This window comes from Periplaneta americana, chromosome 4, assembly GCF_040183065.1.
Source record: "Periplaneta americana isolate PAMFEO1 chromosome 4, P.americana_PAMFEO1_priV1, whole genome shotgun sequence".
NCBI lineage: Eukaryota > Metazoa > Arthropoda > Insecta > Blattodea > Blattidae > Periplaneta > Periplaneta americana.
This window is the reverse complement of record NC_091120.1, coordinates 73,054,142-73,190,221: the sequence shown is the minus strand read 5'-3', so window position 1 is coordinate 73,190,221 and position 136,080 is coordinate 73,054,142. Positions and strand designations below refer to the sequence as shown.

At 36.5% G+C, this 136,080-nt stretch overlaps 3 protein-coding genes across 3 annotated transcripts; 1 reads left to right on the top strand and 2 right to left on the bottom strand.

The window, feature by feature from the left end:
• Nucleotides 1–5,377: 5,377 nt before the first annotated feature.
• On the top strand, nt 5,378–7,218 carry LOC138698839 (piRNA biogenesis protein EXD1-like). Its single transcript, XM_069825054.1, has one exon. It carries the CDS (start codon nt 5,805–5,807, stop codon nt 6,783–6,785), a length of 981 nt encoding a protein of 326 aa, XP_069681155.1. The 5' UTR covers nt 5,378–5,804; the 3' UTR covers nt 6,786–7,218.
• Nucleotides 7,219–22,682: 15,464 nt separating this feature from the next.
• On the bottom strand, nt 22,683–34,346 carry LOC138697927 (uncharacterized). The gene is made up of 6 exons (XM_069823537.1): nt 34,201–34,346; nt 27,582–27,683; nt 26,884–26,968; nt 24,738–24,823; nt 24,064–24,214; nt 22,683–22,819 (listed from the first exon to the last, which is right to left on the bottom strand). The coding sequence occupies exons 1-6, from the start codon at nt 34,294–34,296 to the stop codon at nt 22,689–22,691; spliced, it is 651 nt and encodes a 216-aa protein (XP_069679638.1). The 5' UTR covers nt 34,297–34,346; the 3' UTR covers nt 22,683–22,688.
• Nucleotides 34,347–48,841: 14,495 nt separating this feature from the next.
• Nucleotides 48,842–113,114, bottom strand: LOC138697926 (lysosomal-associated transmembrane protein 4B-like). The gene is made up of 6 exons (XM_069823536.1): nt 113,063–113,114; nt 81,449–81,563; nt 81,291–81,378; nt 68,574–68,659; nt 64,456–64,606; nt 48,842–59,315 (listed from the first exon to the last, which is right to left on the bottom strand). The coding sequence occupies exons 2-6, from the start codon at nt 81,551–81,553 to the stop codon at nt 59,137–59,139; spliced, it is 609 nt and encodes a 202-aa protein (XP_069679637.1). The 5' UTR covers nt 81,554–81,563; nt 113,063–113,114; the 3' UTR covers nt 48,842–59,136.
• Nucleotides 113,115–136,080: the final 22,966 nt, after the last annotated feature.

Sequence of the window (136,080 nt, the reverse complement as noted above, 5' to 3'; positions counted from 1 at the left end):
TCCGGGGCCAGGCATCGAACCCGGGAGCTATGGTTAAATGTACGATCTGTGTCTGGTAGACTTCCCGGGTAGCTCAGTCGGTAGAACGTTGGTACATTTAAGCAAAGGTCCTGGGTTCGATGCCCGGCCCTGGAACAATTTTTCCCTCGAAATTATTCAAATCAACTTTATAGAGAGTTATACCTGAAAGCTTGATTTGCAGTGAATAACTAGCTGAGTGTTTTTATAAAAGACGAGTATTTTCCCTGGACCAAAAATATAATATAAATGGAGTAAAAATTAGTATTTTACCGTGGACCGAATTTGTGATAAAATGGTTTAAGTACACATTTTCCTGGATCACTGTAGTTGTTCTGGTTCGAATCCCGCCTCGGTCATGGATGGATGCTCTTTGTTAATACTCTGTTCTGTATGTCTCAGTGGAGTCCTCTATGCTCTGCTGAGCTCAAGCCAGAGGAGGCCTACAAATGTGTCGATGTCTAATGTTTATGTGTCCAAGATGTCCATAGAATCGTCTCCTCACCTACAAGCTTTGGTTTGTAAGACCTATTACAGGGAGAATTAAATGACCAATGAAAATAGAAAAAAAGAACTTGCCGCTAATGTATACGAAAGGCCTGTATTTCATTTCAGGTATGTATCCAATTTCTTTCTGCCTAGGAGCTTAATATCTTTACATTTTTTCTTAGTCCTGATACCTCTTTATTTATTTCATTCGATTTTAGACAGTATAAGTAATATTCACTAGACTCCAGAATATAACCTCAGTACTAGTACAATGATCACAGAATATCTCCGATTTGATGACTGTTAAGATAATGATTTCGATTCCTGGAAGTGGACTTGCGGGAATGGATGGGTGTGATGACATTTGCATGAAAACAGATCCTTCACACTGCTGAAATTAAAAACACCCTCTCACTCTCACTGCCAGACCCAATTACTTCACTGTAATAGAGAAGTAACATTTGTAGAGCAGTGAGTAGTTTTCAGTTTTAACATACATGCATAACAATTTGCACTAAAGTATAATTTGTTTCTCCTTATCTCACCTTTTTTCCTCTATGACGTAGACCATGCTCGGAGATATTTTTCATCCCCTGTAGTCATGCTGTTTCAGGCCATTCTCATGTGGTCATAATGATAAAAGAAACAGCATTTTTTTCCTTGCACCAAAAATAAAAAATAGAGTATGGCGTTTTTTTTTCTTTTCTCTTGTACAGAGGAGGAATCCGAAGGCTTACACTGCAGCCTGAGGCTTATTGTACTTGCCACTCCTATTCTGTGAACGATTGAGTAGCCAAAAAGCCACGCTCTTGTACAAGTATAGCACACTGCACCGTGAACTTAACCCTGTCTATAGTATGGATGATGATATGTGAATTAATGATGGCGAAATGAGTCCGAGGTCCAATGCTGAAAGTTACCCAGAAATTCTGCTTCTTTTGGTTGAGGGAAAACCCCGGAAAACCCCCAACCAGGATTTGAACCTGGGCCTGCTCGCTTCATGGCCAGACGCGCTGACACGATCATGCAAAAATATTTCTTAAATTTTTTGTTTATATTTTGCTATTACAATTTCCACTGTCCCTCTTTTTTAAATTGTTGCGCCACCTTAAAGCTCATTCCCACTATGACATAGTGACTATGTGGAAACGCGTATGCGACAAAATGTTGAGTTCGGGGGTGGAGAAATTTTCTTTGGCATGTGTTTAAATGGAGACAAGCGGAAACAGGCACCAAGAGTGGAAGCATGATGAAATAGTACGGCAAAGGGAATTCTCTGTCTAGCTTTACATAATTCAGACTGGTACCAACACAACTAATGCACAATCTGTTCATGAAATTTCTGAAAGACTTAGGGCCAGGGGCGGTCCGTCCTTAAAGGCCACCGAGGCCGTGTCTCACCAATATTTCGTTACCCAGCAATTTTCTTTTTGCACTTAAAATGCGTAAATTTTGTTGACAGTGTACTGGATTCATAATTGTTTCAGTAAATTTCATAACATGCGCAGTGTGTGTCAGTAAAACGTCAAAGATTGTATGACACTAAATATTATGAGCTTGGGCCCGTGTCAAAGGGCGTTCAACTGCTATGGTACAAGGTATACAATGTTCTCTATCAACGGAGATTCACGAAGAGTTACGAAGTTACCGTCACGAGTATAATGCTTCTCGTTGGGGCCTTTCTGCCGGATGGAAGCGACAGTCGCAGTTATTTGTTGTACCACAGTCTAGTATATACAGTCACGAAGCTTGAGTTGTTGAGGGTACTAGGAACAATAGACTGTGCCTGTACTATTTCGCATTGTCTGTAATGAGGCGATAGTAGCGATCCTAGTGATTAGCAACTGTCTATGGATGCATATTCCCTAAGTATTGAGCTTTGTGACTGTATACTAGACTGGTTGTACTGTGGGTTGCAGTGCCACTGAACAGTGGGTTAATTCTAGGAATGTCCGTGTGAACTTTGAATAGTGCATGCGAGTGAAGTGTGAAAACATGAATAAAGTGGATTACCTATTAAAACATCGTTTTCTTCTTTAAAATTAAGAGATAAATTTGAAGTTAAACGACTAGGCACACATCAACCTAATGACTTCAGTTTTACACAGGCGGATGGTATGAAGAGAAGAATTTTCTGCAACTCGTGATTTACAAAGAAGTCCTGGCTAACTGTAAGTGACGAAAAACAAAGTTTATTTTGTTTCTTTTGTCTATTGTTTGGTGGCGAGGGACTGTGGACGTCGACAGGTTGCAAAGATCTAAAACATTTAAGGGAGCGCATCAAAAAACAAGAAGAAAGTGCAATACATTTAGAAAATGCTTGTAAGTTTAAACTATTTGAGGCAGTAAATATCGCAGCACAAATTGATTCCGCAGGCAAATTTTCAATCCAGAAACATAACGAATAGATCACAAAAACAGACTTATTACTAGCAAGAGTAATTGATTTTTTAGTATTTTGCGGAACTCACGAATTATAACTGAGGGTTCAGAACGAAAATCAGGGATCTGCAAATTGGCGAAATTTGTTAGACTTGTTATCTTTACTTGCCAGTCTTGATAATGTATTGGATGAACCCTTAAACAGTACTTCTGTTTTCAATTATACTTTACACATTATGCAAAATGAATTATTAGACAGTAAGTATGATGTATATATCGAAGATCTGAAACAGAATATTAATTATACAGATTTTGTTGTTGTGCAGGCTGACGAAACACAGACAACCTCCAAAAATCCACATCAGTGGAGTAGCGGTTAGCGCATCTGGCCGTGAAACCAGGTGGCCCGGGTTCGATTCCCAGTCGGGGCAAGTTGCCTGGTTGAAGTTTTTTCCGGGGTTTTCCCTCAACCCAATATGAGCAAATGCTGGGTAACTTTCGGTGCTGGACCCTGGACTCATTTCACGGCATTATCACCATCTCATTCAGACGCTAAATAACCTAAGATGTTGATAAAGCGTCGTAAAATAACCTGCAAAAGCCAATTTGTTATTATTTTGAGATACATAAAAGGTTATAAACCTGTGGAAAGGTTTCTTTCTTTCAAAGAGGTAAACAACCTCACTGCTAATGATCTGAGCGAGGTTCTAAAACAGACAAAAAACAAACAAACCTCTCAATTTAGAAAATAAACTCATAGCTCAAGCATATGATGGTGCTGCAATAATGAGTGATAGTTTTGGTTGTATTGTGCTGAACTAATTTTTAAGCAGGAACAATTATCTAAAATTAAATAAAAAATCTTGGTGCATTATTTAACGTGTACCGCAAAATTTGTGAAATATCTGGCCCCACCAACAAAAATGATCACGAGCCGCCACTGCTTAGGGGTACTACGTGAACAAGAAAAAGTTTTATAACTGTGCAAATTCGAGTGACAATCCATTCATCAAGCATCTATAGAGCAGTGGTCATCAGCACTCGCTGAAATGGGTAACGGGTTAGAAGTATATATCTGAATATGCACCGTCGTGCAGAAGGAAGAGGGAGGAAGCATACCTGCCAACAGCCACGGATGCACGCTAGTGCAACGTCTTATCCGCGGGTAAGAGACGCTAGCTCGAGGGTGCACTGTGCTGATGACCGCTGATCTAGAGTATCTAGACCAATACAATGCAAATTTCTACAAGAAACATGAAACTCCAAAATCTTTTTTGTTTTTTAGGTGAATACCGGTGATCTGCAATGTTCCACAATATAACATTTACACTTATCTAATTGTGTCCAATTGTATTTTCTCAAATTCAACTAGAATACGAAAAGGCAGTAAACATATTTGTTTTGATACTTCGACCATAAATTGCTGAATGTGGGGAGGGGAATCAATCATTTTTTCCGCTTCCACAGTGGAATCGAAGCGATCGTGATTCTTCGCAAATAATCATAGTTGTCAAAGTCAATAAATTTGTTTTAAATCACAACAAATTTTATTTCCTGCTGTCAGCTTTACCGAATTAATATTTGAGGAGAAAAATTCGCTCCGGCGCCGGGGCTCGAACCCGGGTCCTTGGTTCTACGTACCAAGTGCTCTGACCACTGAGCTACGCCGAATTCAATCCACAGCACCAGACCGAACCCTCCTCCTTCAATGTTTCCCTTTTTGGTTTGACTCCAAGTTGGACATATATGTTGACGCATATGTCCAATGTCAACTGCCATTATATTACAAAGGAGCGCACTCAGTTGAGTGACTTGTTTGGCCGGGAATTCCGCAGTTAAGTGCACAGTAATCTGTACAGACATATGCATTGCAGCTATGAGAATATTACAGATTTATTAATTTGTCCTACAGAATAATATCTGTAATGTTGACAATATTTGAGTAAAAAAATTCGCTCTGGCGCCGGGGCTTGAACCCGGGTCCTTGGGTTTACGTACCAAGCGCTCTGACCACTGAGCTACGCCGAATTCAATCCACAACACCGGACCGAACCCTCCTCCTTCAATGTTTCCCTTTTTGGCCTGACTCCAAGTTAGGCGTATAATATGTTGACGCATATGTCCAATGTCAACTGCCATTATATTACATAGGAGCGCACTCGAGTGACTTGTTTGGCCGGGAATTCCGCAGTTAAGTGCACAGTAATCTCATAGCTGCAATGCATATGTCTGTACAGATTACTGTGCACTTAACTGCGGACTTCCCGCCAAACAAGTCACTCAACTGAGTGTGCTCCTATGTAATATAATGGCAGTTGACATTGGACATATGCGTCAACATATATGCCTAACTCGGAGTCAAACCAAAAAGGGAAACATTGAAGGAGGAGGGTTCGGTCCGGTGCTGTGGATTGAATTCGTCTTAGTTCAATGGTCAGAGCGCTTGGTACGTAAAACCAAGGACGCGGGTTCGAGCACCGGCGCCGGAGCGAATTTTTCTCCTCAAATATTAATTGTCAATATTACATATATTATTCTGTAGGACAAATTAATAAACCTATAATATTCTTTACCGAAACAAAATTAACTTGGAAAAATTGATTCGGCTTGTGCCGCAGTATCTACTTATAATAATACCAACTAAAAATTATGATTGTAATAATACACGAGAAAATGCATGGATGTTTACTAAATATGGCAGCACTGGAAGTATATAACGTAATCAGTGACCAGAGCCTCTCGTGACCTATGACAAGTCGCGTACGTTTAAATGTAGCCGAGCTGCAACGTGATTGGCTCCTGGAAATTGCCGCGTCGGCTATAACAACAATAGCCCTCATCGCGATTTAAATATTTAACGGTATGAAATACACCCAACTGTTGTCAGTACAAATGTATGGTCAGTGACAAAAGATATGGATGCAGTTATGAAAGAAAACTATAGTGAGAAAATATTTCTTGAAACTGAAACTGATACAATTGAAGGGGTAATAATTGACTCTTCTGATGATAAGAAGTTCACTCTAACCAAAGTAGTGCGGTATCCCTCGGGAGAAGAATATGATGGAGTGTATCACTATTGTAAAGATGAAGTAAAGAATGTCTGTGTCTTAAAATATATTAATAGTGGAAATGAAATTATATGCGGTAACAGTTCTGATGCTAACCACTTTCTGACTGGCGAAGAATACGACAGATTAATTGCTTTGGCTCGAGATACTGTTTTCATTGATTGCACGAATAGCCTTTTTGGTGAAGCTATTGAAACCATTAACAAAGAAACAATTATAGGAATTGATGCAAAGGGAGTAAGCCATGGTCGACAAAGTGATATAGAACTTTTTAGCATATATACACGGTCGAGTATATATCAGTTTGATATTTTGAAACTTGGACGAAAAGCCTTTGACAGTGGGTTACGAACAATTTTGAATGGTACGATAGTGAAGGTTATTCATAACAGTCGTTTGCTGTCAGATTGTCTTTACCATCAATATTCTGTTAAACTGGAAAATGTTTTCGATACACAAGTAGGGGAGCTGATGGTAGAAAGGAATGTAACTGGAAAAATTCCCGATTATGTGTGTAATTTAAAGGAATGTGTGAATATATTTCTTGGAGTGCCATCTTCGCTAGTACATTCTAGTCAGGATGATGCAATGTGGAGTGTACGTCCTTTAACTCCGAGTGTTATGTTTGCTGCAGCGAGGGATGTTGTTTTTTTGTTGGCATTGCAAGAACGCATAGAAGCTAGATTGTTGTCACGTCTTAAGAAAGGTACTGAACTATTTTTAACACTAGTAAGGGATTCAGAGAATGACGAAGCTAACTTCTATATAGGAAGAAATCATCTTGTTCCTAAACAGTTTTTGGAATTTGAATTTATAGATGTGTAATCAGTATGTAGGCATGTTTTATTATTGTGCAAATTATAGGCCTATATTTAGAAATATGAATGTTTTATTGCAGTGTGCTGCTTGTATTTTTATCTCTTTATGTAGACATTTAATTGCAATATTTAATGTTAACAATGGACTAGCTCTGGTTCATATTTCACTCCATTTGGCTAAACTAGCGCTGAGGTAGTTCCTTCGTACTCTCTTTTACACTTTGCATATACAAATCTGTGATAGGTTAGGTTTGGTTGGTTTAGGCTTTTATTAAGCCTCGCATATACGATCAACTGTATCTCCACAAAAAATCTCTTATAATTATTCAACGATTTTCAGTTCTGAAATCACGGAACTATCTCAGCGCTAGTTTCACCTTATATTTTTCTGTAGTATAAACTATTACTTCAATAAAGAAGGGCTAAATAATATTTAATAAATAGACTAATAGATATACGAAGTTTACACTGTTAAACGAGCGTTGAGTGACTTCTTTTCCTATTGCGGATATGCATCTTCAGCCGTCTTACGTGTCGTACCTACATAACTTACGAGACATTACGAACGTTTCATGCTAGTTTGTAATGTTCCAGCGGGAAAGAAATTCGACCATTGTCATATCTCAGGGAAGTATAGAGGTTAGAAAATGGAGTGTTATGACAGGTTAGGTTAGTTTAGACTTTTATTATGTCTTACGTACTTATCTGTGACAGGTTAGGTTACGGTAGTTTAGGGTTTTGTTATGCCTTATATAGGCAAATCTGTGACAGGTTAGGTTAGTTTAGGCCTTTATTATGCTTTGCATAGGCCTATACGAAACTGTGACAGGTTAGGTTAGGATTGTTTAGGCTTTTGTTATGCCTTGTATAGGCGAATCTGTGACAAGTTAGATTAGGTTAGTTCAGGATTTTAGTGACAGGTTAGGTTAGTTTAGGCTTTTATTATCGTCAAGATGAAGGTGAAAGCGATTGAGTGTGGTGCTCTTGAACAGGTAGTGATTTTTTATTTTCTATGTTGGCAGTTCAAGTCTGTCGGTGACTATTCCAGAATCGGCAGAAGTCACTCAACGCTCGTTTCTCCTTTCGTTATCTCCTCGGCCTCATAATTCACTTAAATAATCCCGTCAACTAACCCACTAACCTTGTCACATACCTTGGCTTAATATCACTTAGCCATCCCCTCATTTGACCCATCTAACCCATAAAGAAACTTAAATCAGACGTCAATCCCGTGTGTGGTGTGGGGCGAAGATTGGCCAAAATGAACAATAAACTGATAACTGCACGATAGTAGTGTAGCACAGAGAGGCCTGTGTAAATATTTTCATTTACACATAGGGCTAAGTGATAATATGCTATGTAGCTACAATTACACTTAGCTATATTAAATTCTTTAATGAAAGCAATACAGGTGAAGTAGGCTAAATTTCACAATTTTCATTACTTTATACAGAGCATTCGCTTACATAATGTAGGTCGACCAGGTGGCAAGTGACTGTCATGAAGGCCATGCAACATGCAGCAAACTGTCTTCTGCATGCGGTTGAGTCTCTCTGTAGGAATGGTTGTGTTGACGTTAGAGTGCATGTTATTCGTCTGATGGTGTTAGTGAAGTGTTCAGATTTAGGACTGGTCTTTTGCTGCTGTTGTTATGTGGAATGATAACATTAGGAAATTTTCTTGCAAATCGCCTTTTTACCTTTCTGCAATCACTCGTTTTAAGATAAATCTCTACCATGAAAATGCTTTTTTCTAACGTAAATCGCAGGTGTGTGGGCAAAGAGAGTTGAGTCCAGATTTCTTGTTATTTAGAAAATTGCATTTAAAGTTTCTAAAGAACTCTCTAATTAAGTATTTGACATAAAATTCAAAAGTTTTATGTGTTACTGTTTATTACTTATCCAGGAAACAATATGTGGATATTGAGATTCGATTAGCCTTATTAGAACTTAATAGAACTATTATTTTTGAAAACATTTGTTGATGTTATAAATAAATGTTAATAACTTGTGTTACATTATTCATAGTGCACTTTGTATTAATAACTTACATATTTCTGATAATTAGGTATATCACCTTTACTTTTTAACTTCACTTTAGAATATGCCATTAGGAAAGTTCAGGATAACAGGCAGGGTTTGGAATTGAACGGGTTACATCAGCTTCTTGTCTATGCGGATGACGTGAATATGTTAGGAGAAAATCCACAAACGATTAGGGAAAACACGGAAATTTTACTTGAAGCAAGTAAAGCGATCGGTTTGGAAGTAAATCCCGAAAAGACAAAGTATATGATTATGTCTCGTGACCAGAATATTGTACGAAATGGAAACATAAAAATTGGAGATTTATCCTTCGAAGGGGTGGAAAAATTAAAATATCTCGGAGCAGCAGTAACAAATATAAATGACACTCGGGAGGAAATTAAATGCAGAATAAATATGGGAAATGCGTGTTATTATTCGGTTGAGAAGCTTTTATCATCTAGTCTGCTGTCAAAAAATCTGAAAGTTAGAATTTATAAAACAGTTATAATACCAGTTGTTTTGTATGGTTGTGAAACTTGGACTCTCACTCTGAGAGAGGAACATAGGTTAAGGGTGTTTGAGAATAAGGTGCTTAGGAAAATATTTGGGGCTAAGAGGAATGAAGTTACAGGAGAATGGAGAAAGTTACACAACGCAGAACTGCACGCATTGTATTCTTCACCTGACATAATTAGGAACTTAAAATCCAGACGTTTGAGATTGGCAGGGCATGTAGCACGTATGGGCGAAACCAGAAATGCATATAGAGTGTTAGTTGGGAGACCGGAGGGAAAAAGACCTTTAGGGAGGCCGAGACGTAGATGGGAGGATAATATTAAAATGGATTTGAGGGAGGTGGGATATGATGATAGAGGCTGGATTAATCTTGCACAGGATAGGGACTGATGGCGGGCTTATGTGAGGACGGCAATGAACCTTCGGGTTCCTTAAAAGCCATTTGTAAGTAAGTAAGGTACCGGTATAGGAAATGAAACACAATCACTTAAAAGCAGAAAAATGAGCTGCCTCTAAATAATGAAAACTGATTGAAAAATAAATTTGTAGCATTTTAAATTACTCACAATAAATTTTATTTTAATGCACAATCTTGTTACTGTAAGTGAAAGAGAAAAAATGTAAATTCAACAGAAAAGAGGCCTCTGTATTATTATGAAAACTAACTGAAAGAAGTACATTATTGAGAACATTACTCATCATTACAGTCTACATTGTCAGTAGCCCGGAGAATGTCCTGCACATCGGCACTCATTACCAAATTTTCATGAAAACTCCAGAAAATTCTGGAAATGAAGGGCCGAAGTGCAAGGAGATCTTTTTTCTTCTCCTTTGATACAGGATTGAGACCGGAGTATTTCTGAGGTGGTTTGAATTTGTTATATTCTTTACCTGTCCTTCGAAGATTCACAGAGCGGAAAATTGAATCATTATGAAGCGAAGTTTTGAAATAGTGTGTCCCACTGTTTCCTTTCTCATAGTGAAGTCGACTTTATTTCTCTCCAATTGACTTTCTCCCCTGCTTCATCAACCTTTCTCATTTGGATTTCCTTCTGTAACAGAGTCGAGGATCCCAAAAAGTCATCAGTTTCCATTTCCATAACCAAGAGTGATCTCTTCATTGGCTCCTATAGCCACCATTGACTCGTACCACATAAAACAGATCCCTTGACCCATCACAATCATGGACTGTTAGATTGTAAGTTCACAATTTATTGTCGTCTATAGAAGGCCAAGGAGCTGCTTACCACCGGGGTTGGGAGGCACTGCTGCCTGTCGAAGCAAATTGTTTTTCCTGCGCAGTCCTCTATAGACAGCTCTCGGTCTTTGCACTCGCAGAATATGCCTTCTCTGCCCCTTCTAAATGCTCTTCGGATTCTTTCTGTAATGTTGCACTGTCTTCTGAAACTTTTATTGACATGGTCAATCTATCACAAGTTTGACAAGTGTCTTTGCTGGGTGATCTAATTGCCATATTTAAATTCATGGTACGTCTTTTCATACATCTTGCGGTTCACGTGGTTCTCTGGATATTTATTTTTCTGCTCATTGTATATATCAGCAAGAGTTATTTCTTTTGAGAATCTTTTCTTGAATAATGACTTTCCGTAACCAAGAGTGGTTTCTTCTTACCACACTGGCGAACCAATTGAGCCCAGTTATGAGGGTGGTGAATGGGTGTATTGCATTACTTTTACCTGTAGGGATATAACAGTCGGGTAAAGAGGGTTAAGTTCTTTCTACAGGACTTATTTCATTGTTCTTAGAACTAGAATCCATTGCAACCCCACTTTACCCGCACAATATCACTTTAGAGATGAATAAACCCATGAGACACATGCCCATAACTGCTGTGCTCTTTGGCATATGACTTAATTGACTTGACACAAATGTAGAGAACATTTTTATCTATAACTCTGTAGACATATCTCAATTTTTGAGGATAGTGGACTTAACTCTCTCTTTGCCTGTGCAACCGCGAAATTTCTGTGGTGCCATGCGAGCAAGCTAATCTAAACACTTCACTAACACAATCAGAAGAATAACACTCAATCTAATGTCAACATAACCACTCTACAGAGACATTGAACTGGACTGCCAAGCGAGTTGGATGGTTTTCCACGAGTTGTCTGGCCTTCGTGCAAGTCACATGCCACCCAGTCAACCTACATTATGTAAGCAAACAGTCTGTACATCATTATTTAAGTTAATAAAGTAATTCACTGAAAAACTGTTAAATTATTTAAATAAGCAACTAAGTACTTCACTGTGTTGGTATTAAACTGTAAGTAGTAGTTGTTTATTAAATAGTAACTTACAGTTCTTCATTGATATATAAGTGTTAAAAGAGTGTAATCAAGAATGAAGAACTAATTCACTCTAAATTTTTTTTTTTTTTTTTTTTTTTTTGCGGAGGAGAGCTACTGCAGCCTCGAATGGGCTTACTGTGCTTACCGCTTATGTGAAAATGGTTGAGTCTGAATGGCAACTTTCTTCATGACTCAGCTATGTGATGCCACCCATCAAATCAGCTGTGTAGGCTCAAAGTCTGGTAGGTAAAGTCTTGCTAGAACATCCATTCACTCTTTCACCCCCCCCCCCTCGTGAATATACTATGTCTGCTGACACTGATGCCATCTGTACATCAGTCACAGTAGGCCTATTCAGCTGCAGAATTTTGGATAGATAATATTGAAATGATGATTATAATGAATATTGAAATGAAGAGTGGTGATGGAATGATTGAGGGAAACTGAAGAACCTCAGAAGCCTTGGCTTTGTCCATTACAATAGGCCTATACCTCTGCAATCATTGGGATTTGAATCCGGATCTGCAGTCATCATAAGCCAGAGCTATATGACTACATATTAGTAAAATCAAGGACGCACTGACGGGGGGAGTCCATTGGGTCTGGATCCCCCCCCCCCCCTCAAAGTGATGTAACATTTTTACTGAGTTTTTAAGCATTGGTAGCATATAAATCCTGTTATCTATAATTTCACCGAAATGATTCACGTACATGTACATAACACTTCTGATTTGACATCCATCATGACATCACGGTTTCTCCACAAGATGTTGAGATGTTGTTAATAAGCTAAGTAGACTGAACTTTGTTTTATGAAAAAAAAAGTTGCATGCGTGCATTTATGTAGCTTAACATCCTTTTATTGAACCATCCCCAAGAGAAATTCCTAGGTGCGCCATTGGACAGAATGTCCCAAAAATAATAATTTCAGGAATGTTTTTGTCATATGTAAACAATGAAAACAGTAGAGTCCCTATTATCCGGACTGTATGGCCTGAGGGCAATCCGGATAATATAGAGGATGAGAGTGCTATGTGGTTTTTGATCCTGTAATCTTAAAGGGACAAAGGTCTGACTCAGTAATGTAGATAGACGTTACTCACATGTACATAATAAACGACTTTTTATTCATATTAATGCAGTATAGTATGTAATTGTAAAAACTTTGTTATTGTTCAGTACTGTAAATACAGGGTGGAAGTAAAGAAACCCTGTAGATTTTTAGAGCGAATAGCTCGTGTTATATGTAACAAAAAACTGTAATACTATATTGGTGAAAAGTTCATAGTTTTCTCAGAAAAAAAAGTTCCCTCCCCCCTCTTATTCGGTAATTATTGCGAATTGGTTCGTGATTTTTGTCCATATCGATAGCAAATCTAATAAAGAATCATTTGTCCCTCTGTCGTGTTTCAATAACGTGGGCAGTTTTCGTGTAAATCTAATTTTAAAACTAGTAATTTCAAACCACTGAATGATGCAATCCAACGTTGTAGCTAGAGAAGGAAGCGCGAGGCAATACATGTATGCTAAATTCATTGACCTCTTACATCTGTATTGCGCTACGAAAGGAGACTTAATTTTCTAATTAACCGTACATTTAATCTCAAAAGGTAACATGGGTTTCTATTCATTTAAGCGTACCCTATCTTCCCTTTCAATCCGAAGGTTATTTCACTTCCACCCTGTATGTACACTATTGTAATTAAAAAAAAAAAGCGATCTGGATAACACAGAAGGCAAGATAATCGAAGTCCGGATAATTGGGAGTCTACTGTAGTTTATATGTACTTAGGTCCAGAAATGTTTGGTTTCCGACTTACAGACTTTCACAACATCATGCAGACCAGAATGTCTTTATCTCTCATAGACGGTTTCCTGCAACACAAGATACTGTTTAACTTAATCTGATAGTTGTCTGGTTAGTGGTACATGTTAATTGGACGTTATTAAGACCATGTACACAAATCAGGAGTGAGTAGATATGCATTTCATACATGGTGTGGACAGCAATGTTGTAGAACTCATTGCCTGTACCAAGAAAGCTACCCACACTAAAGATGTCTAAATATGAAAACATTTGTGAGTATCGATCACCACCTGTGTGAATATTAGAATTTTACACCTTGTGCTATGTAAAGAGGACGACCAAGATATACGACTCCAGTGCAAAAGTGGGGGCTTCTGGATATTGTAAATGTAACTCCTGAAATTAGCACATGAAAGTTAGCAAAGCATGTGGATATTCCTCTTTCAACTATCTGACGAATGTTGTGAGGACAATAGTTGTATCCCTACCATCTGCAACATATAGAGTCCATCACTGTGGAGTAATGGTTAGCATGTCTGACCGGTGAATTCTGGTTGATACAAGTTACATGGTTCAGGTTTTTCCCGGGGTTTTCCCTCAACACAATAAGAGCACATACTGGGAAACTTTCGGTGCTGGACCTTGGACTCATCTCGCTAGCATTATCACCTTAAAGTGTCGTAAAATAACCAACTAAAAAGAAGAAAAACATGTAGAAGCAATGTCACCAGCAGATTATAACGTTCAATCAATATGTGGGTACCATTAACTAGACAACTACCAGATTGTGTTAAGCAGTAGGCTATCTTGTATTGCAGGAAATCACTGGTGGGAGATAAAGATATTTCCCATTAACACGTGTTGTGAAAACCTGTAACTTGGAAACCAAGGATTTCCGGACATGTGTACATATTATGAACTATTTACATTTTGGACACTGTGTATTAAATAATACGGAATTTAATTGAGTAAAAGTGCATAATAAAGTATTAAGGAAATAATTCACTCTATACTACCAACGCTTATTAATGCATGAAGCCAAATAACTAATGAAATATAATTGCTTGGATTAGGTAATACAGATGGTTATGATGCTGTTGCAATCATAGTTTGTTATGTAATACCATTGATTAGGCGTACAGTGTCTAATCTTTAATGAAACCAATGCAGAATATATTGTTTTGTGAGCAACAGTGCAGCAGTAGGGCCTAACATTTGGATTATCAGTGTGAATGATATGTGACTCCTACAAAAATACTGTAGGCTGTACTTGGAGTAATGGTAGCATAAATTATAACCAATGATTTATTTAATTACATCTTCAAATGAGCGATTTTATGTATATATATTATAAATTGTCTTCAAAATCTTCTGTACAGAATAGCTCAATTCCAGCAAGCAGTAATTCTTTCCGACTCAAAAGCAGCCATTTTAGCTATAACATCCACTTTAACACCAAAAATCAACACATTTTTGAGTGCTGGAAATGTCTATTTCACCTCAATAACCTAAAGAAAAAAATAGTTTTTCAATGGATACTAGCACATTATGGATTGACTGGCAATGATGCTGCTGATTATCTTGCCAAAAAAGGCTGTCAAAAACCTGCTACACAGTTATCCTATTATGCAACAAAAAGAATAATTACTTCACAATACCACAAAATTATAACAAATCGTCATCTCCAAATTTCCAAAAATAAAAGGTGGGAATTTGTCTCAATCCAAAATCTCCCTGGATACCCAAGAAAGAATGCGTTGCAATTTTTAGACTGTTTACGGGCCATGACTGCTTGGCCAAACATCTCCCCGCTCTGCCTCTTATGTGATCTTCAAGAGGAAATGGATCAAGATCGTCTTCAACACTGCCCAGCCACTATCAACTTTGGCGTCCTTGAGTGAAAAATACTTGAGAGCAAGAGAATTAATGATTTCATTATCAGAAATTCAACATTAACAAACAACAACAACAATATTATAATTCGTATAATGTGTAGAATTTATTATTTCTTCAATTTGAATATGTCTCTTAGACATGAGAGATTCTAGCACATATATGTGTCACATGCACAGTGATGAATATATTTTGTCCTATTTGTCAAAAATATATATCTTTTGAAGAATTGAGAATTCCATTGTCATTAAATCAAATTTATTATGCTATAATGATTTCACATAATATTTGTAAGTTCTGTGGATCTTCCATGTATTTTAGACACAATTCTTGACCATTTTTCTGAAATTTCTTTTACACCAATCTGCATCAAGTTATAAGGACATTCTATACAATTTTTGACTTCATTCAGATACGTAACAAAAGTTTAGAGAATCTAACTTGGATTTCATTAGATGGTATAATTTCATTAAGTATCATATTCGATTATATTATTCATATTTTCATGGCTTGAATTTTTTAAACTTTTCAATGGTCTAAAATGAATAAAAAATTAGTAGTGGTATTGTCTGATGAAAGGGTTGCAAGTTTTTGGAGCATCACTTGGCAAATTTGCTCATAACTTACATGCAACATATATTTAAAAGACAAGACTGGTAGTTATTCTTTCATACTACGGAATTTAAAATCAATTTAGACTCATCAAAAGTTTTTATAAAGCAAAATCTGTTCTCCATAGTTATAGGCTGAATCAGTTGAGAACTTATACTGGTGTTATTTTCAGCGCCAGTCTGTTCAGTTTTTCTTACCTATAAAAGTTACTCAAATAAGTTTTCAATCTCTGGAGTGTCGAAAACTCCTTTCTGAACTGATAGTTGTCACAGGTAGAGTACATAGAATTTTGAAAAGTCTGGAATATTTGGGAAAAAATCTTACGACATGCATTGAGACTCTAAATTGCAGTTGAAGGGAGTCTTGCGAGTTTAACAGAGTGTCATTTTGTCTTTCATAGTTCAAACTTAGCTTTTATTACAGGAACTGGACCTAGAAAATCATTCCTATAAAACATTACTGCTTCTGAAACTCTTTCTCCTAACCTTCAGTTCGAAATTTTGGGACTATTAAGCATGTGAATTTTATTTCTTTGTGATTTAAGCCTTTCAGTTAATTAGTCATCTTAACATGAAAGTCAACAAAGGAATGTACACTGATACACAGTAATATTTCACTAGATGATTTTCCATGTAATTTTCCCTATTTATCTGTTTTCCATTTTGGCGTGGCAGTTTTTGTAAATTAACTTAATTGTCTTTGCAAAGTCTTTCAGCAGCTAAAAAATTGAGTTAAAACTTCCATGTGCATTATCTCTATATTTATGTAAAGTTTGCATGACAAACACATCATTAAGACGTCACAGCCTACATATTATTGCAATGACACTTGATAAGGGGGTATGCCATTTAAAGAAAATGTTTCACATGCCAAAAAACTGATTGCAAAGTTTCCACGTAAAAGACTAGCTAATATAATTGACAAGTCTTAGTAGACAAGTATTTATCAAAAGTTTCTTGTATCTGTTACATGCTCATTGTGACTTTTCGAAAAAAGTTCTATAATAGTACCTATATTGTAAAACAAATGTGGTAAGTGAGATTTACAGGAATGAGGGAAAGTTTGAAAAGAGACGAACCTGTTCTTCTATATCTCTTTGTCTCCCTTTTCCCCAGGAACCCTTTGTGACCCTTTGCAAGTATATTTTGAAACTAACATCTCACATCACCCGCGTGGAGGGTGGGAATTAACTGGTGGGGGGATAAGGGGGAGTTGTCTCCTGTTGGAAAGTTATCATCCTCTCATAAATTCACATTAACATCCCTGCCAGGGATAACGTCTATCCCCCTCACAAAATATAATTGTTTTAATACGAATATACTTTATGAAGTATAAAGTAAGCAAAGAAAATAATATTGATGTATTATCACCAGCAAGTTGACAGCAATCAATAACTTAGGAATTACACATCTTATCTTAAGCCTGCTCATGGATATAATAATATTATTATGATCAAGATGCAAGACAAGCAATTCAACGGGGATCAACCGTTGAGCTGTAATAGTAATAATAATAATGAAAATTTTATGTATGGTACCCTATACTCTATCTAGGATTCTACCCACACCCCATCAGAAATCTTAATTTGCACTCTGCCCGCGTGTTCTAATTCATCCTAAATCAAAACTTTGTATAAACACGAAATAACTAAATATAAGAACAAACGAATAATAATTATCTTATCTGTATACAAATAAAGAAAAAAACTTTCTTCAAAAAATAAAAGGGGAAGCAATGCTTCCACCACATGCATGGATGCTACGCCCCTGGTTACACTCTTTATTGGAAAAGTTACGACTTCTTTTCAGTTGGTCTTCCTGCTGTATTTGAAGGTCATTTTAGCATTATGACCACGTTAAGAAAAACTGTCATACATCCATTCATATAATACCAGCATCATATGGAAGGTCAATGTAATTTTATAAAGTCGTCTGGTTTGTGACATTTATAATATATATATTTCTACTTTAGAGAACTGTTTAATGTAACAGATTTTGAGAGTGTAGATAGATTTAATCACATGCATCGAATTGGCATTTATTCAGCACTATTGGTTGAAAGCTTGTTCAGGATAATGATGAAATGACAAACAGGAAAGAAATTTAGAGGATATTAGTTGTTATTATATTAAGTATTCTGTTAGTATTTGCTTATGAAAGTAAAAAAAAAATAATAATAATAATGATTTCGAGAACCCTGAGAGTAACTAATATTCAAAACAAGTTAAATCCATTTTTAAGTATTTTTGAGCTGAATATCCCACCAGGGTCTTCAATATGAATTTCGTTACGTGATAAAATAAAATAGAGCTATGTGTCTCAGTGAAACATACAGCAGAATCCGTATAGGTCAGTTTCTGTCTAATGCAGTGGTACTCACTAGAAATTAGAAGAGAGTCAAAAGTGAGAAATAGTAATTTACCGAGAGCCACAATACATTTCACAGTATTGAAGCTTAACAAAATGAGCGGATTATTATTATTATTATTATTATTATTATTATTATTATTATTATCATTATTATTATTATTATTATTATTATTATTATTATTATTATTATTATTATTATTTCAATATAAAGTAACAGAACTGACGCATATTCCCAGTAATGGTATTTTCAAGTTGAAGGGCGGACTCTGCTACTCCTCTGCAAAATCATATCAATATGAGCAGGTTGATTTGTTGTTTCATTTCACCTGTACTCTGTTTTGAATTTGAACATTTAGAAAATAAATTGTCACATGGCCTAGAAGGCACTGCATAACAATATCAGCATCTGTGAACGGCTTAATTTCTGCTTCGTGGTACGATGTTTTGTTGTCAGTTCGTTTTTATGGACAGTGGAATGCATTATTTTCTATTTGATATTACGGGAATTTTTAATATTTTAAATTTTTCTATTCTTGACTGAGGATGTTTTGGATACTTATTATCAAAATTTGAATGCACGCTATTATCATGTCTATTGATATAAAAACATTTTTAACCAATTATTATATCAAGACATAATAAGCACTTGAAACATGTCATTACTGGTACCTTTTTTTTAAAAATAAAACTAATAGGTACGTGCCGTTGAAAACCTTCAATAGCAATAATGATGCAAGGTAACCAAAGTTTTCTTCAGTTGCACATTATTATAGAAATTAAAAAAATAATTCTCAGAAAAAGAGTAGTAATAGTAATAGGCCTCTTAGTTGAAGAACTGGAATAAATGTCTTTGAGAGCCACATAATGAGTATCACTGGTCTAACGCTTTTCCAATTCATGCGAGCTAAAAGAAGGAGATGCACTATCACCTTGACTTTTTAACTTTGCTGTAGAATATGTCATTAGGTAAGTCCAGGAAAACAGGATTTGGAATTGAATGAGATATCAGCTGCTTGTTTATGCGGTTGAGGTATGTTTGAAGAAAATCCACGCACTGTTAGAGAAAACACGAAAATTTTACTTGAAGCAAGTAAGGAGATAGGTTAGGAAGTAAATCTCGAAAAGACAAATATATGATAGTGTCTGGTGACCAGAACATACGTAGTACGAAATGGAAATGTAAAAATTGGACATTTATCCTTTGAAGAGGTGGAAAAATTAAAATATCTTGGAGATACAGTAACAAATATAAATGACACTCAAGAGGAAATTAAACGCAGAATAAATATGGGAAATGCCTGCTATTATTCGACTGAGAAGCTTTTTGTCATCTGGTCTGGTTTCAAAAAAGCTGAAAATTGGAATTTATAAAACAGTTATAGGCTATTACCGGCTGTTCTGTATGGTTGTGAAACTCGAACTCTCATTTTGAGAAAAGAACAGTGGTTAAGGGTATTCGAGAATAAGATGCTTTATTGTTTAATAAAGAATTAAAAACAAAGATGCTTAGGAAAATATTTGGGGCTAATAGGGATGAAGCGTGCAACTGTATAGGAAAGATAGAATGTTTACTGAAGGTATATAAGTTATGATCTTTTGCACTGCACGAAGGTACAATTTATTTTTCATTAAAATAATATTGTATATAGGTTTTCTAATGTTATGTCACTAATTCAGTTATTGTTATAATCATTGTTAGAGAGCGATTGTGGAGGCAAGAAAGAATATTTAGTGAAAGTATAAATTTATAATTTTGTTTTTGCACAAAGGTATATAGTGTTCATCAATTTTGGATAAATCGCATTTCTTGTTTTTCTCTGTCTATCATTCGTCACATATCGTTATTAATATTAATGTAGAGATAAAATGTATTCATTGCACAAAAATGTTAGATACTCTGTTGAGGTCAAAATAGGTTATAATTCCTGAGTTCAATTCATAACAAGTTATCCAGACTGTTTATATTAATATCGTGGAACCAATTATTACATGTGAATATGGACTCATGTGATGATGTTATAAGCTATTAATTACATAACAGTGTAAAACTTGTGGGATAAATAGTTTTTCCTTGTGATTTTCTCGAAATAATGAAAAGTTGATTTAATTAGAAGAAATGTACGTAAAAATGGTCTAAACCTCAAAATGAGAAATTTCCAGATTAGTGGTGCTATCTCTTCACTGCAAGGGATACTATTTGTGAATGGCCTAACATCTGGAAGTATCATGAAGGTTAAGTATATCGCATCAAAGTTCTTATGTTTATAGCTCTTTTCATGTAGCATTAATTTTAAAACTCAATTTTTTTTTTTCCTCTTTTAAGAAATTAGGATTAGACCGTTTTTACGCACATGACTTCATTTGTTTTGAATATAGCTGTTCATTGATTGCTAGGATTCAGATCTTCGGAATAGGAAGGGTGCAAGTGCAGCTAAGCTATTACAACAAACTTCAGGGAAATGATTATTCTCCAGGAAAACAATAATTCGTATCAACATAATTCATTATGCAATATTTTATATGAAAATAAATCAGATGAATTACATTTATTTATATTAAATACAATACTAGTAAAGTTATAATTTAATTTGTACAGTAATATGTAGTATAAAAATAACTAAACATAACAAAAAATAATTCTCCACACGCACGCACATATCCACAATTTTCAACACATTCATTAATTTGTCAAACGTATTGTGTTCCCATGATTCATAAAGAATTACCATTCGCGATCATTCTTCGTCTGTTTTCGATCTCACTATTATTAGATAAAAACATCCATATTTTATACACAAATTGAATGGTACAGGAGAAAAAGATCATCGTCCACCAAAAGTTAAAAACGAGTTATTACTTGCAATATGTAACAAATATGTAAGTGTATCATGTTGAATATTACTGAGCATGAACGATTAGCATACGAGAAACACGTTGTTTAAATTTGAACACTATGTAAGAACGATTAGGATTGAACTTTAAATTTTCTCTGCTGAAAAATATTCTTTATTTGGCCCTGATATATTTTCCCTGTACCCTTCATGATTGTAACAGGTATAATTAGGCCTATTACCTAAAAACAAGATTATGTTTGAGCTAGAATAACTTTGAAGTGACTTCTTATGAAATCGGTGGTCACCATTTTAAATTGTATGTCCATTGTGACAACCTTAAAATGATGATTATATTAATATCAAATGAATCAATTTTTTCAGTCACGGTACCGGTATATATATTCAGTTATATATTTAATACCATACTGAAAAAATATAGGCCTACTTTATTTTGCGGAAGTTTAATTTAGGCTAAATTTAGATTCCAGTTTATTAATCCATAAGAGATTGTATCAATTGATTCTCTTGTAAATTAATAATTAATATTATGTTGACAATCAGTAGCCTATATGGTAGGTCTAAGTTGTTGATTTATAATATCATTGTAAATGTAGATAATGTTGTTAAAAAATCGCAAATGGTCGTATACAGATTTTACATTTTTGCTCATAGTCACTAGCTATAATATATTATAAACTAGGTTATTCATTGAATTAAATCAGGGATGTAAATGAGAGGAAATTGTGCGTGACGTATTACTCCCCTCTACCGCACTGATGTGACGCTAAGGTAGGGGTTGTTCATGTCAAAGCCACGCGAACCTAACTCAATTCCATCGCGTGCACGATAGGAGGAGGTTATGAGGGAAAATCACTCCGCGAGTCACATTTTTACGTCTCTGAATTAAATGAATTAGCACAAATGTATTAGCCACCGAGATCTTGTGATTTGTGAAACAATCACTTGTATTGTTAAGACTAGTGTAAAATGTCTATTCGTGTGGTTAGATTATTCAGTCTAGTGCCATATAAAAAGTATCACACTTAAATTTCATTACAACATAATAGTTTTTCTTCACCTGTTAGTAAAACTGAGTACCGGTAAGAAATTTCAGATTATTAAATATCCTTGCCTTCTTTTAGTTTATCATATTATCAGAGCATGCTTAAGAACCAATTTCCGAAAACATTTGGATTTCAATGTATTTTTATTTATTTTTTATTCAGCGTTATACTATAGCCTACTGCAATTGATTTTAAATTTTATTTTGTTAATATTTCTATCGGTTCATCGAAACATTGTTCAGAATCTTGTGAAATGTGAGGAATTTTTTCAATAATATAATTAAGCAAATTACTGTATTTTACATCTCTGAATATTATGTAAGCACGGTCTGAAAAATATATATTCCTAACAGATAAGAATCAGCTCATGACACGAAGCATTGTTAATGAACTTGACACTTTTTTTCCGTCAGCCACAAAGTTTGTAGAAGGAATACTCATCATAAGTTTTTACGAATCACATTTTGTACGAGTTTAGTTCATGGTGTGTCTGGATAATGCTTTGTGTTTGTGATATACTTCTCATATTGAACTCCACGCTTAGGGTTTACTTCCTCTTCAAGTTGACGATAATGACTGTAGATTATGATCCAGAAGTAAGCTCCAATAACTGAAAAAAAGAAATACTGATTGGTTATTTAATTCATTCAGATAGCCTATGGTCACTTAGATCTCCCATTTCTGAGGGGGAAGGAAATCTGTAAGATAGAATTCATTATCCCCAATAGTAGCAACATAGATGAGTTTTATTTCTTCTTTTTTTTACAATTCATTTTTTGATTTTCTGATAAGTTAGTTATTAAATACAATAAATAATATAAACGTTTTCGCCTTTTACGGCATCATCAGATTCAATAATTTGCTTCTACGATATATAAATTACATAGTGGAATTTTTGTTTTCTCTTATATAATTATTATTATATTATTATTTAATATTTAACATGCATTAACAGATGTTAATATTAAATTGATGTCATAAGATTGAACAATTTTTAATTTCATTTATTGTATTTAACATAGGTGAGGTTGATGATTAGGCCTAGCATAATTTAATTTTGACTTGGGAGAGAAACAATAGGTAAATTATGCCTGAATTCCTCTCATTCGGGGATAGTTCATTTATGTGAGGTAGCTCATCAAGTTTTGATTTGCCCCAGAAGGAACCCATCGTCCTTAACTGAGATTAAATATGCGAACCTTGGATATAATGGTAAGAACAATAGCCATTTGTTCACCAAGAACGACTTAATGAAAGTACATTATATTTTAATTGAAATTAATTGTTTTTATACTTAAGGTTATCCGAAATTGTGTTGATTATTCTGCAAATTTCCAACTGCAGAAGCAGAATTTCTACTAATTACAAATCACATGCTTACAGTTATGAACCGGGCTCAGTGAATTTGTTTTAAAAAATTCCTAAGATTATTTATATTTAAATTTTATTATGGTTTTACTAAAAAGTAACGGTAATGACCTATTACTTTACGAGGAAATATTACTTTAAAATTCACCAAAACAATATTAAAATCTGAATGATTCACAATCATGAACACTTGTAATTCCACTGTTTATGAAGCTCAGAAACTCAACAACAGTAAGTATTGGGCTATGAGTACGCCTATTGTCCTCGTTTGATACAAAATCTCGAAGATCTGCAATACAGTACTTAATTCTGATTTCAACTAACATGAAGTATCATCATATAAAATTGTAATTGTATCTTACTTTCTATGGAGAATGAAACTACTCGTACCCTATATTGTATTTGACTGCTTCCTCCACAAATTTTCTGTCTTGCTGTAAGAAGACACCTATTAGTATTATTTTTAATGATGTGATTTTTGTTTACCATAGAAGAGAGGGCCCACGAAGATTGTAATCAGTCCATTTGTTCTGTCATGTGCTAATACTGAAATTCCGTAGTACAGAATAGCCATCAATGTGAAAACGAAGAGGAAGAGGCTGAACAGGAGATACGGCAGCATTAAAGACGGCTTCTCCTGTAAAGAAAAACTAGTGTCAATGAGTGAGGCATTTATAGTATAATAAATAAAGAAGGTAAACTTGCGAATTCTAAATGAGGCAGTAGAGCAAGTGGACAACTTCAAATACTTGGGGTGTACTACTGTATAAGCATAACATGTACTACTGCCAGGAAGTCAAAAGGAAGATAGCAATGGCAAGGAAGCTTTTAATAGGAAAAGGAGCGTCTTCTGTGGTCATCTGGAAAAGTAACTAAGGAAAATAAGGAAGTGCTTTTTGTGGAGTGTAGCATTATATGGGGCAGAAACATGGTCAGTACTACGAAGTGAAGAGAAGCGAATGGAAACATTTGAAATGTTATGGAGAAGAATGGAATGTGTGAAATGGACAAACATAATAAGAAACGAAGCTGTGTTGGAAAGATATTATGCCAAAGAATGAAGTGTGACATACTGTTTATAGGTTGTAGTAAATGGTGGTAGATAAAGCGACCATGTACTGCATACTTCTCATTTCTATTGAAGACGTTTCATCACTTACCGAGTGGATGCCAAGTAAGAGTAGACCGTTGAACAGAGTGATGGTGACGCATATGATCAGCATTGTCAGATAAAGACTCTCGACACCTGCAAGGTAAGGGAGACATTGTGAAGATAGAGTACGTATTTCAAGATGAATGCACTGTTTTCCTTAAAATGTTTAAATTATGCGAGCACATTAGGTCACAGATAAGCTTATGGATTCAGTGTGCTACCACCTAATTTTGACTTGTATTTTCTTTCGGAAGAAAGCCAAATTGTGGATTTATATTGGATTTAAACATAAATCACTCTTGGCCGGCTATGAACCCGCAAACTTCGGTTGGTAACCGTTAGGCCACCGAAAGTGGCCACATATATTGCTACAGTGTATTTTAAGATAATGAAGAAATTGAGAAAATCCACAGAAAATTAGGAATAATCGGTGTTAGGAATTTAAATCGAAACTTCGCAATAAAGTAGGCCTATAGCAGTCATGTTTAAATTTTAAGTCTTCAGTTTTACATAAATGTCTAACTTTAAGTGCACTGATTTGGAGAAAGTGTATTACAGCCCGGATTATATGCTTAATGCATTTAACATTATGAAACACTTGCATATGATTTTAAGTAAATTTCATTGTAGTAGAAATAGTTTAACTCCACATTGGATAATTCGAATAAATGTTTATCCTCCTTGAAATTTCTATTTAAACAAGTGTTAAAATTGACATTTAATTCGAATTTCGAAGCTTACATTAGAATAATTCAAAGCCAGGACATAATTTGGTCTTAACGAAAATAGTGTCCTATTGGAATTGTCGCCACTGTCAATAGGTTTCGTACAGTTATAAAGTGACTACCGCAGTAAAGGGCTAAGGATGGGATATATAATGCTATTGTTTAGTGTGTTAGAATAGTCTACTATATACAGTCACGAAGCTTGAGTTTTGAGGGTGCTAGAAACAATAGACTGTGACGGTTATATGTTGCATTGCCTGAAATGAGGCGATATTAGCGATCCTAGTGGTGAGCAACTATCTCATGTTTGCATATTTACTACGTATTGAGCTTCGCGACTGTATATACTAGACTGTGGTGTTAGCATGTGATTGGCTCATCTGCATTCACAATTTCGAAGCGTGGAGCAGGCAGTACAAGAATTTAACGTTAGCAAAGAAAGTTGTTCGAATTGTTTTCTTGTATTGGTAGCGTAAGTGTTGTAATGAATATGGATAACACATGACATCATTTAAGTCATTTACATTAAAGCACACTGCACGAGTGTGTATTTTTTTTACATATATTTTCTAAAAAATTTCGAATTATACAGTACACTATTTCGACAGAAAAATATTGGCATGCATATATATATATATATATATCCATTCTTATACAATAAAATGCATAATTTCGAAGAGTTTCTTGAAGGTCAGATTTAATCAGAAAGCGGAATTTTACTTCTTGACATTAGGCTACTGACTATATCGTTTCATTCGTCACTGTCTTTTATATAATGTAAAAAATCGTTAAGTTGACTTTGAATAACTCGCAATTTTATATTCTCAAATAGAAGGGCTCACAACCAGAGTAGACCAAGTCCACCAGTGGTCAATTTGTGGATTAATACAATCTCGGATGAAGAAAACTTATACTTATTCATTGCCATAACAAACTATAACGTCATTGAACAAACCAAGTCCATAACTCATTTGTTACTCCAAAGAGAGCAGCATTTCCTACGGAAGGTGAAGGTTGCTAAGCATGAGCCAGGAACTTTAAGACTCAATTTCTCAAAATTATTCCAAAAGGACTTGGTCCACTCTGGTTGTGAACCCCTTATTTCACGTATACCATTCCCAGATGAATTTATTCGTAAACAAAATATGAAATAGAAAAAAATAGGACAGATAATTCGGAGAAACAGAGATAGGTCTATAGGCCTACATAAAGCTAGACGGCATGCCGAAACAATTGTCTTGCTAAAATGTGTGCAAGAAACTTTTTCTGGAAGTTCTCTGAACATGTTTAGGTTTGTATGCGTGGATGCACCGTATCATGTTTTTGTGTAAAATTTATTTATGGTTTATCTTAAAAATCTCTGCATTAACTCATAAATAATTTTTAAACTGACTTCTGATTCCCATATTATAAGCAGTGCTTACTTACCATCATGATACTTCCGAGGCACATGCAGCTCGTCGAAATGTATGATGATCAAGGCATTCAGCACACATATCACCACATAGGCGCACTGTGAAACAAAAGTGGAGTACAGAGGTAACAGTGACTGTTTATGTTGATTCATAAAGCATTTTTAACAAGCAATAATGAAAACACGAAAAAGACTGTCTCTATAAAAATAATAATAAATTTCTACACTTATTTATATAGTTTTATTACATTAGCACTGTTTTTCTTCAAAATAGCTAGTTGAGTTTCGGTCTCGGCCAAAAAAGGTTAAGAACTCCTACTCTAAAGAAGCGAAGCATTATAATATTCAAGGTAAATTTATCTGTAACAATTGCAATAATTACTGTAAGAAATGTCCCTTACGTTGTCCACATGAAATGTGGGCATGTTTCCAAGCGAGTAACGTACGTGTCGCTTCTTTGTACCAGAGGTAATGGAAAGTCTCTAATCATGTTTTCTTTTTTCTGCAAAGACTATTAACACAAGTCCCATGATGGACTTGCTTCGACGTCCTAAACTTCTTAAATACACAGCAAGTATATAATCTGTTTTTACTCGGAGCATCTTGGCATATTTAAATTTCATCTGATTACTTTTTCTGCAGAATTACATGAAGAGTTTTTGTTATTACCAACAGTTACATTCGGAACGTACTGATACGTGGATAAACTTACCATTGCGAGCCATCCTAGTACTACGGATGCTTGCTTGACTGTACAGCAGCACCAGCAGAACTTCTTAAGAACCGGCACACACGGGAGTTCGAAAGTCATTTTCTGTAGAAAAAGAAAAGCTTGTGTTGAGCAAAATTTGGTTGCACTTTGACTTTCTGAGCAGATAAAGTATTGTGATGTTACAAAATATAGATGGGGATCCACTTCGAGAACAGTCACATAATTTCCGTAGTAATGTTGTGTATCGTGTGCAACAAACTTACACATGAGACGGTGAAGTTATATCAAGGGGGAAAAATATATATATTTCCTGAGATAAATTAATTCTTGTACAGTATATATGAAATTATACTTTTCTTTGCGAATTTTGTCAAAGTTCTACCACAATCACGAAGCTTGAGATGATTTTTTTGCATTTCTCGCGATTATAATGCTCCAAGGGGTTATCAACTGAACAATACAGAGCTCTATGAGAACAATAGACTGTGCGATAATAGCGATCCTAGTGGCTAGCAACTAAAGTTCAACTGTCATTGGATGCATATTCCCTACGTATTGAGCTTCGTGACTGTATGCACTCGTACTAGAGTAGTCTATGGTTCTACCCCATCTGGCCATATGCAAGCAAGGAAGAGATGAGCATATTGCTATTAAGAAGAATAGGGCTAGGTTTAGAAGCGATTGTTACGCGTGGGTGAACCACTGAAGTAAGAGTTTGAAGGTTTACAGAATAAAAAGGGAAGAATTTGCTCGGAGTCTCATTACATACCGCCACGTAATAGGTCTACTTTATCATTTATAAGCTTTTAGATGCAGATTTTTGTAAATAGAAAAATAATGCGTGGTGACCCAATGTAAAGGTATCTAATCGAAGATTGTATGCGTCTTCATTCAGGATGGACATGGAAACAGAATTAACGTCACATCGGAAGTGTGCAAGTTGCTGAACGTTTTCAGGGATATATGGACACACTTTGTGTGCTCAACAAACTAGATATTCACAAGAAAGTGTTTTAACAAGATGGGCTATGGGAATAGAAGTCTGCTCAAACAGATGTTTCCCGGCATCCTTAATGGAGTCCCGATTTGTCGTTGTGCGATGCGTTTTTGTGGGGGATACTGAAAGAAAGCGAGTTCTTCATACCCATGCTTCTTCTGAGTCTAGAGTCTACTAGACGAACATCGTGCAAACATCGGAACAGTTATACACAGTTTAACAGAGAAGTCGTGTGATGCTCATTAGGATGATAAACCGTATGGAACATATCGTGCACAATAGTGGAAGACATGTAGGAAGAACACATAGTTGTAACGATAGACATATCGTTGTATACAAAATGTTTACTAAAGTATTTCAGTTACCTTTTTTTAAAGCCATATCGTATTAGAAATTATGACTATTTGCATATTAATTATTCGTAAGTCATATGTTTTAATTTTGGAATTATTATGAAGAATGATCCTTACTACATGAAGCATAGGTATACATGTAAGCAATGTAAACTGACAATTTAACATCACTTGAATATACAGTACGATTATTTAGTCTGACAGTCGCCGACAGCGTGCGCCTGGGTCTGGCGAGTCCATTAAGTTACGCCACGGGGTATTCGGGTTAGTCAGTCACTTGAATTCAGAGCGATCGGATGTCACGCCGTGCGATAGAGCGGTGTGTTTCCAGTACAGTTAAGCTTTGCTGCATTTCTTTACTGACCGCTCACCCTTATCTCTACTCCGGAGTTCTCCCCACTACTCCTATTACTTCCCCTCTTTCGCGTCGCCGAGCTGTCAGGTCTAAATAATCGGTCTGTACATTTCCTACCGCCTGGTCACTATTACAGCTCATGCATTATGTCCAGACACTCCCCCACTCTTCTTATAGAGCTGCGCACGAGATCGGATGAGTCTACTTACGAATTATAGGGGAATGAGTTAGCCTTTGCCTTGAACTCGGTAGACACACGCCCGACCTTCCCTTCTACTCTTACCCACTCTACAAAACGTTGATCCCGTACTGCATATCACGAGTATCTTGACAAAATGCATGAGCTGTACTAGCACTGGAGCATTGATATTCACTTTGTTCATACTGTTTCGCACACTACTATACCCTTATATTTTCAGTAATTCAAAGTTAATGAGTGCCCACACGCTAGAACATTGCCATTGCTGTCATCTTGAGTTTAATCAGTGCTCGCAAACTTAGTGTATGCTTCTTTTTAAACGTCAGCCATAGTTTTACATGTTTCTTATATTAATTTGCTTTCATTAATTTACGTTGTTATGAAGCAAATATGAAAACCTTCTCCAAACATTGTCACCAAGGGTTCTGCCACGATAAGCAACATCCGTTTATTTCCGGAGAATGATATGGAGATTATGCGAAATGAAAATACGGTATTTCAGTGAAACCTGTTTCAACTTGTAGGGCTTAAATAAAACAAATTCGTAAAATAAAATAAATTTAACAGCTTTAACCAAACTGATTGGTTGGAGAGATACGAGTATAACAGAATCTGTTCTGTTCCCCCTGAATCAACTTAAAAAGAGAATAATTAAAATTTGTTTAAATAAGCATTTAGATTATCCAACAAATCTCAAAGACTTCAAAGTTTTAGGTATAAAAAATAATTACGGGTATGTAATTACAGTAATAACTTATCATATTACCTCAAAACTAAAACTAACTATCGTCAAATTATTATACTTATTCTACAAGAAGATATATTATTTTTATCTTCAGCTAATTGAATCTGAGGCATAGCTCTAATTTCGGCCCAAGACTGTCTATTAATAATTATTTATCATCCTAACCTAACATTAATGAATGATTTTGAGTTTAAATAGAAAGTATTCAAATTATTTTTGCAAACTTTTATGTAACAGAAAAATGGTCTCTTGGAACTAGCCACCCTACCCCATTATCTCCTGGCCTAGTTGCCTCATAAGTGGTGCCTTGTTGGTATCACTTGTGAGGTTCAGACTTGTTTTCGGACAGTTGACTAAATAACAAGAATATTTCCTGCATTTTTGTATTATAATTACTCTTATTCCATTTTGTAATGGTTACTAGTTTATGTATAGTATAATTTTTACTTTTACGTTTCCAAGAACACTTCCGAGCACAAACTTTGGCTTCTTCGGAAGTGAGCTAATTATAAATTAGGGCCTATATAATTTTAAATTTTGTGTAAAAAAAAGCTCAATAAATGTATTATTATTATTATTATTATTATTATTATTATTATTATTATTATTATTAGTTCTTTTCTCATTCAAGATAAGTGGAATAATAGGTAATTTTTCAGTAGATCAATTACGGTATAGTTCCTATGTCAACAGTCGTAAGTTATAATCTACCGAATTACATTTTACCAATTTCTTTTAATATTTTTCTTGAGTTTTATTTATATACACTTTAAAATCTGTGGTCATATCGTGTGTTTAGGATCTGTGGGTATGCCAGTAGGCCGTTGTTACTATTGCGTGTTGTACAGTAGATAGCTTGCGTTCATGTAACAGATTTTAGAGTTTGATTAATGTTTATGATATTGGCTATTGAAGCGGTGCTGAATCACGGACTGCAAATTTCCAATCTGGCATTTGCCTTTGTGACTTACGGAAACCATAAAAAAAAAAACCAGTCAGATTGGGCGGCCTCCAGAATGCGAATCCCAAACGCTACCGTCTGAGCCAAACTCGCTTGGTATTTTTAAATTTTACTTTGCTCATTCATTATTTTATATAATTAATTACTTATGATGATTATATTAGTGATCCTTCACTAGATTTCAGCTGCAATTCATAGATAGTCAAGAAACCTATTGGTGACAGCTCATTGTCTTATAATTTTTAAAAATACCTGTCCCACTACACCTACCAAGCACGTAGGCGTTTTGAAATATATTCCATAAAGCCTGCAATTTGGTACACTTCCCACCTGAGGTCTGCAAGCATGAGTGATGCCACGCGGTGGGTAGAAGCAGTACTAGAGATGGCCGATATTTCACAAACCGATATTTTGTCACAGGTATTTTTTTGTCACAGATAAACCTGTGACTGATGACGCGAAATATCTGTGACAAAATATCGCTATCGAAATCTGCTCCGTATTCAGTACTCTGTGACTGTTGCAACGTCTGCGACTGATATTTTCTCCTCTACGTCGTGGGTTTGCGCATGCGCATGATACAATAACAGCAATCTGGCGACAATAACAGCAATCGGGCGGTGGTATTTGATTATTTTTTCGTGATATTTTATGCAATATTATTTTTTTCAAAGTGATGATGTGTTGCAAAGTTATTAGCGGCATTATAATAATATAATCATGAATCTGACATTTTGTTTTCATATTAAGTCTGAATATATGTTTTATAAATATTTTATATATTCCCCCGAGAGCTTCACATTTTCATATTACTGTGAATATATATTAATGTATAAGATTTTCCACTCAATTTTTACGCAGTAACAATATTTTTTTTAGTTATACTATTAATTACAAACAGAATAGTTACAGGAGCCTACATTATTTTAATAACTTTACATGTACTTCTCTCATTTATGTATGATCCAGTTTTAATGTATAGCTCTAACACGAACAGTGCAGGGTAGTATTAATTAAAATAATTAAACTTAAAATAAAATTATTTGTAATAAGTTCATTACCGGTATGTTGTTTATGGTTATTAACTCTTAGGAAATCGCACAGTGCTCCCTAACATTGGTACTCGTGTGGGGTGTTATTTCACTCAAATAGGCCTAATCAATGTTCTAAACTTGATATTTAGTGATATTTATCTAGATATTGTTAAAATCATCAACTTGCAAGTAATTTTCAACTTTTAAATATAATAATATGGGGTAGTTAGCAAAAATTGTCAATTTTATAAATTCCAAAAAGATCTGACATCTAGCAGACACTGTTCCAACAAATCGTTCTCATTGCCCTTGCACACTTTTAAAATAGACCTACACTTACACATAAATGGGATAATTAATTACATTTGAAAATAAGGGGTATCAAACGTAAATCATGTTAGTTCACTCCGTGACACTGAACGTTATGCTCTTCCGAACTTTCGAAGCATTTCTCACAAGCCGACAACAGCACCTATAGAATTAAAACCGAACGAGATAAAACTTATTTGGCTAAACTAACCTTGAGGTAGTTTCCTTCGTATTCCCCTTATACACCTTGCATATACGAATCTGTGACAGGTTAGGTTTGGTTAGTTTAGGCTTTGTTATGCCTTGGATATACGATCAACTGCATCTCCACAAACAATCAAATTCAACGATTTTCACTTCCGAAATCACCGAAACTACCTCAGCGCTAGTTTAACCCGAGGAACTGTCTCTCCACAAAAAATCCCTTATAAATGCAATGATTTTCACATCCGAAATTGCCGAAACTACTTCAGCGCTAGTTTCACCATCTTATTATAAATGATATAGTGATTACACGATTTAAATAATAATAATAATACCATTGGTTACCAATACTTTATCTTGTGTAATATCCTGTCTGAACAACTGTCTTGTTCTGTAATTATTTTCTATTGTTTTTTCTATGTTTCGTTAATTTTTATTCTGACTCGATATTATAATGTTAATGCACGACTTAAAATAATTTATCGATTATATTATATACAATAAAAAGGATCGATTTTTAAAACGATTAGGATAATCACATAACCTCAATTTCTCCGTACCCAACTACATTAAAAATTATCAACTGATTCCATATCTACAATCAACTACGATATAACCTCTTGGTATATAAGGTTAACTTTTTACATGTTACTGTTCAGTTAGATTAGTATTTATTTGTTAATGGTACATGTACATAATTTATTTGTTGGATTTTCCCATATAAACCACTGAAGTGTTGCGTGTATAGAGAAATCGTATTCACATTGCACTGTTCTTCAATATTTCCTGTTAATTTTTATCGGTGTGACAAAATATCGGTATAATTCATGCATATTGTGCTTACTTAGCGATATAAAATATCGGTGTGACAAAATCACAGATAAAAGTCACAGATATTTAATTGTCACAGTCACAGTTGTCACAGATACTTGAAAATATCGTTTAAGCTCAACTCTAAGCAGTACTATTAGTATATGCTCGCGCATGCGCACTCTGTGTTTTACAGACGAAACTAACGGCCGTTATGCTTTTAGATTCCAGGGGACTAATACACACTTCTTTAAACTTTCGCGTTTCCAGTTCTCATTATCTTTTTGAGAGATTTTTTAAAAATATCTGATACCCTTGAGTCTTCGTGGGCATATTCCAGAATTAAAAGCTGGGAAGAGAGCAAGAAAAAGCTCCTTGCCGATAGAAACGAGTGGTTAGTACCTCGCTCTGATCGATTTTCCATCTGAGAAGAAACTCCCAGTACAGCTTCTGATGGACATTGGAAGGCTAATTACTAGCATTAATCCGCAACACATCCTAAACAGGTCGATCTTGTTAGTTCACACTTTGCTCACGTCTCAAACCTGAGTATTAACAATTGCGCATCACTGCGTCTTTCTTGAACTAGTTTACACTTTCGCATGCAAATTATTCTGAGAAGTCCGTCGTTCACACACAAACGTATACGTACCGTTGGCTGCTGAAGACGTCTGTGAGGTTGAGATTCTGACACTGCCTCGGAGGAGTGACTTCGGCTTATAAATCCCCATGAGACTGACGTCAGCATTCCGGGGTCATGTCCCTCGCAGTCTATACCAAGTCACTTTATCACGGAAAGTGTTTTTCTGGGCCTAGATTGTGATGAAATACATAAAATTCCTGCTACTGTGTTTCTTTCCGACGAATATCCTTGCTGGAATAGCATTTATAATCTGTATCTAACACTTTACATGTTTATTACAACTTAGGAATGCGATATAAGTTACACAAATATCCACACACCCACTACCAATCTCTCTTACCAATCGTATTAGAAGGAAGATGTGAAAGTCGGCACGTTATGAAGGGGCTTGTTTACAAGTAATAATTCATATTTGAAGAGCAACGTTCATGACAAAAATAACGTCTCTTATGTTAACTACTGATTAAAATAATGCTGTTAAAAATATAATATTCCGACTCGTAATCAGGGCTATTTGCAATTGGAAAGCATTGAAGAGATGTTGAGGAACCTATTTTCCGAAATTGTTCGTTAAAGAATCAAAGTAAGTTCGCTTATCTTTATCCTTTCTATTAGGCCTACTACTTGTTTGGACATAAATAATTTTTCTTCTCACTTCTAAAAGAAGTTATGAAAAAGATAATAACAACTTCGTAAAAAGAAAGGAAGGCATGGCAATTTTAAGCAGATGGGAAGGTTACTTACGTTAACATAAGTGTTTTGTGTCTTTGAACCATAGGCGGAGATACTGGGAACTATCTCTCTCAAGCATTAGGTATGAAGAAGGCATAATTCTGAGGAGTTACAATATACAATGACTTCTGTAAAACATTGGGTGGGATCAAACACTTCAGGTATTATTAAAATAAATAAATCTCATAAATAATAATGATAATAATAATCTCACAAATTAATGGATGGGCTCGGGCCCATATAAGTTGACGCTGTCACGCCTCCGTCCTCAAGAGTTTGTCTGGAGTAACTAGCACCTAATTTATATTCTTCCAGTGGGAGAGACAATATTTCCTGTTGTTTCATATGGTGTTCGGTAATATATAGCACATTCGAATTTAAGAAGTTAGATACAGCTTAGAGCGGTCAAATTTTTGGAAACGTTCAATATTTTTTCTTGTACAATAATGAAAATTGGTATGTATAAAACACTGTCCTTCTGTTATATGAAAAAAATATTTTTACGATTTAAAATATATATATATATATGATGAGTTTCCCTCATAACTAAAAAACTTGTTAACTTTTTCATATTCTCTCTCTTTTATTTTATTGCTGAAATGCATATTTAATATATCATGCTCTTACAACTACATTCCTTAATAAATAATATATTTTTATTTTTTGTTAGAAGAAAATACTGATATTTGACCACTGTTTAAAATGAATTTATTTTTTATCAGATAATCTATCAATGGTAGAGAAGTGATCTTGCATCATAGTGTAGATATGACATGCACAAATACACACAAAACATTTCATCACAGAATGTTGGATAGTTTTTTAGTTATGTGATAAATGCTTCATGACTGCACAGCGAACTGAATTTTGAAAAAGAAAATGTAAATAATTTTTTAAAATCGTAAAAATATTTTTTTCATATAGCAGAAGGACAGTGTTTTACACATACTAATTTTCATTATTGTACAAGATACAGTAATGGAGGAAAAAAATGTTGGATATTTCCAAAATTTTACTGTGTAAGCTGTACCTAACCCCTTAAGTGTTTGGAATCTAAGAATGCAAGGAGTTCATCAGTCTTATTTCTTATACTGTAGGCCTACTTCTTACTATGTACAGGGTCTTTCATAAGTAACGAATCTATCGAAAAATTAACTATTTTGGATAATTTTTAAAGTGATGTTCATCCTCACGAGAAAGAACCCTTCCCGGTGCCGTACAGTTAATTTGGAAACAAACCCTCTCCCCTCCCCGCCAGAGCTGTTAAACGGGCCGGCCCGGATGGCTCAAGCGGTAGGGGCACGGTATGTCCCTATCACTTGGTCCAAAGGGTTGTGGGTTCGAGTCCCTTCTCGGGTATGGGTGTTGTGTTTGTATTAGTGTAAGTAAAACAAAGGAAACAAATGTAAACGAAAACAGAAAACAAAATAGATAACTTTGGTAAACGGCCTCTGGCCGGTCTAAATAAAAAAAACGAAAGAATGGCCAGTGTTTTAAACCTTTATTAAAACACATAAATGTAAAAACTGTTGCAATTGTTGACAAATTATGGTGTAGAATTTTCAAAATGTCTTCCGTTCTGCTGAATGCACAAATGTAAGCGACGTATCAACTATTCATGGACTCTGGTGAGCATATCAGGCGTAACCATTTGTATCGTGTATTCATTTCGTTTCACTAATTCAGGAAATGGTGCGTGGCTTAGTCGCATAGACACGATCCTTGATGAATCTCCAGAAAAAGAAGTCCAGGGGAGTCAAATGAGGTGATAGCGGAGGCCAACGGATTGAGCCTGTGCGGCCGATCCACCTGCCTGGAAACACTTCGTCTACGGAATAAACGCTTAATTTGAGCGACACTGTTACTAAGTTCAAACCAAGCAGCAATTTTTCTCTTTTGCAATAACGTTAAGCGGCTGCGTGGCATTTTACTCGTATCATTCCAGTCTATCACAACAATGTGTATAGGCATGGCCATTATCCTTGACGTATAGAAGGCCACGCTCCAGGTCATTTTAATTCCTTGGCGTATAGAAGGCCATGCTCCAGGTCATTTTAAATTGGCACCAAATGCACATTACACATGGATAAGTAGCTTCCTCTGGCGGCGGAGGGAGGAAGCGTTTGTTTCCAAATCGACTGTACGACACCGGGAAGGGTTCTTTCTCGTGAGGATGAACATCATTTCAAAAAAATTATCCAACATAGTTAATTTTTCGATAGACTCGTTACTTGCTCTGTATATTGCAATGAAATAGACTGAATGTTATTTGCGTTACGATTTGCTGATTTTGTTTATTATTAATAATATTATTATTATTATTATTATTATTATTATTATTATTATTATTATTATTATTATTATTATTATTATTATTATTATTTTGACATTTTTTATTTATCCTAAAAATGAGCATAAGTGGAACAGGAACGACTTATTTTGTTTTTTTTATTGGGTTATTTTACGACGCTGTATCAACATCTGAGGTTATTTAGCGTCTGAATGAAATGAAGGTGATAATGCCGGTGAAATGAGTCCAGGATCCAGCACCGAAAGTTGCCCAGCATTTGCTCGTACTGGGTTGAGGGAAAACCCCGGAAAAACCTCAACCAGGTAACTTGCCCCGACCGAGCTTCGAACCCGGGGCACCTGATTTCGCGGCCAGACGCGCTGACCGTTACTCCACAGATGTGAACCTTATTTTGTTTCGACTTCTCAAATTCATTAGAGTTCAATGACTGTAGAGGAATTTTGAGATTTCACTTGCTCTTTGGAATTCCGGAATGTTGGTGGAATGGGTGGCTTGGGTTTTCAGATCTTTCCTGAAAAACATCTCTCTTGTCTCCATGTAATATCTGGAAAGTGCTGTTCAGTGGTAGTTTTTTCTTTAGTAGGTTATTTTACGACGCCTTATCAACATCTTAGGTTAATTAGCGTCTGAATGAGATGAAGATGATAATGCCGGTGAAATGAGTCCGGGGTCCAACTCCGATAGTTACCCAGCATTTGCTCATATTGGGTTGAGGGGAAACCCCGGAAACCTCAACTAGGTAACTTGCCCCGACCGGGAATCGAACCCGGGCCACCTGGTTTCGCGGCCAGACGCGCTGACCGTTACTCTACAGGTGTGGACCAATGGTAGTTATAGAAATATTAAGGGAAAAGAGAAAAATCGTGGAAAATGTGGATAAATATTAAGTATATTATGAGATAAGAAAAATTATACCACAATACTGTGAAATATGAAAAGTATTTTGACATTAATTGCATTCTGAACATCGTGAAAACATCGTTTGGAGTATGACATTTGTTATTTTTCCAGTCTCTGGTTATAATTAATATTTAACTTATACATTGCTTATTACTAGACATCGGATTTTTAGGCACTAAAAATTGCAGTTTTAGGCGCCTAAAATAAGCTCAAAATTTGTAAAATTAGGCTCTATTTTAATGAAAATAGGTATTTTAGGCACATCAATGTATCATACTTATTTCTTTCACTGAAATTTTTAGTTATACACTAAAATACGCACAAAAAGTATGTTTAAATATTAAAAAAGAATATTATATTATATTTATAAACAGAGCTGCACAAATTTAATATATTGAAACTAATGAAATAATGATTATTGATATCAAGATTACTCATTTTAAGTTATTGAAATTCAGTTCCATGCTCAGACTTTATTATAATTATCTGCACAGTACACCACCAGAATCATTTTGAAAGCAGAAAAACTTCTTTCAACCGAAACTGATGTGAGAGGCGCAAATTTTAAATTAGGTACAATAGAAACATCAATACTTACTGGAAAATTTACACTTTCCCCCGATATCACTCTTGATACTTTTTCCAACAATGAAAATCCTACATTCTTATTTAATACGTTGTCCCACTTATTTTTAACTTTTTTCCCAGTTTCGCCCAAAGCAGAATGTATGTTCACTTGAGCTTCCTTTACTATTGCTATTTGGCTACAAAGAGATTGTTTTTCACGTTCTAATTGTTCAATGCTTGCAGGTATGAAAGAAAAGTTTGATGTTATGTAGGCAATATCTTTTTTCACTCGTGAGTCATTCAGACAATCTTTCACTGCTTTCACACACGCTGCACTATCAGTTTCAGGTAATTTATCAATAACTGTGACCACTTCTTTAAAATACTTAGAATAATACTGACTGAATCCAGGTTCCCCATCGTGTAACAACCGGCTGAGGTGGGAGTGGGATATCTGGAAAGTTCTCTCTGAATATTGAAATCCTGGATGGGGCTTTACAAAAACATTTTTTTGTGTTAGAAATAAACGAATTGACAAGAGGAAATTCATTCCGGATTGTTTCAGAAACCCTGTGAAGGCCATGTGCTAGACAGGTTACATGCGTGAGGTTAGGATAAAATGTTTTAAGAAGTGGAGCTGCAGCAACCATGTATGAGGCAGCATCAGTACAAAACAACAGAACTTTAGAATCGTCTATATTACCTGAGTATAAAGACTGTAGGCCTTTATTTACAAAATAAGCAATGACTTGGCTATTCACTTTCGAAAGTTCCTTAACACATACGAGGTGTGGAATCGAAGGTCCATGAGGACTAAGTTTTCCTACTACCATATTTGCTATATACCTATTCATAGGATCTGAGGTTTCATCCACAGAGACCCATATGTAAGAATCACCTATATCCTCCCGAATGGAAGCTAAAGTTTCATTGTATATTCTGTCTAAGTAATTTTTTCTTAGGGTCGACTCAGATGGGATATTTTGTTTGCAGTATTTTTGTAAAAACTGTCTTAAAACCGGATTTTCAATTGCATTCCAGGGAATGTTAGCAGCAACAAACGCTCTGGTTAAATCAGCATAGAAATTGCTGCTGAGATTGGATGAAGTAGGCTGTGTTAGTAAAGTTTGTTGCAGTTGATTTTTCTGCTGAGCTTTAGCCTTATGAGCCGCTCCTTGCACATGCTGCTTTAGGTGGCACTTCTTTTCTTGCGAAATCTAAAAATGTAAAGTAAACTGAATTAAAATAAAATCCTAATTGTTGTATTGCCGTATTTCTATCACAAAGTTAGTGGGTTCGAACAATCAAAATTTTAATGACCTGCAAATACTTTAACTATCGGAATTTAAAAGGTTAAAGTGTAGTGGTCTTAAAAAGAATTATACCTCAGGATAGCTCAGTCAATGTATAAATATTATAGGCCTACTCATTAAAATTAATAGAATTTATATATTTCAACTATTATTACATACCTGTTTGCTACAAATCTTGCAGAATATTATTTTTCCATCATAAGTGAATTCTGAATATTCTGTTAGCCATTGCCGGATCAATGTAGATTTTGCACTTATATTTTTCGGCATTATCGCGTTAAAGTTCACAGGAAAACGTCTACCGCTCAAAACTTCTCAACACAAATAAGGTGAGGGAAAGAGCAACTGTTTACCAGCATTCAAATGAACCGTTGTTATTGAGATTCAATTGGACAAAAATACAAAGTTCCACTTATTGTTGCATTTCCTGGTAGTGTTAACACTAGGAGGGCCAGTCTTTTAAATATTTTGTAACGGTTTACCCTACTAATTCGCAGTTTTACGACTTTTCATAAATATTTCAAAAACACTCTTTCTCCAAAAATTGTGATTTTATGACACTCTGAGGGGCAGTACAGCTAATCGGTTTCAGACCGAAAACAGTCATTTTTATAGTGTAGTATATCTCTGAATCGGTAGCAGCACATGTTGTGATTGTTGCCTGCTTCAAAACTAAGGTTGCTTCTTTGTCGGCATGTTAAATTCGGTGAAATCTATTGCGAGTGTCGTGAGATTCAAAACATTTTGTTTCCTTTATCAATGGTTTCATGGCCGGTGTGAAGCAAACTTTTCACTTTTTAAATGCCTTAAATTTCGCAGTGAATGCATGTATAAATTATAAAAAGTAAGAGTAAAATGCGAAACTTTACAGTGAGTTAGGCATTTTTAGGCGAATATTAACAAATTAGGCTCTAATAACCGTTTTAGGGCACTATAAAACTCTTTGAATACCTTTCAATGTCCATTATTTTTACTTTTCTCCTAAAGAAACAAAATAGGCATTTGCCCTAGAATCCGATGTCTGCTTATTACGTATATTTTGACATATCCTTAGTCCTACGCATATTTCAGTGTAATGCATACGTATCCGGGTTACGTTGTAATCGTAATTATTTATTTATGGGATCATTTAGTAAATATTTGTTCATATGTATTTCAGCATTTAAACTAGTATTTACATAAACATCAGTTACGATGTACATATTTACGTCAAGAGTATTGCCTACACGTGATACAGAATAACAATCGTACCACTTGATTCTTCTTGCATGTAATTCTGCTGTAAATGTGATTAGGCTACTATTTGTGCATTCTCAAAATAATGACGAGCTTATATTTAGACTTTGATATATTTAATGTGTTTACGTTGAGCACCAAGCCTCCACTAATGACTAATGGTGTTGTTATGAAAACATTGTGGAGATACCGTATCGGCACATTAAGGCCAAGATCAGCACTCCACTGGGCAAGGACTTGACATTTTCAGAACTTTCGGGAAGCAGCACCGATCGGCGGTCATCTTGCCAACTTTCAGTTCATTATTATTATTATTATTATTATTATTATTATTATTATTATTATTATTATTCCATGTATTGTGGGTCCCTATCACCACTGCATGGCGCGTCCTCAGGTTGCGGATAGAGGAGACGGCCTCCAGATATGGAGGGTAGCTGCGAATATATTGAATAAGCAGTCGTGGACAGCCGATAAGGGGTGGTCCTCCAGCTTGGGGGTTGGGCGAAAGGGCTAACAACCCATCACCGTAAAAAACAGCTTGTTACGAATCCATACAATAAGCCTCGGAATGAGACTGGTTTAGGAAAGCCGAGACGTAGGTGGGAGGATAATATTAAAATGGATTTGAGAGAGGTGGGATATGATGATAGAGACTAGATTAATCTTGCACAGGATAGGGACCGATGGCGGGCTTATGTGAGGGCGGCAATGAACCTGCGGATTCCTTAAAAGCCATTTGTAAGTATTATTATTATTATTATTATTATTATTATTATTATTATTATTATTATTATTATTATTATTATTATTCTTGGGCCATACGTAAATGTGATGAACACCGAATCACTGCCAATGAAATGAAGTTTTTAAGAAGAACTGCTGGCTATATTAGATTAGACAAGAAGAAAAATTTGAATATTTTGAAAGAATTAAATATTGACCCAATTTTAGAGAAAATTCAAAATTATAGACAGAAATGGAAATCCCGTATACTCAAGATGCCTAGATCAAGGATACCACGCCAAGCTCTTTAGGAACAAGATCTTTGGGTCGTCCGCTGAAACGATGGAGTGAGACCGTAACGGGCCACCAGGCTTAATACGTGATAGGAAGATTATTATTATTATTATTATTATTATTATTATTATTATTATTATTATTATTATTATTATTATTCCAGTTCATAGGCAATTGTAATTCCTATGTCAGTTTAGTTTAGTTTTAGGGCTTGGATATCCTGTTTTTATTGTTGTTAAAAAAGAAATTTGACGAAAAAGATATGTAACGACATTCTCTGTTATAGGCTAACAAAATGTACACACAAAGCAAGTTATGATAAAAATAGTAACATTGAAAGAAGTATAGGCGAAGATAGAAAGATTTCCTTGGGAAGGGACACAATGGGATGATAAAATAAGTTAATTCATAAATACATATCTTTACGAATGCGCCATCGCCATATATATATATATATATATATATATATATATATATATATAAAATGCATTCAGAGCTAAGTGGATCAAGTCACAAATTATCATAACTTGAGTTTAATTCATTGTCTGATTATCTGAAGTTGGATCTTTTCCGAGCAGTAATGGATCAAGTCTTAACTGCAAGCATTCACCGGTAAGTGACACCAGTCACTTTTGGCTCAGATTATTTGTTCAAGATGTTCTGAGCCATAGTGAATCAAGTCATCAAAGCGTTGCATCAATTTAACATCACAATTGTTTGTATTTTATAAATCTAGGATTTGAAAATGGAGCAATAAAATTATTTCTAGTGAAATTAGATAATCCACTAGAGTAAGTTAACTTTAAGTCCTATTATGTCAAAACTACGTCTCATGGACTTGATCCACTTTAGCTCTGAACGCCTTATATATATATATATATATATATATATATATATATATATATATATATATGAAAATTTGAAATAAAGAAATTAAATCCCTTCCATGTTTCTGTCAATGTAATTTTTTTTTAATTATCAATGCTACTAAATCATTTAATTTACTATATAAACAAAATGTGAGTATATATAGGCCTACATGTGAGGGTTGCTTGTACTAGCTGTGAGATGTGATAGGCTATTTTTTTTAGTTGTTAGTATCTTGCATAGCACGAAACAATCAGTGAGACTGGATCTTTTGTAAACTTTCAAAATGCTTAACGTGAAATCGAATACAAAAATTTAAATTTTTAAAGTATGGTTTATTTAACGACGCTCGCAACTGCAGAGGTTACAACAGCGGAATGTGCCGGAATTTTGCTCCGCAGGAGTTCTTTTACATGCCAGTAAATCTACTAACATGAGTCCGTCGCATTTAAACACACTTAAATGCCATCGACCTTGGCCGGAATCGAACCCGCCACCTCGAGCACAGGCCAGCGCTGTACCGACTACGCTATTGAGGTCGGCTGTCCGTTGTTGCCCTAGCAATCACATCATAGTTATGGGCGCGTATAGTTGCGGTCAGGATCTTTAGACACAAATACATTATCCTTATAGTCCAATCCTACGAAGTGGGAATGTGTTTTTGAGAGACTCTCGAACCTGCAGACTGCAATGTGGGAAGCTCCATCCTGTTGAGAGAAACATTGGGCTACTCAATAGCTATAGTGAGAATCATGTAAGAACAGCAAATATTGCCGTCTTGTCAGTGTTGCCAACTGTTACCAGATATCACACGATCCTACGTATTGAATGGTTTATTTACTTACCGTACTTTACTTTTATGTTGGAAAGTTGTTCTAAATAATTCAATAATTAGTAACATATTTTCGTAAACTATACGAGAATGGGATCAACATGTTAGGTATTTTGTCTGGCAATATGAAATTCATTGGTTTGACTAAACAATTGATTCACGAGATCTAACCTAAAAATATATTTTGTTTGCCCACGTGAAATTATTAGTACTAACTCTGAAAACTACCTGACTATAGTGTTGAATTATAACCACAACAAACACATAAAATAACTGTTATGTATTAACATTAATACTGATATTAATTAATTATTAGTATGTTCAAATTTCACTAGCTTCTAGTAACCGGCTCAGAAATCTAGTACAATTTTAATTTCACGGAACTCCAGTACCGACAACATTTGTCTCAATTGCCAACATACCAGTTACAAAATCACTACCATTTATAGTATTTATCAGTATCGAAATTCGAAGCGAAGTTGGCAAAAGAAAATTCAACCTGCAAACTAGAAAATCACCACAATCCTTTAGCATATATAGTAATGGGTGAAAAATGGTTAGGTTTCATCCTTAGAGTATGAAGTAAGCTGATCTGGACTATACTTGGAGTTACACGACCTGTTCCATCATGTCAAGATACACGTCATTTGCTGTTGCATCACAGAAGAAGAAGAATTTGACAGTAATGTCCTTAGTCAGGCTACACCAGACTTTGTTTTTGCGATCCTCAATTCCAAACAATATGACGGTTAACTACGTATTACATGTACTCTCGTCGGAGAAAAGGGAGTCGGAAAAATTGTAGGGTTGGTGTTGATACGAAACAGCATTTTCGTAGCAAATTATTATCGGCATGATTTGTCGTCTGGCTTCAATTCTTCGGTAATCTGTACTTTGTGTATATAGAAAGGAAGATACTTTTGTGCGAGATCGTGCTTATTTGCTTGTTTTCCGCACAGAACCAATACGCGGTAAGTGTGAAATACCACATTCAGTATTCCCAACGTAACACACATAACAATTTCCCTCTTCTTACCGCTTAAGCGCGACATTCATTTTACTGCTTTAGGCATTTAACATATTATTTTTAGAGACGTTTAACATAGTAATAATTATAAATTGGAAACTTACCACTGCAATTTCGCCTAAATTTCAATGTTAATTATTGTTTTTAAATATTTGCAAAAATTAAGTAAAGTCTACTACTCCACGAAACTTATTGCATTCCTGATACAAGTAACATTAAGGAAGCCGTGAAAAAATCAACAAGATTCCAGATGCGGATGTTATTACTGCAATATGTTAAATAATATTGTTAAAATATTAAAATGAAAAATAAATCATTACATAACCTTACCGTTTGTTTTAAGTTCGCATTTATAGACTGGGGGGAAAAAAAGACAGACGTATATCACGGCCTGCTGGAGTATAGTAAACACAGAAAACGTTTTACAGCAACAATGTTAAAGAAAGATATTTTGGTTTTCCGAAGTTGCCGTCATTAAACAGAAACCAACATGGAGATTTCATTGCAACTAATTAGAAATTCGTCTTTCAGGTATGTAATAAACGATCTTCGCACAAAATAATGTACGATACACGAGCGGTATGTTTGTTTTCATGTTCTCGGAAATTAAAAAAGCTCAACTACGTTTCGCTTTTTCAATCTTTTGCTCGACCATGAAAACTTCAACATACCGCTCTTGTAACGTGTATTACTAATACAGCACTCGATTCAGTGTTGTTGCAGGTATGTTAATTATTATCTTGATTCTTGATGAATAGATTTGACTGGGCTTCAATGAAATCCCTCCCGAATTTCTTCTTCAGAAATCCCTTCATGTGCTTCATAGAAACCAATAACAAAATGTAGTGATATCATGACAAAATAAACTTTATTTTTTCTTAGTACTAATCACAATATTCTTAATTTCTTTTTCGCATTATTGTTTGAAATGTGGAGAGTTTGAATGGAACACTGTGTACTTTAAACAAAATTTAATATCGATTAACTAAATCTTTACGCATAATGGCATAGCCGATAAGAGATTTGAGCTCTATATGACAAGTACTTTTGTTGAATATAATCATAGGCGGAGAGAGAACCATTTCCTTGGGGGGGGGGGGACAAGGCAAAACCATAGAATCCCCATATAACGAGATTATGAGGGACATAATTTACCTCCTTCCCCCGTCATAGCTTAACCGTGGTAATCGGAATATGATCATTTAAAATAAAGGTATTTTCGGGGGCATGTTTCTTACATCCATATCCGCTGTTTCGGACCGAGTTGTAGGCCTACAGGGGTTGAACTGTAGATCTACTACAAAATATAATAGGACATACTTTAAAACAATCTCTCTCTTTTTCTCTCTCGTACAGAAACACATATACATCAATAAACTTACGTACCGGTAACAGTGTTAACAGAAACTTTTTTTATATTAAGCTTTCCTGAAGATATTATATGTAAACTCTAATTAGCCTATTTTATTTAATCTCGTCTTTCTTTTTTCTGCATTGTTGTGCAGTACCTATGTTATTCATATTTCTTCTGAATTCAATATTTTCTAACGTTAATAAAAAAAGAGTTCAGACAAGTTTGGGAGGGGGCAGTGCACCCCCCCATAACTCCGCCTATGAATATAATAAAACAGTAATCAGAGACTATTTACAAGAGAGTGTAATTTTAAAATTAAACAGTAATCTGGAAGCATGCCACTTATAGGCAACTGCCATTGTTCTGCCCGCAATTTTTCTCCGTACATTTAGTTAATAACGTACAGTGAATTTTGTTTAAAATTACGATACCAATGTACGGCGTGTATCGTACTTCAAGCTTAGATAAACAATGTTTTGCTTCGCTCTAGTGCGAAAACAAGTCTATCAATTGCTGACGATCATTGATTATTTTGTTTCTGAGGTCATCACTGTGTTCGGCCTATTTAAATGTTTATCCCTGCTTTCTATTGACTTTTAACAGTACGTTATTTTCGTGGAAACTGAGTCATTGCGAAAAAGAAGGAGCGTTTACATAGAAAATGTATCGCTATTTCGGAAAGAAACTCTATATACGGTATTGTAAAAAAAATGGCATAGAATGTTTAATTGGTTGGTGGTTGTGATTTCAAGTAATCGTAGATCACTGCTTGATGGGAATCGTCTTGGCATAATCATAAAAGAAAGAATTGAACTTCTAATGACTCTTGTAACACTGGTATCTTGATTGTAATACAGTATAATGATATTCAGACTTCATTTATTTTTCCAATATTATATTGCTGGTTGCTAAGGAGCGAAATGCAAGTAGAGTATTTTTTTTTTTTTGCTGTTATTTATACTCGCTTTAACGTCTCTTGTTATATCGCAAGTTAATCTTTTGGGTGAAATCCGAAGGCCTGTGTACCATTGTTAAGACTGGTTCAATTGTGAACTAGATGGCGTCTGTAATATATTACCGATTTGTCATGAATATGATTTTTGGTGATGAATGAATCCGATGATATTCAGGGATGTTGTGGCTAGAATTTCCTGGCATTTGCCTTACGGTTGAGAGAAAACCCTGAAAAACCTCAACCAGGAAATTCAACCCGACCGGGAATCGAACCCGGGCCCTCTGCGTAAGAGATCAGCATGCTGACCGCTACACCATGGAGGTAGTCGAGTAGAGTATTACAAAGATGGTAACGGACATTTTCCCCGAATAGGTGATCACTTAAATGTTCCAAGTTAAAAATAATGTCTATTTTAGACATTAAATGGAAATTGTGACGTCGGTTATTAACAGAAAAGAAGTTAAATTAATTTGAAAATTGTTCTCCAATCTCACGCAGTGTGAATTTTATTTGTACGGAAATTTAAAGAACAACCTACCCTAAAGGAATTAGATTGCGTTCCCTAACGTGCAGCAAAAATCTTAAAATTAACATAGATGCGGCGAAACATGAAAATCGTGCTACAGTCTTGTAAATTTGATATAAGTGAAAGTTTCATCAGGAACTGGAGGATCCTGTTCCAGGATAAAATGTTAGCTGAACTGTATTTGTGTTTAATTGTTTTTAATTTGTAGTGAATACATTTGTTGAAAGTTTTTTTTTTTGTAATTTGTGTTTGTTTTATTATTTATTTGTTTATTGATTTTTTTGCCTTTAAAAAGTGGGTGCGCGGCTTATTGGAGTGCGCGGGATATTCGAAAAAATACGATATATTTTGATGTTAGAATAGTACCAAGATTTGTTTCTGATATTTTTCTCTTCTTCAATATTTATTCATCGAACAAAACAGTCTCTCAATTCCGGCGTTTGAGCCAGGTAAACAAAATATGAATTCAATAACAATGGCAAGAGTTGAACAACAGATATTTTTATCTTTCAGTACTTACAAAATAAGCAGTCATTTCTCTTCCAGTTTTACAAAATTAATATTCCATGTCTGTAAATTATCTGTAATAACCGACTTCGTAATACCGAACTTATCGAAAAGCTTATCTGAATCTACTTTCACAGAGCTTACATTCTCAATAAAGCCAATGTATGGCTCTACCTTTGCCCAAGTTGGTACGGTATAGCGTTACTTTTCGCTCTCTGTATCGATGTCTCCAGTCGACTGTGATCAGTATCGTACTCATGTACGCAATAATGTGCAGATAACAGCACGAACTATTTTTATTGCAATAATACTGGCACAGGGAAATAAAACTAACGCTATGTTTTTTTTCATGTAAGGTAAAAATTATTTTAAAAATTATTTAAACGAATTCTTTAAAAACCAGGATATTTGGGCGTCCCGTAAAGTTTTCATCGGGATATAGGGCACTTAGCTCTCGAAAAATCGGTGAGGAATGGTATGTTTAGAATGAGCAGAATGTCATATTGTAATACATTTATACATTTATTTAAACAATGTGTGCAAAAAAGTAAACTATTTATGTAATGTGTACAATAAAGCTTATAAAATAGAGATATTTAAGATAAAAAAATATTTATTACGAAAAGTTTGTACGTATTTAAGCTGTACAAATATGCCTATACTATAGCAATATACAAAATGATACAGTAAGTTTAACCCCCACTCAAAATGCTTGTTCCCGAGTTAATTTGCAGTAAAAGAGTTAATAATAATCCAATTCTGAATAGTTAAACAGTTACTATATCTCATTTTGAGAAATGCATTAGGCTTCTGTAGGTCGACCAGGTTCTGCTACCGACAAACTCTATTATAGCTGAACCGTAAGTAATGTCGTCTATTCTGGTAGAATATTACTTTTATAAAGAGCAACAAAAAAGTCGAATATCATTTTGCTGTGTTTTGAATGTTTTTCCAGAAAGACATGCATTTTAGAAGGCATGAATTGTGCGATCGTGCAATGCTATAATCAATAGGGACTGCACATTAGGTTGTTGTGTTGCTTTGAACAACCCCTTCATCTCTCTTGTTTTGAATAGTGGAGTGGGAGGTCATGTACATTGTCTTTAAAATCGTAAGAAAAAAATACAGATGATATACTGTTTAAGTAGGTAGGTAAGTAAGTAAGTAAGTTAGTTATAGCCTGCTGTTTAATTTCTGTGTTTAAACTGTGTTAGAGAACGAAGAATGAACTATGCTCATTGGAACTTGGAAAATGTAAAATGAATTCCACAATTTAATTTTAATTAAATGTTCAAAGAACACAGACAATAAGGTAAGCATTTTTCAAATTAAATTTAAAAGGTTAAATATAAGAAAATGGTACATAATCTTTGTAATGATTTCTTCTGACAATTCTTCTACTGTAGTTAACACACTTACTACTTATTGTTAAATATTAAATTGCTTTAACACAATGATGATTAAGAATCAGGTATACGTTCACAATAACTCTTTTTACTCAAAATTACTTCAGAAATATGCTTCTGTAGTGTGGGTCAAACTTGTACATTAAATTCTTATTAAACTAACCATAACTATCGCAACTTTTAGGCAATGAAAAGATTCTATCTTGTTACTTAAGTACAAGAATATGCATTTAATAAAATATATAAACCTTAAAAAAATAATTTTATGTCGGTAGTTGCTTAGATTTTACCTCAGACCGATTTATTAACTATGTAATTACCAATTTCAATAATATTCTAAAAATGATAACGCAGTAGGCCTATTTAAAAATTAGTCAATATTTGCCCCAAAGCAAATTATTGCTGAACTTCAATGGTCTGGAGTAACTTTACTTCTGTTTCTCTTTTTCTATTTTGTATTCATATCTGAGACATATGCAATATGTCAAAGAAGAAAATATAAAGAGTCCCAACAAGAACGACGGATTTAATAATGTGAATAAATGCAACAGAAACAGATAACAGAACAGATAATAGAGTCATCAACCCAACAACAACATTGTTGGGACATAGTACTATTATCTTGTTGTAGGTTGGCGGCAATGTTATCTATTTTTGGTGGATATTTTCACATTATTAAATCCGGCGTTCTTGTTGGGACACCCTTTATTTCAATGAAATTATGTGACCACTTGTGGTAGGCCTACTGATTACTTGCTGTAATCTTAAAACATATAAGATTTAATGATATTGAACAACTGCGTATGCTTATCTTCTGGCAACTGCTGAACGGGTACATGGCACCAAACAGTGAATCACGATACTTACAGGAATACCTAAGGAGGTAAGCACAATAAGCCTCAGGCTGCGGTGCAAGCCTTCGACCCTCCTCCGAAGAACAGAGGTAGGGAGAAAGGGAGAACTCTGAACATTCATATTTTTCAAATAATTCATTTCTAATTTTTTCTTTCAACGTGGGCGAACTTGGAGTCCTCTAGCAGAGACATGATGCTTTTACACACCATAATTCTACAAGGGCCTCCTAGCTTCACTTCTGTCCCGGAAAAGGCTATATACAGGGTGTAGCAAAAAGGTACGTCAATACTTTTGAAAAACATTCCTCACAAGTAGAGGATGAAAATATGTTATACGACCATGGATCCAGAAACGTTTTATTTCCTTGTTAGAGCTCTTTTTCTGAACTCTACTTACATTGCATGATGCGCAAGCTAGTTTGTTTTTGTGTGGAATGCCATCACAGCTATCATGTACATTACACACCATACAGAACACTGAACACCAGAACTGTGGGAAACAGAAACAGAATGTACAATACATCAACCCAGTCCTATTTGTAATTACAGTCTAACCAGAGGTAAACAAGAGCGTCCACATTTAGACGTTTATGGGGAGAGGGGTTATGTTACACTACAGCTCTGATGGCATTGCACATTAACTTAGCTTCGACATCATACACTGTAAGCAGAGCTGTAAAAAATAATTCTAACAAGGAAATAAAGCGTTTCCGGAACCATGTTCATATAATACAGTTTCCACAAAATACCTTTCCAGTTTCGAAGACATGAAACTTACCGTATTTTTCCGTGTATAGGCCGCACTTTTTTACCCAAAATCTAAATAAAAAATTTGGGTGCGGCTTATACTCGAAACATTCTAAACTAGAACAAATTTCTTATAAAATACAGTAACATACGGTACCTTATTACTTATAAAAACTAGTAATTCAACCAGCCGTCTACATCTATATATTCAGAAAAATTCAAGTGCATCCTATGCTTTCATCCATCGTCGCACAGTTTTTCGTCGGTATCAAACTGCTTCCTTGCTGCTGTTTCAATTTTCTCGTGCATAGCGCACTACTTGCAACTTAAATTTCGACGAGTAACCTGTTCTCACTTGACCTATGATTTCACACACTGAACTCCCACCGTTATGAACAGTAACCAACCCTCCAGCCCCTTCATTACGCGTGGTACTGTTATGCGGCCAAGGAACAGTAACAAACCCTCCATCTCTTTTAAGTATCTGAGTTGCATTAAACATAAGTTACATGTGTTCGAAACCGGAAAGCTTATTTGTGGGAACCCTTTATTTTCATCCACTACATGTGAGGAACGATTACCTACAGTTTTGACATATCTTTTCGTTACACCCTGTAGATATATCACCTTCTGAAATGCATCACGCTCGGCCGAGGTGGAACATGTGAACATTGGACCCCAACGGTTAGCATGTTAGTTGCTAGACCACGGAAGACAACTGAAACTGCTGTTTGGGACCTTATAATTCAGATGAACTAATTGAAACAAGTGGAACAAATTTTTCCATCGCTACTGTGCATCAAATCGCGTCGTATGTACTGGGCTCTACTGCTCTTAGCTGGAAAGAAAAAAATCAATTATATTTAGTGTCTCCACCCGCTGGAATTTGTTTTGACCCACTCTACAGATATTGTGAATGGACTACAGGTGATTTTTTGTTTGGTAGTTTCGACACCGCAGCCTGAGGCTTATTGTACCCAGACCCACAACTCTACTGAACACACGCACACACTGCAGGACTCCCTCGTTTACTGGGTCAGGATACCCGGGGGGCCACTGCGAGACACCACACACACTTCAACAATGAACAGTCAACCAGTCCCCGTGAAGAGGTCCGAATTAAAATCCTTCTGACTTCATGAACGAGAACCCGGGCCACCTTGATCAAAAGTCCAGCATGCTAACTCAAGACCAAGGAGACGGACTACAGGTGATTTAATGTGGTATTACCTGTTACTTCGATCTAGCCATGTACAAAAAAAAAAAACGTTTAAATGGGAAGAAATTGTTCACAGTTGGCCATATAATTGAAAAAGGTTTGTACAGTACGATTATTTAGTCCTGACAGTCGCCGGCAATGAGTCAGACGAGTCCATTAAGTTACGCCAAGGGATGTTCAGGTTAGTTTTTCGCCTGCAGTCAGAGCGATTGGATGTCACGCATGCGATATAGCGTTGTGTTTCCAGTACAGTTAACTGTACTGCATTTCTTTACCAACCCTCGCCCTTATCCCTACTCCGGAACTCTCCCCACAACTCGTATTACTTCCCCTCTTTCGCGTCGCTGAGCTGTCAGGACTAAATAATCGGTCTGTAGAAGTGCCACGTTCGTGTTAAACAAGCCTTAATACCGCCAACTGATTCTTCGGACCGAAGTATTTGGAACACATAAAAACAGTAACACGTTGAACAATGAAATCACTATATACTGTACAGTAACTAGAGCCAGGATTTACATGCAAAATGCATATTGCATGAAAACTAATTTAACTTATGCAAACGTGGTTTTCTTTGATTATCATGACAATAATACTCAACACATATCTGTTAGTAGGGTTACATATTATTCAGCAATTCTCCAAAGCTTAATGCATGAGGAAGGATTCACATCCAGTGGAAAAGCGGCATTATGCTTAGCTCATTTATTTTAGTACCACGTGAGTCAGTCTATCTGAAACAATAACCAAAATGGAAGACAGTGTTCTCCACTGCAAGACTTGTTGTCCTTAGTTCAAAATGTTATTGATGCTTTGACCCCTGAAACACACGGAAACGCAAAAAATATTTCTGAAAAAACTTCAATCAGTGCTTGTAAAATTCTGGATACCATTCTGTTTGTAAGATAGAAAAATTGTAGTGGTAAACAGCAGAATTGGAAGAGAAGTTGATACAAGAAAAAATATGGAGTTTATCCCGTGTGGCTTTAACTTCTTGTACTCTGGAGAAATCATTCTCAATAAGATCTCTTTTCTGATAGACGTAGGAGCTTCACCACGGAAAACATGAAGATGACATTCATCGTTTCCTGCAATTCTCAGCTTTAATGTGGGTAAAAGATAGAAATTTTATACTTAAGTAATATTAGTGAAACTCAAGATAGTTGTTTGTCTGTGTTTTATTGTAACATACAAGGCTTTTCACAACTTTCAGCAAATTGTGCATGAATTGAGATCTGAAAAACTGCCATCTTTTTATATAAAAATAAAACATTTACGAGGTGTTATTTTTCGAAATTTATATTGCATATTATAGTGCATATTTTAAGATTTTGAATAGCGTAATTGTACGCATATTTCAAGATTTATAAATGTACTGTATATAAATCCAAGCTCTAATAACAATGAACAACAAGAATTTTGCTCCGACTTAAAACAATGTGTCTCTTATGGTTTGGTGTGTGCTGAATCCAAAATTGCATCTCTTTTCTTATATCACATAAGATTTGAAAAATATACTATGATTTCACTTTTCCATAAGCGCTCTCTCAGGGAACATCTGGCGCCCATTGGGGGTTGTAAACCAAAACAAAAGCTAAGGTATTTTATGAGTTTATGACCTATTTCCGGTTTCTTATGGTTGTTAACATGTTATTTTGTACTTCTAATAAATAAACAGATATTGGTCCCTTTTATTCAGTAAATTTCATAACAGTTCAAAGTAAGTCGATGCAATGAACAAACAAGAGTGTAGTTTTCAGTATTTAAAAGAAAAGTTTACCAATTTGAGTGAAGGCAAATTAAAAGAGAGCATTTTTATCTGTCCACAAATTCGAAAAGTTATGGCTGATTCTTTGTTTGAGGAAAAACTTTCCGTTACAGGCGAGCTTTCAAAGACGTTTGTTCAAATTTCCTTGGAAATTTTAGGGCAGAGAACTACATAGAACTTGTTGTGAAAACCATGTCAAGTGCATATGAGAAAATGGAGTGTAATATGTCTCTCAAAATACACTTTATACATTCTCATTTGGCTTTATTTCCTCCTAACTTTGGAGCGGTAAGCGACGAGCATGGGGAAAGATTTCATCAAGAAATATCTGAAATGGAAACACGATATAAAGGAAGATCATCATCCAGCATACTTGCAGAGTATTACTGGTTCCTTGTAAGATACAGTCCTGGATCTAGTTATAAACAGAAGTCATCCAGAAAATTATTTTAAATGTAAGTTCAAATTTCGAGATTTTTCTCATTATACGCATGAAATATTTTTATTACTGTTGTGTTTTAAACTATGTAACATCATTTTTGTATCCAGTACACATTTTTCAAGTATTATGAAGAATTCTGAATCCATAGTGTGTCGTAATTTTATGAGTAGCAGTGAAAAATTAAAAACAAATACGTTTTGTCATAAAAAAATTCAATTCATTTTCCCCGGAAAATGGTACGTGATGGGGCAATTTGGATTTTAAATTCAGATTTAGGGCACACATATTAGTAATATTCGCCTATTTTTATTTCGGAGCAAGACGAAAAGTAAAAATTTGTTGTTCAGTGTAATAGTTGTGTGTGTTAGATAACTTGTTAATATTACTCAGGCGAGGTTTAGGTTTGAATTTTTTTATTGCTCATAAAATATAAAAGACATCTTTTCGAAGGTTGGGTCTTTTTTAGTCTTCAGGTGAAAAGGAATAGAATATAAATTTAGGTCATATTTGGGTCAGGGATAAATCTGAAATTGAATTGTAACTATTAGAAGTAATAGTAGGGGCTGGTGTAAAATACAGATCATAAAAGATTGGATAAACAGAAGAATTATGAATTGTAATTATCTTAAAAGAATTATGCATGAGAGAAAGCTAATTAAAATTTTAAGGCATAAATTACTAAAAACACAGAGGTGTATTTGTTATTCCAGGAGAAGTATAAACGAATTGTGGTTTAAGCAGACTAATAGCATAATTTTAAATTTTAAGCTTAGTTTTATACTTTAACCCGTTTACTCTTCTTTCCCAAATTTGTTCGACCATGCAGAAATATTTAAAATATTTGCAGCAATCGTAGGATCTAATGTATGTTTTTCTTATTAGAGATTCGAAGACCACTGCAGAAATACCTGTTCGTGCGAAGCAGTAAATTTGAGTGAAGATAGATCGATAGTAAATTATTTGGAACACTCTTTATTTTGGATCGGCAATCTTTTACTATCCGTGATTGGGATCTATGTGAAGATGAGGAAAGTAGAAGTGAAAACAATCATCTTTCTATGTAGATGTATTGAAAATGTGATGTTTATGGGCAGTCAATACCCATTGCTCTAAATTATGAGCTAACTGTCTCAAACATCTGTTTAGTTGCTCAGTATGCCTTCGTTATCGTACAAACTCTGATTAGTTCATTTTAATTCAGCTTAATTTATTACTGTGTTTGGTAGAGGACAAAAGCTTAGTTAAATTAATTCTTTATTAACCATTTATGAGTGAAATATCTTCATTACTAGCAATTGGTTCGCAGAAATAATAATTGTTCTAACAAATTATAACATTGAATTGGGTGAAATCACAATGCGTCCATTCCGAATTATTTTCAGGGCCGTAAATAGGGGCGTGTACAAAGGAGGATTACCGGGTTTGAACCCCCTCCTCCCTTAAACTTACAAAAAATGACTTATTTAGATTTGAGTAATGTTTTATCCATAATCGTTTTCCTTTCTCTAATTTTTCACTGTCAGAGTAACAAACTCTACATCGACATAAAGCATAGTCCTCCTACTCCTCCTTCAATATATTTATATTGCCAGTTTCATTATTCATCCTTGGTGAGTTCCATGTTCCATTATTATGCTTAATAATTAATTACATTTATTTAAATATATATTTGATTGTTTCTATATATATATGATTAAGTGTAATAATGACACAATAAATTTTTTATTATACAAAATTAAAAAAGAAGTTAAAAATTGTTGTTAAACATTGGATGGCTGTGAAAAAATTACGTTTAATTCATGAATATGTTATATTAGAACATAGTGTAATATTAATAAATATACTGTAACATAATAATAATAATAATAATAATAATAATAATAATAATAATAATAATAATATAAAATTTAAAATACTGATAATGTGAATTGTAAACAATTTTAATAATAAACCCCACCTTTACACAATTCTGCGTATGCCACTGCTCCTGGTCATTAATTAAAATGAAAGTAAATATGTGACATCTGATAAAAACTACTGTACAAAACCTGAGATACAAATAGAAAATTATAGGCTACATTTTAAACAGTCCATCAATTTACATATTTAATTATTTTTAGTGGGTTATTTTACGACGCTGTATCAACATCTCAGGTTATTTAGCGTCTGAATGGAATGAAGTGATAATGCCCATGAAATGAGTCCGGGGTCTAGCACCGACAGTTACCCAGCATTTGCTCATATTGGGTTGAGAGAAAACTCCAGGAAAAACCTCAATCAGGTAACTTGCTCCAACCGGGATTCGAACCCGGGCTATCTTGTTTCGCGTTCAGACGCGCTAACCGTTACTCCACAGGTGTAAACATTTACATACTTAGGAGCTACTGTTCTCCAACCAGGAGATCAACCGTGAAAGGAATGTGCTTACTATTGCCTCATCTATTGGAACGAAGTAGATAAATGATATTACCATTATAAGGCCAGTTTAAAAACCATGCGCTCTCCTGCATATGTTATTTCCTGTATGAAGAGATTAAAAGACCAGGAGATTAACTGTGATCAAATTTTGTAACTAGGGTAGTATCAATATGTCTGTATCAATGTTATGGTTTGTGCTGTGAGAGCTAGCCAATAGAGATAAGAGTACCCACGTGTGTGACCTTATGACATCTTATGACATCAACATTCATTCACAGCATTATCCCCCTTCGTCTCTTCCGGCAGAGACTTTCTCGTGGTTGGAGCACAGTATAGTTCAGATAGATAACATGACGCAAGAAATAAACATCGAATTAATATGGCTAACAAATGCTATTTCGACGTACTCCAACATATGAAGAGTCATGTACTGTCAAGGTCCGTGAAGGTCTTGTTATATAAGACCCTCATAAAATCAATTTTAACATATGCACGTGAAACGTTGACAGTTAGTAAAACTAAAGAGAATATTCTCCAATGTTTTGAGAGCAAAATATTGAGAAGAATATACGGTCCAGTATGTGATAATGGCATTTGGAGAAAACGATGTAACCAAGAGCTGTACGCCCTATTTAGGGATATAGATATTAGTAAATATATTAAGTTGACCAGACTAAGATGGGTAGGATATCTAATGAGGAAGTATGATGCTGAAATTTCCAAAAATATATCAATAATACAACCTGATGAAAGAAGGAAGAAAAGAAGACAAAGACTGCGCTGGACAGATGAGGTGGATGGTAACGCTAGAACTTTTGGATAAAGAAATTGGCAATGGATCACGATCAGGTGGAGGAAATTTCTTGAGGAGGCCAGAAATCAGCAATGTATTTGTTGCGCCACTAATGATGATGATGATGATGATGATGATGATGATGATATATCATCCATATAATACGTGTACTACGTATTTCTACGAATGATTGACTAATTCCAACTTTATTAAACTTTCGAAGAAAACAACGCTAAGGATTTTTGTAGGCTTTAAAATTACATCACACTTGCCAGATATTAACTTTAGATTCTTTGATTTAATTACAAACATAATAAGTACTCGGAACAACTAAGGAGGAGGAAGGGGAATAAACGGTTTCTTATTCTTTGGTATTGTTACAAATGAGAAAGCCTATATGGCCGATTCCAGTATATACGTGTCCGGCTTGTAGATTTAACATTACAAAGTTTTATAGCCTAACTGTCGTTGTACGAGATTCCGATTGAAAATTCTGTTACATTTTATGAAAATACCACACCGTAGCCTTCCATGTCAACGGCAACAATGATCAAAGTCATCATACAGTTTATTTACTGCGCAAAGATGGCGATGTGGAGAATTTTTGAATAGGAAGTTTCCCGGATGATGGATTGGGAGAGGAGTTGAATGACTCGCTTGGGCTCCACGCTCTCCAGATTTTACTTCTCTGGATATTTTCTTATTGGGTTTGTGAAGGACCAAGTGTACCTCACGCCTGTGGAGAACTTGGATTATTTGCGACATAAAATTGATGAAGCTATCAACGTCACACAGCAAATGTTGCTGAATGGTTGGTTGGAGGTCGATGATAGGTTGGACATCTGCCGTGTCACAGGGGGGTGTACAATCGAAATTGTTTGAATGTAACGTAAAATGCAAGAGTTCCTGTATCACACATCAATTTTTCATTAAATTATTGTTGCTTTGAATTATGTGCTCTCTTATTTTGTTAAACCTACAAGTCGTACACGATGTGTATTTAATTAGAAAATGTCCAATCAAAACCTCTCCTGACTAATACTTCACTTCTACTTCACCCTTTAAACAAGTATTAAAATTACAGTCAACCAATCACAAAACTTGTTATAATGGTGACAGAAGTTAAAAACTCAATTCCTTTCATTTCACAATATCTATGCGGTTTGCTGTCCTGGCTGGTTGTGGTGAGGAAACTCATAGTAAGGCCTTGGTTCAGGCTCATTCTGTTTCACAGCCACAAAGTTGTCCATATGGGCGATCGGGCGAGGTTCATTGCGCGTCTCCAGTTGACGATAGTAGCTGTAGATCACCACCCAGAAGTAGCACTCAAGCGCTGCAACAAGAGTGTATGTGACATAAATGTTCTAAATGCATCGCCATTTATCGCTCCTTCTCTCATCGCGTGGCTCAAAGTTCTACAATCTATAGAGTATTCTGCCCTTAAATTGCAGTACAGCGCTTATGGAGTGCGTTGTTGCGACAACTGTAGAAGAATGCGCGCAAGAGTGTCTTAAGCGGAACGTCACAACTACATAAGTTTATCTATGAAACATTTCTTCTTAATTTGAGAATCCATTTTACATTCTGATATCTTATAGGCCTGTCTTATTTTATCTTGCACAAGTTTTACTTTAAGGAACTTTACGCAGAAGCACTAACACACACACACACATACACACACACACAGAGCATTACTATCCTTGTATATAATTGGATCTATTACACTATAAAATTACGTATGATCGTCAATGCACGCGACCCTCTCAAGATTGAAATGTATATACCTAACTCCGTGATCTCCATGAGGCAAAATTCGAATGTGTGTGTGTGTGTTGTACGATAGCTGCAAAAGTTATCTCAGCACGTCAAAACGAAATAGAACAGATATCCACCCTTTCCTAAATCATAAATCTGGAATTAAATGAGCTACAGACTTGGGTTTTGTTTTAAAAATAACTTTCATCTTCGAAGGACATTTCTCCTGCTTTGACCCTATGTATAGACAACACCGGAAAAAGTTTACCGCTGGTTGACTTTTTTGTGTTTTTGTGTCAAAATTTCGGACTATGACTAAAAAGAAAGAGACATTCTGCATTTTCTTATCATTCAAATGTAGATTTAAACATACGTACCTGGAGAGTAAATGTTTCCTTACCAACAGTAAAAAGGAAAAGTTTCTAACGGATTTAATATAGGAGTTATGACGTGATATGTTTCGTGTAGCGAGGATTTTACATTTGAGGTAAATTTTTGTTATATTGATATTTTAACCCTTAATTACTTCGTAAGAAATTTTTCATTTAACGTCAACAGATGCAGCTTCAAATTGTCTGCGTAACTATATATTCATGTGTTTTAATCCATTAGTCTACTATATATTTTACGAAAATGTGGCAACCTCGTTAGATTAGAAAAGGATAGTGCTTATGGTGAAATTCATGAGAAGGAAAGAGACGAATAGTTTCCATTCTTTGCTCTACTGCAATTTAAGGTCCGAATACTCTATATCCCTTATTACAAGAACTATAGCATACACTGACAGTGAGAAGTGACGGACGAAAGATGTCAGGAGTTATGTCTCTTCGACTGTGCGTTATCTACCAAGTTGATGAGTAAATTCGTAGAGTTTTTATTATTATAAATTCAAAATGATTTATTTTACATAAACGAAATACATAAACTAACCATTGATATATTTTCCTGCATTGTTTTGATTGACTGTGATACACCAGTAAAAAGGAAGGTTACATTCACGTATGGCTAGTCGGCTGTTTACTTCTGCTCTGTACACATCGTGGATTGACACTAGCCATTCATTACGTAAGCTACATTGAGTTATCGTTGTACCAGAAAATCATAACACCATCTCTGGTGCTACAACAATTAAAAAAGGATGCAAAACATCAGTTAGTAGTAGTAGTAGTAGTAGTAGTAGTAGTAGTAGTAGTAGTAGTAGTAGTAGTTATAATAATAATAATAATAATAATAATAATAATAATAATAATAATAATAATAATAATAATAAATTAATAATTTGTAAAACTTAAAAAAGTTCCAATATGTTTTTATCAGTCAGTATCTTCTGATATTTCTTTACTTGGTTATTTAACGACGCTGTATCAACTAAGAGGTTATTTAGCATCGATGGGATTGGTGATAGCGAGATGGTATTTGGCGAGATGAGGCCGAGGATTCGCCATAGATTACCTGACATTTGCCTTACGGTTGGGGAAAAACCAAACCAGGTAATCAGCCCCAACGGGAATCGAACCCGTGCTCGAGCGTAACTCTGGATCGGCAGGTAAGCACCTTAACCGACTGAACTACGCAAATGGCCGGTATCATTTATAATAAAAATGCTTATTAAACACATTAAAAATAATTATGCATTAAATAATAATGAACATATTAAATGTTAAAAACAAAAAATAAATAATTAATTAAACGAATTCACCCCAGTCTGAGCAATGCTCGTGGACGGGAGTTCAAAATTGCACTGTATCTAAGCAGAAAGAAAAAAAAAACAATAAATTTAAGTAACAAAATAGCATAGATTACAAATAATAACCTATATGATAAAATAAGTAATTATAATTGAAAGAGTTTACAACTAATATTCACAAGTAAATCATATTAATATTTATCAAATAATTATCTAATCCTATGTTAAGTTTTAATAATAATTTATTTAATTTCAAGTCTAAATTTACTCGTACTCATGTTTCATAAATCAGGGGACTGAGAAATGAATTTATTATACAGAGTGGAAGAGAACCTATTGCGTTAATTCACAGTGGTAATGGATGAAATCAATGCGAACAAGTTTTGTCAAATAAGTTTTTTGATACGTCCACTATTTTTGAGAATACGAAATGTAACGTGTTGTAACCCTGCAACGCTCCTTGAGGTCATTGCTCCGCAGTGGGGGGGGGGTGAGAAATAAAACCAAATCATGTAATCAGCCCAAGGGGGAATCGAACCCGCGCCCGAACGCAACTCCGGATGAGAAATTCTTGAAAGACCCGAATATAATTATGAAAGTATCAACATACAAACGTATGTGAGATGAGTGTATGTTGCGAAACTTACGCAGTGCGTTCGCTGTTTAAGTCTCGCGATAGGAGACGCTTTATAATGCAACGGGGTCTTTGGTGTCCTTAGTAATCGCCCTGATCACATGTACAGGGACATCATTTTATTTTTACTTCAATTTTTATTGTACCTGAGTTTTTGAATGTACTTCATCCCACCCCTTCTGCTAATGAAGTTCCAACTGTCCTCTACGCACAGATCCAAGACCGCATATAGTAAACAGCACTGAGTTAGCGAGTATAGTACGTTCCAGAAATATGTTCGCGTTTTCCAGTGACAAAAGAGCTTTCAATATTGAATCATATTTTCGCACAAATACTGTCCGTTTTCCTACATCGCATCCCTATTTCCTCCACCTGCTTCTGTTCGCCCCTCTGTAAAAGCAGGGCTGTCTTAGCTCTTTTCTGAAAACATTAATTTCTGTTAGGAATTGGACGTTTACGTAATATCATACAACTGTTTAAAATAACTTAAATAAAAGGGCCTCTTTAAGTAATTAACTGTCACGTGATTTCCTCCCTTTCTACGATCCTGCGGCATAGCCACTTGGACGGACGTAGATAGCATGTCTGAGTAATTTTATCTGTGCGGGTCGGGCAGAAGTGAAGATTGAATTTACAGTACGTAAGGTACTCTTTTATAGACTAGGTACAAAATTATTTCAACATGAGTTACTAGTACGAAGGACGAAACTGGCAATTGGAATTAGATGCAATAGTCTGTAGTACGATAATATGCACAAAAGAACTGAAACCTGTATCGAAATGAACGGCCACCATTTTCAAAAATGTGTTTAAATATCCATATTATGATTATTTTTCAATTTAACTTCATTCTCTATATTGTACGCTAATGTGCTGTAGACAGTATAATATACACTGCATAATGAATACGTTCGCGTGGCTAACTCAGTTCGTGAGTAAAAACACTTATTCTTAATACAGTACTGTATTTTGATTAAACAAAAACCTAATGAAAATTATCGAACTCAAAATCGCGATATTTCCTAGTTTACGCAAATGGAAGAACTACTTTTCTTCCCTCCTATATCTAGTAGAGTGATTTGTTTGTATTTTACGCGAGTATCATCAAACTACAGTCGTGCAAGGGGGTAGCAAAGGTATAGCCAGGTTAATATTTAAAATGTTAGTAAAAATAAAATGATGTCCCTGTATATATACAGTATATATCAAGCTTGGCCATTCCCATGTTATGAAATGTCAACATATAAAAAAGAACAATCACTAGACTCTCCTCTGTTAAAAATGAATTTTTTAATAACGACCGCTAGATGGAAGTAGCCTACTGCTGCAAGTATGAGATTACATCAGGGTTTTAACGTGACTTATTTTGCAGTCTCTAGATGGCCGCATAATGAAATTGATAAAAGTTGTCTTGAAAGTGCATTGGACTGATCAATCTGTTATGTATGATCAGGGCTAATCGCACGAAAGTTAAGAGAGATTTCGCCTCTGAATTTTTCGCTGAATGTCAGACTTTGAGTACAGAGAAACTGAACAATCTCTCGCTGGTCACTTTTGGATGGATTTCTGCTAATTATGATTCAAACGTGAGGCGTAACAAATGGATTTCCTTTGATTACAGCTTTATACAGAGAGATCACAAAGTGGGCGTATCCTCCATGTATTACGATACTACGATGGGTATGGTTGATTGATTGATGTAGACGAGTACCTGATAGTTTAACGATCTAAGACATCGGTATGAAGACCTTCATTTTCGTAGCACAGTTGAATTCTGCGTCATGTTCTGGCATAGGTTTTGCGGAGATAATCAAGGGTCACTTCGTTGAAAGCATCTTCCACTGCTGCTCGTAATTGTGCCGTTGTGTTATAGCGGTGACTTCACACTTTGTTCTTGATGAACTCCCAGAGAGCATTATCAGAAGTTGTGAGGTCGGGACTTCATGGAGGCCAGGTAAAAGGAGCTTGGTTATCTGCAGATCCTCTTCCAATCCACAGGTTGGGAAAGGTCGTATTCAGGTATCGACGCACTTGCAATGCGAAGTGTTGCGAATGCACGCTTTTCCCACCTCAACATTGTTGCTTTCATTGACTGTTCCTCACTAAAGTGGTCACGAAATTTCATCTTCACTGTTTCCACGGTGTCGCCGTTATGACGTCTTTCACGAAGCCAAACCATTGTTCGTTGGTAAAAGGATTCTGGTCAATCATGTTTGTTTATAACTTCACGGGTACCATGGTAGCATGGTACCAACGTAAACATGGGGGTACCAACTTTCACATTCAACATTCACAAAGTAAGTGATATAAGAATACATGGGAGGGGCACGCCCACTTTGTGACCTGACTGTACAATATGGTTCAATTAGGACTACGTAGTAAAAGAGCATTCATTACCTATAATGAGCCCAAAAAAAACTAGAACCACCAGTCCTACCACCACGTGCGCGATGATTGTAATAATAGTTAATATCACCATTGCCAGAATGGTCAAACATATCCCAATTAGGCACAAGATCAGGTATACCAGTATGAATGAAGGCCGCTCCTGAAAAAAAAAAGAAAGAGTTGTACATACCAGATTTAAATACATATTCTATTATTTTCCTTCAACATAGACCTACATACATACATACATACATACATACATACATACATACATACATACATACATACATACATACATACATACATACATACATGCATAAATAGGCCTACATCTACGGTATCCCTTCATTCATAGACCGGATTAAAGCAATGAGATGGTAGATAATGGTGAACTGATGATCAGTTAAATTGTACGGAAGAAGGACAGAGAAATATGAATTGGTAAGCCGTGGCATTGTCAAGAGCTCTCAATTAATAACCAAGTGCATTCGATCATACCCTCGAATATACCTTAATTGATGCATCTGCTATCGATTATTATCAGCTCAATGAGGCCACCATATCATAGACAGTGAATGGGAAATGGCACGGCATAATGGTGGTAACCCCTGGGAAACCCAGATAAACACAGTTTTTGTTCACAAATTTCAATTGGACTCGTGGGAATTTGAACTAAGGTTTCCTGTGTTGATAACTTACCTGCTAGTCACTCTATTCTCCTATTATTTTAAACATATAAGACAGAAATCTGTAATTACATATAATTTTAACGATAATAACCTACCAAAAGCAGAATAATATAAGAGAGGAGAAAACTATAGACTAGAGCAGGCCTGCAGAACCCGTAAGTAGGGGAAATATGATGTCAGCCTCACTCTACTTCTATTGGGGATGATCGATTTCCGCGTAGAGTTGTTTACATTCTCTGCCCTGCAAAGGTCCATCAGTGGCGGCATGTAATTTTCAAAAAGGATTGTAATAAATTCATTGTATTTATAATGCGTTATCTCATTTCAAGGTTTAAAATTATACTAGATTTCCTATCGATAGTTTCTTTGAGATTTCTTTGCACCTAACCTGCTTTAGATTTTCGAAATCTTTCCTCTTATCATCTATCATCACCTACGGAAACATAAATTTATAGCATTTAAGTAATGAACCTTGAAAGTCACTATTAATTTCAATTCAAAATGAACATAACGAGTGACGTCGATTTAACAGTATATAAATAAATAATCAATATACAGTCCGTAATAATGAACTTACCCGAAAGTTTGTGCATTCCATAATATTCTTAATATGGGCTTTGTTGAAATGTGGTTTAATATTGAAATTACGAGTAGAAATAAATTGGATGGGACACAGTAAACAAGCGATTCTTTCGTCAACAACAAAATAATCATATTCCCATTAGAAGTAGTATTTCTTCACGGGTTTAGATTTTGCCATGTTCCAGTTATTCTTCAAATAAAGTAATTGGTTTGTTGCCTGCATGCAACATTTCGGACTTATTTCATTTTAGTAGAATACAGAGCACGGGAAGATAAGTCGGGGACTGTACTTAACTTATTTTACACAAAAGTGGACTTAATCGGCTTTACTAGTAATAGGACAATATATACATAGGTAAACCTTCTTACATTAGTCTATATGAACATGTCTTTTAACTTATTTATTTCCCTCATTCATTTTTCTCTTACTTTCTAAACGTATGTTTCTAAGGATTTATTACCTATTCATTTGTAATCCTTGATAGCGTATTGTATACCTGCCGCCGCGAGAATGAATATTGATGCAGCCGAGCGTAACTAGAACGCTGGGTGGGGTAAGAAGGGGTAGTAAGCCAGTCGCTCTGAAGAGCTACAGTTCTGCAGGTCTGGACTAGAGCTTTGAACACGCGACTATTCTATTACCAGTCTCCACATTTACGCACCGAGCTACGGAACGAACTGACGACGTAAAGAGGAAGGTACTGTATGTACTTCTCCTAAAATCCGACAACCGTAACTTTAGCTGCCAATGTTTTGCCAGTTTGCCATGTTTCGTTTCACGCCATTGACTTACATCCCAAACAAAATAATGATCTCAAGGCGTATCCTCTTCTTGTTAGAGAAAACAGTGACTGACGTAAAATTTTAACTTGTGCTCGCAAACAATGAAAATTACTATGGACGTACCTATTTGACAGCTGACTCGTTGGCTAGGTATTATTCAAGGGACGGACTCGGACGGATCTATGCACTTAAGCTCGCACTGGCTCATTGTGCGCCCTATATGCAATGATTCTTCCAGTTCGACAGGTGACCTGGGTGGCTCACGTGAATCCGGGCGGAGGTAAACTACTTTTCAGGTATATTTTTTCCCATATCTTTGCTGTACATTTGTGGTATGTAATCTGCACACACAATAAAACCTAGGTGGTAGGGGTCGTTGGCTAGGTATTATTGAAGGGACGGACTTGAACAAACAGCATGACTCCTGTTATTTTTTAAAATAAATGACATATAAATCGAATGCAATGTCAACTAATGTTACAAGCAACAAGTACAATAGACAACTGTAATGGAAGGAGAGAGGCACTGTATGAATTAGATTGATTTGACTGGATAGTTACACAGCAGTTCAACATAAAATATTGTTCCTTGAACACAGTTGTTTATAAGTGCTATCCATGATACAATAAATGTTGTATGGAGTGAGGCCAATGTCATTGGATGTAGATATCACCTAAGTCAATCTTGGCTTCGTCAGATTAAAAAATGTATACTTTGATAAACAAATATAAAACTAATAATCGGCAGATGGTTAAAACTTGTGTTCGGTCTACCATTTTTAGACCCACATGAGGTTGGCGACTGTTTTGTATCTGATTTAGTGGCCATTAAGCAACAAGATGAAAAACTAGGTAACTTTTGTGACTGAATAATTTCAAGGGAAAACTTGTTCCGGGGCCAAGTATCGATCCGGGACCCTTCGCTTAGCGCACGAATGCTCTACCGACTGAGCTATCCCAGGCACTATACACGACACCGTCACATTTCTTCCCTTTATATCCACACAACTCAAATGGACTGACTAAATGCCAGAAATCCAACGAATATATTCGTTACTGGAGGTGTGTTAACAGAACGCCACAATTTAAGTCACACCGTATTGTGTGCACTCAAAGTTGGGTTTCTGGCATCTAGTTCGCCCATTTGAGTTGTGTGGGTATAAAGGGAAGAATTGTGACGGTGTCGTGTATAGTTCCTAGGGTAGCTCAGTCGGTAGAACATTCTTGCGCTGAGCGAAGGGTCCCGGTATCGATACCCGGCCCCGCAACAATTTTTCTCTTGAAATTATTCAAGCCTGCTTCACAGGAAGCTTTTACCTGAAATTCAGATTTGCATAACTTTTGTGACTATTTAGTAGACATCTAGGCTATGTAGACGATGACGCTACCTTTCCACCTTCAATCTGGACAGCTAAAACAGCAATCTTGCAGAGTATAATTAATGCCTGTGAGTGTTTTCTTAGTAAATTCAACAAGACATTTTACTCTGCTCATCCTGATATTTATACTTTTACAAATAGGTTAATTGAATTTCAAATATACACATAGCCTACGTGGAAATTCAGGGGATATTTACTGCAGCAGAAGTTAAAAATAAGGGCTCCTTAAGGAGGAAAGAAACTATAAAAGATTACATGTGTGTAAATTAACTTCTTTTAGGTCATATACCTGGGACGTATGTTCAGTTTACCGCTCCAATGCTGACAGGCTGGCCATCCGACTTGGCTTCGACAGAGCCAGGTCGTCTCAACTCCAGACAAGTATCTGATAAATCTCAGGGTCCAGAACCCCAAACCCTTAGATTCTACATCAGCTTCGGAGAATCTGTTACCTAACGATTTCACCCTAGCCTATTTTTTACTATTACAGATGATAGATGAAATGGGGGTGATGTGGATAGTGTAGGTGAAATGAAGGAGGGAAACGAGAGTACCCCGATAATAACCCTCTGTAACGTCTGCTTTGTCCACCGTTTGGAAGGAAGACAGACTAGCTCGCTAGAGCTGAGCCACAGATGCGGCCTAACATACACAAGATGAAATGCTAATGTAACATAAGGATGTGTTTTTCTTACTTTATGGACACCAAACAGAAGCAATCCGATGACGAGTATGGCCACGACGTGCGATACCAAAGCACCGATGGCAAATGGCATCGTTTCTGCAAAGAGAAGTTCAAACATTAATAAAAGTAAAGTTATCCTTATTGTAGATCATGCAGGCCACAGGTTAGCGGGGGGGTTAAGCTTTTCACCTTTAAAGACAGTCGATATTAGGACAGTAAGGATATCAGTTCTACGAGCTTCAATTTTAACCTCGAAGGAAATACCCCTGATATTAATTTCTGTTATAAGCTGAGTGAACCTCGGTCCATGGTGTGGCCGAAAGGATTAGATCAATGAAGAAAATGCATAACATTACCGGGAGTCGAACTCGCGACCTTCCGGCTTAACGAGCGTACTTTTAAAAAAGTGCGTTTCGTTAAATTTGTTTCTTGTTATAGAATATGTGTATATAAAAGTGAACTGTGTATTTATTTCAAAACTTCCCACCTTGAATAACTTTAAATGTGCAGGGGACACAGTTCTGAGGAAAAACACGTTGATTTATTTTCGAGGAGGAAGTTCAAAACCATTGCTGATTGAATTTTCTGTTCCATCCGATCATCTCGAGCCACCCCCACTTTTAAATTTCAAATTGCATTCCTGTCTTCAGACACATCATTTTAAAGGTGATAATAAACCTTATTCGTATACAAATAATAATAATAATAATAATAATAATAATAATAATAATAATAATAATAATAATAATAATTCGGTCAATCCGTTTCTGAGATAGAGCCAGAAACGTATCATATGAATTAAAGCTTATATGATATTAGACTACTACCATATTACAAATAGACTTCGAAGTTCAGGTCCCAATGGAAGACATACAAGTTGAGTGATAGCGGAACGTTTGACGGAGGTGGGGGAACAGGCTAGGGCTTGTTTACTTTCTCCGGTCTAGTTGCCTACGTACAGTATATAGAAGTTATACAGTACAACTCGAACAGTATACCATACTGTGTATGGGCAAAAGCTTGTTATAACCCTCTCTAGAAAAAGTACTGTGTTAATATAAAGTACAGAATTTAATATATTTCTGTAGAAAAAAAAAAGCGAGAGAAAGTCGGATAATCCGCCAATCGGTTAATACGGTGACAGATAATCGGGATTCTACTGTACTTAGTTTTACTACATTCTGAACAGATTATTATTCATAATTATGTAGTGTCAAAGGAAAATGATGCGCAAAATTATGGGCGTATCACTGAAGGAGAAAATCCCAAATATGACAATGTACCGACTAGCAGATACACAGGACATCACACATGCAGCCATTACATCCAAATGGAAATGGGGTGGACACGTGGCCAGGCAACAGATGGACATACCGAGCTACCATGTGGGACCCCCGTATAGGAAGGAGATTTCAAGGCAGACCTCGGCGTAGATGGGCAAACTTCTTCAAAGAACATGCAGGTCAACAATGGTCCAGAGAGGCAAGCGACAGAAGAAAGTGGAAACTACTCCAGGGACATTTGTGCATAGACAGGAAGTTGTGAAAGGCGGTGAGAGAATCATTGTTAAAGAAATTCAAGTTCCTAGACTTAAATATCACGTCTAACGTGAACTAGCTTACAACGTTAGGCAAATAGATCTTTCCCTTTTTTAAGGAGGCCTTTGCCCTTCATGCTATCTTTATCTTTATCTTATCTTTATGCAGTCGGTACACAATTATAACATTAAGAAGAGAATAAAATCCATTTTTGTTCATATCCTACCTTAAAATTCGATTTGAAGGACAAAGTCTCTTTTGAATATTTGCTCCTCCTATCAGCCAGAACCTCAGTCAGAGGTAAAGTTATACGGTATCGTGGTACTTATAGTTTTCTTTTTTGTGTTAGATGGAACGTAGTCTCTTTCCTATGAATAGTCTTTTACTATAATCGATATATTCGCCCTTTCGATTAATAGTATCTCATCTCATACACATTTTTCCGGTCCGAAGGATTAGAAGTTTCCATCTTATTTTGTGGCAGTGCTGTTTATTTCCTCGGTCTTTGTGGAATTATTGCTGAAATTATTTATACGAGGGGAGAGAGTGAGAGATGCAGGCTTACATTTTCGTATTTGTTGTTTGTCAAACGAACTTTGTCTGGATAAGCTACAGTATTATATACTGTGCATGTCGAAGAGAATTGTGTAGGCAACGAAAGTTGTATTTTTTAATGATTAGTCAGGTTATACACACGCACTGAGTGTCCTAACAAAATGAAGATGTAGATACTAGTTGCTTGAATATTCTCGTCTTTCTCTTCACCTTCAAGCATTTTATGTGTGCGAGACCGAATTTACACACTGTTTATTATTCAACTCCACATCGGTTGAAGGACAACAGAACCACGCTTCAACTTTGGTAAGAAAGATTACAACTATTATGTTGCATTGGTTTATAGCGTTAGCTTATAGCTGCAGCGCTAAAGAAAAATACATTTATATTACTATTCTTGACCGGCTACCGGTAAGTGAAACTAATGTAAGCATGTAGGCTACCAACTTTTTGTATCAATCTGAAGGTAGAGTTAAATTAGGGTTAGTGTTCATATCTGCAGGAGGTTCCTCGAAATCATCTTTCTATACTATTGCGTTACCAAGCTAAGATACGGCTACATTCACGTAGTTGACTTCTAGTCAAGTCATATGTACCGTGAACAAAATAAAATATCCTATAATAAAAGAATCGGGCGCGCTGCCGTATAGGGACAGTGGCATTTCCCCTAAGGTTAGAACCCAGTTTAGGTGTGTGTGTATTAATCGAAAATTAGGGGCTAGAAAATATGTTTATATGACATTATTTTCGATTAATACACACACACCTAAACTGGGCTATAATCTTAGAGGAAATGCTACTGTCCCTGTACGGAAGCGTGCCCTATTCACTACCATAAATACCCGATATTATCAATAACATTATAATAAGAATCAAGTACAGGGACATCATTTTATTTTTACTTAAATTTTTATTGTACCTGCGTTTCTGAATGTACTTGACTTCCACCCCTTTCACTAATGTCCTTGCTAACGTCAGCCCGGCCGCTGTTGCTAGCAGTGAAGAAAACAGTACAGAGTATAGTGTGTTTCATAAATATGTTGCATTTTCTATAGAAGAAAGAGCTTATATTATTGAAGTTTATTTTCGCACAGGTATGGTGTGTAGCATAACTGAATTTATCTTTGTGGACTGAGCACAAGTGAAGATTAGAGTTGCCGAAAATACGGTACCCTATAATATGGTACGGTACTTAACAGCATTATTTAAACAAGAGTTTTGTTTTACTGTTAGTAGGTATGAAGGACGATGATGGAAACTGGAATTACAATATAACCGAATGTGAACAACAGTTTTTTTTTAACGTTTTCCTGATTATATTACGGAATATTTTCGTAGAAATGTCATTAATCTGGTAAATAAATTTAGAGCAACAGCGTGTACAGAAAGGAAGAAAAGTGTAAGAAGGCCAACAAAGGGGACAGAAGATGCTGTAGAAGATGCTAGAGAAAGGATGCAGTGAAGTCGTAATAAGTCGGTCAAGAAGTTAGCTGTAGAAATTGAGGTTTCTTACGGAAGTGCTCACAAAATTCCCAGGAATAAATTAGGTTAGTACGAGGGGGATCCAGGAAATAACGACCGTTTTGTTGTAATAATTAAAAAAAATATATTTATTTGAAAAAAAAAACAAAGTCTGTTACATAACTGAAGCTTCCTTTACTTCCCTACATAATCACCACCTACATTTAAACATTTGTCGTATCTGTTCACTAGCTTTAGAATTCCCGTGTTATACTCCCCTGCCGCCAGTTCATTAAGCCAGGTGTTCACTGTCTTCTTCAACTCTTCATCACTTCCAAAACGCGTACCACCCAGAAAGTCTTTCAGCTTAGTGAAAAGGTGAAACTCGCTAGGAGCAAGGGATGAGCTAGGAGCTAGGGCGGATGATCAAAGATTTCCCAACCGAATTGATCCAGCAATTCTCGAGTTGAAGCAGCAGTGTGCGGGCGGGCACAGATTTTGTGGTAGCCAAGATGTTGCGACACAATTTCACCAAGCAAAGAACGAGAAATGTCAGGAAAGGCAATATGCAATTCGTCGAGTGATGTGCGCCTGTCTTGCAAGATTCTGTTGTTCACTTTAGTCTTCAGGTCTTCTGTGATGAGTGATGGGCGTCCGGGTCGAGTTTCATCGTGGACATTTGTTCGCCCATTGTTGAACATTTCGCACCATTTTCTCACATTTCTTTCATTCATTACAGTATCACCATACACCTCTTTCAATTGCCGGTAAATTTCTGCAGGTTTCAAATGTCGGGCATTCAAAAATCGAATCACACTCCTCACCTCAAAGTCGGCGGGATTATCAATCACGTCGTTCATTTTGAAGTAACACAAAATGCACAATGGCAACTTGTTGCAACCAATACTCACAACATTATGAGAACACATGTTAAGGAAGCCAGTTGACCTTCAAACAAAGGAAGGGGAGTCAGCTGCGGGGCGGGTATGCGCGAACGGTCGTTATTTCCTGGATCCCCCTCGTAATATGCTGAATAAAGTAGGTATTAAAGTAGACATTACATAATGAACATAACAGCCTGATGAGTTGGGTTTGTGAAAAAAAAATTGTTACTACTCTACTGTCTCTTGATAAAATACCGTAAAAGTAATGGTCAAACTGAAAATCGTAATACTGTATTTCCCTGTAACATAAATGGCTACACTACTGTACTTTTCTCTCCTCCTATAGCTAGTAAAATGTTTTGTTTACATATTGCACTAGCAACACCAAACTCCTGTAATGCAAGGGGAGTAACAGTGTTTCCGAGTATAGCCAGGTTAATGTTAAAAATGTTGGTAAAAATAAAGTGATGTCCCTGTATAACATCACCATTTTGATCACCACTTGACGTCATTACCTAACATTACATTCAGAATCCAATAGGTATACAATCATTATCAGCACAACATTACTTTTAACAATACAATCAGAACCCAAAATATCATCATCATCATCATCATCATCATCATCATCATCATCATCATCATCATCATCATCATCATCATCATCACTACAAGCAGTAACTGAAATCATTTTCAATAACAATACAATAAGAATACAGTATACCATAATTACCATCAATTCCATCAGTACGTGACACAGTTACCAATAATATTACAATCAGAATCCAGTATACCATCATTATCATCACTACCATCAGAACCTGACATAATTATCAATAACATTACAATCAGAATTCAGTATACCATCATTATCATCACTACCATCAGTACCTGACATAATTACCAATAACATTACAATCAGAATTCAGTATACCATCATTATCATCACTGTCATCAATACTTGATATAATTACCAATAACATTATAATCACAATCCAGTACATCATCATTATTATCACTACCATCAGAACCTGACACAATTACCAATAACATTACAATCAGAATTCAGTATACCATCATTATTATCACTACCATCAGAACCTGACATAATTACCAATAACATTACAATCAGAATTCAGTATACCATAATTATCATCACTATCATCAATACTTGATATAATTACCAATAACATTATAATCACAATCCAGTATATCATCATTATTATCACTACCATCAGAACCTGACATAATTACCAATAACATTACAATCAGAATTCAGTATACCATCATTATCATCACTACCATCAGAACCTGACATAATTACCAATAACATTACAATCAGAATTCAGTATACCATCATTATCATCACTATCATCAATACTTGATATAATTACCAATAACATTATAATCACAATCCAGTATATCATCATTATTATCACTACCATCAGAACCTGACACAATTACCAATAACATTACAATCAGAATTCAGTATACCATCATTATTATCACTACCATCAGAACCTGACATAATTACCAATAACATTACAATCAGAATTCAGTATACCATAATTATCATCACTATCATCAATACTTGATATAATTACCAATAACATTACAATCACAATCCAGTATATCATCATTATTATCACTACCATCAGAACCTGACATAATTACCAATAACATTACAATCAGAATTCAGTATACCATCATTATCATCACTACCATCAGAACCTGGCATAATTACCAATAACATTATAATCAGAATTCAGTATACCATCATTATCATCACTACCATCAGAACCTGACATAATTATCAATAACATTACAATCAGAATTCAGTATACCATAATTATCATCACTATCATCAGAACCTGGCATAATTATCAATAACATTACAATCAGAATTCAGTATACCATCATTATCATCACTACCATCAGAACCTGACATAATTACCAATAACATTACAATCAGAAGTCAGTATACCATCATTATCATCACTACCATCAGAACCTGACATAAATACCAATAACATTACAATCAGAATTCAGTATACCATCATTACCATCACCATCAGAACCTGACATAATTACCAATAACATTACAATCAGTATTCAGTATACCATCCTTATCATCACTATCATCAATATTTGATATAATTACCAATAACATTTCAATCACAATCCACTATAGCATCATTATCATCACTATCATCAGTATCTGACATTATTACCAATAACATTACAATCAGAATTCAGCATATCATCGTTATCATCACTAACATGAATACCTGACATAGTTACCAATAACATTACGATCAGAATCCAGTATACCACCATCATCACTACCAGCAACACCTAACATAATTACCAATAACATTACAATCAGAATCCAGTATACCATCACTATCATAACTACCATCAGTACCTGACATCATTACCAATAACATTACAATTAGAACCAATATATAATCATATTCATCACCATCAGATATTTCCAATAATATTACAATCAGAATCCAGTTTACCATCACTATCATCACTACCATCAATACCTGACATAATTACCAATAACATTACAATCAGAATCCAGTATACCATCATTATCATCATTACTATCAGTACCTGACATCACTACCAATAACATTACAATAAGAACCAGTGTATTATCATTTTCATCACCACCTGACATTGCCAATAACATTACAATCAGGATCCAGTATACCATCATTATCATCACTACCATCAGTACCTGACATAATTACCAATAACATTACAATCAGAATCCAGTATACCATCATCATCACTACCATCAATACCTAACATAATTACCAATAACATTACAATAAGAATCCAGTATACCACCATTATCATCACTACCATCAATACCTACCATAATTACCAATAACATTACAATCAGAATCCAGTATACTACCATTATCATCACTACCATCAGTACCTAACATAATTACCAATAACATTACAATCAGAATCCAGTATACCATCATCATCACTACCATCAATACCTAACATAATTACCAATAACATTACAATCAGAATCCAGTATACCATCATCATCACCAGGGAAAGGATTTATATGTAAATACATATTTACTTATAAAGCTAATATAATTTATATTTTGCATTATCTTTATGTTTCACAATGTGTAGGGTTGAAAAATCCTACTTTTATTTTCCATATTTTTCCATATTTTAGAGTTTAGTACATATTTTCGTTAATTTCCATATATTTTCCATATTTCATATAAAACAGTCCATATTATATTAGGTTTAACAATAAAACAAAACAAAATTCCATTAACTTTTAAAAATACATTTCCACAATAGAGATTTAAACACATGTTCAGTAATCCCTTTAACATCAGAGTTATTTGAAAATTAGCAGTCCTATCAACAATGGGAAAGTAAGTTACAAAACTGTATTAATTTAATTTAAAATTTTTAACAGACTTCAGTTGTGCAGCTCAACAGTTAAATGCCAGTCAGAGTACACATAGGTTCAGTTTTGTAAATCATACTATAAAGACGGTAAATATGCCAAAAGTACGTCATTCAGTCAATTTAAAATCAAAACTAACAAGTTACATTTCAGAATTTAAAGAAGATGGTTTATCAACTGACAATAAAATATTATTTTGTAATTTGTGTCAGTGTGCAGTATCATCTACACAAAAGTTCCTGGTGCAACAACACATTACAACTAGTAAACATCAGGCCAACAAACAACTAAATTCCAAGCAGAGACAATTGTTTTTAACACAACCAACAACATCGAATGTAAGATCTGAGTTTAACATCGACCTGTGCCGTTCTCTCATCTCTGCTGATATTCCTCTCTACAAACTAAAGAATAAGGTCTTCAGGGAATTCCTTGAAAAATATACTCAACATACAATCCCGGATGAGTCAACACTTAGGAAGACGTATGCTCCATCCATCTACGATGAGACAATACAGAAGATAAGAGATGAAATTAAAGATAGTTCAATTTGGGTTTCCATTGATGAGACTCCCGACAAAGAAGGTAGACTTGTTGGTAATGTAGTTATCGGTTTGTTAAGTGAACAATATTCTGAACGAATTCTTTTACATTGTGATGTTCTAGAAAAGTGCAATAACAAAACTATAGTTAAACTGTTCAACGAAGCTATGGGTATCCTGTGGCCAAAGGGTATTATGTACGATAATGTGTTATTCTTTATTAGCGATGCTGCCCCTTATATGGTCAAAGCTGGACAAGCATTATCTGTTGTATATCCTAAATTGACTCATTTTACTTGTGTGGCGCATGCATTTCATCGTGTGGCAGAAGTGGTCAGAGACAATTTCCCTAAAGTAGATTTGTTGATTTCATCAGTGAAAAAAGTATTTCTCAAAGCTCCCAGTAGAGTTAACGTGTTGAAAGAAATGTACCCTGAAATTCCATTGCCACCAAAGCCAATTTTAACTAGATGGGGTACATGGCTAGAAGCAGTTGAATATTATGCCGAACATATAGACTCTATTAACAATGTTCTCCTTGCATTGGACTCTGAAGATGCAGTCTCAATTGATACTGCGAAAACAGTTACCTGTGACATAAGTGTGAAGAATGACTTAGCTCACATTCAGCATACATTTTCATGCATCATAAAAACGCTCAAAAGTCTCCAAAATAGGCACCTTTCACTATCTGAAAGTTTTGAAATTATAAATAGTACTGTGGAACAACTGAATCGTGGTAGAGGTAAAGTTGCAGATGCAGTAAGAGCTAAGGTGGACACTGTACTTTCAAAAAACCCTGGATATGAAGAACTACAAAAGGTTGTTGCTGTGATGAGTGGTGAATCAACAGTGAAGATTAACTTGGACTTATCCCCAGCAGACATTGTGAAATTGAATTATGTACCAGTTACTTCTTGTGACGTCGAACGCTCTTTTAGTCAGTATAAATCTATCCTCAGAGACAATAGAAGAAGATTCACTTTTCAGCACTTGAAAGAAATGTTTGTAACCTATTGTTATGGTAACAGACAATAAAAATTGTGTTTTGTTGAAACTACATTGGAAGATAAGGTACGTCCATTATATTTTTTGTTTAGTTTGATTAAAATGTACCAATATTTAACGTACATAGTCATTTTTTTATAATTTTAAGTCCATATTTAATTCCATATTTTGGTAAAAATCCATATTTAATTCCATATTTTGGTAAAAATAACTACATATATATTTACATATTTCATATATTTTTAGTCCATATAAATCCGTTCCCTGATCATCACTACCATCAATACCTACCATAATTACCAATAACATTACAATCAGAATCCAGTATACCATCTCTATCATAACTACCATCAGTACCTGACATCATTACCAATAACATTACAATTAGAACCAATATATAATCATTTTCATCACCACCAGATATTTCCAATAACATTACAATCAGAATCCAGTTTACCATCATTATCATCACTACCATCAATACCTGACATGATTACCAATAACATTACAATCAGAATCCAGTATACCATCATTATCATCACTACCATCAGTACCTGACATCACTACCAACAATAACATTAGAATAAGAACCAGTGTATCATCATTTTCATCACCACCTGACATTGCCAATAACATTACAATCAGAATCCAGTATACCATCATCATCACTACCATCAATACCTAACATAATTACCAATAACATTACAATCAGAATCCAGTATACCATCATCATCACTACCATCAATACCTACCATAATTACCAATAACATTACAATCAGAATCCAGTATACCACCATTATCATCACTACCATCAGTACCTAACATAATTACCAATAACATTACAATCAGAATCCAGTATACCATCATCATCACTACCATCAATACCTACCATTATTAGCTATAACATTACAATCAGAATCCAGTATACCACCATTATCATCACTACCATCAGTACCTAACATAATTACCAATAACATTACAATCAGAATCCAGTATACCACCATCATCACTACCATCAGTACCTAACATAATTACCAATAACATTACAATCAGAATCCAGTATACCGTCATCATCACTACCATCAATACCTACCATTATTAGCTATAACATTACAATCAGAATCCAGTATACCACCATTATCATCACTACCATCAGTACCTAACATAATTACCAATAACATTACAATCAGAATCCAGTATACCATCATCATCACTACCATCAATACCTAACATAATTACCAATAACATTACAATCAGAATCCAGTATACCACCATTATCATCACTACCATCAATAACTGATATCATTACCAATAACATTACAATCAGAATCCAGTATACCATCATTATTATCACTACCATCAATACCTGACATAATGACTAACTGGCTGCTCAAGGTCAAGCAATGGACTGCATTTGCCATACGTGCTTACTCCTATTCTTGGACCGTTCTCCTCAAGAAAAGTTAGGTGGATCAGTGGCGCGGCATGTTAGAGGGAAGAGGACCAGCCGGAGCTTAGAAGATGAGGTACATGTGGACATTGAGCTCTATACTAGGAGCTCACTGAGTGTGGAGGAGACTAAATAACCTTGATCCGCCAGTTCCAAATGCGTAGACTATAGAAGCCGTTCGACTGTAGTTGAACCATGGCCTTGTCATCTCGCACAGGTTACGTGGGTGGCAATACGTTAAAATCTTAGAGTAAACGCATCTTTGTTCACTTTGCATTCAAGGTCATGCTTCAACCACCGTGGAACGGCTTCTATCATCATCGCCTGACATCTTGGTCAATAACATCACACATTATTACCATCACCTAGCATGATGGCCAAAAAGCCACAACCACAACCCATTATGTCTCATAATAAAATTTTCCTCCACTGCCATTATTGTCAATACCATTTCAATTTTAAGGCTTTATATTCATTATTATACAATTACCACCACAACCATCACCACGAGGCATCGTCATCAATCCCACTTCAACCAAAGCCATTAGTCTATGTTTCTTATCTATTTTATAACTTCTATCATAAAACTAAAAGTATTATGACAAGCAACATCACACCATCAGAATAACTATCGTAATAATAATAATAATAATAATAATAATAATAATAATAGACTTAGCAATAACAGTTATAATAATATTAATAATAATAATAGGCTTAACAATAACAGTTATAATAATATTAATAATAATAGTAATAATAATAATAATAATAATAATAATAATAATAATAATAACTAATGTTGAAATGGGGAGTGATAGTACAATGATAGTGGAAACGGGGAAATCTCGAGAGAAACCCTCAACTATCTTGATTTTTCCATCACAAATACGACTCCATCATCGTCGAGATTTGAGCCCGTGTCCGCAGTCATCTTAAACCGGCACTCTGCTAACTGAGCTACAAAGGCGGCAAACCCGAACATCCTCCTCTTTAGCATGCAGCTTTAACGGTAGGCGTTTCAGAGTTTCCCTAAACCCTGTTTCTGTGATGTTTCAAATTCCAGCCTAAGCCCCTCTATTCGAGTGTTCTCTATCAACAACTCAATTTCCATTTCCATTCTTTTTCCATTTTAGTATAGTTCTGAGTCTGAACTTCAGGTCTGAAATACTTCACAATTTCCAGGGTCAGTTTCTCCTACATAACTACTCTCTGTTCACTATTCATCCATATTGTCTTCTCCCATATTCGGCTTCAATTCCAATATCTTTCTTGTTCTCAGCCCCCTTATCGCATTCTGGGACAGATATGGCACATACCGGTTTTATATTCATATAATTTAAATATAAGCATATAATATTTCAAACTGCATACTGGGACAGATAATGGCACACGGTCAAGAATTGGATTTGACCATATGTGACATCAGTTGAGAAAGAAAGAACTACTTAAGTTACTTGAATATTAAACCGGTGTGTGCAAGACTGTCCCATGCGGTAAGGGATTAATTTCTATCCATTTCTCCTTCCCTATTTCCAACTCAAACTTTAGGTCTTTCTCCATGCCCACCCTCTCCCCACAATTACTCAGATCCCAGCCTCCACATATATCTCCATTCTCAGCTTTAGCCCCAACTTTATTTTACACTCTCACTTCTTGTTCCATTTTCCATCTCCATTCCCAAAACTAGTGCAAGCTAAAATTTAAATTCATTTAAACTTAAAAACCGATTAGACAGTACTATTTTTATAGCATAGATGACTACAAAACAACAAAATGAAAGGTAATTCCACTAAGGCTAAACTTGCTGAATTGTCATTATGTACACTTACTGAAAGGTGCTTCTTGTTTTGGTGGCTGCGACGGATCCAAGAAGACGAGATTCAGCACCGCGTTGACGAACAAAAGAATGTAGCAGACCTGCGGATAAAACAGTGTGATTATGTGCTCATTAATATGACCATAACGCATTATGTTGTACTATACTGACCATTTCTAACCATCCGATGACGAGGCTGGCGGTCCGCAGAGTGCAGCTGCAGCAGCAACATATCGCCCTCTCCAGCACTGGCACACACTTTATGTTCAGCCCCATGATGACGGTTCTGCAACCAAATCGGAGAATTAGGCAACATAAACATACGTTAATAAGGCCGAAACTCTTGTCTGTGACAGGTCTGTCGCAAAACTAATTATTGTGGGCTTTTCTCCGAGTACCTGCTTCTTGGGATATTCAGGAATTGAGAAGCCATCTGATGCATCTCACCCAGGCTATTTGATATGTTCAACACAGTGACAGAATACAGGTTTCCAGAATAATTTATTTCTATGTTTGTGTTCATACAGCGGCGCCTGAACGCCCTGCATGTAGACGCTGCAGTAAAGTCCGTCATACATAGGCCTACAATTCCCAAGAGGTAGTCATGAGATGAATGAATTTTCAGCCCCGGATATATCCAAGAGAAAATTCATACAGGATCCTAACCATCATCTGATAACAAAAGACTGTACTCGAACACCAGGTGCCGCCACTTAAGCATCCCCGACTACCATGGACATCCCTTGGATGCTAGTAAGCTTAGTCGTAATGTATCTCTCGTCTACCACCAAAAATGTTCGCGGGTACCGCCCATTGGGCGTCTCCATCTGGCACCGGGTCATAGTCTTGAACGTTGGGCAGATAAGCAATAAGCTAGAGGGCCACCTCCAATGGGTATCACCGGAGCTCACGCACCATACTAGAGATGAACAACGATCGAGAAAAGCAAGATTAACAGCGCCCGCAAAACCGAAAATCCGCACGACAATGTTGTATACGTCGCGTCGTTGACGTAAAGACTGCTTGTGAGTGTTTGGAGACGCCGAGATTGATCACTCCCGAAGTCCCGAACGTCAAGCAGCCATGAATCGCCACAGTTGTTTATACCTGACTGAACTTTTATCTACTTTGGCAACTGTTATAATATGTATAAACAATCAAGTGACCTATTTGATATATCTCTACCTTTCAGTGTATAATAATCCGTTCCCCAATCTTTATTTAATTACTAGGCTCTTATTAAAAGGCTAGGAATTTTCTTTTCATATGTTTGAGATCAAGTGTGCAATTCCAAGTAGAAGATATTAACGTTATGTTTTATGTTTCTTAGAAATGCAAATTTATTTGAGAATTGTTTTTTTTTTATTTATATAACCATAGGTAGGAGTCCATAATTGTACCTATTTTTAAGAAGGGGGACAAAACCAACTATGGTAACTTTCGAGGAATATCACTTTTGTGACGTCGTACAAAATTTTGTCCAATATTCTTTTGAGAAGATTAACTCCGTACGTAGGTGAGATTATTGGGGATCATCAGTGCGGTTTTAGGCGTAATAGATCGACTATTGATCAGATTTTTTGTATTCGACAGATAATGAAGAAAAAATGGGAGTATAAGGGCTCAGTACATCAGTTATTCATAGATTTCAAAAAGGCATATGACTCTGTTAAGAGGGAAGTATTACATGATATTCTTATTGAATTTGGTATTCCAAGGAAACTAGTTCGATTAATTAAAATGTGTCTCAGTGAAACATACAGCAGAGTCCGTATAGGTCAGTTTCTATCTGATGCTTTTCCAATTCACTGCGGGCTAAAGCAGGGAGATGCACTATCATCTTTACTTTTTAACTTCGCTTTAGAATATGCCATTAGGAAAGTTCAGGATAACAGGCAGGGTTTGGAATTGAACGGGTTACATCAGCTTCTTGTCTATGCGGATGACGTGAATATGTTAGGAGGAAATACACAAACGATTAGGGAAAACACGGAAATTTTACTTGAAGGAAGTAATGCGATCGGTTTGGAAGTAAATCCCGAAAAGACAAAGTATATGATTATGTCTCGTGACCAGAATATTGTACGAAATGGAAATATAAAAATAGGAGATTTATCCTTCGAAGAGGTGGAAAAATTCAAATATCTTGGAGGAACAGTAACAAATATAAATGACACTCGGGAGGAAATTAAACGCAGAATAAATATGGGAAATGCGTGTTATTATTCGGTTGAGAAGCTTTTATCATCTAGTCTGCTGTCAAAAAATGTGAAAGTTAGAATTTATAAAACAGTTATATTATAGGTTGTTCTGTATGGTTGTGAAACTTGGACTCTCACGTTGAGAGAGGAACATAGGTTAAGGGTGTTTGAGAATAAGGTGCTTAGGAAAATATTTGGGGCTAAGCGGGATGAAGTTACAGGAGAATGGAGAAAGTTGCACAACGCAGAACTGCACGCATTGTATTCTTCACCTGACATAATTAGGAACATTAAATCCAGACGTTTGAGATGGGCAAAGCATGTAGCACGTATGGGCGAATCCAGAAATGCATATAGAATGTTAGTTGGGAGACCGGAGGGAAAAAGATCTTTGGGGAGGCCGAGACGTAGATGGGAGGATAATATTAAAATGGATTTGAGGGAGGTGGGATATGATGATAGAGACTGGATTAATCTTGCACAGGATAGGGACCGATGGCGGGCTTATGTGAGGGCGGCAATGATCCTTCGGGTTTCTTAAAAGCCATTTGTAAGTAAGTATATAACCATAGGTAATATATAATAGAACCAGAACATTTTGATAACTAAGACACTGCTCTGTTTTGTCTTTTTGTCTCATTTAAACATTTATCATGTTATTTATTTCAATGAGGTATGTTATTCAAAATTACGAAATTTTTCCACGCCAACCAAATGCTATTTCGAGAATGATGAGCGAGACTCGAAGCGTACGAGAATGACGAGACGAGACTCGAAAGACAAATGCAACGAACACAGCGAGCGAGAGCGGCAGTTAGTTTTGTCCTAGATCATATATGTAACAGATAGGTCAGCGCTATGTTAAAATCGGTTGCACTTTGAAGAGAACAACCGCCAGGTTCGCCACACGTCCACCGTAAACGAACACGAGATGGCAGTACAGTCGCTAATGCAATTCAAATGGGAATTATGACGTGACTCCTTATGTAACAACTAGATGGCAGCGTAGTAAACCTGACAAAAGTTGTTAACGTCAAAGCCTATAAGGCCGACCTATCTGGGGTAAATAAGATCTAGGGTTTTGTTCATCACTACACCATACCCTAAAACCGTATTTGGATCGGTTTTTTTAGAAACTCCATAAGTCAAATTTTAACAAAATTGATATTATTGCTAATTCCTGTTCTATAGGGATAGATACACAATTTTGTATAAAAATACCACAAATCAAACGGTATTTCTGTTGTGACATGTGCGCTTGAAAGTAGGTTTCGTGAGAAGGCCCATAAGTCAGTGACAAAGCTGACAAAGAATGAACAAAACTATAGCCTAAGGTGTTGTGTTTGGCAAATTAACTATTTTGTGTCTGAATTTTGGATTTGTTAGAATAATGTTGTCTTTTATGTAATATATTACATATTTCATAGTGAAAGTAAATCCATGGCGCTACAGTCCATGAAGGGCCAAGACCGACCAGCCGGCTGCTGGCCTCACGTCCATATGCCTAAGCAGAGGTGGACGATCATCCAACCAGTATGGAGGTATCGTGTGATTAGCACGATGACCCCCCCAGCCGTTATAGGTGGTTTGCAGTTCACAAAGTGCAGTCATAGAGAACGGTTGTGTAGTAAGCAGCATATGCAAGTAGGTTAGCGTGTGAAGAAGGTATGGGCGACGACCTAAATTCTTACAGGGCGCAAATCGGGTGCTTCAATGCAGGGCAGTGTTGCAGATGTTCAAAAGGTGAATATGCTATAGGGTCGGATAGAATCAACATATTTGTGGCCGCGGCTGTTTTATCAATTCTACTGATTATTGGAAATGTGGAGTTAAACCCTGGTCCTGGAGATACAGAAGGAAGAGTCTTCAGTGATGAAGTGTTTCAAAGAGAATGGATAAACTATATGAAAGAAACGAGAGAAGACAGACTAAAGGCAAGTGTTCTACTAAACAAAGTAGCAAGTGATATAGATACATTAGTAAACAGATACACTGAAGTGGAAAAGAAGTTAAAGGAGGTTATCCAAGAGCAGGTGGTACTAAAATCGATAGTTAAAAAATGGGAAGATGATAATAGAATTAATAACATTGTAATTTATGGTGTTGAAGATTGCAATCATGAAAAAGGAATTGATACTGGTTACGTGGTGTTACAATTATTAACTAAGTATTTCAGTCTAAACTTGGACATAAGTGCGATAAATAACGCGTATAGAGTAGGTAAGGGAAATAAAAGACCAATTATTGTGAAATTGAACAGTTACTTTATCAAAGAACACATCATTGCCAATACGCATCAACTCAAAGGCACAAATATATTCATACAAAATGACTTTGCAAAAGAAATTAGAGAGAAACGAAAGAAGTTAACTCCAATATTAAAAGAAGCTCGAGGTAAAGGATTTAGGGCAACTTTAGTAAAAGATAAAATGAAGATAAACGGAAACATAGTTAACGTAGAGTCCTTAAATAATCAAAACATTGAGGATTTATTCAGTTGCGGTAACAAGAACAGAAATAAGGAAATAGAGACTTGTGGAAATAGAGCATCATCTATACCACACGTAAACAGAAGAAGTGCATCACGAAACAGGAAGTCTAGAAGCGTAGAGAGGACTGATAAGAATAGTAACTCATCAAGTGGGCAGAAGAAATCAGAAATAACAAATAGAAGAATTGATGAGCTTACGGGAGTGAATGATATTAGAGCATACCTAAGTAAACTAGAGAACACTGTTTTCACAGATCCCTTTAGAAGAAAGAAGAGTGAAGAAGGAAAACCTAGTATGGAAGAAGATGCTGGAACCAGTGAAGATGCTGTTTGGGGAGCTGAGGCACAGACTGAGAGAACGACCAGTGAGGGTAGGCTGAGGCGCGCAAGTGAAAACTCAACAAGGAGAAGCGATTGTGGATCAACCGGCAAAGTCAGCGCAAGTGAAGATCAATTTATAAGAATGCCACATGCCGTTGGTAGTCCGGGGTGCGCGAGAGGAAGTGCTATAATATGGAGGAGCTGTGCGATACCGACCGATGGAGTAGGAGAAGGTGACGAACAGTTATTAAGAGGTAAATTGACAAATAGAAACTCTATCAGAAATAAAGTAGATTCAATCAAAACTATAGATACTGAACGAAACTACCTACTAAGAGATAGGCATCAGCAAAGACTAAATTTTCCTAAAATTAGAAACACTTATTATTAATTAAATTAGATAAGCAGACAGGTTTTGAAAATAAGATATAATTACGGCAAGGTTTTAAAATAATAAGAATTGAAAATAGAGAATTAAGGTAGTTATTAATGTATTCAGATAGCTATATTATTTAGTAAAGGTTCAGAAGATAATTTTGACTTTATAAATTGCTTTACTAATATGTCTTAATTTCAATAATAATGCATTTATAATAAATTTAGTAGGCATTATAATAGTAATGAATTGATAATGAGTACATGCGACACAATAATGAAACTAAATTGAGGTTGATTATGTAAGCAACTTGTCAAGTTTGTTTTTAAGCAGGTATGCGGTAGTCTTCATTGAAGTTACGCAAACGTTTCTGCTGACAAGGAAATATTGTAAGAAATAAAGACAACCTACATATAGAATGTATCGAGTCAGCTAATTCAGGTTCATGACTTACAGTATGTCGACATCTGATCACCTAATTGGAATAATAAGCTATTATTAAAGTAAGACCTAAATAATTACAATTAAATTGTGAAAAGGAGCAGATAAAATAAGGTTTAATGTCTTAATGGTTATCACGATTGGTTTAAACATGCATTAAAACCAGACGTAAGTGCAAGTTTGAACCAATAAATTATTGAGATTTGCGATAAAATAATGAGTCTAGGAAATTGTATATTTAGTATGTAGAACTACATTTGTTTATAGATCTTTTGTTATATTATTAAGTTTTGTACTTGTGAACTATATCAATAAATCAATATGACAATATATGAAAAAAAATAATAAAAAATCAATATAGGTGGTTTGCGAAATCGAATTTTCGCTACCTATCGCAGCTCCCCAAGTGCATCATGATGCTGGGTGGGCACCGGTCCCATACACTGGCCGAAATTTCATGAGAAAATTTCTTTCCCCATGAGGACTCGAACCAGCGCGCATTCCGTAACGAGAGTCCTAGGCAAGATGCCTTAGACCGCGATGCAACAGCGCGGGGCTATTGCATATTTCATGCAGAACTTTATTATTTATGTCCGTAGTGACATTTCATACAGGTTAGAGTAAAATTTGTTCACATTAAGCAGAAATTATGAAGTCAACTTGTAACTACTGATTTTGAGAATCAAATTCGTAATATTTTTGAACCAAATTTTCAATTAATTAATGAAACAAAGAGAGTGTTTTGTTAAATCTTTACCAGATTTTGAGAAACCCCATAAGTCAAACATTTTCAAACTTGAATATTGAGTCATATTCCATTTTAAAATATTCTTTTTCACACAGAAATATTCGGTATGTTTTTACCACCATGTTTTTTTCTGTGTTTTTCCAAAACTTTGTATTTCGTGACTCAAGGGATTTCTAAAAAAAAAACAGTCATTTACTCGTATGACATGAAATGAAGAGTACGGTGAAATTGAGTGTGTTGGTGGAATGAAATTTGTAAAGTTGAGGGAAACTGAAGAACCTCGGGAAAACACCTTAAATGTTATCCAAAACAAATATTACTTCAGTAGGCGCCGAAGATCGAACCCCAGTTCGTGCTCTAGCACTGACTTACCGGAGGGATCTATTTCTACGCTTTTGGAGTATAATATTGAATGGGATTATTGTTAAATACAGTGAAACCGTTAAAAATCTTGGCATTTTTATGGATAGCGATCTAAATTGGAATACTCAAGTAACACACATTTGCAAAAAAATATTTTCTCAACTTCACTCCTTGTTTCATATGAAAGAATTTCTACCACTTAGTCTAAAAAAGAATCTTATTCAGACGCTTGTAATGCCCCATTTTGATTATTGCGATTCCTTGCTAACTAATGTAAGTTCACGCTTAGCTGAGAGACTACAACGTGTTCATAATGTGTGCATACGATTCATCTGCAATACTCGTAAATTTGACCATATAACACCTTCCCTCCAGTTACTTTCATGGGTGCGTCTGAAGGAACGAAGAACAATACATTCACTGTCTCTTCTGTTTAGAATCATGCATACTTCTACTCCGAAATATCTGTTATCGCGCTTTCAATTTCTTACAACTCTTCGAAACCGACATCAAGCACTTCTTTCTATCCCTCATCATAGAACGTCTTTACACTCATCTTCCTATACTGTAGAAATACCTCGCCTCTGGAATTCGTTACCTAATGATGTCAGGGACTGCCGGACTTTATCACAATTCAAAATTAAATTGGAAAATTTTGTCTTAGTTAATGTTTTTTAGGTATTGCTAGAAGTATTGATTTGTGTTTTTTTTTTCTTTTTAACCTAGATTAAAATTGCAAGTTTCTTGTTTATGTTAGTTAATTAGTTAGGATGGAATTAATTATGATACTTAATCACTCATTTAAAGTTTGTGTGACTGCAACCTGTATATTTTTGTGTGGCTTTACTTTGTTTATAGTGTTTTTTTTCTCTCTCTTTATTTCTTGAGCAGCTTTACTTTGTATATTATAGTGTATTTATTTCTGTTTATTTATATTATTGTATTTGTATTCCTGGTGTTGTGGAAGAGAAGGCCTGATGGCCTTAACTACACCAGAATAAATAAATAAATAAATAAATAAATAAATAAATAAATAAATAAATAAATAAATAAATAAATAATTGAGTTTGGTTCAAAATCCATCATTTCTGTGTATTTCTTAAAGTATTCACTCGTGGATTAATTGTTGTTATTGTTATAAGGTGCGGCTTTCACAGTTCGTCTTTTTTGTGCTATAGAGCTGATGAGTACGTAATATCGACCCTGAGGGAGCTATTCTTGATAGTTGTAGGACAATTTCTGGCTTATTTTCTGGATTTGTGTGTGTTTCAGTAGCTTTGTGCCATATTTCTAGGACTGGTAAAGACTGTGATCAGGAGTAATTTGAGACAAGTAACTTGAAGTTCACTACTATTTAAATAAGAAGTTGTGAACCTTAATGCTAGTTGTAACCATATTATCGAAAAGTAGGCAACCCTTACAGAATTTGAGTAATTTTAGTTGAAATTTAAGTGTTATAAAACTTGTAATGCAGTTTATAGCTCTTATTATTTAATGATCTTATTACTGACGATTTATTATACTGTGTTAGCCAAAATATTATCCACAACATACTGTATTTCTTAAGAACGTGTTCAAATTACCTCTTCCTACTTGAATATAGGACTTGTAACTTTTCACTAAAGACTGTTGCATTCTCTCTAACATTGTTGGTGTCGAATAAACGCAAGCAGTTACATTTTAATTTCTGAAACAAGCTTTTCTTCAGTGTCTGCTGGTGTCTTGTAAACGAGAAATCCAGTGGGGTTAAGTCTGGGGAGCGTGCTGTCTATTCAAAAGAGCCTCCTCTTCCAATCCATCTCTCAGGAAAATTCTAGTTGAGATTTTCTCTAACTCCTTGCATGAAATGTACGGGGTACATAATGTTGCAGCCACGTGGAAAAATAAGTGGAACATCCTGTAGTAACGACGAGAGCGTCTGCCTCAGAGATTGCTCATAAACTTCTATATGTAGGGGAGACCGGGGTAAAGTGGACACCTTAAGAGATACGTGTCTATATTTTGCACATTGTATAATTTTGTGACCTGAAATTTTGGCATGGTGAAGAGTTCACCTTAATGTGTTTGTTTCTAGAGTTTGTAGCTGTTGCAACTAATATTTTCTTCTTTGTTACAAGTTTTTATAATAGTTGCACAAAGTCCACTTTACCCCTGTTGACTGGGTAAAGCGGTCCCCTGATATAATTTTCACCCTCAGTCAATAATTATTCGCATAATATGAAATTAATGAACTAAACAAGACACTATAAAATAACTAAATGACAACAACTTTGTTTATCAGTAAAATAATATATTTTATCCAAAATTAAATACAAATAAGAATTGGCAAAATAGAGTGCTTATTATAAAAAAAATGTTTTCCACTTTTACAGCTTATCTATGGCATTCTAGTTTCATTTTAAACAAAAATCGCAAGTAAATGCATCACAATCACCATCATCATCATCATCATCATCATCAACACCAGCACAGTCATCATGTGCCCACTTCAAACATTTTGAGCACTGAATCCATCCCTCGCCACTGTGTGACCTAAGATAGGTGTCACTGCAGAATAGGCACACTGCATCATCATTATCTTCTTCGGAGCTAGATTCCTGTTCAAAAGTGATTTTCCTCCTACTTGCTGGCTTCTCCTTATTTTTCATACTCTTTGATTTGGCAGAATCATGTTTTTTTTGGCTGAATCTTCTTATTTTCTTGTTCAGTTTTCCTGTTCTTCTCCTCAGAAAGTTGGTTCTTGTAAGGACTGCTGTTTAAAATTGAGCTTGGGTTGATTTAGGAACTGGCATTATATCTTCTGGAGTGACTTTGAATGAGGAACAAGCTTTTGGAGAATTGTCTGGTGTGGATGGATCAGTGGAAGTTGATGGGAGAACTAACAATTGTTCAGGTATGTCAATGGAATTGTCAGGAGAAACTGGGTTGGGCGAACTGTTAAGGTTATCTGGAATAGGTCTGTCACTTGGAAGTGATGGAGCAAATCTGATTCCTGAAAAACATCTGGATCGAATGGGATGATTCCACACTTTCTGAAACCACTAATTGCTGTAGATGGAGTTGCCGCTTTGAGATATGCCTCACCAAAGAGTTTGCTGACTTGGAACTGGGTAACTGATCTTCCAGGATTGTTCCGCATAAATTTCTCAATAGCAGCAATATAGAAAGGGTTAAGCGGGGCCATGAATGACACATCAAGCGGTTGCAACTTGTGACTGCAGTGCGGGAGAATGGTTATGATGGTCACGTTGTTTTCCCTGGCTCGAATAATCACATCAAAGTTCTTAGTATGTGTCAAATGCCCATCCATTATGAGGAGTGTAGGGTCTTCTCTTGTAGGCTTCACATGGTTCAGGAAATGATCAAACCAGACTCCAAAAGTTTCCATTTGCATCCATCCAGATCCGTTGCATGAAAACACAGTTCCTGGAGGAGCTCCGTCTTGCAGCTCTACTTTCATCCTCTGACGTGGGAATATTAACATTGGAGGAATAAAATTTCCCCCAGGACTCATGCAAATTACAGCTGTAGACAGAACACCTCGTTCTGCAGAAGTGATGGTCCCCACCTGTTTTGTACCCTTTCTTGCCAGGACTTTGTTTGATCTTGTCTGGACAGTCGTAATACCTGTCTCATCGACATTAAATATACGGTGAGATGGAAAATTTTTATCTCCTAGCACGGATTTGAGGATTTCGAAAAATTTATTTACGCTCACTGCATTAAAGCCCTGCGCCTTAGCGATGGAAGTTGCCTCAGGTGATCGCAGACTTATTTCAGGATGGCGCTTCTTAAATCCTTCAAACCAATCTTCACCTGCCAATCCCGTATTCTTGTTGAAAGGATGCTTCAATTAGTTCCTTTCGGCTAATTGAAAAGCTAGCTGACGCACATCTTTCACTGTCAACCCGTAGAACATGCTTTCCATTTTTAAAGCATAGTTCACTAACTCTTGTTCTTGTTAGTTATTAAATACAGGCCGTTTCGAACCCAGAACCTTCTTGTCTTCGACTGCATCTACGTTTAAGTTGTTAACTCTCCTCTTCAATGTCGTTCGAGGCACCCCAAAAACGTTGCTTGCTTTTTTGCAGCCCATTGACCCATCACGAACTGCAGAAATGGCTGCCCGCATTTTAGAAGGACTCCAGCTTTGCTGTGCTGTCGTGCGCAGTCTCGTTCTAGGCATTGCGAAATTTCTACAAAAAGAAGATAAATAAAAAAGTAAATATTTAAGTATTAACATCCTCCGGGGTAATGTGGTCCCTTGAGGGGCCGCTATACCCCATATACATTCTAGATTTTAAAACCATTGAAAAGAAAGTGAAGCCATATTTAAAGCAGAGAATAGCTACTCAGGTTTGTAGAATGAACCCTATCCTTATTAATAAAAAAAGTTCAAATATCGTTACAGTTATATTACTAGAGTAAACATGACAGTTACAAACCACTTACCTTAGATCAAATGTCTCGAAATGGTGATATTCTTCACTGATGTCAACAAAATACACAACCATTCGTAACAACAGCTACAGCTCAACTGGCTGGATGGTGGGGAAGCAGTATGGAGCTTGCCGGTTAGAGCGCAGCACTAACAAAGAAAATAAAAGAAGAGTGCTACTTTACCCCGGGGGACCGCTATATACGGGTCTCCCTAGGTATATAGATATGCCATAATGTAATTTATATTTATATTATTTTAGTTTTCCATTATTTAACTTGTCATTAGTTCCAATATTCTTTACTTGAATGTTTTCGCCCTTATGAGAAAATCATTAGGTCATACATGAGTTACACTTTTACATAAATTAAGCCACATGAACACTATATAAAACAAGTTTTACGATATAAAACATACATGAAAGATTAAAATGTGATTAAAATAGTGCTTAAAATGACATATATCTAATTCTGTTGAAATTACAGTTGAGTATTTTATCAATATGGTTACAAATGCAAAATCCAATTTATGGGTTGCAGCAGGGAAGCATTTGTACTGCAGCGTACTAATTACAGTATATCAAAGTGATTTATTGCCTGTATAAGCTGATCCTTTTGTTACGATGTTCTTGCAGCGTAACTTTGCTTAAGACTGTATTTACCATTTGACCATGTCAGTTATGTCATTAATGTCGGAAACAAAGATATGCTCCGAGAACATTGTAACATAACGGATTAGCTTATAAATGCAATAAATCACTTCGATAAAATTAAGTCTTGGTTTTTCTGAACCGACGCATGCGAGATGACAAATTCGGACTACACGAGAGATAGTGGGTGGTTTATATACACTGCTCTGGTTTATATGGCTGCGAAGTGCGCAGACCTCCCATGTCGTATTTATAGAGACCACTCACTGTTTATCGTGTGCGAGGTGGGCCTCGCATCTCTAATGCGTCGGTTCAGAAAAACTAAGGTTTGAATACTCTGCAGTACAAATGAATTTCCGGCTGCGACGCAAGAATTGGACTTTGCTGATAATACGTTGCATTTGTAACCATATTGGATAAAATACTCAACTGTAATTTGAACAGAACTACATAGATACATGTAATATTTAACAACTAATTTAACAATATTTTCATTTTTGTTATATATATTTTATATTGTATAAGTTTTATGGTGCAATATTTCTGTAAATATGTGAAGAATTAATTCCATATATCTGTTTGAGCAAAAATCTTACTCTTGGGATTATTTGTGCTACTTTAAAATGACAGTTGTTATGAAACGCGTTAGTGAGAAATTATTTGTCAGTTTCGTGACATAATATACTGAGGGGAGAAATAGTTGACATTCTGTGCCTTTGTCCCTACGATTACTAAGTGATCAGACTTTCAGCCTCTCACACATGCTGTTCGGATTCGAATCCCGGTCAAGTCTGGGATTTTTCATTGAAAAATCCATAGTGACCCTTGTGGCGAACAAGGTCGCAATTGGGGCCGTTTTCCCATATTAGGCATCTACATCATTCCGTCTACATCTCTTCATTTCATCATTCCATAGCATTCCTCGAACGGCGACTGGCGACGCACGGAGGAGGTTGGCCTAGGGACGAGGAGGGTTGCCTACTCGAAACCTGGGTATGCAGCGAACCTAGTGTAGTCTGCCGGCGTGGGTTTAGGATTGCGCCTAGCTTGAGGGTTAGCGCAATATATCTTTGAAGGTCGCAATGCTGGGTTGTAGTGACCCCCTCTCGAAATGAAATTCAATTCGAAATTCTGTATCTTTACTGTAGGTGTTTCGGAATTTATTCTTTAAGCTCTACAATGCGATAGATTCGATAGAAGTTTTATTTGAAGATCGAGTTTCTAGTCCGCATCCTCTCAGAGCACACACCCAACGAAGTCATGCAACACGCGATTAGTCCTAGGTGTGGCAAAGTATTAAGAAGATTAATCCAGTGTTACACCATTTTAACATTACAAAAGGAAATGCGGCCATGGTGCATGCATCTTCGAAAATTTCACAGTTGTGGGTTCGATATCCAAATGATCAGGCGTACATATGGACTACTATGTGAGAATGAAATATGGAAGATTAGGTCTAACTCAGAGATTGACCAGTTATTAAAAACAGAGGATCTGGTGAGGCATATTAAGTCCTTGAGACATGGCTGGCTGGGTCATATTGAAAGGATGCAAAATACCTGTGGAATAATAGGAGTCGGAAAGAAAGGAAGGCCAAGGAAAAGATGGTTGCAAGACGTGAAAATGGATTTGAAAGTATGGAAGTTAGAAGATGAAAAGAATTGGCACAGCAGAGAAGTGATTGGTCGAGGATTGTGAGAGAAGCCAAGTCCACCCAGGGCTGTAGTGCTATGGAAGAAGAAGAAGAAGAAGAAGAAGAAGAAGAAGAAGAAGAGTTCGATATCTGTAAAAGCATTTGTGTACATTCGTTATCATTGTAATTCTGAGTGTTGCCTCAGGCTATATGCAGAAATCCGTTCTGTCATTGTCTTGCTAGACCGAGAAAACAAAAATAAAAGGGTTGATCAGAGTTCTTATAAGCATATGGAAGTTTATAAGCAGACTTAGGGGTTCTTAAGCACTAGACACAGAGTGATAGGATATGAAGTTGTGTTGTTACTTGACCACACACAGAGACGTCGGAAGCTACAAATAACCTCCTTCTCTTGCACAGTCTGTTGACGTTAAATTATAGCAATCAAACATTGTGCTGCTGTTCTCAAGTGAAGGTTCTTGCGTGTCTCGTCCTATAGTGGCAGTGGAAATTTCGAATGTATAATCAGAACTACAAATCAAAATATAAAACAATACTGCGAAATGTTGAGGAATTCGGTCCTAATTATTTCTCTATTAACGGCGATATGATAGAATGCAAACTGTGTAATTCAGAAATAAGAGGGAACCACAAATTTAATACTACACCCGTGGTAAAAGACATCGTTAACAAATTCAGTTGTTGGGTTCAAACGAACGGGAAGGAATAATGCCCTCTATCGCATATTCAAGCACACAATCTGAATTTTTTTGCAGACTTATGCCACATGATGGTACGGGCTGATATCCCGTTAAATAAATTACAAAAATCCATGTTTTAAAAGTTTAATGGAAAAATGTACAGAAAAGAGCTTGCAAAGTGAAACGACAATGTGGAAGGTGTATTTAAACTATGCATATGAAAAAGTACCTGTTTATGTAAGAGACACATTGTGCTTCACTGTAATGGATGCATGCATGATAGCAACTGAGAAACAACCTCTGAAGATGCAAACTTTTACGTATTTATATTGTAAATATAGTGTATATTAATAATGCGACACTGTTGATATTGTACATATTGTAACTATAGTGTCTATTAATAATGCAACACTGTTAATATTGTAAATATTGTATGTATTGGCTATAATTTATAGCCTTTATTGCATATGTTGCAAATAAGTTCAGAAGTGGTACCATTTAGTATAGTTGATGGTAATACTATTTTTCTGTTGTTTTTAACTCGACTTTACACACAATTTGCCGCTTGTTTACTTGATTACATGTCCATCAGTCACATCCTCCTTAAGCCTTGGTTTTTCTGACCCGACGCATGCGACGTGCGGGATGCGAGGCCCGCCTCGCACAAATCCGGACCACACGAGAGATAGTGAGTGGTTTCTATAGCTACGAGGTGCACAGCCTCACACCTCGCAGTTATAGAAATCACTCGCTATCTCTCGTGTGGTCCGGATTTGGGAGAGGCGGGGCTCGCACCTAGCAAGAAGCATGCGGTTCAGAAAAACCAGTGCTTAAGTAGCCTACTGGTGTAATTGAGTGTAGACATCTTGAATTTGATGTTAACTCTTTATAAGCTTAAGTTCGTTTGTAAAATAACAAACAGAATTCTTCCCTGATGGACTAAAACTCAACATGGAATTCGACATAGGAAGTTATCTTAGAACGTTCGTTAATTTTATTAATTTCAAATAATTAGGTAATATAAGTAAGACTGATATTGGCACCGTTATCTTTGTCAGGTCATCAACATTAAGATCACAGTGCTTATAGTTTTCCTGGTATTTTAATTGAACTTAATGAATGTTGCATGTCATAATAATCATTTCGAGACCGCAAGTCTCTAATTATCTCATGACGAAAAACATGAGTTCAAAAGCGATATCACGAGTTCGCTGTAAGTTGACTTCCGCAGCAAGCTGTACACTGTTGCCATTTACCCTCACTTGGTTCTTTTGGTATTCATTGTTGTTAAATTCCTATAGCTTCTTTTATTCGTTCTATATTTTCACATTCAAATATTTTCTTAGTGCTTCGTACTAACCGCTACTAACTTCGAAAGCAATAATCGAATTGAAAACAGAGATGGGAGAAAAAAAAACTCCTTGGAATGCAACAAATGAACGTAAGATAAATACTATCAGTTATTAGCTCTTCTGGTCGACCTGGTTGGCGAGTTGGCATAGCGCTGGCCTTCTATGCACAAGGTTGCGGGTTCGATCCCGGGCCAGGTCGATGGCATTTAAGTGTGCTTAAATGCGACAGGCTCATGTCAGTAGATTTACTGGAATGTAAAAACTCCTGAGGGACAAAATTCCGGCACATCCGGCAACGCTGATATAACCTCTGGAGTTGCGAGCTTCGTTAAATAAACATAACATTTAACATTATTTTTCCTAGCACCATTCTTTGACTATCAACGTAATAACATCCTTAACGGTCCGTTGAGTATCAATAAGATTGTTCATTGGCTGAGAGACACTCGCTTGGTTATTATTAGGGAACGAATTTTAGTGTGCTAAAAAACTTGAAAATATTTATTTTCTTATGTAGTAAGAAAATGGAAAATATGTATAAAATATTTTGTTTCAATATTACAAAATTTTAAGTATGTATTATAAAAAAAAATCACTTGCCAAACTACTAGGGAAAACATGGAAGTTTTACTTGAAGCAAGTAAGGAGATAGGTGTGGAAGTATTAAATCCCTAAAACCAAGTACCGTATATAATTATGTCTCGTGACCAGAATATAGTACGAAATGGAAATATAAACAGTGGAAATTTATTCTTTGAAAAGGTGGAAAAATTCAAATATCTCGGAGCAACAGTAGCAAATATAATGGCACTCGAGAGGAAATTAAACGCAGAATAAATATGGGAAGTGCTTGTTATTATTCGGTTGAGAAGCTTTTGTCATCTAGTCTGGTTTCAAAAAAGCTGAAAGTTAGAATTTATAAAACAGTTACAATACCGGTTGTTCTGTGTGGTTGTGAAATTTGGACTCTTAATTTGAGAGAGGAACAGAGTTTAAGTATGTTGGAGAATAAGGTGCTTAGGAAAATATTTGGGGCTAAGAGGGTGAAGTTACAAGAGAATGGAGAAAGTTACACAACGGAGAACTGCACGTATTGTATTCTTCACCTGACATAATTAGGAATACTAAATCCAGACGTTTGTGATGGGCAGGGCATGTAGCACGTATGAGTGAATCCAGAAATGCATATATAGAGTGTGAGTTGGGAGACCTGAGGGGAAAAAGACCTTTGAGGAGGCCAAGACGTAGATGGGAGGATAATATTAAAATGGATTTGAGGAAGGTAGGATTTGATGTTAGAGACTGGATTAATCTTGTACAGGATAGGAACCGATGACGGGCTTATGTGAGGACAGCAATGAACTTGCGGGTTCTCTGAAAGCCATTTGTAAGTAAGTAATCGTATTGACAATGGTGGGTTTAAACAGCTCACTGTTGCAGTGAATAATGAAGACTTTCTCCAAGTTTTCCATCACAAACCATGTCGGAAGTCTCAGAACAATGCATGATAGTGGGAAAGGACCGTTCAAGACCACAAGAAGTTAGTCTTGCGTATTTCATCAAAGGAATGTCACTGACACACAAACTCTCAATTTGCAAAACTTTAACACCTTCGTGGGAAGAAATTTTCATCCAATAATAAAGTCATGCAGTCCGCAAACCAGTGGTTTGCTGAGGTTGGACAACCCTTATTGCAGGAAGCTGTGGAAATGTTGGAACATAGCTGGGAAAAGTGCATCAATCTACTAGGAGACTGTGTGAAAAATGAGAAGATTTTTTTCAGCTATAAGTGGGTCAGGGCTACAGCATAAGGGGTCTATCCTCGTATTATTAAACAATAATTTTTGTGTGTTTAAATGTGTTACATGTAAGTTGTGAGCAGATTTTCCAAGTGACGTTCCCAAAACTTGCCCCCCCCCCTTAAATTCCTGACTATGTCACTGCATAAGTCCAGCGAAGTTAACATTCAAGCAAAATCACTGTTTATCTCCATAAAGTAGGGACTGTACCTTAACAGAAAGCTGGGAATATACAATTTGATTAATATTAATGAGATGATTATGAATGACACGTTGCATCATGCGTTTTTAGACAAAGCGCGGCGGTTCAACCAGCAATTACGTAAAAAAAAACATCAAGTGATATGAAGCATCGTGCCGCTGCAGCAGTCATTAAAATCGGCCTTGCACACAATGATTCACCATAGGTGTTGTCATTTAAATACAATTTAGTCACAAATTGTCCGGAAGTGACTCGCAGTTTCAATTCAGTCGGTTTAATTAACATTCCAATTGAGCGACACCTTCAGTCAACATAAACTGATCAACGATTTCGATGATGATTATGATGATGATGTATTAGATAAGTGACTATCTAACAGCCCTTCCCAGCGACCGATACTAATTAGTAGAGCCCGGATTTGTATGTATTTATGAAGTAAGAAATATGCATGCAAATATTCATCATCATCATCCTTCACGAATTAGGCCTTTGTAGACCTCTTTCGGTCCATCTAGCAGTCTTCTAAAAACTTTCCTGGTCGACGATGTCCTCTAGGTTTATACTGCATCATAATGTTTGGGATTCTTGAATTTTCCATTCTTCTTAGATGATCTAGCCAATTTAATTTGTATTTAATTTATATTATGATCTATAAATTCTTAAATTATGCATTATTCATACTATAATATTTACATCATAAATGTTGTTAGTTTTAAATGGTGTAAAAAGATTATAGTTTTCAAAACCTCAATTCATGCACAATTTGTTGAAAAGAAAACAAGCATGCAATGTAAATTCAGTGACTAATATTGTTATGATAATCGCTCAAAACCATGTTTCTTAAATTAGTTTGCAATTAATATGCATATTGCATATGGATCTACTAACCAGAATCGATTTAACGTCAACTCTTTAGGTTGACATATAAGTTCGTAGCGTTGTTTTTCGTCATTACAACACTGTGGCGTTAGATTGTTTATCATTTGTTATTTGAAGTGTTGGACTTGTAAAAACACTTTGAATTATGCGGATTTGAAGAAAGTTTGTGCTGTTTGTGAGCTAAAGAAGATGGAGTGTTAAGTGAAAAAAACTATCACTTGCAACATATTCTTCGGTGTGAGTTTAATAATGGAGGAAAGACAGCGGAGGCGGTTCGAAACATTTGTGCCGTGTACGGGGAGAATGTCATCGGAGAAATCACTGCACGAAAATGGTTTCTGTTGCTTCGACACACAACACCTCATACGAAAGTTAGTGTCCATTCACAGAAGGTCTATTGAAATAAAGAAGGCATCGTGTACTATGAGTTGGTTCCCATGAATGTAACCATAACTTTTGACATTATTATTGTCAACAATTCAGACGCCATGCAACCGAAATTGAAGAAAAATTACCAGGAAGATTATATCAAGTGCTGCTGCAACACGATAATGCATGCCCGCACTCTGCTAACATGATGAAATCAGCTATCCAGGAGCTTGGTTGGGAGGTGATTGCACATCTCACATATTCTCCCGATGTTGCGCCCTCCGATTTCCATCTTCTCTGTCCTCTATAAAACATTCTTCAAGAAAACCCCTTTGATATCGAAGGTGCTTTACAAACTTGGCTTGACGAGTTCTTAAACTCAAAACCAGCAGATTTCCTCAGACGCGGAATCGAAAAACTGCCCCAGCTGTGACAGGGAGTAATAAATAATGTAGAAGAATATATTACTGATTAATTTTTGTCTTTTAATAATCTCAAATGAAATATTTTGTCACAGCGAGAAAACACTACGAACCGTTGCATCAACCCAATATAATATCCGAGGATATACTCTGAATTGAATTCCAGTTTATTTGGTGAAAACCCATCTAGCATGAAGATCAAGAATTAGAGGTGCGACATAGTGATGACGGTGAAGATAACGATGTAGATGATAATTATTTATTAGAGATGGGAAAAGTTGTTACTTTCTTGTAACGGTTCCAACTGTTGCAGCTTCTTGAAAATACTAGGTTCCAAATAACAGTTCCGAAATAACAGTACCATATGTAACTTGTGTGTAACTACAATATGCACAGTAGTTCACAGTCTACTATATACAGTCGCGAAGCTCAATATGTAGTAAAAATGCAATTTATTATTTTAATGAAGTATATTAAATTCCACCATAAACTCGAAGATACCTGCGAGAAATAGGTTAATATTATTTTTGTTTGTGCAAAACGAACTGAAATTTACTATAATCGCTTCACTCATTCAAGATTATAGCGATAATGAACTATGAAACTAATAAATATTAATTTGCATTTCCCTTTACAACAATATAATAACAATAATAATGGAAATATGAATTAATGGGAGTAACTTACGTGTACCGGTACTTGTAGTGTAGGCTTACGTAGTTAACAAAGTGGGATGAGGTTAAGCAATAATAATCACACCAGAATTGGAAATAAAACGTGATCAATAAATTTTATTTTAACAGACTTACTTTTTCTACGTCTCTAGTAAAGTAACAAATAAAAATAACAACAAAATTAACAGCTATAATTAAAAACATATCTTTTGAAAAAAAAAGTGGGCCTAAGTTGTCTGAAAATGTACAATTATTGAAGGAATCAGCTGATACAGACGTAGAATTAGTGCAAAGCTTTTGTTTCTCAGCTGCAGGTAATAACAGAACAGGTTTATTTGAAACATCAAATGAAGTTGGAACTGCATTCCAGATTAATTTATTTTTGTTTTCATTTATAAATTGTGTGTTTTCGAAATGAAGAGAGCAAAACTTTATATTATTATAAAGATATGCTTCATTCTTTGTCATTAGATCTTCCCTCCTGCTGTTTATTAACAACTTTTTGCATCTAGAAGTAAAATAAGAAATAGATGTTAGGATTTTTCTTCACGAGCATCAATGTGAAATACGCAACGACCTAGCACTCGATGGAAATACGACTCAGTCCACTCTAAATCCAAAGTCGACCGTGGACAGTCTATTGTTTCTAGTTGCTAACCGCTTGGAGCGCTTTATCGCGAGATTTGCAAAAAATCACCTCAAGCTTCGCGACTGTATATAGTAGACTGTGGTAGTATCTTGGAACCGCACGGTAGACTAATATCTGATGGAACGGTAGTATTTTGAAACAGATACGTACTGCTAGTATTAATTGTAATAGTGGTATTTTGGAATATGCACGTACGACTAGTAATATAACAGTGGTATTTAGGACGCTAAATGATCACGTACTTCCCTGTATGCCATGTGATGCAGTATGATGCCATAATGAGCCGAGATGTGAATTCGTGGAAAGTAAATGTTTTCTAATGCCAAATTGAATTCGTAGATCAGGTTTGTTCGAAGCAGGAAATGTAATGCAATTTTAAATTATTTGTAAATTTTATTGGTCACGAAATCGAAGTGGATCCCAATTGTAAATAAAACCTAATCTATTCTTTTCTCTTCTGCTCAGCTCAAGTTTACAATAGTGTTTAATTTATGCAAAAATTAGTAAATAAAAGCTATTTAATCATTTCGACGTGCTAAAATTCATATTAATACCGTCATGAAGAATAATAATCTCATTGTAATGAAATATCAAAATTTACCGTTGTATTTTTGTAAATAAAAAACTCCGACAAGTCATGTTTCAACAGAATTTAGTTTAATTTCAAGAATTGGTACTGAAACTAAAACTGTAAAATATTTGTAAATAAAACATAACCTATATATTTTCACCTGCCTTGATAAAATTCACAATGTAGTTACTGTACTCTAATACAGGCATTATGCTAATAATTGTTTGATAGAATCCTATAGGCTACTCGGTAACATTAGTTTCAAGATAATGTGTACATTTTTTAATGAGGCTCTTCATATCTTTACTATTTATCTTTCACTTTAAATTCCAACATTCAGTGCGACGAAAGGATTCCCATTTCTGCTTTCAAACAGTGGCGCCAACTTATATGGGCTCGAAGGATCCGAGCCCACCCAATAATTTATCGTGTTATCATATACTTACAACATTTATTTAACTTATACCTCAAATGTTTGAGCCCACCCAGTGTTTTCTAAAAGTTGGCGCCACTGCTTTCAATAGTGCCAAACATGTTCCGTTCTGTTGTCATAATGTAGTTCCAAAGTGAAACGAGTATTTTGTAACAGCAAATATTTCGTACGAGCGTTGTTTTGGGACGTAGTTATTTTTCCCCACCTCTATTATTTATGAGCATGACAGTGATAAGTAGAGCCCGGATGTTTGGCAAAATGCCTTTTTCACTGGGTGAAAGTAAATCATTATTTACATAGATATAAATGCGATTTGGAGTAAATCAAAGTGATAGGACCAATTTTTACTTTGCCTATTTTTCCTTTTTAAGGCGTTTCTTACTAAAAAAAATGCCTTTTTGTTATTTTAAAGCACCATTTCTTGTTTATTTGCAGTTTTCTAATTGATTGTAATGTAATGTATATAAAATTTAAATAATATTTGAAACAATGACTAACTTTAGTAACAATAATAAATAAAAGTAATTTATTTCGATGCTTAATCTGCTAATAATCGTGCTTTAATACTATTGGTGTAATATGAACAATGACCGACAATCCACAGTTACGTCCACACCTGTGGAGTAACGGTTAGCGCGTCTAGCAGAGAAACCAGATGGCCCGGGTTCGATTCCCGTCGAGGCAAGTTACCTGGTTGAGATTTTTTCCGGGGTTTTCCTTCAACCCAATATGAGCAAATGCTGGGTAACTTTCGGTGTTGGACCCCGGACTCATTTCACCGGCATTATCACCATCTCATTCAGACGCTACATAATCTAAGCTGTTGATAAAGCATCGTAAAATAACCTACTAAAATAAATACAGTTACAAATAGCATGTCTTCACGATAGCAACAATCACCTTTATAATTTTCAAAATTAAGCTCATTCTCATAGAAGTTGTCACATATTTATTTACTTATTTACTGGCTTTTAAGGAACCCGGAGGTTCATTGCCGCCCTCACATAAGCCCGCCATTGGTCCCTATCCTGAGCAAGATTAATCTAGTCTCTACCATCATATCCCACCTCCCTCAAATCCATTTTAATATTATCTTCCCATCTACGTCTCGCCTGGTTGGCGAGTTGGTATAGCGCTGGCCTTCTATGCCCAAGGTTGCGGGTTCGATCCCGGGCCAGGTCTATGGCATTTAAGTGTGCTTAAATGTGACAGGCTCATGTCAGTAGATTTACTGGCATGTAAAAACTCCTGCGGGACAAAATTCCGGCACATCCGGCGACGCTGATATAACCTCTGCAGTTGCGAGCGTCGTTAAATAAAACATAACATTAACATCTACGTCTCGGCCTCTCCAAAGGTCTTTTTCCCTCCTGCCTCCCAACTAACATACTATATGCATTTCTGGATTCGCCCGTACGTGCTACATGCCCTGTCCATATTTGAAGGTTTCGTAACAAGCTGTTTTTTTTTTACGGTGATGGGTTGTTAGCCCTTCACATGTCATTTCCAATTGTTTGATTTCATATTTTCAAATCTTACTATTACAATTTTGTGCTACACGTGTTTATTGTTGTAGAAGAAAGAAATTTGAGTGAGGAACAGTCAGTTACTGTAGGATGACGGAAGGCATAAGATCGGTTAGCTACAATCGGTAGAATGCCTAAGTTCAGTAAACCATTGAAAAGTAAACTTCATGCTTACGTTAGTGAATTTGGTGCCCATGTGTTTTTAGCCGATGGAACAGTTTTGTTATGTAAGGTTTGTGAAAAGACAGTTAATCAAGAAAAAAAGTTTTTTATAAGTCAACAAGTGTCATCTACGAAGTAAATATGTGAGTTATGTTGATGTAATTTAAATTTATTGCTAAAATGTATTATGTTTTTTTTTTAATTTATAATGCCTTTTTCAAAGATTATTGTACCTTTTTTACGTTTTTATTGTCTTTTTTTTTGCCTGCCTATTTTAACTGTTATAAATGCCTAAACATCCGGGCTCTAGTGTTAAGGATGAAAAGAGCGATGGCAAGAATCTTACGCGCGAGCAGCGGGAGTCCCAGCTGCGGGAATATAACTAAAGCCCGGATGTTAGGTAAAATGCCTTTTTAAAACTGAGTGTATGTTTGAAAGACCTATTAGAGATAAACACGTTTCCACACATTTGGGGACGATAGGCCCAATTTTTATTTCGCCTATTTTAGCTCCCGTTGCCTATTTTAAGGTTAAATGCCCTTTTTTTTTAGCCTTTTTACGTCGTTATTGTACATTTTCTTTTTTTTTAATGCATTTAAAATAAACCGCACCTAAATTATATAAAAAAAAAACAAAAAAGAACGATTGTACAAATTAAAAATATATATTCACCTCACACAACTATGTGCTGAGAACCTTATTCTCCAGCAATACATATGCTTCCAAGAAGTCGTAAACTTTTCTCCCCTACCGAGTCCATCTTTTATGTCACTTAACAAAGATGTTTGAACAATATAACCCTCAGTGCTCAGGTCACTTCGGGGTTTACTAGCGAAAGAAAGGGGATGAGGGAAGTATTAAAAGCAAATCTCCAGGTCCCGTTACTGTTGTCGCTTGCACGCACAAGTCACGCGTACTTTGAAGTCTCTAATCCTTTCTCACACACCTCGTTTAGAGACAATACACAGTCGGTTTTTCCCGATCTCTGAAAGAAAGTAGAGACAGTCCTTCTAAAATAAGTTGTTTTAAGTTTGCTCCACCATGAAAAACGTTCTCTCTGACAGGCGGCTCACTATGACACTTGACAACTCAAAAGAGCATCTTGTTGTGACGTGTAACCAAGGAAAGTGAGTACCGTATGGGATAGTTTATTAAGTATTTATCTATTCTTTTGTCTGTTTCCATGAATAATAAATGCCTATTTCACTGCCTATTTTTACTATTTTTAGTGCCTATATGCCTGCCTATTTTAACCAAAATAAATGCCTAAAGGTACGTTTTCCTCGGTGCGACTATCGCGATGATCGTTCAACGATAATCGCTGATCACTATTTCTTTGTATTTCCTATGGAGCTGTTTTCCTCCGAGCGACTGCCGCTAGAGTCGTTAACGACGATCCTACGCATTGAATAGTCGTTCAGGAAAAGGTTGAATATAATCGTCAGTCGCTAACGTTTATTGTGAGAAAGACGTGCATCATGGCTCCTTCGCTTTCTGACGCGGATGATGAAATTCTTCTCGGGGAAGTGGCGAATCATCCCTCACTGTGGCAGCTGTTACATGCGTCCTACAAGGATCAAAGGGTCAAGGACAATATATGGGCTCAGTTTGTCAATAAAGTTGGAAAATAAAGTTATTAATTAAATTATTTAAATTTTTTATACAGTCTCTCTTCATCTTTGAGCTCAAGCAGACGGTGTTTTTTTTTTTTTTTTTTGCTCTTTTCATCCCATACGTATGGAGAAGTATTTCGTTGTCTTCCATCTCCTCAATCAAAAGGCATTTAAGTAATCTTTTACGTCTACTCATTAAACTCATTCTGTTAAACACAATCTTCCTCTAGAACAGCCGTGGCGAAAATTTGACTCACGAACACATTGTGGCTCGCAATGATAGCTATGCATTTCTCTTGCTTCCTACCGTCTCCAACCCCCACCCTCTCACTCACTGGAGTCAAACTTCGTTCCATTTGTGTTTTTCTCTGACCTGCGAGAGGCGTATCGTCGCAATGTCTCTCTCGAAACCATGTACCTCTACAAAAACGAAAGTTTCAAAGTAGGGTGGGAGGACGTATTTTTTTGTTGTCAATATGATGAGAATATTAAATGTATGATTTGTTCACAAGTATTACGAGGAAAAGGTTATGTAACATAAAACGGCATTATACTACATGTTACTCATGAAACATTAAAAGGTTGTGTTATTATTATTATTATTATTATTATTATTATTATTATTATTATTATTATTATTATTATTATTACCTCTGTACGTCGATCCTTTTTCAGCAGATGTACGAATAATACGGTTAGATCTTCAATTTAAACTCACAGATTTACAACGTGATGTTAAATGAAAGTTATATGTAAGGACTTGAAAAATGTTGAACTTTTCAAATCTTAGCCAAAAAAAAAAATAAATAAATAAATAAATATCCGAAGCTTCGTTCATTCGCTTGCTCTGTTGAAGCCATGTTCGCTATAACTTACGTTTGTGGAAAATTATTTTCAACAATGAAAATAGTAAAAACCAAATTTAGATCATGACTGACAGACAAATACCTTCGTGATCAACTACTACTGGCAGTAAGTGACATAATTCGTGATTTTGAAACTCTGTCGCAGAGACATTCTGAAGACAGTTAATTTTAGGTTGTGATAATGTGTCCTATGTTTTCTTATTAATTTATTTCTTCGTTAGACGTACTAAACATTAGTTTGTAGCTTTGTACTGTATAAAATTATATTTGAGTGCTTGACGTAAGGAAAATGAAAATCCGTTAATAAGTCAAACAGTTGCTTCACTTCCCCTTCGGGTGTCCGCCTCCCTCCATAGGTGCTATGCACGCTGCAGGTTACACAGTGGCTCGGCGCACGATCATATTTTCGCCACGGCTGCTCTAGAACGATGCAATTGCGAATGAAAACACGCGACTAGTGAAAAATCAACAAATCGTAGACGCTCCGAGCAAAATGGTAACCAACGATTGTCGTTCAACGTTTCATCGCAATAGTCGCACCGAGGAAAACGTACCTTAAACATCCGGGCTCTAATTATAACTGTTTCGGCGGGAGACCGAGCTCTGCCATTTTGGGGAAATATTTCGATCAGGACTTCTTGCACAACTAAAAAGCGAGGAATAGTAAGAAACCAAAACAAGATGGTTCATCAACCTGCCTGCCTTCCGGCGTTTATAAATAGATGTCTTGGCATCCTATACAACGTAGGATTGTGTACACAATTCATTTGCATCTTGTAGAGCTGTAGACATAAGCACACCCACACGCGAACGCACACGAGTACAGGGAATTTCAGTGTATACTGCATTCTGTACAAGTGATAAGAATGTGTTTTTGGTAATATGTGAAAATGTCTACGTACTCTTCAGTCGAAAACTCCTTACTTTTCGATAAAAAGAAGGAATATTTTGTATGAAACTACTTTTGAAACATACTGTAATTCCGTGACTGTAATTTCCTCCCGCCCACTCTTCCTTGTCTGTCAATTTGGTGTTCAAGTCAATTCGCAAAGCGGAGACACGCTTTTAGCATCAGCCATTTTGATAATGTTTCAGATGAAACTTAATGATTCAATATTAAACATAGCAAGGCCAACTTTACAACGCTCAAAGTTTCGAGTTGCAGCGGAAGTTGCTGCCTTCATAGTTCATTTACTTACTGTCCTGTTCTTGTCCTAAGGATATGTTAGATCAATGCATAATGTGAGATAGGTAGACAGTGGATGCGGGATGACTTATCGTTGAATGTAGGTGCACATTTACTATATGTTACATTTTTTTTTTCATTCAGACCATTGGCTCAACAGGTTTTAAACGTAAACAGACGACGTCAACATGCTACTGTATCTCCGTACAGTCAGAAGGAAAAGAAAAATAACGTACTGTAGTACATACCTTGTAAGTTCAGTCCTCGTCATCACTGATGCAATTACCAGCGTTGCAGTAAACGACGATATATTCTCGTAAGCTGTCGAAGCTGAATCGTCTTCGCCTGTCGCTTAAACAGATTTTGTATCGAGAGAATTTCTGAAGAAAAACTCTAAAATGGGGATCACTCAATTTCTTTAGAGGAATATTTGAACTGAGCATCATGTTGCACGTGTCGTTTAGACCCGCACAACTAAATTATTTAAACAGATTTTGTATCGAGAGAATTTCTGAAGAAAAACTCTAAAATGGGGATCGCTCAATTTCTTTAGAGGAATATTTGCACTGAGCATCATGTTGCACGTGTCGTTTAGACCCGCACAACTAAATTATTTAAACAGATTTTGTATCGAGAGAATTTCTGAAGAAAAACTCTAAAATGGGGATCGCTCAATTTCTTTAGAGGAATATTTGCACTGAGCATCATGTTGCACGTGACGTTTAGGCCCGCACAACTAAATGATGATGATGTTGATGATGATGATGATGATGGTGATGATGATGATGGTTCCTCAGATTTCATTTCAACGCATTTCCTGTGTGATGTACTGTTCCAATGTTTCTCTATAGCCTGAGTTGTTCTGGTTTTTATTTCAATTTTACATACATTACACACGATATTGTCTTCGTTAATACATAAAATGTCACTCTTATAGTTTTTAATTGCATTTCGTATCTCTAAGCGAATTTAAGTTTTGACTTCGACGTTATGAATGGATCAGCATTACACTATTCAACTCGTACTAAATACTTGAGCAGGATAACACAACTGCACACATCGCGTTGCAATGTGGACCGGGGTTCCTTCGTTATGTACGCTGCTGTACTCGCCAGGTACACAAAAGACGAACGACGCGGCACGTGCCATATACTCCGATACGAAACAACTTCACTTTTCCTTAAGTCATCCCGCATCCACTGTCTGGAGATAGGCAATGGCGAGCTCCCACGTTCCAGGCCCGGTTAATGTATCCATTTCTATTTTGTCATGTTTTTGTAAGTTTAGAATAATTATAGCTGTATATTATAGACGTGTTGCCTGTATTTTATAATGGAGTGAGAGGTCGGAAGCAAAAAAAATATATACTGTATATTTTTTTAATGGACGTCCTTCAGTAGCATGGAGAAAAAATGTTTAATTAAATATCTCTAATACTTTTCGAGTTACACATATGACGTAAAACGTGAGACTGTTTCAATTGAATTGACCATTTAAATAAGGACAACACTTCTCATCTCCGATAAGTTTGTCGCTTATTTCCAGCAACTTGCGATTTCCAAGTCTGTTTTCCTCATCACTTCCACATTCTTTTAGATAAAGTCATGAAATTTTGCATGTAACTTTATTTCATACTGGAGAACAAAACCCTACCTTTAACACTGTTTTATTATTTCAAGTTCTTTTTCGTTAATAATTTATTCTTAATGTAAAAATAATTAAATTTTACAATTCATGGCGAACAAATCGCGAAAAATTATTTTTTATATATTCAACTGAAAATGACAGGATTATACATTATACATAAAACAGAATAGAAAGCATTAAAAAATATTGAAAATTGTAGGCTACAAGATATCAGAGAAACCAATTTTCCCTTTACAAATTGCTCCCCCAATTTAAAAATATATCTACTCTTAACAATAAAAGTCTTTTTTATCTTAAAATGGTTTATTAATTTAGTAATAGACCCTATTGTCTAATCACTACACTATGTTCAGTTCAAAATCGATTCAGAATATGTAGAAACTAAATTTTGAATTTGACTACATTTTTATTAGCGAAAGGTGTACATACTGCCTTTAAGAATGTTATTGTTTCTTTTTTTAATGCAATGCTTTAATCTCAACATTGTTCTGCCTTTAAGAATGTTATTGTTTCTTTTTTTAATGCAATGCCTTAATCTCAACATTGTTCTGATCTCGCGTTTACAGTCAGTAATTGATAGAGTTTATTTCAAAGGAGAAAGAAACACTGCATTAGGTCCTGCAACCATTGAACAACCACACGTTTCCTCTCCTCAGAGAAGTAACTATTTTGCAAATCTGGCTTTCAGGTAGAAGCTCCCTGTGAAGGAGGCTTGAATAATTTCAAGGGAAAAATTGTTCCGGGGCCGGGTATCGATCCTGGGACCCTTCGCTCAGCGTACGAATGCTCTACCGACTGAGCTACCCCAGGAATTATACACGACACCGTCACAATTGTGAGGAGGGTAGTTCAGTTGGTAGAGCATTCGTGCGCTAAGCGAAGAGTCCCGGGATCGATACCCAACCCCGGAACAATTTTTCCCTTGAAATTATTCAAGTAGGCCTAACTATTTTATTAGAGAGCGACATTTTCGAGTTGGCAAAAGTGAATGTTCCACCAACTCTCTGTAATAATGTTAACTATTTATTAGTAATCAGTATTAGCTTCGAAACGCAGAAATAGTGTTTCTCACAGTAAGACACTGTATTGAGGAAAGAAACAATTCCTCTCCTCCTCGTTCCTGAACAAAGTGGTGATAAAGTTAAGATTTTCCGCGTATTTAGGGAAAGAATGGTCCTGTTTTAAAAGAGAATGCCACTTAAAAATGGTCTACTATACTCCAACCAGAAGAAAATCTCAGGGGAATGAGACGCAGCGGGGTAATGCTATGAATGCATGTTAATGTCATAAGGTCACACACGTGGGTACAAGCATCTCCATTGGCTAACTCTCAAAGCACAAACGATAACACTGATACACACATACTTATACTACCCTAGTTACAAAATTAGATCACCGTTAATCTCCTGGTCTTTTAATCTCTCCGTGCAGGAAATAACATATACAGGAGAGCGCATGTTTTTTTAACTGACGTTATAACGGTAATATTATCTATCTACTTCGCTTCAATAGATGACGCGATAGTAAGCACATTCCTTTCACGGTTAATCTCCTGGTTGGAGAACAGTAGTGGCCAGAGTGCTGAATTCATAATTCTGTAGACCCGGGTTCGATCCCTGGAATAACTCTGATTTATAACTTGGGTTGGGCAAGCCCGTGGTCCAGGTTACATAGGGATTTTCTCTGGGAGCTTCGGTTCTGTGGCATCCCAATAACAATAAATCATCATCATCATTTCCATCATCATCGTCATATCTCATCAAGGGTACAGCGTAGACCAGACTCGTATGGCTTACTCTGGGCAACGACTCTGTCTGCACACTTCATATGGGTGAATGACGAACCATTATCCGCCATTAGTTAAGAAAATAGGTGTGGCTGTGTGGGGGACACAGCCGTGGATTTTACGTGAATACGTAGCGACAGATCTAGACGAGATCTTTCGTTTGTCACGAAAATCCTGATGCTAACACATCGGAGTTGCGAGATATAGGCATACTACCCGGAAATTTTCGCTCACGCCCAAAATGGCCGCCAGATGCCACGCCCCATTAAGTTCATGTTCACATCTTAGTAGTATACCCGATCGAACGAGACCACATTTATTTCAATCGTATGATGTCGGAATGGATCACCCTGCAAACGTTACATCGAAGTTTCCGTCTTGGTACTCCATATATCGCTCTGATTTTGAAGACGTACAGTGGACTCTCCTAAGTTCGACTGAACAGAATTGAAAATTCAGTCCAATAAGGGTAGTGGGTGCGGCAGGTGAAATGAATACAAATTCTTATTTGTTATTCATCAACGAATACAGTACGGTACTTGCATTTCCTGCCCGCCCCGAGACTTGTGTATGCGCTTATAGTACCACAGTGGGTTTTGACAGTTCCGTCTCACAAACGGCATAATTCTCAAATAGAAAAAGAAGAGTTCATTAATTTAATATTAGTGATTAAATATGGATGTCCTAATCAATAAAATATTCTCTTTTCCTTTAACAAAAGTATCACTACAAGACACAGAACCAATTCTCATTCAAATGGAAAATCCATTTTTTAGTGCCCGTATAGGGGCGTGTCTAATTCTCCTACGTAAGCAGTCGAACTATAGAATGTCGAACTTAAGAGCTTCCACTATATTCACGTCAAAAATTGCATGACATGCGATTTAAATTAGAACATCTTGCACATAGAAAATAAAGCATACTTCCAACTACACTAACTACACTGTTTCCTTCATCATAACACAAAAATCCACAAAGCAATTTCTAGTCCGTGGAACTGAAATAAATGAATCGTGACGTCACTTGTACCGCTCAACTAACAACAACGCAATTATTCGCTGATTTTCATAGAAGGCGTGGCTTGTTCTATCACCTAGCAGCACACGAAAAGGTGCTGACAGAACACTCATATCTTCAAAGATCTAATTCACTATCATTAATGTTTTGTTTCGCTGATTTATCTTAATTATCTTCAAAATTAATCGCTTCAGATATTTCATTTTATATGTAGCTTTGACTATATCAATCGATTAAAAACGACGCTTTACTGTAAAAAGCGGAACGCACCTTTTCTTTGCTGTGCAGGTCTTCCCTACTCGCGTTTCTGTCACAAACTGCGGAGCGCCAAACTCCGAAGCCTGATCGCCCCCCTCCCCCAACCCTCCCACCCCATTCATAGACCTTGCAAAGACCAGGGCGAACGGGTTTTGTTGATGCTAACATACCGACAGAGTGATGTAACGACTCTTTATTAGGCAGGCCCAGAATTTACAGCGCTTACTTTCACCCGTTGTAATAGTTGTTTCATCAACTATCCGAAGGCAGATCTGAACGTCATAAGCGACACCATAAGGCACCACTCGTGAGGCAATTAAACCAGGAGATAATGGGATAGGATGGCCAGTTCCTCTTCATGTGCTTAGGGTTTAGTAAGCTTCTTTGCTGATTGATTTTTAGCCTTTAAATTTTTAATCAACATAATCATGTGATGGCTTCCCGCGCATTACAAGTTATAGCGGGGGACTGTAATGTGATTACCTCGGCTAATAAAACTAAGAGCTCTGTGACGTCAAAATGTGTTTCTGTGGTACAAAGTTGTGCTGGATACCAACTACACAGTTGAGAAAATAATGAAGCTCACCTTTTGGAGGCAGAATTCCCTCTTATAGGCATCTTAAAAAAAGCGGGTAGGCCTAAGTTGGATATATAAAAATATTCAGTGGTGTCGAAATATTTGGGGAATTGAATCATATTAATGAAAAAACCTCTTTAACAACTGCTAAATATGTTCGAAGATATTTTTGTTGTGATATTGTCTATTAAATGTGCTAGGCACGCGAAAGAGGGAGAACGACTGTGTAAAATGTCGATATAAAAGAGGCAATGAGCAGAAATATAGCGGAAAAATATTTAAGCAGTCTTCGTCATAATCCTTTAGAGAACATGTAGCTTGAATGTATTGCATTGCTAGTATTAACTCCATATGTAGATGAAATTATTGGGGATCATTAGTGCGGTTTTAGACGTAATAGATCGATTATTGATCATATATTTTGTATTCGACAGATATTAGAGAAAAAAATGGGCGTCTAAGGGCTCAGTACATCAGTTATTCATAGATTTCAAAAAGGCATATGACTCGGTTAAGAGAGAAGTTTTATAAAATATTCTTATTGAATTTGGTATTCCTAAGAAAGTACATAGTTCGATTAATTAAAATGTGTCTTAGTGAAACTTACAGCACAGTCCGTATAGGCCAGTTTCTATCTGATGCTTTTCCAATTCACTGCGGGCTAAAGCAGGGAGATGCACTATTACCTTTACTTTTTAACTTCGCTCTAGAATATGTCATTAGGAAAGTTCAGGATAATACAGAGGGTTTGGAATTGAACGCGTTACATCAGCTTCTTGTCTATGCGGATGACGTGAATATGTTAGGAGAAAATCCACAAACGATTAGGGAAAACGCGGAAATTCTACTTGAAGCAAGTAAAGCGATAGATTTGGAAGTAAATCCCGAAAAGACAAAGTATATGATTATGTCTTGTGACCAGAATATTGTACGAAATCGAAATATAAAAACTGGAGATTTATCTTTCGAAGAGGTGGAGAAATTCAGATATCTTGGAGCAACAGTAACAAATATAAATAATACTGGGGAGGAAATTAAACGCAGAATAAATATGGGAAATGCGTGTTATTATTCGGATGAGATGGTTTTGTCATCTAGTCTGCTGTCAAAAAATCTGAAAGTTAGAATTTATAAAACAGTTATATTACCGGTTGTTCTTTGTGGTTGTGAAACGTGGACTCTCACTTTGAGAGAGGAACAGAAATTAAGGGTGTTTGAGTATAAGGTTCTTAGGAAAATATATGGGGCTAAGAGGGTTGAAGTTACAGGAGAATGGAGAAAGTTACACAACGCAGAACTGCACGCTTTGTATTCTTCACCTGACATAATTAGGAACATTAAATTCAGATGGGCAGGGCATATAGCACGTATGGGCGAATCCAGAAATGCTTACAGAGTGTTAGTTGGAAATCCGGAGGAAAAAAGACCTTTGGGGAGGCTGAGACGTAGATGGGAGGATAATATTAAAATGGATTTGAGGGAGGTGGGTTATGATGATAGAGAGTGGATTAATCTTGCACAGGATAGGGACCAATGGCGGGCTTATGTGAAGGCGGCAATGAACCTCCCGGTTCCTTAAAGGCCATTTATAAGTATGTAAGTGAAGAATATAGATATTCACGACGTTTCGAAGTTCTGTTTTTATATTTTTAAGATGAACACAGAAGGATTGGGTGAGAAGGGTTTGCTACTCATTGAGGTCATTACAAGCAGCTAAATCCGAAAGCTTGTACTGCAGCCTCGGGCTTATTGTGCTTAACATTCCTATTCTGTGAATTATTGGGTAGCCGAACGGCCACGCCACACCGTGAACTTAACCCGGGCTATGGTATGGATGATGATGATGATGATATGTATATGTGAATTAATGTTTGCGAAATAAGTTCGAGATCCAACGCCGAAAGTTACTCAACAATTCTGCTTCAATTGGTTGAGGGAAAAGCCTGGAAAAAACCACAACCAGGTAACTTGTTTCAACCAGGATTTATACCCTGGCCCGCTTGTTTGACGGTCAGACGCGCTAACCGTTACTCCACAGCGGTGGACAAGCTAGAGCTCGATCGCAAACTCGTGGCGCCTGCGCGAAAGACGAATTGGCATCCCCAAGAGTCTTGCTGAGGGGGGGGGGGAGGGGTGTTTGAACAGTACGCTTTATGAGTAAGCAGTCGCCGCACACGCAGAACCCCCCCCCCCCTCCACTTCGAAGCCTCAGAAAGAAACTCGCACATGTTGATGCCACGAGTTTGCGATCGGGCTCTATAACTCTTATCAATAATAAAATTCACCACGGCATTGCTTACTCAGTCTGTCAGAATGATCAACTTTCATTATTGTTATCCTGTCCCCACAACTTATAGAGCCTCTCGCCTCTCAAATAATTCCAAGAGAGATTCATCGTGTTGAAAAATAATTTGTTTGAAAGATGAAATAGGACATAAGCCAAAAATGGTTATTTCAAGTCCATAGAGGGGGCCAGCTGTCGCAATGAACATATTTGTGTTCATGCCGTGGAGTAACGGTTAGCGCGTCTGACCGCGAAACAAGGTGGCCCGGGTTCGAATCCCGTTCGGAGCAAGTTATCTGGTTGAGGTTTTTTCAGGGGTTTCCCCTCAACCCATTATGAGCAAATGCTGGGTAACAATCGGTGCTAGATCCCGGAATCATTTCACCGGCATTATCACCTTCATTGCTTTCAGACGCTAAATAATCTGAGATGTTGATACAGCGTCGTGAAATAACCCAATTTAAAAACATGTTAGTGACGTAACTCACAATGCCCCCACCTTTTCTTTCCTTCTGCATTTGAGATGATGAACACATGACGCAATGGTTACTTCACTTCTTTGTCTGTGATTAGAGACAGTCAAAATTCTTGAATAAAAGGGGCTCAAATTCTTGGTTAAAAGGAATAAAAATTGTTGAGTGAAAACGAAAATTTCTTGAGTAAACCTGAAATGTTCACTGTTTTATTAAATTATTATGTTACTTAAGATAATTGACAATTATAATTATACTAGCTGAAAGTACCCGACATTGCCCAGGTTCTCCTTTCTGCTTCTATTTTTAATTAAACTGGTTATTAAATTTTCGGAAATCTCGGAAACCTAACTACAGACAACCAAAACGAATTTCTTTACTAAGCTTTCCTCGTCCATAAAGATGAATCTTTACTTAACGTCACTTACATGAATTAATGAACTCCTTAGCCAAATGTCTTCCAGGATTAACTCAGGGTTGTAAATCATGCACCGAAAAGAAAACATTTCATCATGTGCCTGACGTTAAACTGTTGTTTTAAATTTTATTTATTTATTTATTCTGGTGTAGTTAAGGCCATTAGGCCTTCTCTTCCACACCACCAGAAATACAAATAAAGTAATAGAAAAATCAAACTATAAACAAAGTAAAACCCAACGAAAAGATAATTCCTTCTCCTCTTTTTGATCAGTTTCAGCATCGAACCAATATAAACATATGTAATTTAATTTATATTGGAAGAATTTTTACCTCTTGACCGCTGTACACCCACTTATATCATAGGCCTACCCAGTTTTTTTTTAATATAACTTGAAACTAAATCTCATAAATTCAGAACATATTATATTAATTCTAATTTTATTCACAGAATACAGATACAATATAAACTCGCAGTGTCGTTTTTTAACATAAAGACTAATATTCTGAGAAACGTATAGGCCTACTGGTATTTTAGAAATTAAGAGATTTTTATTGCCACAACGCTTAACATACTACATTTGCAACGTCATTATACAGATATAATTTCGCAGCAACACGTTTTCGGACGTGAATAACAATATTTTGAGAATTAATACAGTGCTATTTTCAGTGGGCTTATATACATTCACATACATGACAAAAGTAACATTGAATTGGTTATTGATATTTGTAAAATCTTTTTTCCCCCCACTTCTTTGTATAAAATATAGCGAGGATGTGAAAAACATGCAATTTTTAAGTTAATGTCTGCAACTTTGAACGACTGTCCTTGAGCTTCTTTTTAATATGGCCATTACAAGCTAGCGGCATTGAAATTGCAGTTGCTTAAAATTGAATGAGTATCCTAGCAATACGTGGAATAAAAACATCTCCTTTTATTTTTGCAGTTAATATTGCCAATTCTATTACGTTTCGTATGAGTTTTTCACACCAATTCTTATTCGTGCATAATTTTGGTGAGTCAATATTTCGCAATAGTACTATTGGTTATTTAATATTAAGTAAATTATGTGGTAGCAAACCTTGTAGTTTCAAAGAATTCTAGAATTCAGTTGTATAAAACAGTCTGCTCACTATCTACAAAACTGCATCGAGGAATTACGGTCCTGGACTGCGTAAAGATAGTTATTGCATGAATTATCTAGTTTTAGCCTTCATGATGCGTAACAACAATGTAATTTAATTTCGTGTTGAAATTTCCATGGCCTCGTGAAAGTCGATGTTGAATACAACAGACAATAATAAAAAAAAAAAACAATTGACTGTAGAAGATTTTGCATTTTAATATTATACGTGAATATTTGATCTATTTATTTTTATTTTTTACAATTTTAATTAATTTAACTTCCATTTGCACAATTTTAATGTAGCCTATGTTCTTCTCCTGGTTATGAAGGTTAAATGTGCAAACTTTGGCACATATCGGTCAAAGAATGTAGATTTGTATAGAGAACATACACACACACATACCTACATACCCACATTCAATTTTATATATTAAGATATTCAAAGTTTTACGTTGACAACAATTCTAAGATACTTAACATTTTTAACTTTCAAAGTTGTACGCAGACAACAGTTCTAAGTTTGTCATTGTAAGGTTTGTTCTTCTATTTGTTAGCACACACGAGAACTATGAAAAAAAAGTTCACGGTCGACATTAGAAACTGGAACCCATATACTGTAGCTTGGAGTGCTCCGTCCACAAAATCACTGTGATCTTCACGTAACGACAGCAAACCTTCTCAAACTGAAAGTCCACGACTATTTTTAACTATGTGCATTTTTCAAACAGAACTTCTAAAATTTCCAAATTTAGATAATGTATTTATTAATTGCTGAAAAATTGCGTCTTTTCGCGAATAACGACAGAAAATATATTAATCCGTGAGTCACAGGATTTTTGCGATTTTTCGCGAGTGTTTCGAGGGTTGAAACGTGTAATTATGATATTTTTATGTGAACCATGTTTTAAACTATGTTTATTTGGTTTTTAGGTTTTTCGCGATTTCACGAGTCACGAATTTTGACTGTCCCTATCTATGATCCACATTTTTTTTCAGTTCAATTCAGATTTTTCAACTATTGCAGTCGAACAGAAATGGTCATAAGTATTAACAAGCGGAAATAATACGGAATTAACAATTCAGATTTACAGTGTATTCGACTGTACTTTTGTCTAATATCAGTTAACAAATTATTATTAATGTTTAACTTTTTTTTTTCATAAACAATTGAATTTGTTTCGAAATGTAAAAGTAACTGTTATCAACATGTATTTTAAGTGTTCTTTTTTATGACAATCGTCGTCGTGAATTTGGACGTGTGAAGTGACCATTGATTGCGATGTAACTATTTTATTGATAATGGATAAATTATTAATAAGGAAAACTGCACAAAATAAAGTTGCAATGAACGGAAACAGATTGATGGATTCTATAGTCCAGATCAGCTTACTTCATACCCTAAGTGTGAAACCTAACCATTTTTCCCCTTTTACTACATATGCTAGTGGATTATAGTGATTTTCTAGCTCTCAGGTTGAATTTTCTCTTACTAACTTCGTTTCGAATTTCGGATACTGACAAATACTACAACTGGCAGTTATTTTCTGTAATGTTGGCAGCAATAACTTCGGTTTGCAGTGAATTAAACTAATGAAAATACAAGTACCTAGGCGTGTGAATTAATAATTAATTAGTGATACCGGTATTAATATTAATATCAATACACAACTCAGTTCTGTTTCGTTGTGATTCCAATTCAACTCTATATTCAAGTAAGTGTAATTAAATAAGAAATAGCTTATATACCTATTTCGTATGAAACATGTACGTAAATATAGTTGACATTTTAATGACATTCTTTTGTGTTTAGATTTTTATTAAAATGTCCAAGAGATGAAATAGAATGGTAGCGACTTCCCCAAGAAAGAAAGTGCTTGTAAGTTTTTAAGTAAGCTGTACATTTTAAAGTGATGTTCTGTTCTCGGACTTCGTACTAATCATTTCACGTGTTCAAACTATATTTTTAGGTTAGGTCTCGTGAATCGTAAACTGTTTAGTTAAAACAATGGATTTCATGTTGCCAGACAAAATAAATTGTAATACTAGATCATACTAATCCTAATTATCAACATAATATACGAGATGTCCAGGAAAGAAATATTATACTATTTCATAATTTATTGGACCATTTAGAAAACACCCCGCAACATAAAGATGAGATGTGGTAAATAAGTAAGACATTGTTATTGTTAATTACTATATTATTATTATTATTATTATTATTATTATTATTATTATTATTATTATTATTACTATTATTATTTCAGTACGTAGAATTGTGATTTTTCCCTCTTTCGTAGTAACTGGTTTTAGTTGGCAACACTGAAGAGACTGCCAAATTAGATTTTTAGAAACTACACTTACGTGATCCTCACTATAGTAGTGGTAGTAAAACTAATACTTCATGCTTAACATTTCTGCAAGAATCAACGAAGAGTGAACAAAGCAGTGAAAGAAAAAGGTAATGTTAATAAGGGCCGTAGTTTTAAACCATCTTGGGTTAAACAATTTCCGTGCGGACTACATGAAAAATCAGCGATGTTATTTTCTGGAAAATGCGCAAGGACATTTTGAAGTAACAGCGATTAAAGTTTTCTCATACGTTTTTAATTGGTTCATTTTACGACGCTTTATCAACTCCGATGGCTAACTAGCATCTGATTGAAATGAAAATGCTAAAACCAACGAAATGTGTCCAGAGTCCAGTGCCGAAAGTTATCCAGCATTTGCTCTTAATAGATTGAGAGGGAAAACCTCAACCAATTAACTTTCGCAACCAGATATGAACCCGGGCCTGCTCGTTTCACGGCCAGACATGCTTACTGTTATTCCACAGCGATGGACTCTAAGGGCCCTTACACAGAGCGACTTTTAGCCGCCTTGGCGGCAAGGCTGCTTGTAGCGGGGATGCAATTGGTAATGTATTTAAATGGAAAATGCCGGTTGCTTTACACACGAGCTCTGAATCCGACGGCAGACCGACTGAAGCCGCTGTCAAGCAGTCGATCGATACTCGCAACCGGCGCCGCGCCGGCGCGGCGGCGTTTTCTGTTTACACACGACTTTTAGCCGCCAAGGTCGGCAACACACAGTGGACAAAACGTAAATTTAGCTGGACGTAATAACTTTTCCTCCTATTTAACAGATTATCATCTAACGTTGTAGAGTAGTTACAAGTAGTACATTTTTTTTTCTATACAAACTCTGATTACGTTTGTATGAACGAAGCTACCCGCTATAGGGGGTGCATAGAGAAAATTAGTAACTTTTCTCCTATTTAACAGATTTTCATGTAACTTTGTACAGTAATTACAGGTAGTATATTTGTTTTGTATACAAACTCTGGTAACGTTTTTATAAGGGAAACTACCCCTTACAAACTCTGATTACGTTGGTACAAGAGGAACTATCCCTTACAAGGGTGTATTCAGTGAAAAATTAATAAATCTTCTTCTATTTAATAGATTTTCATAAAACTTCGTGCAATAGTTTCTGATTACGTTGGTACAATGGGAACTACCCCTTGCAGGGGGTGTATTTAGAGAAAAAATAATAACTTTTCTCCTATCTAACAGATTTGCATGAAACGTTGTATAGTGGTTATAGGTTGTATTTGTTTTGTATACAAACTCCGACTACGTTTGTATAAGGGAAACTATCCCTTATAGGGGCTAATTTAGAGAAAAATTAATAACTATTAATAATTTTTCTCCTATTTAACAGATTTTCATGAAACTTTGTACAGTAGTTACAGGTAGTATAATTTGTTTTGTATAGAAACTCTGGTTACCCCTTATAAGGGGTATATTTAGAGGAAATTAATAACTTTTCTCCTATCTAATAGATTTGCATTAAACTTTGTACAGTAATTATAGGTAGTAGTTTGTACACAAACTCTCATTACATTTGTGTAAACGAAACTGTCCCAATGTAGGTCTGAATTTAGGTAAAATTAGTAGCTTTTCTCATACGAAACAGATTTTCATCAAAATTGTACAGTAGTGGCAAAAAAAAAACCCGGACCGACTCTTGTAGCTGATTTCAGAGCCTTGTTCACTCCAGAGCGTCGGTGCATATTCCTTGGACCCGAAACCACCTGTGCAGGTGAACAACAACCACGCAGCTGGTTACTGTTTTCCTACTTAATTACTGCTACTACTACTTAATTAACTTATTATTCCCAGAACATGAATTTTACCAGCTTATTTTCTAATGGCTTTCGAAATGGGCTAGGTCAGCAGTCGAAACTACAACAATTTCAATAGATTATTCGCTATATAGTGAATGCGGGCATGGCATGCGCAGTGGCTCATTTCGGGAACTTTGATTATTCCGTCGGTCCGGTTTTTTTGCCACTACTGTACAATAGTTAAGGGTAATACTTGTTTTGTGTACACGCTCTAATTATATTTGTGTAAAGGAAACTATCCCATTATAGGGATGAATTTAGACAAATTTAATAAGTTTTCTTCTATCTAACAGATTTTGATCAAACTTTGTACAGTAATTAGAGGTAACCTAACATTCGCCTCACAGTTGAGGAAAACCTCGGAAAAGCGCCAACCATGCAATCAGTCCAAGCGGGTATCAAACCCATGTCGCAACTCCGGATCGACAGACGAGCACTTCAGCCGACTGACGCCGGTGGCCTGTAGTATGTTTTTAGCTTTCCCTCTCTCAGACCTTTTAGAATATTCAGAAAAAAGTTTCCTTCGTCTGCAATGTCTGTCACTTTTTCAACAGGTGATCGCATGATAACCTAAGATTCTGAAGTAGTGAAAAAAAAATATTTTCATGGGCTCGAAGCTCGTGAAAAAGGCAATGAAATTGTCCATAGTGCGCTCATTGAATAAGAATCCGATGTATCCAATATTTTCTGTTTAACACGTCTTTTTCTATGACGGAGAAGAAATAATAAAAGTAGTTCTCCCTCGACGTGCATTATTATAATGTGAGTGAATAATGACACCAGGGTTGCCAGATGATTCCAAACCACTGTCGCCAACTATACACCAACAAGGCGCCAGAAAGTAGCCAATTATCTCTGAAGTTGATAGTGAAAGGAGTAATAAATTTAGAAAAAACTTTACAGTGTAATTATGAACATAACCATTTATATTCATAAATTTGTAATAATTTTATTGTTAATATTATTTAATAGAAAGTTACAGGATCATTAAATTCACCTATGATGTGTATCTTTGATACTTGCAAGTATCGTAGCTGAATAATGCCATGTAATGATCCTGTATTTTTATATTAAATAATATTAATTTTCTGCATTAGGTGAATCTGTGGTCTAATGGTCCATTTTGTAAATGGTAGTGACTTTGAATTATGACTAAATACCGGTACCGAATTTTGAGGCTTGAATATTAATTTTAATTAAACTACAATTATTATCTTTAGCCAGGGTCGGTTCTCCCACTCCTTGTACCAAGTGAAAGAATCTGCTAAATGCTAATAGACCCGATAAATCGCTGAATTCCCGCTATTATTAATTAACGACTTACTGCTCAACATCGTTTCTATTAATTATCGAAGTTTAGACATAAAGCATAGAAATTAATTTCATGTAGGCCTATTTTAAATTAAAAGTTTATTTGATAATAAAACCTATTAATTTAATCCATTAATGTAATATATTTATAAGGAATTAATTCCACTTAATTATGTTATTAAAACATCATTGTAAATCACAGATCATACATATTGTAGATCCCCGTGCCAGAGCCTAGGGAAGTTTTCTACGTAACTTTGAACGTTGAAGCAGTAATTAGGAGAGGGAGAGACCGATTTATTAGCGAAGTGATATCTCCATATTTTTATTACATGTATTCGCGGGGATGTTCTGGCGACTTCGTTAGAATTAGCTTCCTCACACAGGTGTTTCGTCACTTGTCAGCATCGGACAGATTTAGGGCCACCTTGAGCGGGGTTTCGTATAGACTCGATGAAGCATAAAATTCTAAAGCCGGAGTCGGACTAGACCCGTGGGAAAGATACTGCCAAGCTTGGGTTTTCCAAAGAACGGGTATTCTTGTGAGATATACAAACTAATTAGATGTTATGGGAAATCCAAAGTTTAAATTTAGAGATGACATATTTCGCGCCCAATAAGAAGAGATCTTGGTCCAGCTTATGAGGTCACTTTGGACCAATAGGGAATAGATTTTAGGCCAGGTAGTGACGTAGTTTTTAACCAATAGGATAGTTAGTTTTAGCGTAGGATAGGTTTTTATAAATAAGGGTGACGGGGAGCGGAGATGACGACTACTATTCCGCTTCGGAGCGGAGATCATCAAAACTACTTTACATCGTGTCGGCGGCCCTACATACAGGGCAGAATAACTACTTCGTTTGGTGTCGACAGGACTACTATTTCGCTTCGTGTCATAGTGTACTGGACAGAGTATTGAATTTGTAGTATCGGATAGAGCTTATTCAGAACCGCCATAGAGTCGATACAGAAGTGCGACCAACGATTGAATTATATGTCAGCCGGAAATACATATTCTAGGGTTTACCAAGTGGATACGACAATAAACTTATAGTTTTGAAGTTTACGCTGCCTTTTATTTAAGTAGCCGGCTTGGTATTATTCCCGACATCAACCTACACCACAACCGTACCTCGGCTACCCTGAGTGAATCTCACGCAACATCGAGACGCACCCACCCTCAAATGGCGCCCAACGTGTGGTCACAATAACCACTCACCCTCAAATGGCGTCCAACGTGGGAACTCAATAACGACAACCACCCTCAAATGGCGTCCAGCGTGGGGCCACAACAACGATTCCACCCACAAATGGCGCTTCCCAACTTGGGGCTCGAAGGAAGACAGCTGTTCCAGTGACCGGCCCCGGGTGCGAACACAGCACCAAACAACGCGGAGGACCGGACGGAGCAGTTCAGCCCTGCATAGCCGAGGAACGACGCTGGAAGGCGGGAACAGAACCAAGCCATCGCGACATCACGACAACACTAGAGAAGACAACACGGGGACCACCAGAGAAGGCGACTCGGAGAGGCTGTGGCAAGTATGAATAGAAGACGTATAAATGTGTATATATGTATATGATATTTTGGGGGAATAATTATAAAGTGTATATGTTTCAATTTCTGGTGTGATATTTTGGGTGTATATATATATATGTATTTTTTTTTGTGTGTGATATTTTGGGGGAAAGAGTGAAATAAGTGTATTGCGTAATTTGTTGGAAGTGAGTCGAGTGCAAATACAGGCCTAGTTAGATTATTATTGGGAAAGCGAGCGTCGGATAGATGACAGAGTAGCATATAGATGATACTACGTAGCCATAGGAGTAAGGTAGTTAGGAAAATACGAGAAAGACGAGGAAATAGAAACAAGGGAACCATGGAGCAAAGGAAGGACGAGGAAATTATGGAAATTAGGGAGGAGGTCGAGAATAACGCAGGACAAGAAATAGAGGGAGAGCGAACGGTGGAAAAGCAACAGAGTAGAGACAGTGGCAAAGGGGAAATGACGCTAGAACAGTTATGGGAGCAGATGAGACAATTCATGGAAAATAAATTAGACAACAATTCAAGGGAAAGTAGAGAACAGATGAAACAAATGGAAACTAAATTAGAGAATAACTCAAGGGAAAGTAGAGAGCAGATTCTGAGGGAAAGTAAAGAACAAATAAAACAAATGGAAACTAAATTAGAGAATAACTCAAGGGAAAGTAGAGAGCAGATTCTGAGGGAAAGTAAAGAACAAATAAAACAAATGGAAACTAAATTAGAGAATAACTCAAGGGAAAGTAGAGAACAAATAAAACAAATGGAAAATAGATTGGGGGAAAGTTAGAGAGAGATTAGAGATCATATTGCAAAATTAGCGGAGAGAGGAAACAAGATGGAGGACAAAATAGAGAAGCTAGAGGGGAAATTAGCCGAGAATGGGATCGGAATGGAGAACCAATTGAAGATAGCTATGGATAGGATGTCAGAAAGTATGAAGGATTTAGAAGTTAGAGTTAGAGATAGCGCTACTAGAGAGAATAGCGACCTAAAATCAGCTGTTGAGGAAACGATAGTGGAGAAGGTTCGAGAAATTCAGAATTCGGTGGAAGAGAAAATAGGTGAGATGGATCAGGAAGTGGACGGTCTCAAGCGAGCCATAAAGAATAAAGAAAGGGCGGATAACGAATGTTTGGAAGAATTAAGAAGTAAACTAAACTCAATAAACGACGTACTAAATGGGGGTAGTCCCGCAAATTTAAGCGGACATAGCAGCTCGGACCGTGCAGTTTCTAGACAAGAGGGCACGAGTGAGAGCCCGGCATCAGGTAGCAACATAAATGTAAGACATGTTAACAATAGTGTTGGTGAGGAATGTCAGACCTCACGGGATGATGTGCGTAGTGAGTTGATAAATGTAAACGACAAGGCATATTTAGGCCGTCCTCAGTACCCCACCCACATTATGAATGAGATTGGTTACCCTATTTTTGATGAGGTTGAATTTTCAAACCCACATAATTACATAAGTGAGCTGGAAACGTACTTCAGAATAAGAGGGGTGCCGGATGACTTAAAAATGACTGTCGTACGAAAGAGCCTAAAGAGCCGACCACTCAACTGGGCGTTAGTGGCCCTAGGGGATAATGTCACTTATGAGGAATTCAGAGAAAAATTTTCGGAGAGATACTGGGGACAAAGACAACAACAAAGAATTAGGAAGGAAATTAATCAGAGCAGGTTTGACGCGGGAAGAGGCGTCTCTATGATAGATTATTTTCTTGAACTGGTTAAGAAAGGGAAAAGCCTCAATCCGCCAATACCGGATTCAGAGCTGATCCAAACTGTGATTTCGCAGTATCCCGAGAACATAAGATATAATCTGATTGTAGCAGGGCCCCGAGACTTCGGGGAAACAATAGATTTATTGACGGCGCTGGATGGTTCGGACGCCACGCACTATGAATGTAGTGGACAGGCAGATTATGAACATGGCAAAGGAAAGGGTTCAAGCCCCACCGACCAGAAAGCGGGGAAGGGGGCAAGTACGGCCTTTTCATCCCCAAGGACAGGAGCCCAAAATCAGAGTAACTGGGGTTGTGATAGGAGCCCCAACAATGCATATAGTCGATACTATAATGGCCATAACGGAGGGAAAAGTCCCAACAGGGAGAGAAGGATTGACCCGTCCTTTGGGGGTCCTTACAATAATAGTAGGAATAACCAGAGTAGTCATAACAGGATGAGGAACGATCGAGGAGGTGTTGGTCCCGTGCGTAGGGTTAACCACATACGATGGTACACGGGAAGACAAGAAAATGGAAATAATAGGCTTAGAACCCAACCACACTGGCTTAGGAACAGAAATTACAGACAGGGATTCTGGCAGCCTAATTTTAGCAGGGGACCGCAAAATCGAGGTGATTGGAGGAGACAGGAGCAGGAGAGAGATAGGCGAGGCGTCCTACAAGAAATGGCCTCACAAGGGTGCAATAGGCCACCTACACAGTGTAACGTGGGACAAAGCAGGAATAGAGACATGAACGGACGTCAGCAAAGTCCGGTCAGAATGAATATGGGCCGGGAGCCTATAAATTGTAGAAATAGAGACGAGGTAGCAGTGGAACCGACTGCATCGCAATCGGGAAGCTGCTAGACAGAAGTCTCAAGGGTTCGGAGATTTCTGTAGCTAAGTGCAGTAAGCCACTGTCAAAAGAATCCACCAACGCGGTAAGCGTGAAGAGACAGAGCGAGATTACTAACCCAGAGTTAGAAAATAATGGGACTTATGTATTGCCTTATATAGATGCTAAAATATTTGGGATTAAGTGTTGTGTGTTGTTGGACTCGGGCTCCACAAATAATGTATGCAGCTTGGAATTTTTTCAAAAGGTTAGGGATTCAGGAAGAAAACTGCAAACGTTACCCATATGTTCACTGTACTGTGCGGGCGCCCTAAGCAAGAAGAAGGAAAAGGTAAAATATCAAGTATGGTTCGAGTTAGAGTGCGGAGACGTGAAATTAAATGCTATTTTTCTTGTGATACAAAGGTTGACTACCGACATCATTATTGGAGTAGAAAGCTTCTATGAATGGCACGCGCTATTAGATTTCAGGGAAAACAGACTAGGGGTTACGGCAGGTAACGACAGTGTAGGCCATGTCCCATTCAGTAGCAATAGCGCTAGATCGGAGTTAGATGAAAGAACCGCGGAAGAGATAGGATTACAGGAAGAGTTATTTTTTGTAGAGCACCTCAAAATTTGTAAGAATGTAATTATAGAGGTTAATCCGTGGGAAGGTAACGAGGTAACTAGGGGAGTGTGTCAAGTAGACTGCGGAGAATGCGAGTTGTGTATCGGCGAATTAGTCCAGGCGAGACAAATAGGACGTAATCTCATTAGCGGTAGGGCCAGATATTGTAATGAGATTTCGCTTGGCGATCTTAGGCAGGTAGTCGCGTCTAACAATAGGAAGACAGATACTTTCGAAATAGTGAGAGATAAAGTTAACCAGGCACACGGCCTGAGTGAGAGTGAAAGAAAACGCTTAATGGATGTTGTAGGTAACCATTTAAATGTCTTTTCAGACGCGCCGGGTCTGTGTAGAATGTATACACACAAAATTAAGGTGGTAGGAATGGAGGAATTTCGGCATAAATGTAGACCCATCCCCCTATCTTTAAGGGATCAGGCAGACGAAGTCATAAATGATATGTTAAAAGACGGAGTTATAGAAGTATCAGACTCGCCTTATGTAAATGCATTGTGCTGGGTTAGGAAGCCCAATGGAAGCTTAAGAGTAACGATCGATGCCCGACACGTTAACTCGTTTTCAGTTAAAGATAATTTCAGGACGGAGTCAGTGGACACTTTGTTAGGCCGTATCAGTGACTGTTCTATATTCACTAGTTTAGACTTGACCAGTTCGTATTGGCAGATTCCGCTGGACGAGGACTCGAGAAAATTCACAGCGTTCCTACATAACGGGAAAGTTTATCAGTATACCCGATGCCCATTCGGCATCGCGAGTTCTGGATCTGCGCTACTAAGGGCACTTGACATAATTTTTGGTGATTCGACGAAAGGTTTTCTGGCACAGTACATTGACGATTTTCTTATATATGGCAATAATGTTGATAGGCATATTAGGGATATTGATTTTGTACTTACTAAATTGAGAGAGGCTGGTATGACAGTCAAGCTGGGGAAAACAGCATTTTTTAAAGTTGAGACAGTTTTCCTGGGTTACGTAATTTCGTCTGACGGAATTAGACCGGACCAAGAGAGAATTCAGAGCATTTCGAGGATCCCGCCGCCGCGGAACCGGAAACAGGTTCGTAGATATCTAGGTATCCTACAATACCAGAATCGGTTTCTCGTCAATTATGCTAAGCATGTAGCCCCACTCAGAGCATTGTTGAAGAAGGATACACCCTTCAGGTGGGGGTCGGCAGAGCAGGAAGCATTCGATCGAACGAAACTGCTTTTTGCCGACTCAATTCTGTTGGAAAGGCCTAACGACAGCCTACCTTTTCAGATTTATACGGATGCGTCTTCATATGGATATGGAGCAATTCTATGTCAGACAGATGAAGATAATAAGCGACATGTGATTGCCACAGCTTCTAGGGGACTGTCGCGTACCGAAAGCAACGCATCAATTACGGAACTAGAGATTTCTGCTGTGTACTTCGCACTACAGAAGTTCCGTCAGTATATCTTTAATAGGCAGATAATCATATTTACTGACCATGTAAGCCTAGCGTTTCTGAGTAGATGCAAATTGACGAACTCTAGAATATCTAGATATGTGCACGAGATTTTGGCTCATGATGTGACGATCAGACATATTCCGGGGGCAGACAATATCTTTGGTGATTGTCTCTCTCGTTTGAATTCCAAATCGGGGCTACCGGAAACTATCACCGCCCCCGCGTACGAAATTGCGGTGATGAAAATTGATTCCACGAGGAATGGAGCTCTGACGGGAAAATTTCGGAAAATTGCAGATTTGCAGCAGGAGGATTCCACGACAAGGGCCTTAATGGACAAAGCTAGAGAAATCTCACAGATGAAAGACGAAGTGTATGGATTGCGCTCTGGTATCTTGTATAAATTGCATGGTAGGGATATCCAGAAGTGGAAGATATACATACCTGCGAGTATGGAGAATGAACTTATAAACAACTTTCACCTATCTATGTGTCACTCTGGGAGTGATAGGATCATTTTAACTATGTCAGAATCATTTTATATTAAGCAACTGTCAAAGAAGGTTAGAAGGGTAATATCTCGTTGCGAGGTCTGCCAGAGGGCGAAACCTCTAAATGTAAGGTATGACAATGTACCACAGGTCATTATCAGGGGTAAAAAGAATGAACTTGTAGCAGTGGACGAACACGGTCCAATGCCCACATCGTCCTTCGGACACAGGTACATATTTGTTACGTACGATGTGTTCACAACATTTGTAAAGATTTACCCTTTAAGAAATATCTCTAGCAAGTTGTGTGCTGATAAGCTGGTTAGAGACTACATACCGACTTACGGCCCGGTAACAGCGGTGCTCAGTGACAATGTGTCGGTACATAAATCGAAAGTGTTTTGCAAAAGGCTGGAAGATGCGGGCGTGAAGCTATACAATTGCTCCGCATACTTTCCCAGCGGTAATCCCTGCGAAAGAGCGCTTAGGGATATATCATTGTACCTCCGTATTCTGTGTCACCGAAACCATAAGGACTGGTTTAGGCAATGTGAGGTGATTGAGAGAGTCATGAACCACTCTATCAATCCATCGACCGGAATAGCTCCGATCAAACTTATGTTAGGGATCGATCCCGATCCCATGATAAAGAGTTTGCCGCAGGCAATACAGGAGGGTGAGCCTCCTAGTGCGGAACTACTGTGTAAACTAGCTTTCGACCGAGTCAGGAAAAAGGCTGAGTATAGACTCGGTAAAGTTAAAAGATATCGCCACAAATGGGAGCCCACACCCGGCGATTTGGTATTGCTAAGGGACGTGAAGTTATCTTCCGCCCTTAGAGGACGTTACTCACGCATGGAGCTACTGTACAAGGGGCCCTACGAAATTAAGAGTAAATACGGAGACCATACTTTCGAATTGGTAGAAAGGGGAAAAAGTAAACCTGTTGGAAGGTACCACAAGCAACTCTTGCGGCCTTTCAAACAGGAGAGGCAAGGAGGCAGGAATGAGAAAGAGTAGGATGGTTAGTCTCACGCGTACAGCTAGGTGAACCTGTACAGGGCGGCTGGTACAACCAAGCACGCAGAGTGTGTAATTGATCAATTAATAAATAAATGTAAATATGTGAATGAATGGTATTGTACATATGTAAATGTGGATATAAATTGTACATTGTTGTGCTTATTGTGTGAGAGTTGTGTACATAGAAAGGCTTGTGAAGATATATGTAATATTTATTGTAATTGTTTGTAGTGACATTGTAATCTCACTGTATTGTAAATAATGTGTTACCGGCTGATCGCGTGGGGGAACTATGAGGCTAGTTATAGGCAGAAAGCGGGGACATCTCATAACATTGGAAACTCTTTCGGGAATTTCCAATGGTTATGTAGATGGGCATTTGAAGCAGTAATTAGGAGAGGGAGAGACCGATTTATTAGCGAAGTGATATCTTCATATTTTTATTACATGTATTCGCGGGGATGTTCTGGCGACTTCGTTAGAATTAGCTTCCTCACACAGGTGTTTCGTCACTTGTCAGCATCGGACAGATTTAGGGCCACCTTGAGCGGGGTTTCGTATAGACTCGATGAAGCATAAAATTCTAAAGCCGGAGTCGGACTAGACCCGTGGGAAAGATACTGCCAAGCTTGGGTTTTCCAAAGAACGGGTATTCTTGTGAGATATACAAACTAATTAGATGTTATGGGAAATCCAAAGTTTAAATTTAGAGATGACATATTTCGCGCCCAATAAGAAGAGATCTTGGTCCAGCTTATGAGGTCACTTTGGACCAATAGGGAATAGATTTTAGGCCAGGTAGTGACGTAGTTTTTAACCAATAGGATAGTTAGTTTTAGCGTAGGATAGGTTTTTATAAATAAGGGTGACGGGGAGCGGAGATGACGACTACTATTCCGCTTCGGAGCGGAGATCATCAAAACTACTTTACATCGTGTCGGCGGCCCTATATACAGGGCAGAATAACTACTTCGTTTGGTGTCGACAGGACTACTATTTCGCTTCGTGTCATAGTGTACTGGACAGAGTATTGAATTTGTAGTATCGGATAGAGCTTATTCAGAACCGCCATAGAGTCGATACAGAAGTGCGACCAACGATTGAATTATATGTCAGCCGGAAATACATATTCTAGGGTTTACCAAGTGGATACGACAATAAACTTATAGTTTTGAAGTTTACGCTGCCTTTTATTTAAGTAGCCGGCTTGGTATTATTCCCGACATCAACCTACACCACAACCGTACCTCGGCTACCCTGAGTGAATCTCACGCAACATCGAGACGCACCCACCCTCAAATGGCGCCCAACGTGTGGTCACAATAACCACTCACCCTCAAATGGCGTCCAACGTGGGAACTCAATAACGACAACCACCCTCAAATGGCGTCCAGCGTGGGGCCACAACAACGATTCCACCCACAAATACTCTGCCTTCTTTTGAAAATGAACGGAACTACAATAACTGACGAATATTTACGTTCTGAAGAACATTACGTACAATGGATCACAGTCTTGTGAAAAAAAAAACAATGTTTTAGTTAGATTATTTTTATAATTTAACATTAAAGATGCCAGAAAAGTAGCCAGGTCACCAAGTGGAAATTTTCGTCGCCACAAGGAACATAAAAGGCGCCAGAATGGCGACAAGTAGCCACATCTGGCAACTCTGAATGACACATCTTTTGCAGTTCGACTGCGGTCGGAAGCGACGACACACAACGCCCGTATCGACTGCAGAGTCGCTCATGTCGACTGCTTCTGCCGTCGAAGAACCGCTCATGTCGGCGGCAGACCGATTGCTTTTGCAGTCGACCTTGGAGGCTAAAAGTCGCTCGTGTGTAAGGGCTCGACTTTTGTGCAAAGTCTTGTCACCGCCACCCCCAATATTTCATAGAAGTCGGCGCCTATGTTTATAACTCATGATGAGTGATAGAAGATTTTGCCAGTTGATATCTCACTATTATTATATTGTCGATTGTAATTTATTTATCCTTCCTTTTTTTTTCACAACATCTTTCGAATTTTTCCAGGTCTTGAATATGTAGTGGGTTGTGATTTTGGTTGGAATGGGGAAACTGTGTGTGAAACAGAAATACAAATAGGTATTAATATCGAATCTTCTTTTATTTCAGATGAGGTTGGCTTCAATGGCAGAGGTTAAGTACTAAAATACATTTTGATGTAGGTATTGTGTTGTTGTTTTCTAATGCCAGGCGTTTGACAATAAAGTCATTTGACCTCTTGCACTCCAATACTTTTCAAAGATATTATCATGGCCAGCCACTGAAGCACAGATTTTGAGGTGTTCCGAATCCATCTCTTGGTCTGAGTCGCACAGTGGGCAGGTAGGGGACTGATATATTCCAATTCTATGCAGGTAATGTAGGTATTGTGTGTGCAGTTACATTTCACATGCGTACAATGTTTGTTATGTATACAGCATGTCGACCATTTTTGTACCTTTCTTTGATTTATCACAGTCGTATTCATTACATCTTACGTCTATCATATTTCAAAATGTGTTGTCGTCTATTGTAATCTAAGTTACACTAGACGACTAGACGTTACTACAGGGCGTTCACTAGGAAACAGATTTCGCTGAGGTAAATTTCTTCGGCCTCTTAATAGATTGAACGCTACTGCCGATGAAGTAGTGTGTGCATTTCCCCGGGATGTAACACGGCAAGGTTTTATGTTGCGTAGTATGGGCCGATAACACAAACTGAAGGTACGTCAAGGTTAGAGCATTAGTATACAGCTGACTTCCATTCAGTGCAATTCAGTTTATTTCATGGTAATACAGTAAAACCTACATCGTAACAGGAATTTCATTTACAATATGAATATTAAGAAGACATCTCACATAAAGTGTCGTGCTGTATTCCTAAGGTGCTCAAGAACCATCTGACTCAACAATCCAGAATTTAATGAAAAAGTGAGAGGCACCGGACTCATTTTTAAATAAATAAAACGGCGCATAAATTACCTTCTAACTGAAGAAAATTCGATGACGTAGCATAGGTAAACTATACTCTAGAACAATCTCCCATGAAATCGTTAGCTCAAGCTGCAGATGTATGCAAAACATCAGTTTTGAAAGCGATGAAATTATTAAAATATCAAGTCTTAATAAGACAACAGTTGTCCATAACTTGAATGGAAGAACCGTGTACCTAAGGTTTAATTATGTCGATTGAGACTAAATCCAGCCTGTGTTTAGAATCTTTTTCAAATGATGTGAAATGTGCATAAGAGAGAGATGGTCTTCAGTTCCAGTACTTACGAGTATTATAAGGATATAAGGTAGGCCAATAAAGTACATCTGTAATGTAGGCTAATGTATAAGTATCGATATTTTATTGCCGAAAGTAACTTGCTGAATCAACGATAGGCGGACTGTTACCCGTCCATGGGCATGTAGTACAAGACGAAGCCCGGCTGGTTACCGAGCTCGTCGTTGATAACCTAGCTGGTCGCTGGGTAGAAAGTCGGGGTGATCAAAACGAAGCTTGTTTACACCTGCCAGTCAGTGTAGCTGAATTTATTCTGCTTCCAAATCGCCTTTGAAAAACAGTAATAAATTGTAAAAGTGCCAGGATGAACCCTATTGGTCTCCAGAATCTCTTAAGCGTTCCTTAGATATTTTGACATTTTCAGAGCGGAAATAACCACGCAAATAATTGCACTTTCTGGAAAGCGTCTTCTGTCATAATAAAACCCTTTCATTAAATCCCATATACGTAGTTCATTCTAATGCAAATAGAACATTGATAGAATAATATGCATTAATTACCAAAAGGTCAGTACTGATAATTATCTCAAGTTTTTAAAATCGTCACTTATTGCAAAACATCAATTTTTCATTTAGAAATGTACTGTTATTGCTATCCACTTCACATCACCTCATTGTAGTGCAGAGGTCAAGAAAGCATAGAACTCTATCTCTATGCCCCCAAGTGCCTTTATGTCATGTGAAGGAACTACCTTTATCTTTATTGGTATCCATTTCAACTCCTACTGCATCTCACAATTTCACAATAAGATATAGGTTTTGGTGGTCGGGATGAGTCTGATTCCAAACATCGTAAATATTTGAAATTAATCTTTCACAATCCATTATATGCGTCGAAATGAATAGCAACAGGCGTTTAACACGTGGGGAACTGTGTACGCACTCATAGGACGCATGCACAGTAAAGGCATTTAGGTCGCTGGTACTTGAAAAAATGAGAGGATTCGTTCTACAGAGCGTCTAGAGATAGAGAGGACCGCGGCGGCCTTGGACTGGGCGAGAGTTTCCGCACCTACTGCCAGATTTATATGTAAACAGCCGGCAAGTCCACTCTAGACGCTCTACCAGCTACCAGCGGCTAACAGGTTAGGTAGCAATCTACCGAACAGTCGTCTTACATTGCGTAACGTTTAGGAGGCATTCCTTCCAGCGAGGTGACCAGTGAGGCTACCAGCCAGGTTTCGTCTTGTACGTACCCATAGTACAGCGATGTAATTCCTTCTACCTGTGGCAATGGCTTCACCTATGGCTCCGTGACAAGCCATGAAGCTATCAGAGCCTATCGAGGTCTGAACGTGAACTACTTCTATGCGCGAGCAAGAGCGTTATATGTGCTTTTTTTTTTTTTTTTTTTGATTCCGTGCTTAGTTAAGTGATAGCGATGGCTTCGTATGCATCTACAGACCGATTAATTATTTAGTCCTGACAACTCAGCGACGCAAAAGAGGGGAAGTAATAGCAGGAGTAGGGAGAGTTCCGGAGTAGAGATACTGTTCTCCAACCTGGAGATAAACAGTGAAAGGAATGTGCTTACTATTGCGTCATCTATTGGAGCGAAGTAGATAGATAAAATTACCGTTATAACGTCAGTTTAAAAACCATGCGCTCTCCTGCTTATGTTATTTCCTGTTTGGAGG

Bases quoted from the DNA above. Each gene is read 5' to 3' on its own strand.
- LOC138698839 (XM_069825054.1), top strand. From the start codon at position 5,805: ATGGATGCAGTTATGAAAGAAAACTATAGTGAGAAAATATTTCTTGAA.
- LOC138697927 (XM_069823537.1), bottom strand. From the start codon at position 34,296: ATGCTGACGTCAGTCTCATGGGGATTTATAAGCCGAAGTCACTCCTCC. The intron at 27,684-34,200 runs GTACGTATACGT...CTTTTTCTACAG, and splicing joins GACGTCTTCAGCAGCCAACG to AAAATGACTTTCGAACTCCC. The intron at 24,215-24,737 runs GTAAGTGATGAA...TTTTCTTTACAG, and splicing joins TCTTACTTGGCATCCACTCG to GAGAAGCCGTCTTTAATGCT.
- LOC138697926 (XM_069823536.1), bottom strand. From the start codon at position 81,553: ATGGGGCTGAACATAAAGTGTGTGCCAGTGCTGGAGAGGGCGATATGT. The intron at 68,660-81,290 runs GTAAGTGTACAT...TTCTCTTTGCAG, and splicing joins AAAACAAGAAGCACCTTTCA to AAACGATGCCATTTGCCATC. The intron at 64,607-68,573 runs GTAAGAAAAACA...TTTTTTTTTCAG, and splicing joins TTCTGTTTGGTGTCCATAAA to GAGCGGCCTTCATTCATACT.